The sequence below is a fragment of the Passer domesticus genome, chromosome 9 (assembly GCF_036417665.1).
Source record: "Passer domesticus isolate bPasDom1 chromosome 9, bPasDom1.hap1, whole genome shotgun sequence".
NCBI classification, from domain to species: domain Eukaryota; kingdom Metazoa; phylum Chordata; class Aves; order Passeriformes; family Passeridae; genus Passer; species Passer domesticus.
Genome location: NC_087482.1, coordinates 5849570 through 5988110, shown reverse-complemented (window position 1 = coordinate 5988110; position 138541 = coordinate 5849570). Strand labels below are relative to the sequence as shown.

The following is a 138541-nucleotide window of genomic DNA, read 5'->3' as shown; positions in this document are numbered from 1 at the left end:
CCAAGGGCTTCAAAACTTTATTCATCCAAGCTGATGGAGAAGCCTTCCCAGCAACCTCAGCTAGAACAGAGCACAGATGAGAACACTTTCCAGGGTGTGCTGGGATCCCCTTCTGCCACAGGGAACTGGGCACTGCAAGGGGGTCGGCTAAGGCTGTGGGAGCCGGATGTGAATAGACATGGCCAAAGGTGCACAGGGGCCTGGGGTGCTTTGGGCTGCCTCCTGGTCACTCGCCACACTCTTTCCCTGCCCTCAGCAACATCCCTGGGAGGGGTGGCTGGAGCAGCGCAGGGCCCCCGGGTTCTCTCCCTCAGACACAGAGGAAATCCTCTCTAAAACCCTGGGGAAAACTGCAGCAGGCAGTGCCACAGCTATCCATCCCTCCCTCCTACACTCCCTCCTGCCCTCCTTCTGCTGGGACAGCTCCCAGATCCCAAGGGCAAACAGCCAGGCCCTCTCAGGACACACTGGAGCCTTGCTCTCCCCCTCTGTCCTTTCCCCACCATGGGCACCCCATGCAGTCACTGCCAGGTTTCAGGACATGTCTCCCATGGAGGGACCCCAGCAGGACTGCTCAGCACCTGAGTGCCCTGAGCCTGCTCGGGATAATTCCCTGGGCTGTGCCGCTCTAGTCCAGGCTGTCCTTGCACTGCCAGGCAGCAGCGAGAGCAGCTCAAGCCTCAGCCGGGCTCAGGCCCAGAGGCACAGCAATTACCTCCTGTGCCTGTGCCTGGCATCGCCTCTCTTCCTGCAGCAGAGGCTGGCACGGAACCACTGCTTCCTCTGGGAAACGCCGCCTTATGTCCAGCCTCTGCATCCACTTCTGGAGAAAGGAAGAGGGACAGCTGGATCAGGTGGGGCAGTTCCCCACTGGGGAGGTGGCGTCTTCAGGAGGGAATGCTTGTCAAAGACATGGTTAAGAATCAGGAAATCTCTATAAACATTTTGGGAAGGCCAGGGCCCTCCCTTCTCCAAACTGGTGCCCTTTCTATTCTACCCGGCGACTGGAAAATTGCAGGGGATTTCAGGCCTGTGGTGCAATTAGGCGGCCCTATCAGCTAATGCCAAATGCCTTCCTGCAGGGGCTGGGCAGAAGCTGCAGCCAGGCCAGGCTGGGAAGCAGCCCTGGAGGGCGTGAAAGCAGCAGCGGGGCAGCGAAGCTGCCATGGATCCCTTCCCACTGTGCCAGGCACGGCGTGTCCAGATGTGCAGCCAAAGCCCCCAGATGCTGAGACCCAGGGGAAGCATGAGGGAAATGCACCCACCTTCTCCTGCCTGCTGCATTTCCTTCAGCATTTGACTCATGTTTTCGGATGCATCATGGGGTTTCTGGTGTCCTGTAGCTTGGTCCTTCCCCCTCGGAGGACCTTAGAGCAACAGAATTCCATTTCCCAGGAATGGATCCTACAAAAGCAAGGCTCAGCCTGTGGGGTCAGCACGGACACACTACTCACCCCTGCGATGGTTGCCAGGCTTCTGTGTAGGAATCAGCAAAGGAGCTGGAGAAGTCCTCCCTGCAGGCACACCTGTAACTCAACAGCCACAGAAGCTTCTGCAATCTCTGCTGATCTGCTCGGGCACCACTGAGCCACAGGAGCGGTGAGGGGATCGCGCAGGGCGAGGGCACACACGTGCATGGTTCTGTGCTGGCACCTGCAGCAATGCCCCCCTGGCCCAGCTTTGGGCTCTGAGCTGGCAGCTCTCCCTGGGGAAAGGCCTTGACCCACCCTCAGCATCTCCCACAGCCTCAGTCCTGGACGTGGCTTGGGAAGCTGCACCACCTTCACCAGCAGGTTCAGCTGCAAAGAAAGGCAGGACAGAAGACCTGTAAATCCACCAGCAGAAACACCAGCCAAACCTCACTAAAAAGTCACCACTACTCCTTGAAGTAAAATAGACTGATGCATGTTAATACCTAAGCTTGTAAGCTGTAAAACCCATTGTTATGAGAAGTAAAATATTTTATTTTAAACTGTATTATTCATGAGGTTGTTTTAAGTGAACTGAATATTTAAGGTGTGATATGCAAATTTATTTCAAAAAATAAAATATTTTAGTGCTTTTGTTATAACAGACAAAATTAATAGAAGTAAAAGCTAATGAAACACAGTAAAGAATATATTAGAACAATAATATGATTCGTGAAAAATCGGAAAAAAAAAAGTATATAAGATACAAACCAGATTTAAGTTCCAAGAAACACTAAAAGTAACATTAAATCAGATAGGATATAACAAAAGCCGTTAGATATTTAATAAGGATCAAATTAAAATAAAGGAAAAAAGCCAAGTATAGCTGAAAGAAAGAGAAGTGTACAGACTAATTACAACTTTACAGCTAAAATGTCAAAGAAATAAAATTATAATAATTAGAAATAAGCAGATGCTATCCTAAATCCTGAAAAACAATTTAAAAGGCTCTTATAAATCTTATGAAGTAAATACTGAGAATGAGACGAATGACACCAGTGACTAGATCCCAAGGTGTAAGCTCTGCTACCAAGAAGATACACATCTTGGCCCTTTGGCTGCAACCCAAAGGGGCTTTGAGAGAGCTAGAGTGTTAAAACTGCAGAGGATTATTGTCACTGTATCAGTCATCCAAGCCCAAAAAGAATGAGCCATATGCACACTCCCAAGTTAGTGTAGTACGCTATAATTTTAACAAATTCAGAAGGTGCACTATGAGTAGTAAAAGACACTGGAATAAAGAAAATGTGAAATAGAGCAAAAAGAATAAAATGGCAAAATTTGTAAGCAATATATTAAAACTTTTTGTTCTGGAAGAGCTAGAGAAGAAATAAATCCTGAGAGTAGAATAAAGCAAATTGCTCAAGAATTAGAAAACAAGAACATGAGACAGTTATAAAGACACATTTTAGCAGGCAACATAAGAAAACATGAAAAACTGATTTTACAAATATTACCAGCCATAAACGACTATGGAGTCAAAATATATCTAAAGTACAATAAGCACATGCATTGATATAAAAAAATATAATTGACAATCCAAAGAAAAGAAATTAAAGATTTAGAATAATCTACCTTATGAGAAGAGCTGTTAATTTTATACCCTGACTAGTAGTATAAAAGCGTAGTTGTCAAGTTTTATAAATACTAAATATAAAATTAGAAAATAAGTAAGCTTTGTCAAAGTGTATCCTAAAAGTACAAATTTAATAAATTAATAGAGAAAGGGAGGGATTCTGATAGATTGTATGCACAAATTCATGCTGAGACTACAGTAATCTCGCCTAATGAAAATCCTAGCATACCAAAAGAGGGTTCAGGGCAATCAACATGCACCAAAATCCTAGCCTGAATATTCGTCCCCAGAAATGCTGATTCCAGAAGATTATTTGTCTGACCAAACCTCAGCAATGTGCATTCGATTTGCATCATCTATAAGATAAATGTGTGCCTCCTAGAATGCATATTGCAGGAGATTTTCCTCTAACCAAGTGAATTTTTTACCAGTTTTGGGGAAACTCTCAGCAAGAGCTGCAGCAAGAAAGGAAAAAATACATGAATATGCAAAAAGGATAAAAACAACCATAAGAAAGCAGAAAAACTGCTGCCCTCCACAGCGCTTGGAGCTTGGAAATGGACAAAAAAGACTTTGAGAGAGCTGTCCCTTCGTGATGCACAGGGGAGAGAAATGCCCCACCTGTCTCACCTGACGCTGTCAGCCTGCTTCAGGGCCAATCTGATATTTGCTTCTAGATTTTCTACGACTGAATTTTATTTATGGAATAAATTCTCCTTATTAATCAGAAAAAGCTAATTCATTTAAAACATCCGGGACTCCTGGAACCCTCATCAGGGACCCCAAAATATCCCTTTGTGCCTCTTCAGGTCCAGGCCCAGATGATCCCACAGAAGGAAATGTGCCCTCAGCCCAGGGACGCTCAGCATGGGCTTCCCCATCCCCTCGGGGCCCCGCCGCTGGGCACAGCAGCCCCTGCCTGGCTCCTGCCTGCCCACACCGTGGCCATCCACGGCTGCTCCTGGGCATGGAGCTCAGCCACTGCTGGTGCCAGGTGGGCTTTGCTGGTGCTACCACCAGGACAATCTGGTCACAGCTGCATCTCTCTACTGCAACAGAAGAGCTGATTTGGGAAGTGCTGTGCTGCCCCATTTCTTCAGCCCCACTAGCTGCCCACACCCACAGTGGCACTGGGCCACCCCCAGAAAACTGTCGAATCTGGGCTGTGGCTGCAGGGCACAGCTGCTCTACAGCACAGGTGGACTGCCTTGGGGGTAGGACTGCCCTGAGGGTAGGGACAAGGAACAGGGTGAGGTCTGCTCTATGTTTTCCAAAGGTGATTATTCTACAGACCATCAGGGGCAGGCCAACACTGCACTAAAGGCATACACCAACTTACAAACCTGGCAGGGTCCCAGGGGAGGATCCAATCTTTAGCCAATTGGGAGAAACTGAGGCTGGAACACCAGGCGGGGAATACAAGGTTTAAACCAATTGGGGATTACAGGGGAGGGGAAGAACTTAAACAAACCAATGGGGTTCCGAAGGATGCAAAATTAGTAGGGAAGTTTCTAGAGCAAGGGGCAGGCTTGGAGAGGGACTGACATGCAATGGGAGGAGGAACAGTGAACAAAAGGGCAGGTCTTTGGGGAGATGGACAAGTGGGGCAAAACCAACACATGGGGTAAAGGAGCAACCCATTGGTAATAAAATATGCTATAACAATAGAAAATAAGGGGAGGGGTATAAAACTGACTGCTAGGACCGAATTACAATCAAAGACATGAACTTATAGAATTGTCCATCACACTTATCACATGCAAACAGAGGGTGCCCCAACAGCAACCCATTCTGAGGCTCTTCTGGGAATGGGAAACACGTGTTGTGGGGTCGGCCGCATCTGTGGGAGCGATGGGGAGTGTGAGCCCGTGCTGTGCTGCACTGCTGAGCTGGCAGCACGGTGGATACGGGCAGGACGTTCTCTGTTTCCCTCAGAGCTGGGGCCTGCAGGCACCTTGCCGGCCCTTGGCACAGGCTGTGCCAGCCAGCAAAGCCCAGCAGGCCGGGAGGAGAGCCCGGGGGCAGCGCAGCTGCTTGGGCAGTGGCTGCTGCCAGGGACACGGGCCAAAGCCATCCCTGAGCAGCCACTGCCCCCCCTGGCCCTCCCTAACAAATTCTAGGTTACATCTGTGAATTGCATGCTACACTTTCCTTCATGTTTTTCCCAATACCAGGAAGTTTCTATATATAGTAATGCCCTTGAGAATCTCTGATTATTTTCAGATTTTCTTTCTTTTTTTTTTTTTTTTTTTAATTGAGACAGATGAAACAGCCTTATTGGTTTTAGTTTTGGCAGGTCTGTTTTTTTTCTCAGCATGATGGTTTACTTATTATCTACATTTAAACTTGTTTTTATTTATGGTTATTTTTGTTCCCCAAGCAATTATTTTGACAGTCTTTTGTTCACTTCTTACTTAATGTTCCATAGATGAATAGTTTGGACTCTCTTTTTATAGGAATGTAAAGATCTCAGAAAGCTGTGTTTCTAATTTTGATAACATTCTCTCTAGTAATATGTGTCCAACCCTTTTCTTGAGTCAGTATCGCCGTGTGAGTGGTCAGCAACACCTGAAAGGGACCTTCAAACTTAGGCATTAGAGCCGTATTGTTCCATGATTTAATTAGTACCCAATCCCCAGGATGAATATCATGAACATTTGTATCATGAGGAGAGGTTTGAGGTATATATCCCTTTATTCTGAGGGCTTCTAACGTTTTCCCAATTGCTCCTAAATAGTTCTGTGTAGCTTCTTCTCCATCTAGATAATTTCCAGTACTGTAGGGGGACAATAAGAAGGGAAGCCCAAACATCATCTCATAGGGGGAGACCCCTATGTCTGCTCGGGGTCTTGTTCTAATACGTAATAAGGCTAAGGGCAAGCACTTTAGCCAATTTAATTTGGTCTCAGATGTTAACTTTGTCAACACATTTTTCAGTGTTTTATTCATCCTTTCAACTCTGCCCGAGCTCTGGGGATGCCATGGAGTATGTAGTCTCCATTTCATCCCCAAGGCTTCAATTATTCATTGTAAGGCCTGAGCAGCAAAGTGAGGCCCTCTATCAGAATCAATCGTGTTTACTAAACCATACCGGGGAATGATTTCTTCCAGGATTATCGTTGCAACCACTTCTGCAGTTTCCTTTTTGGTGGGGAAAGCTTCCACCCAATGGGTGAGGTGATCTACTATTACCAATAGATGCTTATATCCCTGTGCTAAGGGCATTTCAGTGAAATCTATCTGTATGTTTTGGAATGGTCTTAAAGCTAATTCTCTTCCCCCAGGTTCTATTCTTCTCATTGCTTTTTGATTAACTTTTTGACAGATTACACACCCTTTGGTTATTGTCCTAGCTAATTCATACACTCCGATGCATATATTTTCTCTCAAGAAGTGGTCGCATAGTCCCTGGGTTCCCCAGTGTGTTAATTCGTGGATTTCTGTTAATACCTTCCATGCTAATGCCTGGTTTAGAAACCTCCTCCCATCTTGAGTTAACCATTCACCACGTTCCCCTTGGTGTAATTTCAATTCCTCTATCGCCTTTCGTTCCTTCTCACTAAAGATTGGCCTTACTTCGTCTTCTTCTTGTCTGGCTTTCCTTTCTAGCTTGAAGATCTTAATTGGTTCTCCTATTTCTAAGGCTGCCTCCTTAGCCTTTTGGTCAGCAAGTTTGTTTCCTTTGATTTCAAAATTATCTCCTTTCTGGTGTCCTTTTATGTGCACTATTGCTATTTCTGTTGGCTTTTGTAAAGATTTTAATACTAACTTTATTAGTTCTGTACGTACTAGATTCTTCCCTTTAGAATTTAAATATCCACACTCTTCCCAGATTTTGCCCAATGTGTGTACGATGCCAAATGCATATTGCGAGTCAGTATATATAGTGCCGCTATCTTTTTCTAACAGATCTAGTCCTCTTTTTAATGCAAATACTTCGCAGCACTGTGCTAACCAATTCGAAGACAGCTTCCCCTTTTCTACAACTTCCATATTTTTACCATCTATTATCGCATACCCAGAAGCTCTTTTCCCAGAGACTACTCTAGAGGATCCATCTGTGAACAAGACTCTCCCATAAGGTAAGGGTACATCCCCAAGATCTTCTCTCACCTTTGTTTGCATGTGTATTAACTCTAGGCAATCATGCTCTAAATTGTCCACGGGTTCTCCCAAAAGAAATTGGGCAGGATTAAGGCACTTAGAGGTAGCAAGGTCCAGATTCTTAGTATCTGTCAGGATGATCTCATATTTTAAAATCCTAGAATCCGTGAGCCACTGTTGGGCCCTTTGGCTAAGAACAGTTCTGATATCATGCGGTGTATGCACTATAATTTTTCCTTGTAATGTTAATTTCTGGGCCTCTTCAATCAAGACTGCTGCAGCTGCAATCGCTTGCAGGCAAGTTGGCCACCCCCGGGCTACAGGATCTAGTAATTTGGACAGAAATGCTACAGGTTTTCGTGATCCTCCCCATTCTTGGGTAAGTACCCCATAGGCGATTCCTTCTTCTGCACTTACAAAGAGATCAAATTCCTTACTAAGATCGGGCAAACTTAGTACAGGGGCTGAAGATAATTTATTCTTTAGGTCTTGTAATTGCCGGTCATCATCTATTGTCCATTTGATTGGTTCTTGATCTACCAATTTATTATACAAAAATTTTACTCTCTGCGTGTAATTATCTATCCACAATTTACAATACCCAAATAATCCCAGGAGTTTTCTCACATCCCTCTTAGTTTTTGGAGCTGGGATAGAAAGAATTCCTGTAATTCTTTCAGAACTTAATTTCTTATACCCCCTTCCAATCACATGTCCTAAATAGGTGACTTCCGATTCTACAAATTGCAACTTATCTCGCGATACCTTCAGCCCCTTTTCCCCTAGAAAATTTAATAGTTGTATACTGGCAGTTCTGACTTCGCTTTCCTGTTCCCCAGAGATTAATAAATCATCTACATATTGCAACAATTTTATTTCTCTGTTAGGATGGAATTGATTTAATAGTTCTTCTAGTGCCTGCCCAAACAGGTTAGGGGACTCAGTAAATCCCTGTGGTAAGCGCGTCCACCTTAACTGCATTTTCCGGTTTCTATCTGGATGTTCCCACTCAAATGCAAACCAATCCCGGCAATCCTCTGCCAAGGGACAAGACCAAAAAGCATCCTTTAGGTCTATGATAGTAAACCAAGCATGTTCTCTCGGGATTTGACTTAGCAACGTGTAAGGATTAGGCACTACTGGGTATCTTGCAATAGTCTTATTTACCTCTCTCAGATCTTGGACTAACCTATATTTTCCTTCGGTCTTTTTAATGGCTAGTATGGGGGTATTATGAGGGGACATGCAGGGTTCGAGGATGCCTTCCTTTAATAGGTGTTCAACCACGGGTGCCAGTCCCTTCCTTCCTTCTGATGATATAGGGTATTGCTTTACCCGTATGGGAGGAATGTCTTTTTGCATTTCTACCTTTATCGGTGGAATGTTTAAATATCCATATTTTCTTTTCCCTCTTCTGCCCACACCTCGGGGTGAATCTCCTCTAAGTCCTTTTGAGTTAACCTCATGAGTCTAACGACCATCTTTCCGTTATCTGGTACAATCCCCACTCCCAACAGGACTTGTAAATCTCTTCCCAACAAATTGGTTTCTAGTCTTGGCAAATAGATAATATCCACTCTACATTGTCTCGAATTTCCTTTTATTTCTACGTTTTCAACAACTGGTGCTGAAAACGGTCTCCCTTCTGCTCCTAATATTTCACAGATCTTATTTCCAGGAGTCATCCCCATTGGCAGCTTATTAATACTTGATCTATCAGCTCCTGTATATATATCCAAGGAATTCAAAGTCTTCATCTTGGGGACCCACATTAAAATTTACCAGGGGCTCTTCTTGGTGTCTTATTGGATCCCCTAATAGATAAAGCCCCTGACACCCCTAGTCATCACCCCTCAAAACCCGTTCTAATGCTTCCTGTTCTTACGCAATTGCTTCATCTAGTCGCAATTTCTTGCAATATCTCCTAAAGTGTCCAACCTCCCCGCAATAATAGCATGTCCTATCACTGGGTACTCCTTCTATCTTCCTTGGTCTTTCCCCATCCTTTCTAAATCCTGGCTTTTCCCAATATCGTCCCACCGAGGGAAGTGGCTTGTTTTGGTCTATTCCCGGGGACCGTACCGGTGGATTACTATCCGCCCCGAAGCTTTCCCGAGCCACAGCTACCATTATTTTAGCTTTTGACTTGGCCTTTTCCTCTTCCCTCCTTAAGTAAACCTTCAGAGCCTCTTTTAGCAAGTCATTTATACATTTGTCTTGCCAATCCTCAATTTTTTCCAACTTTCTTCTAATGTCGGGCCAAGATTTGGTAACGAACTGCACTTTTAAAAGTACTTGTCCTTCTGGACTATCGGGATCTATATTAGAGTATAGCTGAAAATTCCTCCTCAGTCTAGTAAGCCAACTTGCTGAAGTCTCATCTTTCTCTTGTGTACCCTCAAAAGCCAATTTGGTGTTACTACTACGAGGGACAGACTCCTTTATACCTTTAATTATCAGAGACCTGTAATCTCTCATATTCCTCCTGCCTTCCTCTCGATTTGGATCCCATCCTGGATCTACTAATGGCGTCTTAAGGTCTCCAGGGGGTCCAACTCTATTCTCCTTCTCCCAAATCCTTATTCCTGCTGCTCTGATCATCCTGACCTCCTCAGGACAAAACAAGATATTGAGTATAGAATTGAGTTCTCCCCAGGTGTAAATATTGGGTCCAAGGAACTGGTCCACTTGGTTTGAAATGCCCACTGGGTCTTCTACTAAATTTCCTAACTCTTTCTTGAAACCTCGCACTTCCGAAGCTGTGAGTGGTGCATTTACAAATCCTACCCCTCCTATCATCCCACCCATTGGGACTTCCCTGAGAGGCATCATTTTTTCAGGTTTCGATGTCTTTGACCTAGTGTTACACCAAGGGCCTTCAATACTATGGTCAGTTTGGGTGGTCACCTGGGAAATGGAGTCTTGTTTGTTACTGGACAAAGGAGATGAACTCAGTTTCCAATTGGCGAGTGGTGAAGGAATAGATATGGGTGAGGGGGAAGGAGGTAAATTCATGGTATTATTGTCAGGAGCTATATTTGGGGATAATAATGGAGGATGTACAGAGGGTGGCATACATGTATCACGACTGGGGGAAGATGAAAGAGTAACCATAGGGACAGACCAAGGCTCAGGCATAGGGTTAGGAATGTTGGAAGGAGGTGAAGTTAAAGGAGCGGTTGAGGATGAGGGATAGATTGTAGGAGGGACTAAGTTTGCTGCTGAGGTGCCCGACAAAGAGGTTAGAGCAGAGGGAGAGATTGAGGGGGGAATTGGGTTAATTACTGGAAGAGTAGGTACCGGATTGGAGTCTGGCCTAGAAGCGTTAGGAGGAGGTGGCAGTGGAATTACCGTTGGAGGAGCAGGTAGGGGGTCCTGCATAGGGGCATTAGGAGGAGGTGGCAGTGGAATCACTGTTGGGGGAGCAGGTATGGAATTGGGGTTTAGGACTGGGTAAATTGGAGGAGGAGGTGGTAGGTGATCTAGGGGATCCCAGGTCTTAGTGACTCTTTGTTCCCCTTCACTTTCCTCCTTATCTTCTTCTTCTTTTTTCTTTAATTTACAGATCTTCACGCTCCCTTCACTCACAACCCCACCCTGCCAACAGGCAGCATATGTTAGTTGTTCTATATCGGGATTCTCCTGAGTTAGCAAAAACTGGTTCAGTTGGGAACACATCCATGGATCATGAGTTCCATACCATGGCCACCTTCCTTGTAATTTCAGCTTTGGCCAAATCTCTGTACAATAATAAATCATTCTAACTTGGTCAAGGGTTTTAGTGGCTTCTTGAGAATCCCAATGGTCTAATAACTGTCCAAGTGGACTATCTAATGGAATACTCTTTATCTTCTTTTTTCCTTTGAAAGGGATCCCTGTTTTACTAACACACTGACCCATCCTTAAATAAATAAACTAAGATCCCAAATGTGCCCCTACCCAAACGGAAATTTACTGACGGGCAACACAAATCTACAAGTAAATCAAGTATTTTTTTTTTCAACTGAATAAATAACTTTAACTTAAGCCTTTCTTCCCCCCTTTTTATAACTTATACCCTTTCTCAATCACTCTCCCTCTCACTCTCTCTCTCTCTCTTTTTACCCGGGTAAACTAACTGCATTCACACCACCTAAATGTACCCCCGCGCCTCGCCTCTACCCTAGAGACTCTTGAGCACCCTTTTCGACGCAGCCAGGGTCCCTAGTATTAGAATCCCCTCCCTGGCAACCAGGACCTTCCCTTGTCTAGCCACCTGCCAAGCTGGACCTCAAGTCCTAACCCCAGACTAGACTGTCCTGTTCTAATACCGTATCTGCCTTCCTCACTTTTTTGAACGGAGGTAGGAAGGTTCCAGGCGACTCCGTGGGGTTACCCGGGGGTATCCCTTCCAAGAATCTGGGATCAACCCAAGCGAGGCCCGACCCCTTTGCCGTCCACCATCTGGCTTGGCTCTCCCTCCCCAGCAGAATAGCCTAGGCGAAAGGGATGTGTGCAAGAATGTGTGGTGCCTGTCCTTGCCTTAACCTAAAGACTCCCCACCCCAGTGCTCTTGGGCCGTGGGTTCACGATTTCCTCCCTGAAATCGCGGCATCGCACCACCTACAGTACGTCCGGCCCGGTCCAGGGAAGCAAGGACCCTTGTGGGCACCTGGTATGGCAGTGCCTGAGGGCACCCTGTGATGCGTGTGATTCACTCAATATCTAGGCACTCCACACGCCCGGACCTACCTAGACTGCAATGGTCTTACCAAGGGAGACCAGGCCCTGATGCGTGCCACTCACACCTGGCTATCTCCTGCACGCCCAGGAGGGGGCCCACACTATCCCCAGGAGACGCCTCACTCAACAGTATCTCTCGCTTCCCCCCGTTCCTGGCCGGCCCCCTCGCGGGAGTCTGGAACCGCGGTACTAGGGGGTCCTCACTCGCTTCGAGGGTCCGGGCTGCCGGCCCTCGTCTCACTCACACACCAATTGCACGCCTCCTACGCCCGCCGCCGGGATTACTTACTGCTCCAGCGCTCCTTGACGTCGCTGGTCCCAGGCTGATCTCTTGGGTCCGAGTAGCCAGCTGTCCTGGAGGTCCAGGGCGGGCGGCCGTCCCGTTCCTGGTGTCCTCTTCAGGCGTGGCGATCCCGGACGAGCCCCCAACTGATATAAATCGGGCAGGAGATCTTTCTCCTTTTAATGCTTTTATTAAAGGATCAGCTCTGGGTGGGGGCCCGAGGGGTCGCGCACACCGCCACTGCTCCCGGTAGCGACACAGAGGAGGAGGTGACGCAGTTTTGCTGCACAGCAGAACTGGGGCTTCCGTCCTCAGGAGCGTGCCCAGGAAGTCGACTGTCTGGCTCAAAGTCTAGGGTCCTCACTTCAACTCTGTTCTGTTGAAATTACAGTGAGTTCTAAAACCTCACTAATTGAATAGGAGTACCTTTTGCCAGCAGAACCATTCACTTAGTTTCTTAAATTTTGGTTTAGTTTGTCAGTTTCAGGGTCTTTAGTTAGATTCCCTTGACTTCCTCTTGATTTGCATATTTCCCAGGGAGATTTCCTCGGCGCCATTTTAGAGAGCAGTGGAGGCAGCACTTGACGGAGGTAACAAGGGTGGGTGTGAACTGCAGGGACTAACAGCTTCAACCTTGTAACAACAACTCTGCTTATTACAGCTTCAAATCAACAGTAACATTAGAGGTTTTACATATTAACAACAACATAATTAACACACTTAACTTATTGAAACTTCACATTTAACAGTAACACTTTCAATGGCCTTAACTTATAGGATTGTCCATCACAATAATGATGGTGTAGAAATTGTAGGTGCACAGGAGGCAAAGGTGTCGTGCTTCTGTGTGCCCTCTGCAGGCAAACCTGCTTCCCAAAGCTTCAGTCACACTTGGAACAAAGGCTTGTCCCCACTGCTTTGTTGTGGTTTATGCATTGATGGAGCAACACTTCTGTCTCAGCCCGCTTAAGCCACTGCAAAGCTGGAATTGTTGCTTTAGCAGCAGATGTGCTGGCAGGGTTCTTACAGCTTCATAGTAAGAACTCTACAGTTCTTCTAGAAGAGGATTCTGATCTTTGTGCAATAAAAACAGTGCCTTCAACTGCTGCAGTGCAAGTCATGCACTCATGCAGATGTGTTTTCAGACACAGGTATTTCTATATATGCCTAGTGAGTGGCCTTCTGGGGAGCAGGGACAAACGAGGAAGGAAAGTGGGCACATAAAACATGCTTCAAAAAAAAGCCGTGACTTCCCTTCACAGAGAAGGATATAAGATTTTTCTTGATTGGCCTGAAGGAAATAAACAAGTCTCTCTATGTCCTGATTTTTTACTAGTCTGAAATTGTTCAGAAACGTTGTAATATTTTTTTTTTTTTGTGTGTGTGTGTGTGGTGGGGGGTGGGGTCTGCATTTCAAGCCTGTTCTCCCAGCAGTCAGGGCTCTGCACAGCTGCTGTGGGTGGGGCAGGTGCTCAGGTAATTACCAACAGGTGCTTGGTAATTACTGACATCCAGGTGAGAAGTTGGCTTGTGCCTGGTTGAGGGCTTGAGGACTGTGGTGAGAGAAGAGATAGGGAGTGGAGTGGAAAATATTATTTACACAAGCAGGTATAGGTGGATGTCTGGGGTGTAGGTGGGATTTAACTGGTTTAGGTACTGCATCTATGAAGAACTGAACATTTAACTCTGAGATAGGACTATTTAGTTGCTACTCTAAATGCTGCATTTACTGGCATGGAATGTAGTTTCTTTGTATTTTGCTCTGAGAGTGTCTCAACAACATTGAAGTCCAATTATAGTCATCATAAACACAAGTTAATATCTTACTTTTTGTTGCAAACAGAAGCTGAAAGGGTCAATGGATCTTGAATTCAGTAATGCACACATTTTAAAAGAAGTGGCTCTCTCCTGTTCCTGTGGCTAGCTGGTCTCTTCAGGCTAGACAAACATTTCTGGGAGCATTTCCTTGCTGCTCCAACATCTCTATCCCCTTGGAATCTGATGCAAATATTATATTTTTCTAAAATTATCTCTAGGCCCTTTCATTTTCTAATTTGCACCTGTCCCTAGGCGAGAAACCAGTCTGATAAGGTTTTATTTTTTGTAGGCATCTCAAATTGCAGCCCATTGTATTTAGCTGCAAAATCCTAAATCATGCTATCAGGATACCTGAAATGGACACTGGTAGAGAGTAAAAAAAAACAATGCCTGATACAGATGCTATCAACTATTTTTAGTTCCTGACAATCCAGTATTGCCCTTACCCAAGGACTGTTCTTGCTTCTTTCTCTTTTTCTCAGCTCTCAGTTCTGTGAGGGCTGAGAAACAAAAATCCCAAGTAAGGGTATCCAGAGTAGATGGACATGATGAGAATTTGGGGCAAATTTGACCATACACTGATCTGTAGGATTGCCCTCCTCCGTGGAAGATTGTAGTGGTGTGATTGCAATTATTTCTGCTGGTCAGTGTTTTTAGTGTTAACATAGCTACCCAGGGAGCCAGCCAGGTTTTATGACTCCCTTTGGAACTGAAAGAAAAAGAGAAGAAAAAGTGTCTGTGGTGTTTTCCTGCAGCAGTTCCACATGTTATTTGTGGCATGTAGCAACTAGATTCCACACCAGGAACTGCTTGTGGTGCAGTCTAAAGTGTGCTAGCTGTGAGAGCTGCTTCTGGAGAAGGGTGATTTCTATTACTGCTGTGTTAATTCTTCCTACAGAATGAGAACAACCCAACAACTTCCTAGTTGCTTCCAGATGTTTACATAAGGGTGTGTATTTGTACCCCTGTTCTAGAATATTTGAATTCTGTAGTCAAGCTACCCAAAAGGTCCAAGAGCTGTATCCAAGCAAGGATGTGTTTGGATGGTGGTCTGGGACAGAGAGTATTCTCCTCTGCAGTTAAAATTGGCCAAGTTTAAGCTTTTTAATTGACAGGCATTTTTAACCGGGAAAATAACAGTTTTTGGAAACACAGAGTTTTGAAATCCCCATAGTACATAATGTCAACATAAAGCATATTTTACAAGCTCACTTTGGGAACTGCTTGCAATTCAGTGTTGCCTCCTGAGGTGTCTCAAGTTGTGGGTGTCCTAAAGAAGAAGAGAAATAGGAATTTACAAGAGAGGAAACAGAACTCCAGAACTTTTCACTACACCCGTCCTGTACTGAAGTGGCTGTTGTGAAAAATACAGCCAGCCCCATGAAACTTAGCAGTGTGAAGAAACTTCTGCACAGCAACAGCTGAACTTCAGTGTGTCTGAGCCAGTGCTGCTGGCTCAAATGCTGCCAGCATTATCTCTGCACCCTGGGACACTTCCCGGTTCCTGTGCCTTGACACTGCTTTCCCATGGGGCTGGGGAAGGAGTTTGGCTCTATGAACTGCCTGGTGCTGTGAAACAGGTTCATTGTTGTCAGATGAGGTGATGGTGTGCACGTGTCCACATGTCTCCCTGCCTTAGCGCCCTTTGTGAGCTTCTTACTTGAGCTGGAATTTGTGGAGTGGTTAAAGCTTGCCGCCTTTTATTTCTTTGGTCCTATTAAGAGAAATGAGTTGTTGAAGTCTTGAAATGTTCCGTTTTCATCCTTGTGCAAGATAGTGAGGAATGCGCTCTTTTCATCCCTTAGGTAATTCTTTGCTTTGTTATTGCATGCAGTGAGATAGGATTAATGTAGGTTACAAGCAGTAAGAGAATATGGAATAAGACAACAATAAGCACAAGAGCAAAAGATAAAAATAGTCTCAGGAATTGGCCTAGTAGTTTGAGATTTCTATGAATATATAAAACACTTGCAACAGTGCTTAAATCTCTTTTTCTTTCTGATAAAAAATGTGTTTTCAAGTATTTTGCATACAGGACTCCCCTGGGATGTAAGAACTTGAAGCATTTCAAGTCTGCAGCTTCAGGAATGAAATAAACTTTTGACTCAAGTTGTCAACCTGAATAAACTCTTAACTACCCCACAGCAATTGCAAGTTATAGCTAGTAACAATGGAATAAAAACACAATTGCCCTTTTTGCTCTTAGCATTTTCGCCCTGGTCCTATAAAATTTGGGTTTGTGCCTTGTTCCTTAGTTTGCTTTCCAAACCATTCCATGTCCTCAATAGATCTGGAGAACTGCCTCATGCATAGATCTGAAGAATCAGTTTTGAATCTAGGAAATTAAAGGAAGAATCACACTTCATAAGCTTGGGCTTCTGGACTGAAAGCTTGAGATCATTCAAGCAGACATTGCTGAATGTTCAACCTGGTCTGGCAGGCTCCTCTCTCTGAAAGGTGGGCAACTGAAACCTCTGTGTTTGCACAGAAAGGCAAGTTATGGGATAGCTGGGAATTGGCTCTGGCCAGCTGGTGTCCCAGGTGTCATCTTTAATAGTTGTTTTCTTATGTTATTAGTAACCAGGCCATTAGGCCAAGCACCTGTACTGTTTGGGTTTTTCATTGTTTTTTGTTTTTTTTTTTTTTTTTTATTATTATTTTTAAAAATTATTTGAGGGTTGGTCTGTTTGGTTTTGCTTCTGTTTGCTTGTTTTAGTTTTGGCTAGCTGCATTGGCAGGTGGCTGTGAGTGCACTGTAGTACCCCCAGCTGCTGCCCAGCTCTGCTCTATTATGTTTCTTTTTCTTAGCCAGGTCTCATAAGCCCTCAAAAGAAATATAATACACGCAAGGACAGCTTATCTATTACTTTGGGGGCATAAAATTAGCAGGATGACTTCTGCTGCAGTGTTAGAAACAAAAAGGTTTAATAAAAGGCATAATAACAAAGAGAAAAACTCGAGCCAGGTGCAGAGGCCTGCTCCTGGTAAAAACACTTCACAAAAGCACTTAGCTCTTTTCTTCTCTTCTTTTTCCTCCCTGATGGATCAAGCGGCACTTTTTGGCTTCTATCCAATTAGATGTCCTCAAGTATTTGGTGAAGTCCCTGAGGTCCCATGAGGTGGCTTTTCACCTAATCCTTGAGAGAAACTTCTGGCCTTCTTTCCTTTTCTGGGGGACAAAGGCTAGTTTTGCCACTCTGCCATTAGGGTGCACACTCCTACAGACATGGCTCTCTTTTCTTTCTTGGTCTCTTACCCCTCTGGCACTCAAAGCCATACTTGCTATTGTAGTCATTAGGTACATGGTCCTGCTAGGATGGTTGACTAATTCAGGAACAAACAGCCTTGCTGCCATACCAGGGACACTGCTCTGGAAATGGGCAGAAAGAGAACACATTTAATGTTTTTCACTTTAGAAATGTTCCATTGCAGCTTTATCTGCAGCAGAGTTACATTTACTGGACTGTCCAATAGAATTCCATGTGTCCAGAGCTAACTTTAACCACATAATTTAGGAGTGTCCAGCTGTAAATCTCACAGCCATGGGATCAAAAGTCCTTTTCACTTCTGGTTAAGTGGCTCTCCTTTCCAGGTCTGGATGTACACCCAGTCTCCTGACTAGTGAGGATATTCTTGAACATTCAGGCTTATTAGTGAGACCAAAACAACAAACTTGCATGATGATAAAAGCATTTTCTCCTAAGGGTTATGCTCTAGCAGCAGCATTTTGGCTTCCAGCCTTTGGTGGCAGAGAAGGCTCAATAGCCAGGGCTGCCAGAAGGAAGCAGGGCAGGAGCAGTTTGCAAAGCTTCATTAAGAATCCAGGGAAACTGAGTCCCCATTTAATCCCCATTTTCTTTCCAGAGAGCCTCCAGAGAGCAGATATTTCAATCCACCATCTTCTCCCAACACCCATAACTTTTTGGAGGTGGTGCCAAGATCTTGTTTTCTGAGTTTGATCCCTAAATGTTGACATAACTTACAATAACACAGAAGAAGGTCAACGGGCATCAGCTGTTTCTCATGCATTGCTTGGGGTTCTCTCCCCTGCAAGGGGTCCAAACTTGTCACATCACAGGTTGTTCCCCGGGCAAAAGACCAGTGCTTTTCACCATGTGCTTCCTTCTCCAAAAGTTCTATTTCATTCCCCCAAATCCAAATTCGCAAAGCATTCTCCATTTCCCTTTCTTTGCGATCATTGCTTATTTCCCCGTGTAGTTCAACCACTTCTGTTGCAGAATGAGGTATCACTGCAGACACTGCATCCTGATAAGTGAATTCCTTCTTTATCAGCAGGAAGGGCTTGGGATGAGGAGGGAAGAAGATTGGCTTTGCAGAGCCGAACCTCTCCTCCAGGGAGCAGAGGAAGGTGACATCATTTTCGGGGCAACCTGCCTCTGTATTTTGTAGGGGCTGGTGGAGGTTAGGGTGAGGGGCGGGGTTGGACTTTGAGGCACTAAAGCCCTCCCAAGGGCTGTGGGGCTGACCTTGCAGTCAGAGAGGCCTGGCTGTTCCTGGACTATGGAAAACACTGCTTCCAGGCCTTCCCCAGCAGTGTTAAATTGCAACTCTAAAGCTCTTAGGCTTTGGAGGAGCATGTTTCACTGGTTTCTCATGGTTTGGGGGCTGGCTTCATCCTGGCATTCAATTCCTGCTCTGGCTATTGTTTCAGGCACAGCAATTTGCAGCTAATGCAGCTCCTTTTCCAGCTGATGGGCACCATACAGCTCTGAGCCAAACCTCCATGCATATGGATACCAGGCATGGTCCTTTACTGGGAGTTTTTAATTTTCTTCTACCAAATTTCATTATTTCTCCACAAGTAACTGTGGATGGTGCTAGTTTCTCTCCGTCCCCATCTCTCTTTAGGGCTGGACAAGCTTTCTATATAAGCTTTTAGCAAGTGCGTCACTGGAGAGCAGTTCAGATCAGTTTCTCCATGGGATTCTATTACATTTCTGCCAGAAAAGAGCAGCTTTGACTGAAAATTTATTTCTCCTTTAATATGTCATGAACAGTTAATGCTGTGTAAAAGGCCCAAGTCACCTCAAGAGTACCCTGCTTGCTGTGCCAATTAAAATGCAAGCCTCCAAAAATGTTGCTCTATGAGATACTTTAAAAGGATTTAAACTTGTTCATGTACTCTAAGTTAGAAAAGCAGGAGAAATACTGACGAGATGTTCTCAAGAGTTCGGAACAACATAAAAACCCTTCACTGGCAACGTTTGAAAATCAGAGAACTTGAAAGGCAAAAATAATTTAGAGCAGGATTCAATCAACATAAAACATTCCATGAAGCATTAATTTAGCCCATTCAACTCATAATCTCTGCAAGTTAATTTACATTTAGATGACTAAACCTGTTACATTTTAAGTTATTAAAAAATCTGAGAGGAGGGAAAAAGGAGAAGAAAAGAGAAAGAGAGAATGACAGAAAAGAACCAACATAGCTATCACTCCTGGTTCCAGTGGTGTTCAGCTGATAGAAATTCCAAGAAGAGGTAGGATCAAGACATGTGGTGGCCACATATCCCAAGGTAAATAGCCTTTGGCTCTCCTGGGGCCCTCCCCCACATGGGGCTCCCACTCAGCTGGCCATTTAGGAGCTGGGTTAGGGGCTCCAGACACAGGTGAGGAGCATTGCCTCTGGTGTGCCAGGGATCAGTGGCCGCTGCTGGGCTGGGATACAGGCCTGGGGGTGTGGGGTGTGCAGAGTGGGGCATCGCCTCACCAGAGCAAGGCTTGATCTGCCCCTTTCCCCACATACAAGCCCCTGAAAAGTGTTGAGCCAGCAATCTCCTCTAGTCTCTCACAACAAGGTGTCCAGGTTCCTGTGCTTCTTGGCTGTCAAGACACCACAGATTTGTGGCTGGATATTAAGAAACTTGGACATTTATTCCTTGCAAAAGCGGCAGCATGAGGGTTGTTTATTCTTTCTAAGGCCTTCCCTCCATTCTATGTCCTCTTCTTGAGGTAGTCCTTCTAAAGCCTCTTCTCTCTCCTTCTCCATGACAATGGAAAGGGACAATGGAGAAAACAATAAATGAGAGGTTAAAACTATTAGAGTTACAATGTAGTGAGGAAATAAAAAGCAGTGCACAACAATAAGGAGAAAATTGTGCAAAAAGGGTAATGGCTTAAGCAACAAAGGTGAAGTGTCACATGGGGCCCCTGGAACAAAGACACAATGGCGAGGGCTTACAGAATGGTTCTGATGGTAGATGGGGGCTGCTGGTGCTGCCTGGAGCAGCTGTGCACCTGCAGTGGCAGTTTCCTGCTCCCTCTCTGCAGCAGGGATGGTGGCAGTGGCGATGGTGATGGGTGTCTCTCTGTCCCTGCAGAGCTCTGTTTGGCACTGCCACTGCCATCGGTCTGCCACGCTGGGCATGTGTGTGGGAATGGGATCTGCTGCTTCGCTGCTTCTTCCTACCACCCTGCTGGGCTCCACTTGGCTTGGCTGGACTCACTTGGGATCAGTGTCACCACTCTGGCTTGCCTTGTTCTGCTGCAGTGGAAAAACAGTCCCACATGCCACACTGGCCCTGATGGTTTCAGCTGCGTGTCAGAGCTGTCACTTCCGTGCCCCCCATCTCAGCCCCACCTCCTGAGCAATATTGTGGAAGGAGAAAAATGGGGGAAAAAATGGTGGTGAATGGTGGTGGTGCTTTGGTCCCAACGCCTCCCTGCTAGAGTGAGTCAGACAGAACGATCCTCCTTGCACTTGCTGTCATGGCATTTCCCTGCTGAAATCACACCCATGGCTATGATGTAAAATGTTTTGAATATATAGTATTAAATAATATAATATACATACATATATATACAGAAAGATCCATGACCATGTCTCTATACCTAGGAGAAACCTCTAAATGTAATTAAAGCAGTGCTTCTTCTCCTTGTTTTCTGATTTCTAGAACAAAGGAACAAGCCTTCTGGTTTTTGCTCAGCAGAAATAGTGGCCAAAGACCACTAATGTGGTTCCTCACATCCTGGTCCCTTCTCAGTGCTCAGCTTCTCAATGTGGGCTCTAGGGGCTCAGTGTGTTTCTACTCTTACATGCCTTGAGCAACAGGTGATGGGCTAGGAGGGCTTTGTGTGTTGCTTTGTAGCAGAGGAGAACTTTGCAGGATTTTTTTGGCATTAGGTGTAGAGCAGGTCTGGTTCTATGCATGAATTCACAATCCAGCCTAGGGTGCTGCTATTGTGATGGCATCACCGGCCGCATCCCGGTGTTGTCAAGGCAAAGTTGCTGTGCCGAGGCCCGGAAGGGCTCAGTGTGCAGAGCAGCTCTGTGGCACGCTCACTGCAGGCGGAACCTGCTGATCGACGAGGTCTCTGCCAGCAGGACTCACAGTATTTTTGTTTTTCCCCACAGGTGTTGTCTGGTACAGACTTGAGCAGCGCTGCTCGAGCCATGGAGGGAGTGTGTGCTGCAGTTTGCGTGGCTTTTTCCGTGGCTTATTCTGGGTACTTTCTCACCCACCTGGCACGTAAGTAGATGTTGCAGCATATGGAAACCAAAATGCCACAAAGAGGCCTTTGGTTGGGTAAAGCCACTGTCAACAGCTCCAGCTAAGAGGGGGCTGTCTCTAGCCAGTGGGGAGTGGGCAGCATTTGTAATGTGGCCTGCAGGGATTCCACTCCTCACATGGCACAGCCTGTGGCTATGGAGTTTAGAGTCTCCTCAGTTTGCTGGCTCAAGGAAGACAACTTCTAAGATAGGAAGAGTGGGAGAGCTTGTCAGGAGTCCTTGTAAAAGCTGTACACTGCTCTCCAGGACTGAGGGAATGTCCCTCAGTTCAAGTCTTTTTGTCTGAATTCCCTCATCCCAGCATGTGCCTGTGCAACTTGACACTTCCTGCACGCTAAAAGAGCCATTTGTTCTGTGATGAAGTCACAGAATCAGCTTGGAAAAGGCCTCTGAGATAGACATTTCAGAGGAGTTCTTGTATGCTCCCGAACCCTGGAGCTGTTCCCGTGCTGTGTCACGATAGAATTGCCACCCTGGCTAAGGGGCACTTGGGTGAAGCTTTTCTGGGGAAAGGTTTCCAGTGAGCTCATGGCAATTGCTGCATGCAATCTCTTGAGAAAACTGAAGCACAGGAAAGGGAGGAGCTGTAGCTCCTGCTGGGTGGGGTGGGGCAGAAGCAGTGATTGTTACAGAACCACTGGCCCGTCCTGAGTCTCAAGTTTCTATGGGTTGAGTGGCCACAGAGGACAGAAGGTAGACACCAGGCAATATTTTGTGCTGTTGCCTTGCTTGCTATGTGACACAGGGGTTGCAGCTGGAGTGGTGTAGTGAAAGCAGAATGCTCTGTCTTTGGGTTGACTTTTTGTGGGCTTGCCCAGCACAGGCAGTTTTCTTACAGCATCTGGTTGTTTTTCCCTTGTGTGTTGCAGGTCACATCACCCGTGCCTGGAGAGAATCCAGTCTTTGGGTGAGTGGGAAAGGAGCCTCTGGCCTTGGTAGCATTTCACAATTGTGGAGCAAGCTGTGAGCTGGGCCTGTTGCAGTCCAGTGCCAGCCTGGTTGGATGAATGAAACTACAGTCCAGACCATTTGCAGCAAGAGCAGCAGCAGCAAGAGGAGCCCAGGCTGTTTTTTCCAGTTTCTTTTCAGAGCTTTTAAGCAGCTGGAAGTGGGGTTGCTTGCTGCTTTAAGCCATGACAGAATTTCTCCTGCACAAGAAAGTGCAGTCCCCTCTAATTGTCCCATTTTACTTGAGCTGGAACAACTTAGAATTCCATTTCTCTGCAGATGATTTCTCCTTAGTGCATCTGGGTCTAAAATATAAAGAAGGTCACTTGTCCCTCACACTGCTGTCTGTCTGCAGAGCCCAACACCAACCTCGGAGGATCCTTTGGCTGCGTGTCTTCCTGCAGAAGAGGCCAAAGAAGAGGAAGATGCTCCCCAAACTGCACCTGCTGCCACTGCAGGGTCTGAGCATCCAGCATCAGTAAGTGGCAGCTCTGGGTCGTACTGTGGCTGGAGCAAAGCATAGCTGCAAGTTTCTGATCAGACAGCACCTCCTGTGCCTGGCTGAAGATGCTGGGGGCCAAAACCTTTCCAGCCCTTCCCTCAGTCAGTGGGGCTTGGAAGAGGGGAGTGGAACTTGGACTGTTTAGGCATCAACTTCCTGCTGTTCTGAAAGGGACTGTGAATTTGTCTTAGCAAGAGACAAGAGGTAGCATTAGGATGTCTTCGGATGCTCTTGGGGTACAAGTGAGGCCCTTGGTGGCCAGTGGCTGTGCAGGCTCCCTGTCCCCTGTGAGGAGAGCAGTGCAAAGATGCAGTTCACAAGCTTGCAGGATATGAGGAGGCACTGTCCCCAGCAGGGACCTGGCCCTCCCCACAGCGCAGCTAAAGTCAGTAGCTAAAGGAAGAGCTGAGCTGCAGCGGGGCCGGTAGCTGAATATAGGTAAGGTGGTGAATGACAGGTTCTTCCTGTCCCTCATGCTGCTGTCTGTCCACAGAGCACAAGGGCAGCGTCAGCACCTGCTCTGGCTGCCTCTGTACCCGAGGAAGAGGCTGAAGAGGAGGAAGGTGCCAAAGAACCTGGCCCTGCTGTCAGCCCACGGCCAGAGCAAACAACACCAGTAAGTGCCTGCTTTGGGTAGCAGCGTCTTTGGTGTCATTTTGTCCGTCATGTAAAAGCAGCCTTTGGATTTTGTGCCTTGAGCTGTTGAAGCGGGCTGCACAAGCTGAGAGGTGAAGAGCCCTGGGTGTGGCCAGCAGCATCTTCCTAGGGGCTTGCATTTGAAATGGGATGGGAGGGGCATCTCTGCCAGGCACATTTGTGACCCAAATTCATTTCTTGTTCCAGAGCTCCACCTCTTCTGTCCTGGCACCTGCACGAGCTGCAGCTGAAGGCTCGGGAGAAGGCTCCAGTGCCCAGGCTGGAAGCTCAAGCACGAGCAGCTCGTGCACCTGGAGCACGACCAGCTTGTCTGGCAGCAGAGAGCAGCAGCGAGAGAGGACAGAGGACAAGTGCCTGGCCATGCTGAGTAGGTCCTTTGTGATCCTTGTGTGCCGGAGCAGTGCCTTGTGTGTGCGTGTGCCGGCATGAGCTGTCCCACCTCCTGCTCCTGCTCAGCTGAGTGCCAGGTCCTGAGGCCTCCTCCACACAGGACCTGTTGTTGTGCTCTGAGGTGGCGAGGGATCAGCGGGGTGTTGCTCCTGCCTCTGAGAGCAGCTAGGCCTGGTTTGGCTTTGCCTGAGCTTCCCTGTGGGCAAAAGGCCAAGCAGAGATTGTTTCTGGCTGAGCAGGAGGCCGTGACCTCACGAATGAGTAGGCCTCAAGGAGCTCCTGCGGGGCCCAGCTGCTGTGGGCACGGCCAAGGTCATCTTCAGCACTCAGCCTGTCCTAAAGGCTGAGGGACCTCATTCCTAAGGCCATCACAGTAGCTTATAACATGACCTGCTGCTCCTGAAAGGCTGAAGGGCATTGTTTAGGCAAAGTCCTGCTTAAAGCTGGAGATCTGGGCTCTGCTGGAAGCACTTTGCAATATTCTTCCTGTTCTGGAGAGGGCAACTGATGACAAAAATTGATTCCAGAACCCAAGATGTCTTTGATGTTTGCAAGGATGAAAGCTTATGTTGAATGTCGCAGAGTGTTCATTGCCAAGAACAGGAAGGTTTTGTTTTTCCTGCTGCCCTTAATGTTTATAGACAACAATCACTTCTCTTGGTTAGGGTTTTCTGATCCCTGTCTCCTCTGACTGTTTCTCCATGTGCTTAGATTTTACTTCAGACTTTTAGTTTTGTGCAGGCCATCTGTGCTGCAGGGCTGTTTGTCTTGCTGCTGTTGTTTTTGAGGTGGTGCTGGTGCGGTGGTGTTGTTGTTTCTCGACTGACTGAGCTGAGAGGGCCCAGTGTCCCGGAGAGTGGGGCTGCCTTTGTGATCTGCTGCAGGGTGGGATTTCTTTTGAAGTGAGCATCTTTCCTTGGCATTTTTACAGAGATGCTGGTGAGCGAGGGAGATCCTGAGGCTAAATACACAGAACTGGAAACTATTGGCAAAGGGTGAGTGCAGCCACAGTTCCTTCTTCAAAGAGAGGGGCAGTGTGTTTTGCTGGTGTCACATCTCCCCGGAGTGACATCAGGCAAGCTCCAAAGCTGTTCAGACACTGCGTTAAGATGATGCCAGGTGATCTCTCAATGCTGGCCAGCATTTATAGCTGTGTTGTGAAGGCACAGCAGAGATACCTGGATGCTGGCAATGTCTTGTCTGTGGCAAAGAGCAGCACCTGGCAGCTCTCCTGTCCCTCAAGTGTGTTCGCACCTGTTTGCCACTTTTTGTAGGAGAAATAATTTTGGCATGTCATAAAAGAATACAGAGTACATGGGAATGAAAGGAGGAGAAACTTCATTGCCTCAAAGGTCAAGTTAGCAGCTGACAGCTGTCAGGGAACAGCTCTCAGTAACATTTCTTTCCAATATTTTGCTGAAAATAAAATTCAGTGGTCAGGATGACCACCACCTAGTCTAGGAAGCCAAAAGCAGAAATGAAAGGAGCTGCTCTCTTTTGTGGCTGAGGTTGCAGAAGGCAAAGATTCAGGGGCATGCCCAGTGCCAATGCACTCTAGAGGAAAAGGCATCATCTGCCTGATGGCAGACCCCTCGTGGATCCTGTGGGCTTTAGGCCTTTGCTGCAAAGAATCCACCAAGCTGTTCCCTTTGAAAGCCAGCTCTGCTGACTGTAGATGGGATTGATTTGCAACATTTTCTCTGTACAAGGTGTTCTGGTTTAGGGCGAATTTTGGAGGAAACCTCCAGAAAGGGCCCCTCCCAAAAGCAAACCCACATGGCCACTGCCCCCAGCTGGTTTGGGAATTTCCTTGGAGAGAAGTGGAAAGGAATTGTTTATTTAACAGGCCAAGCAATCCCCAGCACACAAAATGAACAATACTGCATGACAGAACTCATTTGCTGCTCTGAAGAGATGTCAAGTTCAGAAAGTCTCTCCTGGGTGTTATCACTCTGTTATCTGTCCCTCCAGTGCTGGTAAAGGCTGCAGAGTAGGCCCTGGTGGGCTACAAAGTGTGAACTCTCAGTGTTTTGCCGGGTCCCAGTCTGGAGCAGGTTCAAATGGTTCCAAGAAAAGGGAAAGAAAAACAGTAAAGGGAAAACTCAGACTGCCTTAGCTAGCTAAACTAACTAAAAAGCAAAAGGAGTGTGGTGTTTGGCCCCATCTGTGTCCAGACAACAACACTGGAGTTCTGTGTTCCAGCAGACTGCGAGGGAGAGTGCAGCTGATAACAAAACTCTGTGCTCCCTCTTCTCCCGGCCCCTGCTGTCTGACCCAGTCTTGGAGGGACAGAATATAACATCCAGCATAAACAGAACAGGTGACTGGGGAAACAAGCATCATAACGTCACCCTAGAACAGAAGCCAAATGTACAAGAAGTCGCCAGAAAAGTGGAGTCCTTCCAGTGTCTGGTGCATGAAAGAGAAGCAGCTGCCAATGACTCTGGACCCAGAACACAGCTGCCTAAGGATCCTGTGTTTTGAGGACTTCTCCATTTGTGTGTACAGCAATGGAAGCCTTTGCCTGCTCTGGCTGTGGCTGGACACTGTTTTCCTTGCAAGCTGGAGAAGGGATCTATGTCTAGAGGCTTTCCTCCAATGGCTGTTACATGGCTTGAGGCTTCTCAGAAAGCCTGAGTGGTGGTGCTTGAGTTTGGCAGAGAGACTCCAAGGAGAGGTGTAAGAACACCCAACCGGCAAATTCCTGGAAAAATCCAACACATGCACAGCTAGAGAAAGAGAAAAGGGAGAAAAGACCCAGAGAAGAATCTGTCATGTTCCATTTACTCTTTGCTCCGTGACATTTTTCCTGTTGGACTGCAGTGTTTTGCACTTGCAGGGACTAAAGGACTTCTTCTTTCTCTGCTGCTGTTTTGTTTCTAGGGGTTTCGGCACTGTGTGCATGGCAGTGGAGACTGCCACAGGAGAAGAGGTAAGCCTCAAGCAGCGCCACAGCTTCTGCAGCTCTCGAGTGCACTCCCCTCTGCTGTGAACTGTGGCTGAGCTTTGGGTCGCCAGTGGAGCTTTCCTGCAAGAGCAAATGGAGTGCGGAGCAGTGTCTGCCTGCCAAATACAGTGGGGACAGGTTTTATCCTTCTCAACTGCCCCAGGGGATGCAAGGAGGCCAAGCGGTATCGTTCAGAGGAGGACACAGGGCTGGGTCTAAGTGCCCAGGTGGTGTCTCAGAGCATGGCACTGCTCTTTGGGGCTGCAGCGTTCCTGAATTCTCATTTCTGGCTGTTAGCCAATACATGGGAATGGTAGTCTTGTAGTCACCTGCAGTGCTGCCTTTGGAATGTGTGCTTAGAGAGAGAAAGGTCTGCAAGGATTGTCTCAAGGGCCCGAGTCCTGCTCAGAGCCTGGTGTACATCCCTAGAGGATCGAGGCATGGGTTATTTCTTTTTACAATCAGGCAGTAATTGCTAATATTAGTGGTGTGAAGTAAAGTATTTTAGTGGAATAAAATGCAAATTCCTGAAGTGAGGAAGTGCTAGGATTGTCTTTTTTGGAGGTGTCCTTAATGATGTTTTCATCATCACAGCATTTTTTCCGTGAAATGTGTAGGGTTGTATTTCTTAGGGGGAATAACCCTCAGGATGATTTTAGGACAAACAGCATTTTATCAGTCATGTCTGTAAGAGTTTGCTTTGTAGTTGTGCAATGGAGAATGCCAGTGGTTGCTGGAGTAATGATCAAGCCCCCTAGAAGTGTCCAAGGTTTCCCAGCAGTTTTGCTGCATTTTTACTGGCACAAAATGGCTTCCTGCTTGCAAGAGGTGTGTCAATGACAATGGGAATGATAAAGGAAGGCCCTGGGGGAAGACAGTGGGCACAGTGAGTGTTGTTAGAGCTTTGAGGTGGAGAGCTTAGACCATGTTTCTCTCAGGTTTACAAGGCAACGGGTATTTGTCTCTCTGTCCTGGGAGGTGCCCAAGCATGGGGTCTGATGTCCAGTCACAAGGCAGTTTGGCCCAGCCCAGATGGGGCTACTGTCATCCCATAATCACTGTCTGCATGTTCCCCTTGTGCTCCTGTGCCACAGACTTCTTTGGTTCATGGCTTTCCATGTTGTTTTAGGTGGCCATAAAGAAAATTAGTCTCCTGCAAGAGAGCAGCAGCGAGCTGTGCCTGAATGAAATCCAGGTCATGCGTGGCAGTAAGAATACCAACCTTGTGAACTATGTAGACAGGTGAGTGGTTCTGCTGTCCTGCCATGAAAGGTCATTCACATCCTGCAAGCCAGAGGTTCAAACACTCCTTTAGGCACTGGCAAAAGAGGATGGAACTGTTGATTCCTGTTCCTGGGCTGATCTACAGCGTCTTGGGAGGAGATTGCATTCGGGCTGCATTCATCTTTCCTGGCATACCTAGTGTGAAGGGCGCTTTCAAAGACAGGACTTGGCCCTGTCTTACTGAGCCAACAACGTCCAAGTTCCTGTCCTCTCTCCACATTGTTTTGTTGGGTTTGGGGTTTGATTTTTTCCATGGGTCTGAAGTGCTAACAAAGCACTGTCTATTGTATTTCCCTTGGCCTGTTGCATTGGTGTGGATACTGAGCTGTCTTTTAAACTGCACAGATTTCAAGCCCTGTGAACTAGACCATAGTGAATGACTACTCACTTCCTCCTGTGTTCCTCTGAGAGAGACACAGAAACAAGAATCCATCAGGTTGTGTAAGTGCGTGCATTCATCTCCAGGCTGTTGTTTCCTCCTTTCAGCTACCTGGTGGATGAGGAACTCTGGCTGGTGATGGAATACATGGACGGAGGTTCTTTACACGATGTCATCAGGGAGACTCACATGGCAGAAGGAGAGATAGCAGCTGTCTCTCGGGAGGTAAGGGATGGCACTTGTGCTTCCCATGGCTTGGTTGGGATGGTCCTTCCAAATGGGTGATAAGGAGAGGAGAGATTTCATCTTCCAAGCCTTTCTCTTATGTCCTTGGCAGTAGCAAGAGCATCAGAAGTGCCTGCCAGTGTCCCTGCCCTTCTTCTAGTGTGTTTGTCTTTGCCTCTCTAAACACTTGCCTGGAGCCTGTGTGTGCTGCATTCCTTCCCTGTAAGGGCAAAGGCACTGGTGGTGCAAAGTGAAGCAAGGGGCAAAGACAAAGAGATACTGACAGGACTCTCCCAGAGCTCAGCCTCAAAGGAGAACCTTGCATCCAAAGTGGTGTTTGCAAAAGCATCCACTGCTGTCTGGCTGCAGAGAGCACAGCCACTGCAGCAGGGCTCCTTCAGTCTGTGTTTGCAGGGCACTGGCCAGAGGAACAATTGCCCTTTCTCTTTCAGAAGCAAACACACACTCACTTAGAAAGGCACTGCTGTTCTCGTGGTGGAGCAGCAGTATCCTGCCCTTGCCAGCAGCCTGTCCTGCCATGGCTCACCATCTCCCAGGAAGTCAGTGTTGCAGATGTGCCACTTTGCTGCCTGTGGGATGAAGTCCACTTAGGCTCGTGTTTCTTTTTCCTCTCTCAGTGCCTGCATGGCCTGGATTTCCTTCACTCCAAGCAAGTGATCCACCGAGATATCAAAAGCCACAACATTCTCCTGGGCTTGGATGGATCAGTCAAGTTGGGTGGGTGTTGCTGGCCAGGCTCAGCCGTGGCGGGCTGCGGTGTGGGGCTGCCTTTGGGTGGCTGCCAGTTCCCTGCAGAGGGGCCTGTGGCAGTGCAGGCTGTCCTGCTGCAAGCACAGAGCACAGCCACAAGGTGCAGGGAGGTGTTGCTGGGAAAAAGGGGTCAGGGGTGGCTTTGGGTTGTGTGCGTCCCTTCCCAAGCAAGGCAGTTACAGTCTAATAGCTTCAGGGGACTAAAATCCACTGCCTGAAACTGGGGGCTTTTGCTAAGTGGCCAATTCCGTATTTCCATGGCTGCAGTCCCGAGGAATGGCAGCATGGCCCCTTTACAGCTGGGTTCCACACTGCCTTCTTGGACATTGGTACAGTGGGGATTTCTTTTGTTTGCTTTCCTAAGTCACGCTGGCTTGATCAGAGTGGTTTTTCCTCCTCAGCTGATCTTGGCCTTGCTGCTCAGCTCACCACCGAGCAGAACAAACGGAGATCAGCTGCTGGGACTACTTACTGGATGGCGCCAGAAATTTTCACCAGGAAGCCCTACGGCCCCAAAGTGGACATCTGGTCCTTTGGCATCGTGGGGATCGAGATGGTGGAAGGAGCACCTCCGTACCTGATGAAAACCTCCCGCACGGTACGCTGCAGCTGCTCGCAGACACTGCTGTCACCCTAACAAAATCTGCTCCCATTCTTCTGCCTGGGAAGCTTGCCAACACCTGAAAATGATAGGTTCCAGGCTGCACAGTTTCTCGTGCTTCTTGGCCAGATCATCCCCTTGCCATTTTTGTGCATGAACAGGACCTATAAATCAGGATGCCTTTTGCTTGGCAGAAGCTTTGCCTAAGGGAGCAGTGAGCAGTGCTGAGCTGCATTTTATGGAATAATCCTTGGAAATAGAAGAGTTAGATGAAAGTCAGTCTTCCATGTCACTTGTAGAGGCTGTGTCAGTGCTCAGAGAAGCAAAGTGTGCTTTAGCTGAGGGAGTTGCTGCTGATTCCATTATCCAGTGAAATCAGGGGTCAAGGCAAGAGCCTTTGCATACTGGACTGGCTATGGCTGCCTCTGGCTTTGGGTTGTTTTAATAGGGGTAGGAAAAGTATCTGCCACCCTGTGGCAGGGAGTAAAGTGCCACTGCAGAGTGGAGCTTGTCCAATGGGCTCTGTGTGAGCAGTTTGGGATGCAAAGGAGACAGGTAGAGTGTGGCATTTCCTTCTTCTCTAGGTTCAACAGCTGATAAGCACCGGGGCCCCCCCGAAGCTGCAGAAGCCCAGGCAGCAGTCGGCGTGGCTGCGAGACTTTCTGCACTGCTGCCTGGAGAGGGACGAGGACAGGCGCTGGTCTGCCCAGGAACTTCTGCAGGTAAAAGGCAAAGCGGCTGCAGGTCCTAGATGTGGAGAGAGAGGTGCACAGAATGCCCTCCTTTCTGTATCTTTCTGGTAGCCAGAGAAAGCCTGCTTCAGCCTGTGGGGAAAGTAGAAGTTCATTGCTTCTTTTTCTCTTTGGGCAGCATCCGTTTGTAACATCAGCCAAGCCAGTCTCCTCCCTGACGCCTCTGATCATGGCCACGCAGCAGTTCATGGCCGACAGGAGATTCTAGCCCTGGAAGAGGCCTTTGTTGTTGTTTGTTGTTTGAAGTTTGTAGTTTGTAGTTTATAGCTCGTAGTTTGTAGTTTGTTATGAGTGATAGTCAGAATAAATACTATAATAAATAAATAAACCCTTTGTGTTGGAAGCTTCCTTTTGTTCTCACCCTGTGAATAAGCTCTAAATTTGCTTCTGAATGGTCAGATGTTTCTGCTATGTGGGAAGACCCATGGGTTTGTGGCACGGTTTTTTTGTGAGCAAAGGTCTTTTTCCTTCCTCGCCTCCAGGCCACAGCCTCTTGTGGAGATACAGGCTTGCAGCTGTGACTAGAGGAGCAGAGCAGGGCAGAATGGAGCAGAGCAGTGGTGTCACTGCTGGGGATGCTGCTGTGCCTGTGGTTGTGTTGCAGCTCTTGGGAAAGGTTGGGAGTGTCTGTGTTGCTGTGGGCAGAGGGGGAGGGAGCCGGGCTTCTCCACAGGCTCAGGCCCAGGTGAGTGTCCAGTGGGAAGGCAAGTTCTGCCACAGGAACTGATGCCAACACAAGGGAGTACTACACATACTTGCCTTGGTGGAGTAATTTCATGCTTTGCTCCGAGGAGCTGGCAAAAAGTCTGAAAATTTGCTGAATGTGGTAAAAAGATACAGCTTTGGCAATTTGAACAAAAATAGGGTGTTTATTTAAAGGGGAAAAACAAAAGGGGAGGTAAGGAAAAAGAAGAAGGGAAAGAAAGAAAAAAGGATAAAGTCCCAGGCCCAAGGACTGAGGAAACCTCTAGCCAAACTGGCGTCTGGCCCCAAGGCAAGAACCCAAGAGCATTGCAGTGAATGCACTTAGTCTGCCCTCAAATCTGGAAAAAGGTCTCTAAAAAGAGATATTGACTGAAATCTGTACTGTGGGGTCCCCTGCTGTAGCTAAGTCACAGTCCCAGGAACAGTAAAAGACAGCAAAGACAGCTCTTCAGGTCAGGCTGCCCCTTTGATATTCTCGGTCCCCTCAGTCTGTACTTGCAGTTCTGCCCCCATAGTCTCTGGTGATTGGTGCTAGTAGATGATGGGGTAAGATCTTCTTTCCCAGAGTGTGCTGTCACTGGGGTGGGATCATATCTCTGAGGTTTTCGATGGGAAGCTCTCTCATTAGTTTGCACAGTTGCTATGGCATCAAGTAACCAGTTCAACCTGGAGTGGGTTAGGAATTGTCTGTAAAATGCTGCATGTTGTTGGTGAGAGGAAACTGCACTGGGACATTTGAAAGTATAATGCTACTTAAAAGAGATCATTAAATTTACAAATAATGTAATTAGGTTAAGAAGAAAGGATTATAAAAATAATATGATTGTTATTTTGCTATCTATATTAACAGGACTGTTAAACATTCAATTGGAATGTACTGAATAACTAGTATAACTTTATAATGATTTTAAAAGATTTACTTCATTAACTTGAACACTTTTATTTGATCAAACTAGTAACTTTAAACAGTTATAAATGCAAAAGCTAATTAACGGTTACAAATATAAACCAGTCAGTAATGCAGAAGCCATTAAAGGGGTTTTATAAATTGCAATGTCTCCCTTTTTCCCTTATGTTAATAATTGGCTTTTGCATTTACACAAAGTTGGATAGTTTTTCATTGATAGTGTTTAATTGTTTAGAATTAACCTAAACTTGCTGGGCCTTTTTACTCTTTTTCCTATCTCTTTTGATTGGGTTGAGATTCATGATTCTCTTGACAGGTGGGGTAGAATGTTGGCTTGTTTGAAGATTTTGAATAGCGGGAATGCTTTGTACTGCTGAGGTAATTAGATGAATGAAACATGGGATTAAGCAGGGGAGAAAGAGAAAGCTAACTAAGGAAACTCCAAAAATAATTAAGGCTTTCTTCCACCACTCCCCAGAGAACATATTTTTCCACTATTCAGATGTAGTGAGGGAAAAACGGACTGGAACATGTGTAAGCTTTCTGATGTTTTGGGTAATTTTAGTAATAGTTTCACCATGGTCATCAATATGCAGACAATAGTCTGATGTGTTGAAATTGCTGCATATTCCACCCTCTTTGGCTAATAAATAATCTAAGGCTAAAGAGTTTTGATATACAGCTGTTTTCATTTGCTTCTGATGGGTGTTGAAAAGATCAATTGCACTCTTGGCCTGATTAGATATGACGTGAATCAGGGCTTATAGTCCAATAATGTGATTTAGCATGTAAATGGGAGTTTGATAGCCCCAGCTCCCATCCTGAGCCCAAGTGGCAGGTCCGTAAGTTTCTAAAATTCTCTCTGGTGGCCCACTCTTCCTCGCCCCATTGTTGCGTTCCCCCTATTTCACATCTTTTTTGTCTCTTTAATTTATCATCTAGGGGAACTCCTAGCTGGTTTCCAGCTGCTTCTGATAGTAGAAAGGGACTAGGTTGTATTGCTCCTAAGGTACAATTGGCACACCAGTGAGAAGGGAGTTTAGAATATGCTCTTTGCCCACAATTCCATTATAAACTGTGGGGGACCTCCCAAAAATGTGAAGGCATGATAAAAGTGGAGGTCCAATACTTAGAAACTTGGGGTAATACTGAATAAAGGCTGACTTTTAGGGTCCCAGCACTGATAAAGTTGTTCATTGGGATGTAATACGCAGTTCTTGTTTCTGATTTTCTTCTTTGACCAAAAGGTATCTGGTTCGCTCAGTATCCATCACATCTTGTCATCCTCAGTTAGTAAATATCTTTTACAGGTAGTTTCTCCAACTTCCTCAATATATCTTTTTCCCTTTCTCCAGATGCATTCTTCTCAGAGAACTGTGTCCCTCAATAGCCAATTGTCTTGATCTCTTGGAGCTTGGGAGGGGAAATAATTTAATTTAAGTAATTTGAGGGGTCCAATACCGACTCCTCACCAAGGCCAGGCTTCTGATCTGAAGGTGCCTCCACAAACCCAACAATTGGTTATATTTTGATTTTTACTAATTTGTTCTGCTAAAACAATAAATAAGTTTTTATCGGTAGCTAATGGATTGTCCCCCTTTTGTTTCCCCCTTTCAGTTATTACAATTTCTCGAATCAAATCAACATCATAAGTTTTCCTTTTTAACAAATCCTTCTTTTTCGTTATATAATTAAATTTGACATATAGCCAAATCTCTTGATCAGAGCATTCTCCATTCCTTTTCTGGTTTGCATTTCCAATATTCTACCAATCCACTGTTTTTTGCTTGATTCTCAGCATGTATTCAGTGTCATCATATTATAACAAAAGGGATTTACATAAGTATGTGCCTGGAATGAGTGTTTTATGAGGTAGGAGTCTCCTTTGGTCAGGTACACTGTATGTTAGCATTGGTGGCAGCAGATGCAGGCTCTGACAAGGGGGATCTACAGGATCCAGAGGGAGAGTATGAGGAGTAGGGCGCACCTTCCCTTCCCTCGCTCAGGGGTCAATGGGAAGATTGAAGTGCCGTGGTACTCTCTGATAGGTGGTGCAGACCTTTCAACCTCTCTGGTTTTTCTACTGGGTTCAGACCCCTTTGTTGTCATGGGAGTGTACCTGGATGCAGGAAGGGACCTAAATGCAGGAAAGTCCTTCCTCGAACTGGCCTTGGTTCTATTCATGTTGTTTCTCCTAAGGAAATTTAAAAAAAAAAAAAAAAAAAAAAAAAAAAAAAAAAAAAAAAGTAGTTATTGGAGAGGAAAGGTCATTTCTCAGGGAAATGATACTCTTCACTGGTGGAGAAATGGAATTGAAAATTCGTAATAACTTGTTAAATAGTAAGTACAATAACCATTAGATTCTCTACTGTAAAACAGTGAGAGAATAACAATTGATATAATAATTTCAGGGATAACACCAGGGAGGACTGTTGTAGAGAGTAGTTCATGGAGGTTTCTCGTTATCTTGTGGTGGTGTTACTGGACCTTTTACTCGGCTGACAGAAGTGCACCTTTTTTCCTGTGCTTGGATGGCTGTCTCTGTGGTCAATTGAACTTGGAAAGGACCTTCCCCTGGTGGAGTCAGGGATTGTTCCTTCCAGCATTTAATAAGTACCTACTCTCTGGGGCAGATCTTATGTACATAGAAGTCTAAAGGAACGTTCTGGGGTACAAGACCTCTCTGCTTTAAGTCTTTTAGATTCTGGGCAATCATTTGAATATACCTTTGCACATTTCTATTTCCTCACTCTTTGGCAGTTACTTGATGCGGGGTGGCTAAATAGGGAAGCCTGTATAACATTTAATATGGGGAACAATCTAAGTCAGCTCTGAGTTAGCTCTGGATTCTGAGAAGGGCAAGGGGTAGGCCCTTTATCCAAGTCCACTTCATTTCTAACATCAGTTTGGTCCAGGTTGTTCTAATAGTCTGATTCATGCCTTCTACCCTTCCCGAACTTTGAGGGTGCCAGGAGTATGTAATTTCCAAGTTATTCCTAATTGTTGAGCCAACTGTTGCAACACTAATGATGTAAAATGTGTACCTTGGTCTGAATTAATGTTATTTATAATTCCATATCTTGGGACTGTCTATTTTAGGATTACCTTGCTTACTGTTTGAGCAGTGGCATTAACGTTGGAAATGCTTCAACCCCATTGGTAAGGTGATCTACAATCAGTAAGAAATACTTCCATCTTTGGACATGGGGCATTTCTGTGAAATCAATTTGAATACTTTGGAAGGGTCTAATTGCATTTTCAATTCTTCCAGGTCTCGTTCTCCTCGTTAATTTTCTATTGACTTTTTGGCAAATTATCCAACCTTTGGTGATTTAGTTAGCTAATTCATCAATTCCCTGACATCCAAAATTTCAAAGAAAGTGATCTGCTAAAGCTTTAGATCCCCAGTGCGTGGATTAGTGGAGGTTCTGTAAAATTTCTCGAGTCAGCTCTTTATTTAACATTTGGCGGCCATCAGGAAGATGCCACCGTCCCTCAGAATCTTCCTTTCCACCTAGTGATATGAGTTTCTGTTTTTCATTGTCTTTAAAAATAGGGATAGGAAGGGTGTTGTCCGGTGTAGTCTCAGGTGTGTCTCTTGGATAAAATCTGTATACCTTTACTTCCCCCTCAAAAGCAGCCTCCTTTGCAGCATGGTCTGCTAGGATGTTTCCTCTGTGTCATGGTTTGACCCTGGCACAATGCCAGGGCCCCCATGAAGGCCCGACTGATTGGCCCGACTTAGACCTTTCCAAAAACACATTTCCGGGCCAAACCACAACACTCTGGTTTCTCCAGAGTTCCCTTTTGATGACCTGGAACACGTACCATTGCAATTTCTTTCGGTAACTTAAATGCCTCTAGAATTTTTAATATAAGTTCTTTGTGTAAAATGTCTTTGCCCTTAGATGTGGGAAACCCTCTTTCAGCCCAGCTTTTCCCGAACGTGTGGACTACTCCATACGCATATTTAGAGTCTCTATAAATGGTTCCAATAGCTCTGTCTAGTCTGTGCAATGCTTTTTCCAAAGCGTCTAATTCGCATACTGGGCAGACCAGGAAGGTGGTAGTTTTCCTTTTCTATCATGTACAGTTCTTTTCCATCTCTGGTGGAGTATCCAGAGCACCTCTTTCCATTTACTACTCTTGATGATCCGTCAATGAACAGGATTTCTCCTTCATCCCATGGGCTCTCTAGGAGGTCTTCTCGAATTTTTGTTCGCGGATTTATAAAAACTTTTATAAAAAGTTGTGCATGAGATCTTGTTTTTGGGGAATTCCACATAGGAACTGTGCGGGATTGGTGTGGGTGATTGTTTTCAGGGTTACATTTGTGGAATGGATGAGGGTGCTCACATATTGTATAATATGAGAGTCTGTTAGCCATTCAGCTCCTCATTGTTTAAGAATGGTTTGGGTGGAGTGTGGTATGTATTCTGTCAGATTTCTCTCAAATATAAGTTTTTGGCTGGCTGTTACTAGGATGGCTGCTGCAGTGATTGGTTGGATGCATGTTTGCCATCCTCGGGACACAGGGACCATCAATATGGACAAGTAGGCTACAGGTTTATGGAATCCTGACCACTCTTGGGCCAAGACCTCATAAGGAATTCCTTTCTCTATGTTAATATAGTGGTGAAAATCTTCTTCTAGTGAAGGAAGAAAGAGAACTGGGGTTCTCTTTAAAGCAAAAGAATCATCTTTTGCTTTAAATTTTCTAAGTTTTTATTATCCTCTTGGGTCCAATTAATAGGTTCTGATGTAGTTAATTTTTCATATAAAATTGTGACACTTTGTGTGTATTCATCAATCCATATTCTGCAGTACCTCATTAAGCCTAATAATTGTCTAACCTCGCTCTTTGTTTGGGGAGGTTGTAAATTTAAAATTCCTTCTATCCTTTCAGTACTCAATTTTCTGGTACCATGACCAATTACATGTCCGAAATATTTTACTTCGGTTTAACAAATTGTAATTTGGATTTAGATACTCTTAGTCCATTCTCTCCTAGAAGGCTCAGTAATTGAATGGTGCCTAATTTTACAGTGGATTCTTTCTCTCTGGAGAGTAGTATGTCATCTTCATACTGTGTTACTTTTATTCCTGAGGGTGGAGAAAAGGAAATGAACAGTGTCTCCACAAGGCTTGACCAAAGAGTGTGGGAGACTCCATGTACCCTTACAGCTGCCAGGTCCAGGTGAGCTGCTGTTTCCTTCCAGTGTCTGGATCTTCCCAGGTGAAGGCAAACAGGTGTCTAGAAGGAGAATCTACAGGGCATGACCAAAATGCATCCTTCAGGTCAGTTACTGAGAACCAAGAGTGCATAGGTGATAACTTAACAAGGTGTAAGGGTTTTGTACTAATGATCACACAGCACTCTTTTATTTACTTCACGTAGGTCTTGAAGTAGCCTGTAGCTATTGTCAGGCTTTTTAATAGCAAAAATGGGGTGTTGTATTTGGAAGTACATGGCTCTAGTATATTATAATGTCACAGTTCAGTTATTATGGGTTTTAGCCCATACCTTTTGGTCTTTGTAAGGGGGTGCTGGGGTACTTTTGCTGGTTTAATATCTGGAAGGAGATTAATTACAATGGGTGTAATGTTCATTTTATCCCAGTTACCTGTTCAGGCCTACACTATAGGAATAATCAGCTGTTCATCTTGTGTGGATAAAGTAAACAATTTGACCTTCATCCTTCCTTCTTGTGGAACTACTCGAACTTTCAAAGGTATCTGGAGATCCCGGCCAAGGAAGCTGTTACCTGCTGGAGGTAGAAAAACAAATCTCCATTTCTGGTTAGTCCATTACCCTTTATAGTGACATTCTTAATGATGGGAATGGGGAAGGATTCCCCTTTAACAGCACAAATATTGAAAGTGTCTTTGCTTATGGCACATCCATTTGGTTTTTCACTTACACAAGTTTTCTCTGCTCCTGTGTCTACTAAAAATTCCATTAATTGTTCTTGGGGTCCTATTCTTGATTTTATCAAGGGCTCTGGAAGATGGTTTTTGTGCCCCTAGAAGAAGAGCCCCAGGCCCCCTCAGTTCTCTGAGGGTTGATTCTCCACTTGGAGAATCTCTTAAGTCCCTCAATGTCTTAAAACAGCAGGATTGCATATGGTCTTCTTTCTTACAATAAAAGCAAATAGGTTTCTTCAATTGAGTATTCTCCCCATCCTGCCTAATTGGTTTAGGAATTTGGACAGCAGCCATCATCTTAGCTTTAGTCTTCATTTTCTCTTCATTTCACCTGGCATAAACTTACTGTGCTTCAGCTAATAACTCATCTAAACTAATTTCTGGCCATCCAATTTCTCTAATTTCCGTTTTATGTCAGGCCAAGAATGTAATGCAAAGTGGACCTAGAACATTGTCTTCCCTCCTTCACTATCTAAATCTATTTCTGAATATATTTGGATGTCATTCTTTAAGCGAGTTATACAGTCAGTTGGGCTCTCATCTTTTTCTTGTTCGCTTCCAAAGGCTTTCTTCATGTTATTAACTCTGGGGACTGCCTCTTTTATTCCCCTTACAATTCGGGTTCTGTATTCTGCTATACTTTTTCTTCCCTCATCTGAGTTAGGGTTCCATTCTGGATCAGTTAATGGTAATTTCTTCTCTCCATTTGGTCCTAAATTATGTTCTCTGTCCAATATATTGATCCCTGCAGTCTAAATAACTTTTCTCTTCTCTGGAGAGAAAAGGTTTGCATGATTGAATTTAATTCTCCCCAAGGGTAAATCCTAGGGCCTAAGAACTGGTCAAATTGTTCTGACAAACCTACTGGGTCACTGAATGATACCTCCATTTCCTTTTTAAAATGCCTCACTTCTGAAGAGGTGAGGGGTGCATTTCCATGTCCTATTCTACCTTGTGCACTCCCCATTGGGACCTCTCTGAGGGGTGGCACCTTTGTTTTATCTTTACTGCTGGAGCAGGAGGAACATTTTTGTACCGCCAGGGTTCTCCTTTGAGTGAAGAAGGCTGGACCTTCTTGATTGGAAGGAACTTCCTGCATGGCTGAATTTGTAATTTGCCTGGAGGATGATGGTAGATTACACGTTTCTTCTGATGTCCCACTGCTACTTTCAACTTCTTCAGCCCTCTCAGTTACATGACTCGTTGAAGCCTCCAATGACTCAGCTGCAGTTGCAGCTGGTTCGTTAGGAGGTGCAGTAGGGGGGAGGAAATTTAATGGGTCCCACCTTGGTTGATTGGTTTTCCTTGTTGTGTCTTTATCATTGATCATTACAGAGAGAATTTGGTTTTATCTGTTTCTACTTCCTTTTCAATGTTCCGATATTTAAACCAGACCTCCACATATTGCAATTCAATTGTGTCTGCAGTTAATTTAATTTGGACGTAATTGTAAAGTACTTTGCAAATCCACATCCTGGTAGACCCATGCTTCAGCCAGTGCAGACCTTGTTTTAATTTCTTCTTTGGCCATTCAAACATGCAATGCACAATCTTGAGCTGTGGCTCTTTATCTTTAGTAAGCTGATGTTCTTCCCATTGTTTTAACATGGTTCCCAAGGGACTCTCAGGGAAGATTCAGTATTTCTGTAATTGCTTGTTGTTCTTCCTATGCTTTTGTCCCATTTTGATATTACGGGAGGAAAAAAATTAATGAATATTTAATTAAGCAAGGTGAGTATAATGATTTGAATAGAGGTGCTGTATTACAATGTTGAGAAAAATGAAACCTTGGGAATTAAAAAGAAATGAAAACTAAACCACTCAATATGGCTGTTGTCCATCTGTGGGAAAAGGTATGATCCCTCCCTGTGGGTATGATCCTGTGTGGGTGGATCATTGGGTTTTTCCAAAAGACAAATTAGAAGCACTCCACGCCCTAGTGTGAGAACAATTATTAAAAGGACACATTGTACCATCAACTAGCTCCTGACCCATGTCATTGTTATAAAAAACCTGGCAAAGACAGATGGAGGTTATTACAAGACTTTTGGAAAGTAAATGATATTTTAGAAGACATGGGCCCCTTGCAACCAGGCCTCTCCTCACCTTCTGTGCTTCCCAGGGAATGGCAGCTCACAATCCTTGATACCAAAGTCTTTTTATTCAACATCCCTCTCTGTCCTGCACTCCCAAATTCGCATTTTCGATACCAATCATCAACTGTCAAGAACCCTTTCAAAGATATCATTAGGTCATATTGCCACAGGGAATGAAAAATTCCCATGTTTTATGTCAAATGTTTGTTGCTGGGATTATATCTCCAATCAGGAAAGCCTTCCCTGAAGCTATAATTCTACATTATATGGACGACAATTTAATTTGCTCCCAAGACAAGACTTACCTTAACACAGTCATCAGAAAGACTATGAGAGCAGTTGAAGATGAAGTTTTGATATCACTCCTAAAAAACCCAGTACACCTCCCTGTGGAAATACCTTGGATTCCTAATCAGCAGACCAGCCATTATTTCCCAAAGTGTCTCCATAAAAGATGAGGCTCAAATGCTGACGGACATACAACAGTTGTGTAGCTCCATCACCTGGATCCGACCACTGCTTGGACTCACAAGAGAAGAGCTGTCCCCTTTGTTCAGCCTACTGAAGGGGAGCCATGACCTGACTTCCCAGCGCATCTTAACTCCAGATGCCCACGACGCGCTGCGAAAGGTAGCACCTGCTATCTCATCTGGAAAAGCACACCACGTTGACCGCTCTCTAACCTCCCAGTTTGCTATTCTTGGTAAATCCCCACATTTCCAGGCACTACTTTTTCAGTGGGACCCGTCTTCTACAGATAAATTGTTAATTATAGAATAGGTATTTTTGCCAAACCAAAAAAACTATTACAACCACACAAGAGCTTTTAGCTCAATTAATCATTAAAGGCAGGAACCGCCTCTGAACCCTTGCAGCGTGTGACCCAACATACATTTATCTAGCATTTCAGCTACAAAATTAGAATCCCTATTACAGACAAATGAACACCTTCAGTTTGCTTTAGAGAGCTATCCCAGACAAGTCTCTATTCATTATCCAAAACACAAGCTACTAAAAGAAACATTCCATCTCCTCCCAAATTCTCTAAAAAGTAAGGTTCCTCTTAAAGCCCACACAGTTTTTACAGCTGGCTCTGGAAAATCACACAAATCGGTTATCACTTAGAAGGATCAAACACTCAGAAGTGGGAGTAGGATGTTCAGGTCGTTGAAGGAACCCCCAAATTGCTGAGTTGTCTGCTGATGTCAGAGCATTTAAAAAATTCCAACAACCTTTTAATCTAGTCACTGATTTGGCCAGTGTTGTTGGGATAGCTGAAAGGGCAGAACACTCCATGCTGAAGTGTCTAATGAACAATTATTTTGCTTGCTCTGCAAGTTAGTATGCCTTATTTCCCCCCAAGAGGAACCATTTCATAAAATGCACATCAGGTCACATGCAGACCTTCCTGGTCCCATTGTAGAGGGCAATCAGAAGGCAGATCTTCTAGCTGTGACTGGTAACACCAATCACAGTCCCACGCACTGGGAAAGGTGCAGCAGATGCTGCCGAGAGCTTTGTTGCACTGCTGCCCTGAAATACGGAATTGTGGAGCATAACCTTGACCCAACAAAGCAGCACCACCACCAAAATGGGCTTTGACTCTCTACAAATTGGTTTCTCATGGCGGGCACCCTCAGATTCCAATCAGACCCTTCATTCCCCACTGCTTGATAACATCAGCCATTCGGGCTGCCTTCATGGAGATGCTGAAGATTTTCAGGGATCTTTTGTAGCACCCCAGCGTACCCCAAGAAGGAGCTGCCGGTGCTATGGCACCTTTAATACTTTCCTTACCAGCAAAGAACAATTTGCTTCACAGAGAGAGACAGAGAGAGAAAGGGAGAGAGAGAGATTATTTTGAGTAGTAGAAAATGGGTAATCATGTGTCTTCAGTAATTTGACTGGGTGTAAAACCCATGCCCTAGACATGTGAGGAGGAAAACCAGAGATAAATAGATGTTAGGCATAGAGGTAGAAATAAGACATGTACAACTAGAGATAGCCATGTATTTATCCCATCCCCTTAGGGCTCTAGTGTAGGGGAGTATTTTCCTGCAAGTGCTGGGTTGGCAGCCTGCCGCAGCCCACTGCCCTTTTCTCAGCTCTTTGGGGTTTGGAAGAATTTGCTTAGGCCAATAGATTTTTGGGGTGGACGCTGTGAATTCCAGCTTTCTGAGAGGAAGGAAGCACTGATAAGGATTCTTTGATTTCCAGACTGCGGGCAAACGGAAGAGGAGGAAAAGCCCTCCCAGGAAGGAGACTGGGGAGACAGGGAAGAGAAGCCGCAAGCGGGCTGGCAGCGCGGAGTGTCCCTGCTGCCAACCGCGCCAGCCGCCCCAGCTGGCGGGAGGCCCCTTTCCGTGCGGGCAGTGCCAACGGTGCGCAAGCTCCTCCTCCTTCTGCTCCCAGCTGCCCCTTTGGCCTAAAGCACACTGACCCTTTCCAAAGGCACCACAGGGCAAGCTGAGGCCACTTGCAGGATCGCCCCTGGCAGCCCTGCTCAAGCTTACAGCCCACTTGAAACCCAAACAGCTTCGTTCAAACCCAGCATTCCCAGTGAAACCTTGCCATGCCCCAACAAGACACAGTTCATACAAACAGGAACACATGCATCAAAGCTTGCTTTGATGCTGCTGATCCAATTAAACCTAGGATGAAGCAAAAGGAGGAAGACATTTCAAAGAGTTGAAACCAGCAAGATCAGACTCATGGTGCTGATCACTTAATAAATGTGTCACAGACTGAAAAGACAGAAATTCATTCAAAAACGGAGATCTCAACACATGTATGCACTTCATACACACTTGATCTCGGTGTGCATGAAGTTAACAATGGATGGTTTGTTTCCTGTCTTCCAGGGAGTTTGAAACCATCAAGGAGAGGAACAAGCACAGGAGAAGACATCGCCCACACAAGGATGCACAGCTTCTGCCCAAAAAGAAAAGGCCACATTAGCCCAGCCGTTGTCCAGGACTAGCAAGAGTTAGGCGTCTGGAGGACTAGATAGAAATAAGATTGCTTTGTTAGATTTAGGATTGTTTGCTCTTCTATGAGTTTACCTGATAGGAATCTCCCAGTTTATTAGTTAAGACACATTAGCATTAATAAAGATGTATTAGTAGTATTAGATTTAGCAGTAAATGTAAGAGGTTTGGTGTGTGCTATGCTTCAACATTTTACATTTTCTCTTTGTTGAGACATGATCTGTGTTTATCATTAAACCAAAGTTTGTTCCAATTTGCCTTTTTGTCTGTATGAAATCCCTGAGGCAGTGTTCATTACATTTCCTTGGTGTTGCACACACGGCATTTGCCCTGAGAGAGCAATGGGGGCACATGAGTCCCCCCCAGGCCCAGCCCCTGGCTCAGCTGGCAGCACTTCCAGAGGCGTGTCCCCATTACTGCCAATGAAATCATGGTGGAGCTTCCTCCTTTGATTCCTGAACATCTCAGCTGGGAGTGGCTGGGGAGGCTTTGCTGAATTCAATGCACTGGATCTAAAGGAGTGCTCTTGTCTCACTGTACTTGCTGGGATAAAAGTAGTGGGTTGAGGCCTTTTTGTTGCCCAGCAACATAACTTTGTTTCATTTTGGGTGACAGATGGACTTGAGCACCTCGGAGGACTTTTCTAACCTCTCTGATTCTAGAAAAGAAATATCCACATGCACCACAAAGACACCAGGAGTTCAGATTCAGTTTCTCTTTAAAGGACCAGGCTCTGAGCCTCCAGTAATGTCCTCAGCTAAAGCAGAGCGGCTGTGAACCTGATCCTCTCACTTCTCACAGCTTTGGTATTTGCACCAAAGAAGAATCCAAGTCACTCTTTTACCGAGCCCAGCAAATGGCTCTGCCTAGCAAGGCTTTGGCAGCAGGGGCTGTGGAGGATGGCGAGGGGGCGAGGCAGGGGGGAATGGCCAGGCTGCTTCTGGGAAGCGACCAAAGCTTGCCCTTGCCTGCTGGAGCCAGTGCAGGTGGGATCTGGAGCCTAAAAATTACCTGCCTTGCAGTGGGCCTCATTCCAGATGTTTTCCCAGCAGGTGGCTGGCGTGGGTGTAATATGCAGGATGGGAAGGAAGCAAGATTTGCTTTTGTTTAAACCTTAGGCAGGAAAGCAGTACAAGTGGCTGGGATTTGCCATATCTGGCACCTAAGTATTCAAACAAAGCTGAAGGACATTAGTGTGGAAAAGAAATTCTCTTCATGTTACTTCCTTAAAGGAGTGCCAGAGTAGTGGAATGCCTTCTTCAAGGGAGCTGGAAGAGAGACCTAGAAATTCTGCATGACGTGTTGACAATGCTGGTGCACTGCCCCAGTGTGTGTGTCCCCATCAGCTGCCATGAGAAACATCCCGTTTCTCCAAGTTTCAGGGATGGGGTGTTGAGGTGAGAGACCAGCTCAGCAGGCCAAAGGAGGGAAAACATCAAGTGACATTATTGGGCACCAGACAATTGAGAAAGGGGGCAGGATGAATGCCGCCACTTGGACAGAAAGCTTTGCACTTGGCTCTGCACAGAACAATTTGCAAGCTCTAGCTCCTCTCAGAGCCAGAGGAGAGGCAGCGGCAGGAGTCCTTGTGGTTCTGCAGTGCAGGAAATGTGGGATGGACCCTGGCACAGAGCCAGCCTCCTGTGCCTGTTCAGCTGCAGGCACCTTACAGAGAAGCACAGAGGAGAGCCAGAGCTGTCCCTGCTCTGCTTTTCCCCGTCCAGAGGACTGAGGAGAAAAGCCCCAATGGGGAGTTCCTCAGAGCAAACTTGCAGCAGAAGAAGTAGAAGGGGCAAAGGTGGCCTATCCCTGTTTCTGTCCCATGGTTCCCCTGGGGTTCTGCATGGAATGTTGGGCTGTGCCCGTAGCAACTGCCCTTGTCTGCTGCTCCTGCGGCCGTTGGTGGAACACTGGTGGAGCAGCTGGAGCAGCAGCTGCAGCATCTGCTCCTGGCTGTCCCTCAGCAGCCACCTTCTGCACTCGGCGCCACAGCTGGCCTCTGCAGCGACATCCTCATCTCCTCGTCTGCCGCCAGGCATCCCCACAGCACTTTGGCACTGTGCAAGGTAAGAAAATCCCCGTGGGCCCCCACAGCACTCACAGAACGGCAGGAGGCTCCAGCTGGCTCTGCCACCAACCACCACAGACACGGTGTGTGGTCACTTTCCCCAGACGAGGTTGCACATGAAAGCAGGCTGCAACTTCTCCAGGAATAATGCTGCCTCCAGGGGAAATACACACCTTTCCATAGAGGACGTAGGGAGCTGTCACGGTGCACTTGCAGATTCTCGTCCACTGGTGACCTGTGTAAAACTTTGTGGCACCCATTTAAGTCCTAAAACTACATTGTGGTGACCCCAAAACCAACTGGTCATTCCGCAGGAGGTCAGGGGTTCAGTGTCCGCTAATCCTGCTACGCCCTCACTCTGGTCACACCTCCTGCAAAGCTTGAAAAACCAGAAGGATGGGACTTCGCCTCTGGGATGCCTGCCCGTCAGAGCATGGAAGCAGTTTGCTGGGCTTGTCTGCAGTACTGGCTTTCATCCTCAGAAATGATCTGGTTTCAGCAATTCCTATATACTCACATACTTACATCACTTACAGACACATACTATTTTCATAGCTTTTTTGATTTTTTCCCACTGCCTTGCATCTCTTTTCCAGAGAGATATTGCTCTAGATTTGTCTGTGTTGTTCAATGTGTGTAGGGCTGGCTCTGCCTCACGGTCAGAGGCAGCTGTGAGATGCCCTCTTGAGTGGTGCTTCTCAGGAACACAATCACAGTGTCACAGCATTTTCTGGGCTGGAAGGAACTCCCAAAGATCATGGAGCCCAGCACCTGGGCCTGCTCAGAACAGCCTCAAGAATCCCAGCCTGTGCCCAAGAGCAGTGTCCAAAGACTTTTGGAGCTCTCTCAGCCTTGGTGCTGGGAGCCCTTCCCTGGGGAGGCATTTCCAGTGCCCAAGCCCCCTCTGGCTGAAGAACCTTTGCCTTCCATCCAACCCAAGCCTGCAGTAGCGCATCTTCCATGCATCCTCTTGGCTCTTCTCACTGGCCCCAAGACTCAAGGCACTCTAGTGCCTGCCCTTCAGCTTTCCTTCTTGAGTAAGCTGCAGACTGCTAGAGGGACTTGCCTCAGAAATTCCAAGTGAAAAATGCAGCAATGACACCTAATGGAGAGGAGCTGGGACAGAGGAGCTTGGGGTTTTCAGTGATGATGAGGATGAGAAGCAGGGCTACCGACACATCTTGGCAGAATGAGTTTTATCTGGAGCGTTGTTTTGATCTCTTTCAGGTGGAAAGGAGAGGCACAATGAAAAGGAAAGCAAGAGCCCACACTGAGCCGTGAGTTTTGGCCTAGGGTTAAAGGACAGCAAACTTGAGGAATGGCGAGCAAGACAACTGCTCTTTCAGAGTCACAGTGGGATTGGTCCAAGGCTGTGGCTGCACGCCAGGTGTCTCTTGACCACTTGCCTTTCTTACGTCCTACTCCTTCTTCCTCTAGACACATCAATGTTGGCAGTGACTTTCAGGCCGAGCTCCCTGAGCTGCAGACCGGGCCGCCAAGTGAGGATGAAGAGCCTGCAACCCTGGTCTGGAAGCCCTTGGAGGAAGACGACCCTGACCTGGAAAAACCAGACAGAGGTAGCTGTCTAGTTTTCCTTCAACTCCTGAGATAGTCGGGCATGTAAAATGATGATTTTAGGCAGCTTTTGGCAGGCTCTGCTTCTCTCCTTGTCATGCCCATCTTCCCTTGTGGAAGTGGTAGGCGTAAGGACAATACTCTGCTTCTGCAGCAGAGCAGGAAAAAGAGCAACTGTGCTGCTCTCCAAATGGGTCAGAGGCATGTGCCACTGGAAGAGTGGAGATTGGCCCCCACTCCTTATGCCAAAAGCTGAATGGAAGGGAGAGGCAGCACTAGGTGGGCCCTTGCTTCAGCTGCCCCTTGCTTTGCTCTCCTTTTCGTGCTCTCCAAGCTGCAGGCTTTAGCTCTTGTGCTTTCCCTCCTGCCTTGTACGGCAAGCCTTCCCCTTTGTTGGCTCAAGGCTGACTTTGGGTGGGTTTTTGTTGTACTTGCAGTCAGAGAACTGTTGGACATGGCCAGCTCCCGTGGCCTTCCCGGGGCAGCAGCTCAGCTGGAGCTCGCCCTGCACTGCCTGCACCAGGCTCGCGGCAGCATTCCGGTAGGAAGCGGCTGTTTGGGCGCGGGCAAGAGTGGGCAGGGAATTGATAAGGCCCGGGCAGCGGGACAGCCTTTCCTGGCTGCTCCTTGAAGAAGGGAGTTCACAAGCAGCAGAGCACTCGCTGCCTGCTGTGTCTCGTCCAGCTGCGGCAGGGCTGAGCCCAAATGGCTCCAGCAGGGACAAGATCTCTCCTGGAGGCAGTGCCGCAGGGTCCTGCAGCCTGCTGCCTTGAAAACCTCCTGGAGATCTGTGTTCTCAAAGACATTTTGAGGGACAATTCCCAGAAGCCTCAGTCAGCTGAGGCAATTCAGGATGCAGGAGGAGCAAAATCATGGAGTTGGAGAGGAAAATGCTACCCTTGGGGAGCAGGAGCCAAGGGCTGGGCAGCAAAAATGAGGGACTGGGAGCAAAGCACAATCTTTGACCCATATGAGAGCCAGTGGCCTGAATCCTCAGCTGAAGAAGCAAAGCGGCTGAAGGGCAGCATTGGTGGGGTTTGGCTCCTTTTTTGTGTTGTGGGGCAGCTCAGGCCTTTTTCCTTTGCATCTTGCAGGAGGCTCTGGAGATGTTGCTCTCAGGGGGTCCTCCAACAGCTCAAGGCCATCCCTTGGCTGATTATCATTATGCAGGTAACCCAAGCCCAGCTTCTTCCTTCACTGACACATGTTGCCGTGCCCTTAATGGCCGTGTCAAGCATTTCTGCTTCAATTAGTTGTGCTTAAAACCGGCACACGATCTCGCCTTCTCTGGGGACAGGGAAAGCACCAGCATCTACTCCTTCAGCTTGACTTGTTTTCCATGCTTTTTTCCCTGGGGAATGCCTGCTCTCGTCTTCATCACCTTCTGAGGGAGCAGACATGCACGCACGTGAATGACGGCTGGCGCCAGCTTGCTTTCGGCAGCCAGTGGGATCTGCTTCAAGTGGCTAGAGGGATCAATTCAGCTGCTGCTTTTTCTTGCCAGGCTCTGATAGATGGACACCTGAGGAGAAGGAGGCCTTCCAAAAGGCTTTCCACACCTACGGCAAGGATTTCCATCTCATCCAGAAGCAGGTAAAGCCACAGGACATTTCTCACCTTGGCAGATCATCAGAAGGGACATGTTGATTATTGCTGGTACCAAATACTGCACCTATGTCCCTCTCTTCTCAAGTACCAAAACTGTTAAAGTAGTCACAGAACAGGACATGGAAGGCCTGTGTGAAAATGATGATCCGGCCTCTGCAGCCCTTCTCTCCAGGCTGTTTTGGAAGACAAAGCTCTCTTCTGTTAGACTTGTCTCCCATATATGCTGCTGCTTCCACAACACCTTGTGCTGGGATAACTGCAGTGAACGGGGCAAAGAAGAACTCTGCTAGAGGGACTTGATGTTGATCTGTGCATTACATGTGGCACCACGTAGCACAATACTCGGTTTATTACATTGCATAATGCCTCTCTGACTCCTGCATATTCATTTCATTTTACACCCTCCTCAATTTTCTCCGTGACTTTAATTCCTACTTTACTCTGTATTCTCATTGTTCTCCAATGCACCCTACAGGACGGCTGTTTCAGATTCCTTCTTTTGCTCTTCACAACAGATCCCGAGTAAGACTGTGGCACAGTGTGTGGAGTACTACTACTGCTGGAAAAAAGAGCAGAAACTTGCCAGCAGCACTCTTGCTCACGTGAGTGGGAAGAAAATATAGACATGCCAGCAGGGTCAAGAAACTGGCAGAAGGGGACAAACCCTGCTGTCAAGCCACACCACATGCCGCTTTGCCAGGTTCCCTTGGTCCCACGCACTGGGAGAGGCGCAGCAAGTGCTGCCCAGACTTTTGTTGTGCTGCTGCCCTGAAATACGGAATTGTGGAGCACAACTTTGACCCAACAAAGCAGCACCACCATCAAAATGGGCTTTGACTCTCTACAAATCGGTTTCTCAAGGGCTGGCACCCTCAGATTCCAATCACACCTTTCATTCCCCACTGCTTGCTAACATCAGCCATCTGGGCTGCCTTCATGGAGATGCTGCCAAATTTTAGAGATCTTTTGTAGCACCCCAGCGTATCCCCAAAAAGGAGCTGCCAGTGCCATGGCACCTTTAATACTTTCCTTACTGGCAGAGAGCAATTTGCTTCACAGAGAGAGACAGAGAGAGGGAGAGAGAGAGATTATTTTGGGTAGGAGAAAATGGGTAATCATGTGTCTTCACTAGTGTGACTGAATGTAAAAGCCACGCCCTAGACATGTGGGGAGGAAAACCAGAGATAAATAGATGTTAGGCAGAGAGGTAGAAATCAGACATGTAGAACTATGGATAGCCACGTATTTATCCCACCCCCTTAGAGCTGTGGTAAAGGGGAGTATTTTCCTCCAACCTCCATGGTTGGCAGCCTGCCGCAGCCCACTGCCATATCCAGCCCTTTTCTCAGCTCTTTGGGGTTTGGAAGAATTTGCTTAGGCCAATAGATTTTTGGAGTGGATGCTGTGAATTCCAGCTTTCTAAAAGGAAGGAAGGAAGCATAAGTAAGGATTCTTTGATTCCCAGACTGCGGGCAAACGGAAGAGGAGGAAAAGCCCTCCCAGGAAGGAGACTGGGGAGACAGGGAAGAGAAGCCGCAAGCGGGCTGGCAGCGCGGAGTGTCCCTGCTGCCAACCGCGCCAGCCGCCCCAGCCGGCGGGAGGCCCCTTTCCGTGCGGGCAGTGCCAACGGTGCGCAAGCTCCTCCTCCTTCTGCTCCCAGCTGCCCCTTTGGCCTAAAGCACGCTGACCCTTTCCAAAGGCACCACAGGGCAAGCTGAGGCCACTTGCAGGATCGCCCCTGGCAGCCCTGCTCAAGCTTACAGCCCACTTGGAACCCAAACAGCTTCCTTCAAACCCAGCATTCCCAGTGAAACCTTGCCATGCCCCAACAAGACACAGTTCATACAAACAGGAACACATGCATCAAAGCTTGCTTTGATGCTGCTGATCCAATTAAACCTAGGATGAAGCAAAAGGAGGAAGACATTTCAAAGAATTGAAACCAGCAAGATCAGACTCATGGTGCTGATCACTTTACCAATTTGTCACAGCCTGAAAAGATGGAAATTCATCCAAAAAGGGAGATCTCGGCACTTGGCTTAATGGTGTGTATGGAGTTAACAATGGATGGTTTGTTTCCTGTCTTCCAGGGAGTTTGAAACCATCAAGGAGAGGAACAAGCACAGGAGAAGACATCGCCCACACAAGGATGCACAGCCTCTCCCCAAGAAGAAAAGGCCAAATTAGCCCTGCATTTGCCCCAGGCTAGCAAGAGTTATGCGTCTGCAGGACTAGATAGAAATAAGATTGTTTTTCAAGTTTTTAGGATTGTTTATTCTTCTATTAGTTTACATGATAGGAATCCCTCTGTTTATTAGCTAAGATATATATAAGATATATAACTATTATTAAAGATGTATTAGTAGTGTTAGATTTAGCAATAAATGTTTGGTGTTTGGTGTTTCTATGCTTCAACTTTTTACATTTTGTCTTTGTTGAGACACAATCTGTTTTTATCATTAAACCAAAGTTTGCTCCATTTGGCCTTTCTGTCTGTATGAAATCCCCGAGGCAGTGTTCATTACATTTCCTTGGTGTTGCACACACGGCATTTGCCCTGAGAGAGCAATGGGGGCACATGAGTCCCCCCTCTGGCTCAGCTGGCAGCACTTCCAGAGGCGTGTCCCCATTACTGCCAATGAAATCATGGTGGAGCTTCCTCCTTTGATTCCTGAACATCTCAGCTGGGAGTGGCTGGGGAGGCTTTGCTGAATTCAATGCACTGGATCTAAAGGAGTGCTCTTGTCTCACTGTACTTGCTGGGATAAAAGTAGTGGGTTGAGGCCTGTGGTAATCGGCGGAAAAAATGCGGCACTCAATAGGAGTGATCAGCAAATCTCAAAACTTTATTGGTAGGCACATACATTTATATTGGTGTTAATGAGGCTAATACATATTGCAAAAGGCGAGCTCATTATTGGTTAGTTACTTATCAGCTAACTACGCCTACCTTAGCATTCTTGTGGCTACTATGTTGCAGCTGTCCACATCTTTTCTTCATATTTCTAACTAACCATCCTCTCCCCCATCCTGATGTTGCACCAAGGGCACAGTGCCCTTGCCAGGTTTGGACATTGACTGCTGACTCCTATCCTCATCTCCTTCTTGCTTAACTAACGGTATTATATCAGTGTGACCTTTGTCAACTAGCTAGCTGTTCACAAAATCCTACACAAAAGTTCTCTGTTCTATCCCAGCTCTGGGCTTTTTTCCCATACTGCGTGCGACAAGACTGTAATTTTTATTATAATTATAGTCTCTATTATCCATCTAATTTTTAAGAAGGCTCCTGTGATTGATAGGACATTCCTTCCCCTCTCACACAGCCCGGCTCCAGCTTTCTGCTCCTTGATGCTCCTCTCTTGAAGCTCTTCAGGGAGGGACTGCCACGACCTAAGTCACCACCTCGGGTCTCTTGATGTGCTCACTGCTGGACAGCCATCCCTCGCAGAACATCTTTCCCTCTCTGCCCAGACCTTCCTGATTCAGGGCAGCATCCCAAATGAGCTCCCAGAGAAGTTTCTGCATGTCACTGCTAGCCAGCGTGTCCCCGTGCTGGTGCAGGAAAGCTTTGTGAACGGCCACTGCTGGGAAAGCAGGCTGAGGTGGCACAAGCAGCTCCTGCACTGCAGTGCAAGTTTCTCAGAGCTCCTGTCACAGCCCCAGCCCTGCTCCCAGCTCTGTGCATTCTACCCCAACAGAAACAGCCACACCAGGCAAGAACTTACTGCTTTTGGAAAAATATTTATTTATCAAGATCAAGAAAACAATAATTGTCTGCTAATACCAAGTATCACTATCACTAAATGTACCACTATCACAAAAACAATCACCATCCTCCAATATTAACTATCACTATCGCTAATACAATCATTGTCCTCTAATATCAAATAACACTATCATTAAAACAATCACTATCCTCTAATATTAACTATCACTATCATTAAAACAACCACCACCCTCTAATATCAAGTATCCCTATCACTATCACTAAAAGAATCACTACCACTATCACTATTTATGACTATCACTATCACTAATACAATCACCCTCCTCTAATATCAAGTAACGCTATCATTGAAACAATCACTATCCCCTAATATTAACTAACGCTATCATTAAAACCATCACTATCCTCTAATATTAACTATCACTATCATTAAAACAACCACCACCCTCTAATATCAAGTGTCCCTATCACTATCACTAAAAGAATCACTACCGCTATCACTATTTATGGCTATCACTATCACTAACCATCTATCACTATCACTAATCTTCATCCTCTAACAGATAGTAGTCCTGCAGGTATTGGTAGGAGGGCCAAGAGGATGCTGTGGGCTGAGGTGACTCCAGGGAAATCCAGTGGTCCCGTGAAGAGGTGTTGTCAGCCAGAGCACAGAAGGAGCAGGTGGGCAGAGGTGACGGGTCTGCGCTCATGTTCTTGTGCAGCTGGGCGAGCTCTGCTGCAAAGAGCTCAGGAAACAGGCGGCAGCTGTCCCTGAACCCGTTGCCTTGGGCTCTCTCGCTGCTTCCCGCTCCTTCTCCTGACTCTGCTTCACCTCTAGGCTGACCACAGCTTTCCCAGGAAGAGTCCCAGTCCTGTCCTGTTGCCTCTTTGTCCTCCTGGCTCCTCCTGTAGAAACAGATTTCCAAGAAGACTCCTCACAGATAGGAATTTGGAGCACAGTTTCCTCAGAGCCCTGCTAGGAGCCGCCTGGGCGCTCCTGCATGCTGCAAAGACTTCCTTGCCAATGGCAGCAATTAATAACTCACCTGTCTCTCTTCAGCAGCTGATGCATGACTAGATAGCCAGACACTGCCCCAAGCAGAAGCAAAGCTGAGGCTGCTACTGTCCCTACTAGGATGTAGTACTTGCTCGGGTCACAGTGTCCAGCAGTCTGGGCTTTTTGCCCACCGGATGACCCTGGCAGGAGAAGAGACAATGCAAGAGTCAGCGTTTGTGCTCTGCACTAGGCATAACCCCACAGTGTGCTTCAGCTGCCCAAGGACTGGCACTGCTAGTGGATCAGAACTGACATCTGATGTTGTCTTCAGAGATGGCTTCCTCTGGCTCTGGTGTCTTAGCATCAGGGACCAAGAGGGATCCCATCAAGCTCTCATGCACAAGAGCCCAGTGTGTGCCAGGGAGCAGCACTGCCCCATCTACTCCTCCGGGCTGCAGGCCCGGGCTGCGTGCTGGGCACCTGCAATTCACCCATGGAGAGCACTGCAGGGATACAGCAGAAATGCTGCTCTTTGCCCAAGACAGCATCTAGCAAGCACTCACCTGAATATTCCTCAGGCTCAGCAAGTGTCCTGGTGTCCTCTGTTGGTTCTCTTTTTTCATGTGAGCCTGGCACACTGTCACTTTCTTCCACAGCTAAGGTCTCCGGCACAGTCTCAGAATCTGTCTCTTCAGAAAAACAAAACATTGCACACATTAACCAGAAGCCACTGCCCCTCAGCACAAGCACGGTACCATGGCCTGGGCATTCCGGCAAGCGGCGCTGACGAGGCCGCTGTCCCCCCCAAGACAGGAGGAATCGACAGCTGGATTTTCTGCAGTGCAACAAGAAGTGCAGACCCAAACCAGCCAAGACTTAACCAAATGACCCACAGAAGGAGTACCTTCAGGTTCCCCCTCACCCTTGCACTCCAGCTTCAACCCGTCCCTGAGCCTGAGCTTTGCAAGGGGCAGCCAAGGCTTGCTCTGATGTCATTGCTGCCTCCATGCTGTGCTGAGCGTGTGGCGAACCCAAATTCAGCACTGGCCTTTGCCCAACATCTGGATGCCAATGTCTGCACAGAGCAGCCCTGGCCAGGAATGCTGCAACTGCAGCAGCAGCTGGAGAAGCCCCTGGCAGTCATCTGGAAGAACAGCTGCGAGCGGAGGCTGTGCTGGACCATCTCTAGGGCTCCCTGCAGGAGCTGTGAAATGGAGTGGGCCTGCAGCAGGACTCTGACTGAGTGCTTCTGCCTGTCCAGGATACAGCACATGCCTACAGGAAGCAAAAGCTCAGCTTCCCGGCTGCCAGGGTTAACAGAGTGGGATATACTAACCAGATGGGGCTTCATGCAAGGCTGCCAGGAGCTCCTCTGGAACATCCGGCAATCCTTCAGGGAACTCTTCAGGAACCTTGTCATCCTTCATCCCTATTGTTAGATTTACAAAAGCACGTTAACCTATGACGGTATTTTTCTCGTGAATAAAACAGGGAAAAGGGGCGCTCCTTTTTGTGAAGGCAGGACAGACTGACTACTCACGCTTGAGGTACCAGCTCGGAGTCAGCACGGTATCTGCCCCTCGCTCAGGGCCTGAAAGAGCACTCTCTGTGTCCACAACTACAACCAAACACCCACAAGAAGTTACCATCACGTGCACTGCCCTCATGGGCACACCTCAAGGCCTGGATGTGGAAGGCACTGATAGGGCACGCTCAAGCAGGTCTGCATCCTCACAGCTGCAGGGGGGTCTGGCTGCCCTTGGGACACTGAGCTGGCAGCTCCCACATGAAGGGAAAAGCCGTGGCGTGCCCACATGATCTGTGTGCGGGTCAGCCCTGGAGCCGGGCCAGAAGGCTGGACACCCAGAGCGGAGGGACGGACAGCCACTGCTGAGTGATGGAGAACTGGTGCTGAGCTTCCGGGCCTGACCCGACCCTCCCCACATCCTTGCTCCTTAGGAAGCTCTCTCCATGCTGCACCCTAAAGCAGCTGCAGCCCCTCACACCTCCCCTGGAGCCTCTGCCCCTCTGCCTGCCCCGTGCTGCCTTCCTGGCTCAGCCATCCCTGCTCCCGGCCCCGCTGCTGCCAGCCAGGCCTGTGTGCTGGCCCCTGCCTGCCTACCTGCTCCCTGCCCAGCTGCTGGAGCACTCTGGGCATTCTGGGCTGGCAGGGCCACGAGAAAGAGCAGCAGGAGGTAGCGGCTCAGGACCATGATCCCCCCTGCTAGCAACACTCTGCTGCTGCTGCTGCTGCTGCTGCTGCTGCTGCTGCTGCTGCAGTGTTGCCCAGAGCGAGCACTGAAGAGCACAGTGGGGCTCTGGAACCTGACATCAAACAGAGCTCTGTGACCTCAGAACAAAGTGATGGCTGTGAAGGCCCCAATGTACGCCCACGTTGCCTGTGAATTCCTGCACCTCCCCTCTACTGAATTTCCTTCTTCTGCACAGGAATGGAAGGAGCCAAATGGAGAAGGGCTGGAGTATTTTGGAGGCAGCATTGTGCATGGGAATGCAGAGGCACTCATGTCTTATTCCTCAGAAATTCCCTAGAAGAAGACCTGGATGAAGGCTGCTGTAAAAAGCCCAAATTCAAGAGTGTTTCTTTGCTAGTATTTTTGTCTGAAAGAATTGTGGCAAAAACCTGCTTTTCCCATGACTTCTGCTACACTTTCATGACCTTTGATGGCAGCACTGCTTCCATCCTCCACTGTCACCCAAACATGGCTGTGCAGTGCTGACGCATCTCCCCCGTCAGCCTGGTTTACTCCCTTTTCCACTTCCAATGCTACTTAAAGCTCTCTCAAGGAGCCCTGCTAACTCTGGAGCCAAGAGCCTTTTTCCCTTTCAGGCAGATGTAGCCCATGTGCCACCATCAGGCCTGCTGTCCTGTAGAGTAACCCACGGTCAAACTCCCACACTGTTGCTGGGAACACCGGGCTGCCGCCTATTCACCTCTAGAGCCTTCCTGGGTCTGGCTCACTGCACGTGGGGGAAGAAAATACCACATGCGCCCCAGATCCCTCAAGCAGTCATCCAGAGCCCCTGAGCTCCCTCTGCCTTGTCCTCGGACACCATCAGGCACCGCCACGGGACACACACAAATGTCTTGGTTGCTGCAGATATCAGGTAACACTGCTGGCCTTTTAGCCGAGCAGCTCTTCTGGCAAATAAATATGCATGACTTATGTGTGCCAGGCAACCTACGCTCAGAAGCTCTTGGACAGCCTTCTAGAGCACCTTTGGTACGGTTGTCCCTGAAGCACTACTTAAGCCCCAGGTGTTTCCAGCTGCAAGCAAAGAGGCACTGACAGATTTCCACCCCTCGGGTCTCTCTCCAAGGCTCGTAAGAGTCCTATGCAGCTGACAAGCTGCAGAAACTCGGCCCATGGCATCCTCTGGAATCAAGCACACATCACTGCCCACCGTGAAGGCCGCAGCCCATAATGAGCAGAGGGCCAGAGCAGGCTGGAGGGTGTCTTGGTGACATCTCCTTCCTACGTAGGACCCAGGCAGGCTGCCCAGCTGCCTCGGCCTTGGCTCTGAGCGCCATCTCGGGCCCTCCATTCCTGCCCCAGGGGAGGCACCGATGAACACGGCCCTCCTTTTTTCCTTAAGGGGCCACACGCCCAGGCTCTCCGTTACCGCGCTCAGCGCCATGGTGCTGCTCGGCGGCCCGTCACCAGCTGCGGCACCAGTGTCCCCAGAGCTCCTGTGCTGCTGCTGAAGCCGCCCGCGGCGTGTGGCCCGGCGGGGCGGCAGCGCTGCCCGCAGCCCGCGGCCTCCTCGTCCCCTGCTGCCGCCATTGCGCACGGGGCCCTGAGGGGCGGGCACGGGGCTGCGGGGCTGTGCCGGCCCCGCTTGCCGGGCCTCAGCCCCAGCTGCTGCCGCTGGCTCGCAGCGACCACTGCAGCAGGAAAACACCTCGGGGTTTACTGGAGTGCATACAAAAACTGCCCCTGGGCTTCTCCTTGTGTGTTGCTCTAGCCACTTGCCAGTCCCTTGCTTGCCCGCTGTTCTTTGCCACTCGCTCTCTATTTTGTTGTCCCTGCAAAGCTTCTTCAACAGTCTCCATCCCGCCCCAGCCCAGCGTTCGCTCTCTCCTGCTCCCTCCTGCTCATTCTGTGTCTCTTCCTCTGTCCCTGCTGCCCCTTCCCGCAGCTCCGGCCCCGTTCCCTGGCCCTCTTTTGCTCCCGTTGTCTCTCCGTTCTGCTTCCTGCCCCTGTCTCTTCGGTCTCTATTTCTCGGCTCCGCTCCCTGGGCCATGCTCGCTTCAGACTCCCAGGCGAACTGCCCCGGCAGCCGCTCTCTGCAGCCGGGACACGGCGGGGAGCTCTCCTGCGGCGGCACGACAGCGGCCAATGGGGCCCGGCACCGGCGCCTCGGCCCTCGCGCCGGAGCGGGGCCGCTCCGAGGCAGCGGCGGCAGCTGGAGCTGCGGCCCGGGAAGCGGGGCCGGCACAGCCCCACAGCCCCGGGCCCGCTCCTCCCGGCCCCAGTGGCAGAGAGCAGGGATGAGGTGGCAAACCAAGGCACTGGCCACTGGACAGAGCAACACACAAGGCAAATGCCAGGCACGCTTTTTGCCGGACCCCATTGAATCCAGAGCTCTTTTGCTGCTGCAGTGGCATGTCAGCTCCCTCAGAAGCAGCCGAGGCATTTCAGAAAGGGCACTGCAGGGCATGAGCGTGCATATGTCCCACAGCTCTCAGTTGTGCATCTGGAAGGCTGCAAGTGTGGGTGTCTATATGAGAAGAGTTTGTGAGGCTTGCTTCAAGGCTTGAGGCACAGCTCTCTTCTGAACAGAGCCTTGGGCTGCCCTCTCAGGAGGTGGCTATCTCAGAGCTGCTGCTATCTCAGAGAGGCCCATGAGAGACAGCGCAGAGGCGCAGCTGGAGCTGCTGTGGAGAGCAGAGGAGAGGAACAAGGGTGAGGAGCTCAGTGGTTCCTCTTCATCACTTCAAAGGGAAGAGCATTGTCTTGGGACAGTCTTTACCGCCCGAGCAAGAAGTAGAAGGACCCCCCCAAAAGCCCACTGTCCAGAGATGCCTTCAAGCATCTCTCGGGCAATTGCTGCCGGCAATATCCTCCCCACACACTGCAGGCAACAGTCAGCCTCAACAGCAGCTGTGCTGCGTTCCTTGGACAGCAGCTTTGCTGCACTCACACCTCCAGCTTTGGCTGCAGATGGCCCAGCTGGAGCAGGCACGGGCAAAGGCCTGCAGGACCACCGTCAGTCGGACTCGTGAGCCCAGGACAGCAGTTCCCTGGCATGCTGGTTTCTTGCAGTGCCTCGCTTTCTTCATCTGAGACAGGCACTCCGTCACTTCTTTCCACCTGGAAGGCCTTCCTACATTCCATCACTTGAGAAATCCAGCAGGAAATACCCCCATCTATATTGCCTGAGTCTTAATCTCCCTGAACTAAAAGTTAAGTCAAGTCCAAAAACAGGAATAAATGAGCCTGCATCTGCCACACTCGCTCAAGCAAAAGATCACATCAAAGTTTGTGGTAATCGGCGGAAGAAATGCGGCACTCAATAGGAGTGATCAGCAAATCTCAAAACTTTATTGGTAGGCACATACATTTATATTGGTGTTAATGAGGCCAATACATATTGCAAAAGGTGAGCTCATTATTGGTTAGTTACTTATCAGCTAACTACGCCTACCTTAGCATTCTTGTGGCTACTATGTTGCAGCTGTCCACATCTTTTCTTCATATTTCTAACTAACCATCCTCTCCCCCATCCTGATGTTGCACCAAGGGCTCAGTGCCCTTGCCAGGTTTGGACACTGTCCGCTGACTCCTATCCTCATCTCCTTCTTGCTTAACTAACGGTATTATATCAGTGTGACCTTTGTCAACTAGCTAGCTGTTCACAAAATCCTCCACAAAAGTTCTCTGTTCTATTCCAGCTCTGGGCTTTTTTCCCATACTGCGTGCGACAAGACTGTAATTTTTATTATAATTATAGTCGCTGTTATCCATCTAATTTTTAAGAAGGCTCCTGTGATTGATAGGACATTCCTTCCCCTCTCACACAGCCCGGCTCCAGCTTTCTGCTCCTTGATGCTCCTCTCTTGAAGCTCTTCGGGGAGGGACTGCCACGACCTAAGTCACCACCTCGGGTCTCTTGATGTGCTCACTGCTGGACAGCCATCCCTCGCAGAACATCTTTCCCTCTCTGCCCAGACCTTCCTGATTCAGGGCAGCATCCCAAATGAGCTCCCAGAGAAGTTTCTGCATGTCACTGCTAGCCAGCGTGTCCCCGTGCTGGTGCAGGAAAGCTTTGTGAACGGCCACTGCTGGGAAAGCAGGCTGAGGTGGCACAAGCAGCTCCTGCACTGCAGTGCAAGTTTCTCAGAGCTCCTGTCACAGCCCCAGCCCTGCTCCCAGCTCTGTGCATTCTGCCCCAACAGAAACAGCCACACCAGGCAAGAACTTACTGCTTTTGGAAAAATATTTATTTATCAAGATCAAGAAAACAATCATTGTCTGCTAATACCAAGTATCACTATCACTAAATGTACCACTATCACAAAAACAATCACCATCCTCCAATATTAACTATCACTATCGCTAATACAATCATTGTCCTCTAATATCAAATAACGCTATCATTAAAACAATCACTATCCTCTAATATTAACTATCACTATCATTAAAACAACCACCACCCTCTAATATCAAGTATCCCTATCACTATCACTAAAAGAATCACTACCAATATCACTATTTATGACTATCACTATCACTAATACAATCACCCTCCTCTAATATCAAGTAACGCTATCATTGAAACAATCACTATCCCCTAATATTAACTAACGCTATCATTAAAACCATCACTATCCTCTAATATTAACTATCACTATCATTAAAACAACCACCACCCTCTAATATCAAGTGTCCCTATCACTATCACTAAAAGAATCACTACCGCTATCACTATTTATGGCTATCACTATCACTAACCATCTATCACTATCACTAATCTTCATCCTCTAACAGATAGTAGTCCTGCAGGTATTGGTAGGAGGGCCAAGAGGATGCTGTGGGCTGAGGTGACTCCAGGGAAATCCAGTGGTCCCGTGAAGAGGTGTTGTCAGCCAGAGCACAGAAGGAGCAGGTGGGCAGAGGTGACGGGTCTGCGCTCATGTTCTTGTGCAGCTGGGCAAGCTCTGCTGCAAAGAGCTCAGGAAACAGGCGGCAGCTGTCCCTGAACCCGTTGCCTTGGGCTCTCTCGCTGCTTCCTGCTCCTTCTCCTGACTCTGCTTCACCTCTAGGCTGACCACAGCTTTCCCAGGAAGAGTCCCAGTCCTGTCCTGTTGCCTCTTTGTCCTCCTGGCTCCTCCTGTAGAAACAGATTTCCAAGAAGACTCCTCACAGATAGGAATTTGGAGCACAGTTTCCTCAGAGCCCTGCTAGGAGCCGCCTGGGCGCTCCTGCATGCTGCAAAGACTTCCTTGCCAATGGCAGCAATTAATAACTCACCTGTCTCTCTTCAGCAGCTGATGCATGACTAGATAGCCAGACACTGCCCCAAGCAGAAGCAAAGCTGAGGCTGCTACTGTCCCTACTAGGATGTAGTACTTGCTCGGGTCACAGTGTCCAGCAGTCTGGGCTTTTTGCCCACCGGATGACCCTGGCAGGAGAAGAGACAATGCAAGAGTCAGCGTTTGTGCTCTGCACTAGGCATAACCCCACAGTGTGCTTCAGCTGCCCAAGGACTGGCACTGCTAGTGGATCAGAACTGACATCTGATGTTGTCTTCAGAGATGGCTTCCTCTGGCTCTGGTGTCTTAGCATCAGGGACCAAGAGGGATCCCATCAAGCTCTCATGCACAAGAGCCCAGTGTGTGCCAGGGAGCAGCACTGCCCCATCTACTCCTCCGGGCTGCAGGCCCGGGCTGCGTGCTGGGCACCTGCAATTCACCCATGGAGAGCGCTGCAGGGATACAGCAGAAATGCTGCTCTTTGCCCAAGACAGCATCTAGCAAGCACTCACCTGAATATTCCTCAGGCTCAGCAAGTGTCCTGGTGTCCTCTATTGGTTCTCTTTTTTCATGTGAGCCTGGCACACTGTCACTTTCTTCCACAGCTAAGGTCTCCGGCACAGTCTCAGAATCTGTCTCTTCAGAAAAACAAAACATTGCACACATTAACCAGAAGCCACTGCCCCTCAGCACAAGCACGGTACCATGGCCTGGGCATTCCGGCAAGCGGCGCTGACGAGGCCGCTGTCCCCCCCAAGACAGGAGGAATCGACAGCTGGATTTTCTGCAGTGCAACAAGAAGTGCAGACCCAAACCAGCCAAGACTTAACCAAATGACCCACAGAAGGAGTACCTTCAGGTTCCCCCTCACCCTTGCACTCCAGCTTCAACCCGTCCCTGAGCCTGAGCTTTGCAAGGGGCAGCCAAGGCTTGCTCTGATGTCATTGCTGCCTCCATGCTGTGCTGAGCGTGTGGCGAACCCAAATTCAGCACTGGCCTTTGCCCAACATCTGGATGCCAATGTCTGCACAGAGCAGCCCTGGCCAGGAATGCTGCAACTGCAGCAGCAGCTGGAGAAGCCCCTGGCAGTCATCTGGAAGAACAGCTGCGAGCGGAGGCTGTGCTGGACCATCTCTAGGGCTCCCTGCAGGAGCTGTGAAATGGAGTGGGCCTGCAGCAGGACTCTGACTGAGTGCTTCTGCCTGTCCAGGATACAGCACATGCCTACAGGAAGCAAAAGCTCAGCTTCCCGGCTGCCAGGGTTAACAGAGTGGGATATACTAACCAGATGGGGCTTCATGCAAGGCTGCCAGGAGCTCCTCTGGAACATCCGGCAATCCTTCAGGGAACTCTTCAGGAACCTTGTCATCCTTCATCCCTATTGTTAGATTTACAAAAGCACGTTAACCTATGACGGTATTTTTCTCGTGAATAAAACAGGGAAAAGGGGCGCTCCTTTTTGTGAAGGCAGGACAGACTGACTACTCACGCTTGAGGTACCAGCTCGGAGTCAGCACGGTATCTGCCCCTCGCTCAGGGCCTGAAAGAGCACTCTCTGTGTCCACAACTACAACCAAACACCCACAAGAAGTTACCATCACGTGCACTGCCCTCATGGGCACACCTCAAGGCCTGGATGTGGAAGGCACTGATAGGGCACGCTCAAGCAGGTCTGCATCCTCACAGCTGCAGGGGGGTCTGGCTGCCCTTGGGACACTGAGCTGGCAGCTCCCACATGAAGGGAAAAGCCGTGGCGTGCCCACATGATCTGTGTGCGGGTCAGCCCTGGAGCCGGGCCAGAAGGCTGGACACCCAGAGCGGAGGGACGGACAGCCACTGCTGAGTGATGGAGAACTGGTGCTGAGCTTCCGGGCCTGACCCGACCCTCCCCACATCCTTGCTCCTTAGGAAGCTCTCTCCATGCTGCACCCTAAAGCAGCTGCAGCCCCTCACACCTCCCCTGGAGCCTCTGCCCCTCTGCCTGCCCCGTGCTGCCTTCCTGGCTCAGCCATCCCTGCTCCCGGCCCCGCTGCTGCCAGCCAGGCCTGTGTGCTGGCCCCTGCCTGCCTACCTGCTCCCTGCCCAGCTGCTGGAGCACTCTGGGCATTCTGGGCTGGCAGGGCCACGAGAAAGAGCAGCAGGAGGTAGCGGCTCAGGACCATGATCCCCCCTGCTAGCAACACTCTGCTGCTGCTGCTGCTGCTGCTGCTGCTGCTGCTGCTGCTGCTGCTGCTGCTGCTGCTGCTGCAGTGTTGCCCAGAGCGAGCACTGAAGAGCACAGTGGGGCTCTGGAACCTGACATCAAACAGAGCTCTGTGACCTCAGAACAAAGTGATGGCTGTGAAGGCCCCAATGTACGCCCACGTTGCCTGTGAATTCCTGCACCTCCCCTCTACTGAATTTCCTTCTTCTGCACAGGAATGGAAGGAGCCAAATGGAGAAGGGCTGGAGTATTTTGGAGGCAGCATTGTGCATGGGAATGCAGAGGCACTCATGTCTTATTCCTCAGAAATTCCCTAGAAGAAGACCTGGATGAAGGCTGCTGTAAAAAGCCCAAATTCAAGAGTGTTTCTTTGCTAGTATTTTTGTCTGAAAGAATTGTGGCAAAAACCTGCTTTTCCCATGACTTCTGCTACACTTTCATGACCTTTGATGGCAGCACTGCTTCCATCCTCCACTGTCACCCAAACATGGCTGTGCAGTGCTGACGCATCTCCCCCGTCAGCCTGGTTTACTCCCTTTTCCACTTCCAATGCTACTTAAAGCTCTCTCAAGGAGCCCTGCTAACTCTGGAGCCAAGAGCCTTTTTCCCTTTCAGGCAGATGTAGCCCATGTGCCACCATCAGGCCTGCTGTCCTGTAGAGTAACCCACGGTCAAACTCCCACACTGTTGCTGGGAACACCGGGCTGCCGCCTATTCACCTCTAGAGCCTTCCTGGGTCTGGCTCACTGCACGTGGCGGAAGTAAATACCACATGTGCCCCAGATCCCTCAAGCAGTCATCCAGAGCCCCTGAGCTCCCTCTGCCTTGTCCTCGGACACCATCAGGCACTGCCACGGGACACACACAAATGTCTTGGTTGCTGCAGATATCAGGTAACACTGCTGGCCTTTTAGCCGAGCAGCTCTTCTGGCAAATAAATATGCATGACTTATGTGTGCCAGGCAACCTACGCTCAGAAGCTCTTGGACAGCCTTCTAGAGCACCTTTGGTACGGTTGTCCCTGAAGCACCACTTAAGCCCCAGGTGTTTCCAGCTGCAAGCAAAGAGGCACTGACAGATTTCCACCCCTCGGGTCTCTCTCCAAGGCTCGTAAGAGTCCTGTGCAGCTGACAAGCTGCAGAAACTCGGCCCATGGCATCCTCTGGAATCAAGCACACATCACTGCCCACCGTGAAGGCCGCAGCCCATAATGAGCAGAGGGCCAGAGCAGGCTGGAGGGTGTCTTGGTGACATCTCCTTCCTACGTAGGACCCAGGCAGGCTGCCCAGCTGCCTCGGCCTTGGCTCTGAGCGCCATCTCGGGCCCTCCATTCCTGCCCCAGGGGAGGCACCGATGAACACGGCCCTCCTTTTTTCCTTAAGGGGCCACACGCCCAGGCTCTCCCTTACCGCGCTCCGCGCCATTGTGCTGCTCGGCGGCCCGTCACCAGCTGCGGCACCAGTGTCCCCAGAGCTCCTGTGCTGCTGCTGAAGCCGCCCGCGGCGTGTGGCCCGGCGGGGCGGCAGCGCTGCCCACAGCCCGCGGCCTCCTCGTCCCCTGCTGCCGCCATTGCGCACGGGGCCCTGAGGGGCGGGCACGGGGCTGCGGGGCTGTGCCGGCCCTGCTTGCCGGGCCTCAGCCCCAGCTGCTGCCGCTGGCTCGCAGCGACCACTGCAGCAGGAAAACACCTCGGGGTTTACTGGAGTGCATACAAAAACTGCCCCTGGGCTTCTCCTTGTGTGTTGCTCTAGCCACTTGCCAGTCCCTTGCTTGCCCGCTATAGCCCTGTTCTTTGCCACTCGCTCTCTACTTTGTTGTCCCTGCAAAGCTTCTTCAACAGTCTCCATCCCGCCCCAGCCCAGCGTTCGCTCTCTCCTGCTCCCTCCTGCTCATTCTGCGTCTCTTCCTCTGTCCCTGCTGCCCCTTCCCGCAGCTCCGGCCCCGTTCCCTGGCCCTCTTTTGCTCCCGTTGTCTCTCCGTTCTGCTTCCTGCCCCTGTCTCTTCGGTCTCTATTTCTCGGCTCCGCTCCCTGGGCCATGCTCGCTTCAGACTCCCAGGCGAACTGCCCCGGCAGCCGCTCTCTGCAGCCGGGACACAGCGGGGAGCTCTCCTGCGGCGGCACGACAGCGGCCAATGGGGCCCGACGCCGGCGCCTCGGCCCTCGCGCCGGAGCGGGGCCGCTCCCAGGCAGCGGCGGCAGCTGGAGCTGCGGCCCGGGAAGCGGGGCCGGCACAGCCCCACAGCCCCGGGCCCGCCCCTCCCGGCCCCAGTGGCAGAGAGCAGGGATGAGGTGGCAAACCAAGGCACTGGCCACTGGACAGAGCAACACACAAGGCAAATGCCAGGCACGCTTTTTGCCGGACCCCATTGAATCCAGAGCTCTTTTGCTGCTGCAGTGGCATGTCAGCTCCCTCAGAAGCAGCCGAGGCATTTCAGAAAGGGCACTGCAGGGCATGAGCGTGCATATGTCCCACAGCTCTCAGTTGTGCATCTGGAAGGCTGCAAGTGTGGGTGTCTATATGAGAAGAGTTTGTGAGGCTTGCTTCAAGGCTTGAGGCACAGCTCTCTTCTGAACAGAGCCTTGGGCTGCCCTCTCAGGAGGTGGCTATCTCAGAGCTGCTGCTATCTCAGAGAGGCCCATGAGAGACAGCGCAGAGGCACAGCTGGAGCTGCTGTGGAGAGCAGAGGAGAAGAACAAGGGTGAGGAGCTCAGTGGTTCCTCTTCATCACTTCAAAGGGAAGAGCATTGTCTTGGGACAGTCTTTACCGCCCGAGCAAGAAGTAGAAGGACCCCCCCAAAAGCCCACTGTCCAGAGATGCCTTCAAGCATCTCTCGGGCAATTGCTGCCGGCAATATCCTCCCCACACACTGCAGGCAACAGTCAGCCTCAACAGCAGCTGTGCTGCGTTCCTTGGACAGCAGCTTTGCTGCACTCACACCTCCAGCTTTGGCTGCAGATGGCCCAGCTGGAGCAGGCACGGGCAAAGGCCTGCAGGACCACCGTCAGTCGGACTCGTGAGCCCAGGACAGCAGTTCCCTGGCATGCTGGTTTCTTGCAGTGCCTCGCTTTCTTCATCTGAGACAGGCACTCCGTCACTTCTTTCCACCTGGAAGGCCTTCCTACATTCCATCACTTGAGAAATCCAGCAGGAAATACCCCCATCTATATTGCCTGAGTCTTAATCTCCCTGAACTAAAAGTTAAGTCAAGTCCAAAAACAGGAATAAAGGAGCCTGCAACTGCCACACTCGCTCAAGCAAAAGATCACATCAACGTTTGTGGTATTCCTCACTCTCCCACAATCCAAGCAATTATTGAAAGAGCACATCAAACATTAAAACGCATTTTAGATCAACAGAGAGGGGGAGCAGAGGTCACACCGCAGATGACACTGAACAAAGCTTTGTATGTTTTTAATTCCCTAAACAGTTCGTTTTGCAGAACCTGATCCATCAATTTTTAGGCATTTTTCAAATAACACTCAGGTGAAACTGAAAGAAAATCCCCCTGTTTTAATTAGAAACCCTGAATCTGGACAAATTGAAGGTCTTTTCCAATTAATAACCTGGGGCAAAGGGTATGCTTCTGTCTCTACAGGTGCTGGAATTAGGTGGGTCCCAACCAAAAATGTCAAACCATATCACACCCCAGAATGTGTTGACAAGTCCAGAACCAAGGAAGCAAGTACGCAGATGTGAGCCGAGCACAGAGATCCCTGGTCACGCCTGACGTTCCTTGTTCATCGGTGGAACCTGCAAATTCTGGCTTTGTGTTAATGTTATTTATAAGTGTGTCAATTGTATGTCAAATGTTTGTTTTGTAGAGCTGACTTTTGGCAAAAGTTTGGGTTTTTGTTTTTGTTGAAAGCAAAATTTTAGAAATGGATATATATGTAAGGATTCTGCCAAAATTTAGCTCATGGATAAGATGAAGCAAATGCAAGTTGTATGTTGGTATTGGTGGGTTTTAATTCTTTTTTGTCGTGCAGAATTGCCTGTGGAACAACCAAAACCAAATGTTTGGGTGACCTTAGCCAAGGCAGCCGGCTCAGATACCATATGGTTGTCTAATTCGGAACCAGAAAAACCTTTCTCAACCTGTCTGGTTGGTGTGCCAGTAAAAGAGTTGCCTTTAGTCAAAAAACAATCCAATGGTAAGCCAGGTGAAATTGACAATGGAAACAATCCCACACTGAATTGGAACCTTTGGGCCAAAAAACTTCCGAGGTCAGCTTCTAAACCCCAAGAATTGGAAATCCTTGGTTCTTTAACAATAGATTTTTGCTTTACCTTCATAGCTAGTGCTTGGCGAAAAGGTGATCCTCCAAATTTCAATGTTACTCCCCATGACTTTGCATATAGAAATTTGAGGTTTTGGTGTAATTCTTCAGTTGGGATGTGCTTCCTGAGGCTGACCTACATCCCCGGCAATTGCCTAAGGGATATTGGTTCATTTGTGGAGACAGGGCTTGGCAAGGCATTCCAGCACACCTTGAAGGTGACCCTTGTGGCATTGGGATGCTCACTGTAATCGCACCCTCAGCTAAAGCGGTCATGAAAAGGAAACAAAGGAAAACAAGATCTGCTCATCATTACGATGAGAACTGTCAGAGTGATTTCATGCCTTGGAAAGCTGCAAGAAGGGTTTCAGCAAGTATATTTTTACCCCAATTGACTTCAGCAGTGGCTTTGAAACAATTAGATCGAGTTGGGTGTTGGCTGAGCAAGCAAACTAATGCCACATCCTCTGCCATTAGTGATATGTTGACCGATGTTGATAGTGTTGGACATGCTACCCTTCCAAACAGAGCAGCAATTGACTTTCTTTTACTGGCACATGGACATGGTTGTGAGGAATTTGAAGGACTGTGTTGTATGAACCTGTCTGATCATTCGGAATCCATTCACAAAAGCGTACAAAAACTGAAAGATTTGACAGCCCAAATTAAAGAGGATGGTGAATTCTGGTTGGATGATCTGTTCCAAGAATGGAGCTTTGCACCTTGGCTAAGGCAACTTTGCAAGATAGGTCTCTATATATTGGGTGTTTTGTTAATGCTTCATCATGGCCACACTGTGGGTCAGCAGCCTGTCTTTGAAAGGGGGAGAAGAAGGATGTTGTGCCACTGAGGCAAGAAAAGTGGTTTCCAAGGCTGTTCACAGGACACCCCAGGAGCTCGTCAGACAGCACAAGCTCCTGGGAGTGCTCAGTGTCTCTGACAAGCTCAGGAGGAGCTGGGCCCAGGGGCTGTTCAGCAAGGCCCAGGCCTCACAAGCCTTTCTCAGGCCACCGTGTGGCCGGACAAGGCCGGGGGCATTCACCACCACAACCTGAAGCACAAAGTTTTGATGTAGGATAAAAAGCCATGGCCCAGTGGAAGTGGGCTGTGTCCTCAGGCCTGTGGGAGAATCACAATGCAGATCCTGTGCACCTGATTCCATCTCTCCCACTTTTCTAAGTTCTTGGTGGCAAGGTCATTTAGGTTAGACACACAGATCACTGTAGCTTTCTGCACAATGAATTAAAGTGAGATTACACATCCCAAATCGTGTTCTCTTACCGTTTAACTGACTGATTTAAGGAATTTCTGGAGCAGCAAACTTGCTTCCTCAAATCATTACTGTCTGTGGCACAGAGAACAGAAGAAAGATTTAATGTCAAAGGCATCACCCAGGCAATGCTCTTTTGACCAGTTCTGCCCTGAGCTTTCCTGAGGAAGATCAGAAAGGTTCAGTGTCACTAGCACAAGCTCCTGCAATGGCTGCTGGCCAGCAGAGCAGGGCTGGCAGCTGGGAAACAAGTGTTGCCACAAGCAGCAGCTCAACCAGGGCAGCAAATCCAGAGCAGGGAAGGAGCTGATCTGAAAGCCAAACCCCCTTTTAGCTCCTCCCAAGAGGGCTGGAACAGTTCCTCATCCCAGTGAGGTGCAGTGCTGGACCCCACAGCTCTGTGTGAGCACTGGACAAAAGTTTGCTCCCACTGGCTGGTGTGATGGTTTCTGCAGGAGCTCTGGGCTCCTGTTTGTGCTGGACACAAGGAGGAGACGAGGAGCCAAGTGCACTGACACACCTTTGCCTTGAGCATAGCCCGGCCTGGACCAAACACACTGCAAGGGTTCCCCTTTGGCCCATGTCTCGAAACATCAGGTGCACTGTTTGATGACTCAGGTTGGTTTGGTGCCAAGGAATTTCCCTCAGAAATACTGGGTTTGTCTCCCTCTGTGCCTTCCCCTCAGCAGCATTGCGGATGTTCCTGTGTGAAGCCATCTATCCCATGCAGTTTGAGACAACTTAAAACAATAAGTTGTGTCCTCTAAACTGTTCCAACAATCCCCTTCCAGCAACAGGAAATGAAAACTAAAGAAAAAAGGCCAGTGACTTCTAGATATCAAACTGTCAGACCTCACTGTCCCCCCTCTGGAACAAAGGCCCAAAATGCCGGAGGACAATCCCCCCAGGACACGCGTCACAAGATGGCTCCGGGTTCTCCCTCAGGAAGAACAGGAGCTGTCACGGAGCAATTCCAGCAGGAGATGAAAGTTCGGTGGCTCGTCTGGCATCTGGGACTTTCTCCCAATGGCAGAGCTCTGTGGAGTGGTCACGGCAGGGGAATCAGCTGGGCTGGAGACCCTCGTGTCTTTTCTGCCCAGCGTGGCACAGCTCACATTCTTGGGCTGGGAGCGGGGCCGTTCCACTTCTGCCAGCACGATGTCCCTGGGCTTGGACAAGCAGTTTTCTGCTCAGAGAGCCCTGCAGACTGTTCCACATATCTTTCATAAAGCCCATAAAAACAACTACAAACACTCTGCCTATAGCAGCTTTCAGAAAGAGCTGCAGAAATCCAGGACAGCTTAAAGCGAGAGTCAGAAGGCTTTTGTCTTGTTCCTGCCTGCAGAATTCTTGATGATCTGATGCAATTTTATTCAGATGTAAGAGGGGATCTGAGTTTTTCTATTAAAATATTTCATGATGAGTGCAAGCCTTGAGAGCATGCGGTATAGGAGTGATGTGTGAAACCATGAGCATATCCTCCAAAGTGGCCAGTTTAGTTGTCCATTTTACTATTCTTGTATTTATTCTATACTAATAAGCAAAATCAAGCTTTGCTTGGATGTAAAACAGGCATGGCATACACTACAGTCCCTCACAGGGTCACCAGGGCTGGCAGTGACAAAGCATGCAATCTGCTTCATTGTGAACCACTACAGAGCTACATCACAATGTGGGTTTAAGTAGCATGGTATTATTAAGACCTCCTTTTTTACATGAGATACAAAAAGGAGGTCCCACATGACCTTCATGCAAGCATGCAGTAAAGAACTGATCCTGCTATCCTAACAAAGCTTTGGCTTTGGCATTTACACTCTTCCCATTCATCTTTTGACGCAGACACTCCAGGTTTTCCCCCACCCCTGCAAGGCTGGCAGTCGCTGTTTCCCATTTACTGTTCTTCCCTAGAGCCAGTCCAGGAGCTGCTGAAACTAAAAACCCAGAGATCTGGATATTGTGAAGGAGAATGAAATGCTAATTAAGTGTTCACATTAGTAATACCCAGGTCTGCATTCCCAGTGCTCTGAAGCAGCAGCTGGAGGTCCTCGCATTGTTCCTGTTTGTGGATGTTCATGTTTCTGGTCTGCAACAGCAATGGCTTTGAGGAGGGACAAGAATGCCCCTATTCAAACAGTGGCTTTGCAAGGAGATGTGAAGTTTCACTGCCCTTTTTAGAATATTTTAGAAAGATCTAAGAGAATATTGTGGCATGGAGCAGGTCCCTAATTGTGTCTCCAGAGAAAGCCCCAAAGCACACGTTCACTCTGCTGCTGATGGCAACCCCATAAGCACACGGACTTGTTTTCCCTGCAACATGCCACCCTGCCTGGGCTTTACTAGGCCAGGACTAGACTCATAGCTAAGCAAACACATGCAGCCACGTGACATAGAGTTTTTCCATCAGAAAACCTAATTAACGCATTCACACGCAGTTTCTTCTGTAACATCACAAGCTGGCAACCATGAGGACTTTGCTGTCAAGAGCTTGCAGTATGCATTGGGCCCAGGAAGTGTTTTCCCTTAAGGCAAAGCAAATTGAAATGTGAACTTTAAAAGCTTCAAAAGACTATGAAAGGAAACTGCAAAAGAATTTCTGGATAGGGAGTATTGTCAATGATTATGCAGCCCACCAAGCAATTCTGGAGCAGAATCCTGAATTGCTTGTTCCAGCTATGCAGGAATTCATTACCCTGGCAGGCAGTGGTCCATGGGAACAAATGATCCCTCAGCTCTGGGCTGAATGGCACACAGGCTGCACTTTAGGTTTGAGGAAACCTTGTCACCCGTTATTGGCCTCCCAGTCCACTCATCCTTCTGCAAACAAGTTGCAAACAACAAAGTTGGACTGCTGGCCTGGGTAAATCTATATACAGATGACTTTTCCAAAGCAGTGCATCGTTTCCCAGTGAAATACACGACCTCTTCTTACCTATGAAATTGTGATTGAAGACACCTGTGAGCCAGCTCTGTGCGAGATGGCAAAGGAGCAAAGCTTTGGCATTTGGGCACACTTCTCTTTGTTTCTTTGCTCAGGCCTTTGGTGAGCACAGAACTCATCTAGGTAGAAAACTTTTGACCATACAGGATCTTTTGGATCCATTGTCCCCCAAACATGTCAATGTGTGGCCCTGTTGTCATGACAAGTTAAAAACAGCAGCACAAGTGACACAAAGAAAACATGGCAAAAGAGGAAGAAGAGAGGCCCAGTGAAGAAAGGATGTAGTGAGACACTGCACTCCCATAATCTCCAGGAGATCCCGGTGTCACATTCTTCTTTTGGTTTATTTAAATTTAATTGATTCATTAAAGTTTTTTTAAATCATCAAAATAAAATATATACAATTAAAATATGTCATCAAAATTTAAATATACAATCAAACACATTTATTCAAAACTATCAGAACATAGATACATCTGCAACTATGAAGCTTAAACCTATTCCAAAATCCTAAATCCTATTGTTGATGAATCCTATAGTTGATGAATCCTATTCTTGATGAATCCTATTGTTGATGAATACTTTTCTTGATGAATCCTATTCTTAATGAATCCTATTCTTGATAATCCTAAAGCCTAAATCCTATTCTTGAAACATTCTTTGGACAGTTGGCAGCTTCTTCCTGATCTTGGAGGAAAGAGCATTTCTGGACTGGAGGCAAGGACTTTCTTGGTAAGGGAGTATCAGAAATGTCCAGAGAAAACTTCTTGGAAAGACTGTAGCCAGTCGTATCTGTGGAGACACAAAGTTTAACAGAGCCTGGAATGCAAACCTAAAGCATCTGAAGCTCCGTATTTAATGGGACAGATTCCTTGGAAATTTCTAAAGAGCTGCACAGGGAAACATGCTCCTGCTGGCTGCAACTTGAAGCAGACCAGAGGAAAACCCTGCCCCACTTCCACAGAGCTGCCACAGGAACAGCCTGGCCTCTGGGCTGCCCTGGGATAGCAGGGAGCCCAGAGCCCTGTGCTCTCCAGCCATGGCTCAGCTGCACATGCACCCTGCTGCTGCTCTCCCTGCCCCACAGCTGAGCAGCCCTACAGCTCCACGGGGCACTGCCAGCAGCACAGCTCATTGCAGGGCACATGCAGGGCACAATGTGTACAGCCATTGTGTAATTCAAGCCAATGTTCCCTGCCAATGTGCACAGCCTCTCTGGGCTGCCACAAGACCCTTCCTCCCAACAGAGAGCGGCCCAGCTCCCACCTCACCTCTGTGTGAGGCAGATCCATGCTTGGTCTTCACCTTGTCCTCAGTCTGCAGTTGCTTCAGGCTGATCCATGCTTAGTCTTCACCTTTTCCTCAGTCTGGGTTCACTTGAGGCTGATCCATACTTCATCTTTACCCTGTCATCAGTCTGCAGTTGCTTATGGCCCCCCATGTCATGACTAGGAAGGGCAATGCTGATAACAGAGCGGAGGCAGGTGCACACCCTTCCTTAGTATTTTGTCATTTCTGGCACAGCTGAAAAGTCACGTCCGGTGGTGTCCAGCTCAGAAACTTGTCCGCTTTCTGGAGAACATCAAACCTTCACCAGTCCAGAAGGCTGTTGAGGTTTTCCTGCACATGTGGAGGTGTGCTGTCAGCAAACTTAATGATCTGGCTGCCCAGTGCCTCGCAGAGGGCACAGGCCAGCTTGGTGACCACAGCGCAGACGTTGGCGCTTCGCACAGGCAGCGCCTTGTTCTCCAGGCAGGACCAGAGCACGGGCAGGGCGTAGCGCTCGACCGCTTCAGGGCTCCTGGCATGAGCCCATTCCACAAGCACTGCCGGGAGAGCGACACAGCTGCTTACCCACCAGCCTCCATGCAAACAGGGATCTACCTCTGCTCTTGCTTCTTGGAAGCCTCTCGGGCCAAGATCAGTGAAACAGCACACACAGCCCCACAACCCAGAAATGGGCAAAGCCGCTGATCATCCTTGAAACACAACCACCAACCCCTCGGGACTAATATCTCCAACCAGAGCCTTGTACCTGTGGCAGACTTTGTACCTTTACTCAATTATTGCACAATTTCTTTCTGCATGAACAATGAATAGCCTTCTATTTCCATTAACAAGTTGTCTAAACCCACGTAGAAGATTTGGAAATGCACCCTAGAGAGGCAATTGAGAGATTTCTAATAAAAGCAATGATTCCATTTTTGTAACTTTGATGTCAAGGGCCAAAAGTCTAATCTGGCTCTCCCCTTTGCTCCGTGGCCCACAGCAAAGGGCAGTATTAGAACACACTTCAAAACTCCAGCCCACCAGAGATGGCTGCTACTTGACAGCTGGATGAGAACCACCAGAGACTAGCCTGGTGTCTTTGGCAGAATGCTTTTGTGGCTTCCAACAAAGAGCTGTTTCAAACCTCAGGGTGTCTTGGAGAATTACCCAGACCCATTGCCCTGGCATTTGCCCCGGCACTTGAGCATCTCCACATTTTAATGACATTTTCCCTCCCAATGTTAATAGCATTTCTTCTTACAACGTGCACTGAAATAGGGGCATAGAGACAGAAAAAAGCTACACAGGGGACTGAAATTTATCCAAAACACGAGGGTTTTCTCACATTGCCTCTGGAATCTGCTCTCTGCTCATTTTCTGAACTGAACTATATCAAACACAGACAAAAAGTGACTACCAACAGGCTCCTTGCATGGCAGATTTGGCTGAAAGATCAAAACCTGAAACGCTCAGGAGACCAGTCTTGTTTCCTGATCAGGCAAACTGTTATGTAGTAGCCATTTACTATTCTGTGGTGGAAGAAACTTCATTTCCTCTATGCTGTTAATCCACCAGCAGTCATCAACATTGAAAGAGCTCCTGAAAGTACCCAAAACCAATTTGGCTAAGCAGGAAAAGGGTTATGGTACCCATTCAAAAATGGGACTTCATTTGAGTTTAAATGCAATTAAAGACACTGGCCACTATGGGACTTGAGAAGGGCCCCAGTGAGAGCTCAGCACCTCCTGATGTGGAGGAGCTACTCTACTGTCTGTTCACTGGCATTCCCTGTAAATACTCCCTCGGAGACCTCTTGGCTTAGAAGGGGAGGCCGTACCTGTGATACGCTCCGTGACATCCAGCAGAGCTTGGCCTCTCAGTTGTCTCCATTGGTGGCAGAGCTCTTTCATCAGTGATACTTCATCTACAAGTGAAACACATGTTTCTGTTCACTCTTCTGAGGGCATAGGAGAGAGGACAGTGGTGAGGGAAAGGGCAGGGGCAACCCCATTTTATACAATAAAGTCCATTTCTGCTGATTTTTGAATCCTTTTCTTCTTTCCTTCCAGCCTACTTGTCGGTGTTTAAAATGCCAAAAGAAAAGCTCTCCTTTCACATTTGTAAATCCAAAGTTGTCTGCTCTATCAGGAGCTATGTTAAAACATTTCACATCAGGGTCCTTGAGAGTTCAGTCACATGGAAGCAATGAAAAGGTTCTGCATCCCAGAGCCAAAAGGAAGAAGCCCATACTTGGGACACAGAAAGGCACTGAGTCAGGCAGTCCATGACTTCGCAGAGCAGCTGAGGTGGAGAAAGTGGAAACTCCCCTTGAAGACCTGCCTCTTCAACACTCCATTGTTCAGCCATATTCCCCCAGTGTGGCATTTTCAGACCTGACATCAATCTGTGTGGCAGAAAAATTTACAGCTGCCCTTGCCTCTGTAGGTATTTGCCATTTCCTTCTTGTCCCATGCAAAACAACGTGTGGAACAAGGCATCATTGACAGATGGATTTTGACCCATGTGTTATAAAGAAATGAACTTGATGAATCCTATGGTCCCCTTTGAAAAAAGAAGACAAAGAAGAAAGGTGGAAAACAGGCAGCTACTGCCTATAATGTAGAGCCTTCCAGGTGGCTGCTGTGCAGAAGCTCTGATGGGCCGGTGTCCCTTCATGCCTACAGCAAAGCTGTTCATTTGGCAAGTCAGACGGGGCCCAAGCAAACTCCAAAACCCCTTTGCCTCTGAATTGCAGCAAAGCTGTAGTCCAGGACTTGCTCTTCAGACCAGCAGCACAGAGCCAAGGGCTCCTGGGACTGTTGGGAAATGCTGCTGCACATTCCAGCCAGTTGGGGATGGTGCATAAGGACTGCACCTGCACAGCTTCTGGTGGGTGTCAGCTGGAGCATTCCACAGACAGCAACAGCTACCAAGGCACTCAGCGTTCTCTTGTGTCGGAGAGACAGAGACACAGGTGAGGAGAGTCCATGCCAGGGCTCAGCCTTACCTAAATGCACAACAGATTGGTCCAGAGGCGTCATAGCTGCGGCATGAACCCCAGGATCCTTTGAGTTTAGGTTCTTTGTTATGCCTTCAACCAAACGGATCATCAATGGGTTCATGGCATCCTGCAGCAGTCCTATGATTTCTGCCAGCGCCTCCAGCGCCTTCTGCTTCACTTTCTTGTGTGTGTCACAGATTCTCAGGCCAAAATAATCAAAAATCTGTGAAGAGAACAAACAACATGAAAGCTTGATTAAAATGACCTTTTTTGAAGAAGCGATGTAGAAATGAGCACTCAGGAATCTAAAAGATGAAAGTGATCCTTTCTCTCAGGTCAGCCCTTGCTTGCACATTTTCACTGTTTTCCTGTGGGCCACTCACTGGAATGGTTGCACAACCTCATGCTGCTTGAAAGATTTTCATCTGTTTTTAAGAGGTTTGGGTGGGGACAGAAAAATTCCTATGGTGTTTCTCTCATCCTATAAATCATTGAATCAATTCCATTTATTAATTCAAAAGACTACCTTTGCTTTACAAGTATGGAAGCAGATGTTTACAATGCCCAGTTTTTTATACAGTTGCCTCAAGTATTGAGGGCAGCTATGATTTTGCCTAAACTATGGCTGGAGGAGATCTAAGTTTTATTTTCTCTGTCTCAGAACCTGTGTCTGGAGAAGGGCAGGGCTCAGATCAACTCTTCCAGGATCCAGACCATTGCTCTGACTAACAGGTGGACTTGTGAAATATAATGTGCTGTACAGCTCTCATTCCAGCAGGTTCAGTCCCTTGACAGCCACATTATCAGGCACACTTTTCTGGAAAAAGGGGAAAAGCAGCTACAGGGAGGAGAAGGGATGGATCTGTCCTTATTTGTTTTCTTCCTTTCCAAAGAGAAAAAAAGGCCCCCCAAGAAGGGTGAGCACCATCTTTACCAAGAGGAGTAGGGACGAGGATGGAAATGAGTTTTACCTGTGCAAGACAAGATGGAGTTCACAGAAGTATCATTTTAAAAACATTTTGTTTAAACCAACCCAGCCTAATACTTCTCTTCCCCATGCAAACCCATTTTTTCTCTAGAAAATAATTGCCATGTCTTCAATGGCTCAATTCCCTCCACTTAACCCAACTGGGAGTAGGAGACAGCAGAGGTTACACCAGCAGAAAATTCTACCATCATCTGATGAACAGCAGCAATAGGCACCTGCCAGAAAAATACAGCTGGACTGAAATAACTTGTCCTGAAGCCTGGAGCTCAATTAATTTGTCTGGATAAGAAGGGCCAGTCTGTCCCAAACAGCCAGGATATAGTGCCAAGACACACTGAATTAACTTTACTTCCGCAGGCTTGGGAAAGGAGCTAAATGAAAGGAGCAATGAAGATATCCTACATACTTGGACAATGTTAGTGGAGATCAGCTGGGGTCTGGTTTTGGACAGGTCTAGGAGGAGTTCCACTCCTTCCATCCGTGTCTGGAACGCCTTGGCTTCCAGGAGATGGTAAAGCTTCTGGAGCAGCTCCCTTTCTTCCACAGATGCAGGTAATGTGACCTGGGCTCTTGCACGGTGTAGGCGGCGTCCACCAGTGGCAGACTTTGCCCTGGAAAACAAAGTCAAATTAGGATCTGTTTCTGATAATCCCTTCAGTTAATTGTGAGCCAAACATCTTGGGGAGCTTTCCTAATGATGTGATTTCAAGCTAGAAAATCATGAGGCTCTGAAGTGAAGAACAACGTGGACCTCATGACAATCATTATGGGAAACAATCTGCAAGTCACATTCTTCTAGTGCTCACGCAGGAAAACCAAGGATGAGATGCATCTGCTCTATCTTCAGATGGCTTCTAAGACACACAGGCCACGTTACTTTGTGGGGAAAGAGAGACACTGCTTCCAAGTTTAAATGCCTCCTCATACGGGATGTGTGTGTCTTACAATAAGGAAACTCATCACTCTGGAGAAGTGTCTCTACAACCAGGCATGACAATCTGCAAAAGTAGCTCAGATGCATCTGAACAGATGAACAGGGGCATAGCTAAATGATCCAGAAAATCAGTAACAGAGAGAAAAACAGAAATCAGACATCCCAGAACTACGCTCACATTTCATTTGCTTCCCTAGAAACTAGATGCACAGCGTAACAAACCCACTGGGAATAATCCTCTTGGATCAACCTGCCTCTTCCATGAGAATGGGAAGATGCTAGCTATGCTACTGAGGCATGTGGTCACTTTCTTGCCACTGCTGAGCATGACAGAGCTAAATAAATCCCCCTCTGTTGTCAGAGGAAAACAGTACAAGTAGCTCTGCCACTGGCATGACGAGACAGCAAGGACCAAATTCCTGTCTTAAATGCTGATTGCAGCACAGGGGGAAATAAACCAAACATGCTGTCCATCAAGCAAACTGTAGGAAGGACAGGAATCACAAGACAAAAAGTCCACCTTGAGATACCTGTTGACCAAAATGGCTTAGGAATTGTCTTGCTCCTTACTACTCAAACTTGGTACTGCTGTTTGAGGGTAAGAAAACCAACAATCAGCTAGACCAAACCTCATGGAAGGGAACTGCTTGTTTGAGGAATGGCATCCTGCCTCTAGACTGGGACTTCTCATTAAAACACCCATCTAAAAAGGACTCCACTTGGATGAAAAAAACCCTGGTTGAATTTACTTGTCTCAAGTCAGGCAGCAGAGACTTGGCCCTCTCCTAGCCTCCACAGCCCTGCCCTTGCCACTGCACTGGATCATCTGAACTGCAAGCAATGGGTGATTTTTTGTCGCCCAGTATTTGTGGAAAGCCCTCCAGAGAAGCTGTGTTCAACACAATGCAGAAATAGATATTTTTTATCCTAGAGCATTTGTAGGGAAAGGAAACAATCTTTGACACTGGTCATCTCCATCAGAAAGATGTGCCTGAGGAAGAGGCATGTGAAGCATGTCATGGGCTTTGTCACATCTGGCAAAAGTGCTCAGTACCGTTTGCTAGGAGGTGATGTGGCCTGGGGCTCCTTGGAGCCTTCATTCCTCTTCTTCACCGGCTCCTGCACAGGTGGGCGTTCAGCCTTCTGGTTTTCCATCCCCTACAGAGACACAGAGAAACCCCATCAATCTTTAGAATAGAACTAGGAAATTCCCTCTTTAAAACACCAGTTAGAACCAGGATCACTGCTACCAAGGCCTAGGGAAACATTTCCTAACTTACAGAAATAAACAGACCAGAGATTCAGTGATGCCAGCTCTTTGTTTTTGGTAGCCCAAGGCAGGTTATGGGTGCTACCAGACTGAGCTGCTGTCTAAAATCCCAAATTTATGAGTTTTGACCATAAATGGGAATTATGCAAACTGGTAGGCAATGAGTGGTCTTAAAGGAAGCAGCAGAAAAAATTGGACTCTTTGGGGGTTGGCCCATTGTGTTGGAAGTTGATTTGGTTCAACACTTACTCTCCCTGCCCCTGCACAAAGAAAAACTCCCTTCTGTAATGTAGATAAAAATAATAAAATCCCTCCCAATCAAAAAAATGATTTTCCACTGGATGCTGCTGAATTTACCAAGCTTCTTCCAGCTCCACAGGGCTTGACAGCAGGGCAGTAGTCCTAAAATAATTGTAGTATTTAGGATTGACTTGGACATCTTTTGTATATTTGGAAATTTTCTTGGTAGTACTAAGAGACTTAGAGTCTCTTTTGCAAAGACTCTGTTATGTTCAGAAGCACTATTGTCACTTAATTGCTTTACTGAGGGCAGGGTAGGGAGAGTGCTGTGGGGGCTTAAACATGAATGTAAACCCATTTTCTCCTCTCTCCCTTTCCTCTTTGTGACCCATATTCAAAGTATTCAAAACCCTACTTTTCCCCCAAGAATACAGTTCCTGTGTGGTCTGCAGAAGAACAGGCTGAGGATTAACAGCTCATTTTCAGGAATAAAATGATTCAGCAAAAGAGGAATGAGATACAGACACATTGGGTATATTTGATCTCCTATTAGCAGTGGCAATACTTGCACAAAGGAGACATTTGTCCTGCCAAGCACTTACTTTCTTCTTAATTCTCTTCAGGATATCTTCCAGGTCATGCGTGGAAAGAGATTGTTCCAAAAGCTTTTTAAATTTTTGATTACTAAGCAACATCTTCACCATCTCCTGTCCATAATGCCTAAGGAAGGAAGGAAGGAAACAAAAGAAAAGTGAACAAAGGAAAAGTGTTAACAGAAGAGGCTGATGCCTTAAACTCATCGGGTGCAATGTTTGCATGAGAAGGCGTTACCTAGACTCAGCAAAGAGGGGGATTTACCTCACTTGACACTGCACAGTGCTGTCAGCTGAACACAAGAGGCAAGAGGAGAATGTGGGCCAACAGAAAAATACCATTTCTCTCTGAAACTGAGGGTGTGCTTCTGTGGGATCAAAGGATCCCAGGCAACAAGGGAAACACATCTGCTTTGTTGTCAGAGCCTATTGCAGTGTTCTGCTGCCTTTGCACATACATTTTCCTTCCTTTAACTGGCAGGGAAGCCAGGACAAAACACCTCATCCTTGCTTTTGACTATTCTATACTATCTGTATACACATGGGCAGCCAGTTGCTCTGGTGTTCTTGGCAGCTATTAATGGGAATTTCATCATCAAAGGAAGGGGATTTTGGTGGCTTGGGGTGATTTTGCCACTAGGAAACCACAATTGTCTTCAAGAAGAAATTTGGAGGTCACTGAGCCACAGATAATAGCACTCTAGAAATCTGCAGAAGAGGTTTAGAAAGACTGAATACATTGGCTAAAGACCTCTAAAATATTTCTAGGGAAGTCTTAAGTTAATGAGAAACAGATGTTTGGGATCCTTCAGTGATGAACATTAGCCTACACTTGGCTTTCTCTTGTGCGCCTAAGGCTAAACAAAACTGTTGGACTGGCTAATCAGAGCTCTTGTAATCTCAGTAAAGAATCTCGCAAGTCACAGGGAGCTGGCAATGCTCCTTGCTGCCAACCTCAGGTTACCCAGTACAGTCATTTCCCCAGACAACCCAGAGCAGTGGTTACAGCACCAAGCCTGACAGAGCTCAAGAAGCGTTTGGACAATGCTCTCAGGCACGTGGAGTGACTCTTGGGCTGTCCTGCACATGGCCGGGAGCTGGACTGGATGATCTACATGGCTCCCCTCCAACTCTGCATATTCCATGATTCTATGCCCCTTAGCCACACTGTGAGGTCACTTATTATTGCCTTGAGTTTCCACTCTTTCTGGTTTTAGCTTAAAGCCAAACACAAAACGGTTTTCCTGTTTTAGGAGGTGAAAGAAGATCATTACCACGTGTCCTTGTGACTGTCCTGAGCGAGTGTCCCTGCCACCTGTGCCAGCCTCTCAGCCCTGGGTGAGCCTGCAAGCTTCGTGACTCCCATTTTCTCCATCAAGGACAGGAGGAGTTCGGCCGTACACTTCCGTGCCGGGACGTAGCAGCTCCTGGGAAGGAGAGAGCAAACCCTGGGACACAGGGAGAAGGAGCAGCAGCAGCACAGGCCTTGGCCACAGCCTGCTCCCTGTCCTTGCTGGGGGAAGGAGCCTGGCTTCTCCCTGCAGCTGCAGACACATGTAGAAGGTTCTGTCCTCAGATAAACACAAAGTTAGCATTGTACAGATGGGCTGTCTGCATGGAAAAGGGAAGCATTCAGTCTCCCTGCACTATTGGATGCTCAATTTCTTTCCCGAAGTTTACTTGGAGAAAGATTAAAGTAATAGGTTACATATGAATTATTTAGAAATTAAGGACAATTCGTGCTGACCCATCAGAGGGCACCCACTAGCCAGAGCTGCAGCAGGATGAGGCTCTTTCCACCCATTCATCCCCAAATCTGCAGACCCCTGGGAAAACACAAATGCAGAGAAAACACGCCGTGGGCCGTGAAGTTGAGGAACACCCAGCAATGCAGCCTGTTTCTTTTGTAAAGCTTGGCAAGGGATACGTCTGAGTGTTTTATCCTATTCCAAAGTTGAGGAAAGGGCGGCAGTCAGTTTATCCAGCTTGTCCTATTCTAGAGACTGTCTCTTGGGAACTATCAGGCCCAGCACCAACACTTAAGGCAGCATTTGCTTCAGCTGTCCCATGGCACTCAGCCAGTGAGGGTGCCTGGAAAGTGCATCATCATCTCAGGGCTAACATGAAACATCAGTTTGAATAGAAAACACAGCTCTAAGGCCAGGACAGTCACACAAGACTCCTTTTGGCAGGAGCTGCACCTGCTGTGCAGGCTGTGCCACACCCAGCACATTCTCCCTGATGTGCTCCATGCCCCAGCAAGTACCCTCCTTATTTCTCAGAAAGGAGAAATGAGGTTGATCAGAGAATCAAGTCACTGAGTCCACAGGAGATGCAGGATACAGGGCCCTTCCCTTCCACCATTCCCGTTCTCTCTGTCATCCCTTCCCTCACCCACACACTAGAAGGTCAAGAATATCACAGAAAGAAGAAGAACCTACTTGACTCCATTGTCCAGGAGAGCAGTCATTGCTCGTGTAGGAGTCACGTTCTCTACCATCATGCCCAGGCTCTGACAGGCTGCCTTCTGAATAAACTCTGGGGAGTTCCGCAACATGTGGAGAAGGACTGCAGCAATCTGATCCACCTCGGAGTCCATGTCCTTCCCCAAGATCGCAAAGAGCTCTCCCAGAGTGACAACTGCAGAGCAGGACACGTTGGACCGGAGGTTGGTCACCTGGGGAAGTCATGAGGGGAAACATAAGCATCACCTTGCAAAGAAAACCAGTTTCCTTAGACAAGACTCCCAGGAAATCACAACACGTCCCACTGTGTATAAAAGCACAGTAGGAGCAGAAGAGCCCAAGCATGAAAGACACTTACTCTGGCACCAGTTTCTGCCCACACACCTTCTTACTGCAGGCATGAAAAATAGGCTTCACTAAAGTGTTCCACTTAAACCTTCTATAATGTCTACTGCTTTGATTTTAGGCCCTTTTATTTGAAAAACATAGAAGCAAAATAAAGAAAGGGCTGCTTTCAAACCATAAAGGCACAAGGCATAAAGATAAAACAGTCAGATGCTCCTGTTCAAAAAAGCAACACCTGTAGTTGAAGCACCCAGGCAGAAAACAGAAAACACAGGCTCAGGTCTACAGACTCATTTGCAGTGTTCAATTACAGCTTGGGCAGAGATTGGGAATCTGGCATATCATGTTATTAGTGTCTCTTTTCTGCCTTGCATTATAATGGTACCTCACTCACAGACAAGTGTCAGATACCCGACCTGCCAGTAAATACAGCTACATGTACACACAGATCCTACAGATGGCTGACAGACACTAGAAATAGAAGGTCTAAAACCAGAATGAAGGCAGTCCCTGAGCACACATGGAGATGAACAAGCACATATTCTACTCTACAAGCCGTGTATCGAGTATGGGGGACAATTCAGAGCAATGTTCTCACCTCTCTGGTAACTGCCAAGCAAATCTCACGAAGCCGACAGAGCAGGACTTCTGAATGGGACTCAGCCAGCAGTGTGATGTTCAAGAGTCCCTTCTTCTTCCGTTCCCTGAAAGGCAAGTACAAAAAAGATTGATTTTTCTCTCTACCCAAGCACTTGGCAGCACCCTTTCAAATCACCAGGCTGGCAGCTCAGTCAAAGCATGGCAGGTGCTTTTCAAGGAGTACTTAATGAAATCGTGGAACACATTGCCACAGGATGCTGTGGCTGTCAAAAGCATACACAAATCCAAGAGGCAAAGAGAGGGCTTTCAGAGTCTTCATTTGTGACCTTTCTGAAAATCTCTGCTATTAAGTCCCTCTGTCATCACTGCTTCCTAGAAGCTGTGAGGCCAGGCCATGATGCTGGTTCTTGTCACCTCCCTGTACCTGTCCCTGAGACACAGTCCCATTGGGCTGTTACTGGGACATTTTCCTTCTTTGGCAGCCCCAGCAGGCAGTTCAGCACTGAGAGTCTGCACTGGCACTCTGGAGCTGAGTTTCCACTCTACAATCGAGGCCTGTGTGTCACCCACTCCACCTCACACGTTCCCCAAAAAAGCAGCAGGATGTCCCAGAAGATTAAGATTCCACCCCTGGGCAAGAACTGTTAAAACTCTGGCTTTTCCCAGAACACTCCGACCTAAAACAATGCCCACAACAGCAAAGTGTTATTGAAAAGGTGCAAACAACTCCATCTCTCAGCACTTGCTTTGTGCAGGCCCTCAGCTACAGGAAGGTGTGTGAGGCATCAGGGCTGCAGCCAGGGCTGGCAACTGATCCCATGGGCACCCCTGAGTGTCATCAGGACCCCCACACCTGCAGAAGCTCTCTGCACCTCCCAGGGCATCAAAGAGAAATGGGGAAGAGAAAGCAGAAGAGAAAGGGCAAAGCAAAGAAGACTGCACAAGGAGATGCAACGTGGCTAATTTTTCATGCTGTGAAATTTTTCATTCCCTGTGAGAATGAAGCATCCACCAGTGAGTGGATGCTAACCCAGACATCAAAAAGACAACCAATATCACCTAACATTTGGAAGGGTATCACCTCTGGGCCTCCTTCTGTCTGTGTAGAGTTTTGGGACACATTGTGAGTATTGACAAAACATCTCAAGCCCGTATGATTCCTTGAGAAGGAAAAGTTGAATTGCAAAAGTGCAAGATTCCCAGAGGATTTTATTTCTCTTTCCTTCTCTTCTGCCATGAGCCCTTCAGGAGTAATGGTAGGCAGAAGGACTTGAAGGCACAACTCAGTCCATTTCTCAAAAATAGGAGCTGCCTGGAGCAGCTTCTGGGACTCACATGCAGGAGTCCCTGCCATTGCTGTCAGCAGTGGGAGCAGAGAGGAATCTTACTCAGTCCCACTGGGCCAGTGGCGCAAGGCACCCAAATCTCTACACTCAAAACTGCTGCCATCCTGCTTCTGCCTTCAGCCAGCAAAGCATCTCGTCCCACAGCTTTCTCTCTTCCCTCAGCATTTCCTTTGCAGCTCCATGGAGCAGCAGCCAAAGCCAGGAAACAGCATGGACCTGCTGCAGTTGGAGCAGTGCTGCAGAGCAAGGCCAAGAAAAGGCTGCTCTCCACTCTTTATCCTCTCACAGCTCCACAGTGGTTTCAGCAGTGCCCTTTGGCCCTCTGGGCTCTCGGGGCTCAGAGGCACCAGCAAGACTCGCTTCTGACCGACCTTAACGCCAAGAGGGACACAGAGTGATGGGGCCTTTCTTACCAGTCATCACTGCCCAGCAAGGACAGTGCCTCCTGCAAGGCCTGCTGTGGGTCCGAAAAGGCTCTGTCCTTCTGCCTGTGCCCACGGAGCGGCTCCTCTTGGCGCAGGGCACCAGTGGCTGTCTGCGAGGTCACTGCAAGGACTTCCCTGCTCTCTGGATCCTGGGGCTCCCTGCTTTCTCTCAGCCTCCCCAGCTGAGCACAACTCCAGGCTAAACCTGACAATTGCCCCACAGCCCCAGCTCCAAGTGCCACAGGTGCCACAGCCAGCGGCAGGTTCCTGAGGCCGCAGAGCTCCCACTCCCTGCCAGGCAGTGCCAACAGCAGGACTGGCCAGCCCAGGAGGGAACCCCTCAGGTGCCCCTCTTGTCTCAGCACCCTGATTTCCCACAGCCCTGAGGACAGGGGCTCTCGGCAAGTCCCTGAGGAGAGACCTGCAGCTGCCTCGTGACAGCACCAAGCCAAGCCTGAAGAACCCAGCCCTGCTGGGCCCAGCTCAATCCCCAGGGAGCAACAACCAGGGAACAGCCACACCTGACCCTTCACACCTGACAGTGCCTCTGTTTCCATTGACTTCAAATATTCTAGACTACCAAGCTGGAGTAACTCCAAAGTAGATTTGCTGTTCATTCTCAGGACACACTATGAACCCAAGATCCCGGCTGTGCTGGCTGAGGCAGGAGGCAGTTTGTGCTCCCTTTGCAAGGACAAACCCCTGCAGGAAAATGCTGCCATGGAGCAGGCTTACCCGAGGAGCTGCATGGGAAGCTGCCATCTCCATGGAGGGTGGGCGTACTGGGCTGTAAGGGCACCATGTCCTGCTTTCTCACGACCGTTTTCTTCATGGCGCTACCAGGGTCTTTTCTCTGTACACTGGGAGCTGTGCCATTGATAGGTGGTAGGCTGAAGCCTGCAGGCACCAAAGAGGAGCCTGTAAGTGGAGAGTGCTGGACGGGGTGACGATGGAAAAGGCCAGAGAAGTTGCTAGAGCTGGGTAACATTCTTTGTTGTCCCAAAGAACTACAAGTATAACAATGGCACACTAACATGGGACAGTGATCACAGAATCCCAGAGGAGTTTGGGCTGGAAGGCACCTTTAACCACCATCTAGTCCAACCCCTGTGAGCAGGGACGTTGTCTAGATCAGGTTTCTCAGAGCCCTACGTAAACTGGCCTTGAACACCTTCAAGGATAGACCAACAACAACTTCCCTTGGCAAATCCTGCCAGCTTTTCATCCCCTTCATTTAAAAAAAATTCTCCTTAATATCTAATGTAAATCTGCCCTCTTCTAGTTTAAAAGCAAACTGCAGTGACGCTTCTCCTAAGAAACAAAGAAAACCCAGAGTATTGCTTTGCTTTTGTTCTTCTGTTCCAGAGGCAGGCAGGGAAGTTACCAAAGTGCAGATAGCCTGGTGTGATGCCCTCGGGCTGAGTGCTGCCCCTGAGGGCCCCGCTGCCGCCCTCGGGCAGCACTCACGGCCCTGCAGGCTGAGCCCCTCAGCCAGGATTCAGTTGGGAACGCTGCTTGCTCCTGGGACGAAAACACAAGCACTGCCTGGGGCTTCAGCACAGCTCTACAGTGCCAGCTCCTCAGCAGGGAGTGGCAGGAGAAGGATCTCTGGTGCTTTCATCAGAAGGAATGGAATTTAGTTCCTTCCAGGTTGCAGCCTGGTTGAAAAGCATCCTTTTGGCCTCACCTTCCCTGGAGGCTGCTCTCCAGGAGAGAGTCTGAAGCCCCAGTGTACTTTGCAAGACAGAATTTTCTACTCTGAAAGACTTTACAAGTGGAGGTGGGAAGCTAATATTCTGTTACTGACTCAATGAGGCCATGGGCAAGACACTTCATGTCTCTCTATTTTTCTTTGGGAAACAGAATTAAATCCTAATGCAAGCTTCTTACTCAGATGCAAGCAGAACAGTCCCCCCAGTCTGATTGCAACATTGTGCAAAGGGTAAGCAAGTGGTCAAAAAGGAACACTATATATATATATATAACGCCATACTAAGGTCATTGTCTTATCATAAGGGATATGATAAGACAAGTGGCGATATGAGACTGGGATCACAGGAATCCCCAAGGGACATGGGGGAACCAGAAGTGGCCAGATCAGAGGCTATCATGGAATGCTCAGAACGAGGAGGACCGGACAAAAATGATAGAACTGAGAAATATGGTAATACAGGGTGTAGGGAAAGCAGTGCCAAAAGAACAAAATATCAGTAAGGTATTCTGGGAATGCCAATGAAAAGATGAGACACCCACAGAATGGCTAGAGAGACTAAGGAAAGGACTTTGAATGCATTTGGGGACAGATCCGGACTTCCCTGTCAGGGAGGTTATGCTAAAAACACAATTCGTTGCGAAATCATGGGAGGATATATAGAGAAAACTAGAGAAAATAGAAGGCTGGCAGGAAAAAGGATTACAGAAATTACTAAGGAAGGCTCTAAAGGTTTATATGAGAAGAGACGCGGAACAACAAAAAGCACAGGCAAAGGTCCTGGTGGCCGCCGTCAGGGAAGCCCAAAAGCAGGAACGGACTCAAGACTCTATGAAACCAACACAGAGTCATCCGCCTCCGAGAAAGCCAAACCTTCCTCAGAGAAGGCACTCGAACAGTAACAAGTACAACCCCGAGTGCTTTTACTGCAAGCCCAGGGAGCACCTTCGGAGGGAATGCAAGAAAAGAGTGAAGGATGAGAAAATCTTTCAGGAAGATTAGAGGTGTCAGGGGCTTTTTAATTTGGGGTCCAGAACATCCAACGAGCCCTTAATAAAATTAAAGACAAGACCCCGAAACAGGAATTAACTTTTCTAGTAGATTCAGGAGCAGAGCAGAGCACCATTCAGCGGCTGCCACCAGGATGTATAAGAAGCAAAGACACCATGGTGGTGATCGGATTGAAGGGAGACCTTTATTAAGGTACCTATGATTAAAAATGTTAAGATAGAATCAAAGTTTTGCTTCGGGAATATGTTACTGGTGGAAGTGGCAGATTATAACCTACTAGGAAGGGATCTGATGGTAGCCCTGGGGATAAGTATAATTGCACAGGAGTCTCAACTCATGCTAAGTTTATATAAACTAACCACTGAGGACAAAAGCAAAATAAATTCAAAGGTTTGGCATACACAAGGAGAGGCTGGGAGGCTGCATATGGAGCCAATTTGTATTGAAATCGAAAGACCAGAGGATCCAGTTAGAATTAGAAATACCCTATACCTATGGAAGGTAGAAAAGGGCTGAAAGCAATAATAGAGGAATTCATCACAAAAGGAACACTAGAACCGTGCATGTCTAGACATAATACTCCTATTCTGGCAGTATGGAAACCAGTTGGAAATTACAGATTAGTACAGGATTTGAGGGCTGTGAATGGGAGGACAAAAATGCTATTCCCCACAGTTTCCAATCCTTACACTCTGCTAAATAATATTTCTCCTGAGGGTACATGGTATAGCGTAATAGATTTAGAAGATGCTTTTTGGACCCGTCCTTTAGCTAAAGAAAGTAGGGACTATTTTGCATTTCAATGGGAGGATCCAGAGACGAATAGGAAGCAACAGCTCAGATGGACATCTGCCTCAGAGGTTCGTGGATTCACCAAACTTATTTGGACAGGCTCTTGAGCAATTTCTAAGCCAATTTGTACCGCCAGAGGGTATCAAGCTATTGCCGTATGCAGATGACTTACTGGTAGCAGGTCCTAAGGAGGAAGATGTAAGGGCCAGCACAATTTCATTGTTTCTTAGGAGACAAAGGATTAAAGGTCTCAAACTCCAAGCTACAGTTTACTGAGCCCGAGGTAAGATACTTGGGACGCTGGTTGTCCTGAAAGAGTGGCACGAATTGTTGCTTTACCCTCCCTGTGGACGAAGAGAGAAATCAGACAACTGTTGGGACTTTTAGGATATTGCAGGCAGTGGATCGAGGGATATAGTGAGAAGGTGAAGTTTTTCTATGAGAAATGGACCACTGATAGACTGAAATGGACACAGCAGGATGAGGAAGGATTTAAGCAGATAAAAGAGACCCTGACGGCAGCTCCGGTGTTGAGTTTGCCTGATATAAAAAGACAATTTCAGTTGTTTGTGGACATGAGTAGCCATACTGCTCACGGGGTACTAATGCAGGATTGGGCAGGGGATAAGAAACCAGTAGGATATGTATCTAAGCCTTTAGACCCGGTGGTAGCCCACCTGTCTGCAAGCTATTGTAGCTGTGGCATTATTAGTGGAGGAAGCGAAAAAGGTAACTTTTGGAGCCCCACTAGTGGTATACACTCCTCATAGTGTGAGGAACATATTGCAACAAAAGGTCGAGAAATGGCTCACTGATGCCAGGCTTTTGAAATATGAAGCCATATTAATCCACTCCCGTGATCTTGAACTACAACTGACTACTGCAAAAAATCCGGCACAATCTTGTTCAGGGAAGCCTCAGGGGAGCCAGTGCATGATTGCGTCGAGGTGGTGGAATTGCAGACCAAGATAAGACCTGACCTAGAGGAAGAGGAATTAGACGAGGGAGAGAAATGGTTTGTAGACGGCTCAGCCAGAGTCATAGAGGGGAATAGGAAATCTGGATATGCTGTAGTGGATGGTAAGATCAGAGAAGTAATAGAATCAGGACCCCTGAGTGTTAGCTGGTCAGCAGAAGCATGTGAATTATATGCAGTAATTACAGCCCTATGGAAATTAAAAGGCAAAAAGGGAACGGTTTTCATAGATTCTAAGCACTCATTTGGGATAGTCCATACCTTCGGAAAAATTTGGGAGGAGCGAGGATTACTTAACACCAAGAGACGAGAACTAGTGCATGGAGAATTAATAAAGCAAATCTTAGAAGCCATCAGGGAGCCAGAGGCAATATCAATAGTCCATGTGAAAGGGCACCAAGCAGGAATGCAGTTCTGGACCCGAGGGAATAATCTAGCAGGGAAGCGAAAAACACTGCTCTATTGCAGGTAAGTACCCCAGAGATCAAAGAAAGCGGTACCCAGGAATATCCTCTGTATCCTTCTCCCAAAGAAATTGAAGGGTATGAGAAAATAGGGGGAAGATTAGAAGAAGGTAAGTGGAAATTACCAGATGGGAGAGAATTACTGTCTAAAGACTATACCAGAAGGATATTGAAAAGATTAAACCAGCAGACGCTTTGGGGCGCTCAGGCCCTTGCAGAACAGTTTCTAAAATTTTTCGGATGTAAGAGGATTTATGAATTAGCCAAACAAGGAATACAGGGATGTATGGTTTGCCAGAAAGTTAATTGAGCCAGGGCACGACAGGTAGCATTGGGAAGGCGTCCAACAGCATACTGTCCTTTGGAGAGGATTCAGGTGGATTTTACAGAACTGCCTAAGGAAGGAAGATGCAAATTTTTACTAGTACTAGTGGACAAAATGACCCATTGGGTAAAGGCCTTTCCAAGCTCTAGGGCTATGACTCAGGCAGTATCAATATTTTTACTAGAAGAAATCATACCTCGATATGGGTTGGTGAAATATACAGATTCAGATCAAAATATATAGATTCAGATCAAATTCTAAAATCATTAAGCAACTAGCAGGAGCCTTGGGGATCAGGGGGGAACACCATACTCCATGGCACCCACAGAGTTTGGGACAGGTTGAAAGGATGAACCAGACGCTGAAGGCTCAATTATCAAAGCTGATACTTGAAACCAAGATGTCCTGGTCAAAGTGCCTCCCCTTAGCTTTGCTAAACATCAGGACCATGCCCCATTCAGAGACAGGGCTGTCACCTTTTGAAATGTAATATGGGATGCTGGTAGGACACCCAAGAAAAGAGGATGGCCAGATACAGCCATACCTGATAGAGATAAGAATCTGCAGGAATTACGAAAGCAGGATATAATAACTCAGGGCACCCCCTTGGGGTTTGCTGTACATAGGCTACAGCCCAGGGATTGAGTGCTCATAAAAACATGGAGAGAGGTCCCTCTCTCCTCACTGGGAAGGCCCTTTTCTCATCCTATTGACCACAGACACCGCCGTCGGGACAGCAGAGAAAGGCTGGACCCACGCGTCTCGAGTAAGAAAGATTGAGCACCGTGAGGAGATGCCTGAGTGGAAGGCTACCACTTCCCCTGGAGACCTAAAGATAACTTTATGTCGGCCAAGTAAATGACCAAACGGGATCAGATAAGTTGTGCAACTCCCAGGTGTAGATGTTATCCATTTGTGCATTTTAAGTGTGAATATTGTAACAAGGTGTGGGTGGTACATTGTAGAAGGGGATATCGACCAAAGGGCTTGTGTGATAAGTGCCTAGAGGACAAACTGTACCTGACTAGCCATGTCTTAGAGCTCGCTACTGCTTTGGGTATAATAGAATTAGATTCCTGGGAATGGTTTCACCTGTTTCAAAACAGGGTGGGAGGAAAATTAAACTTCAGAGCTCAAATTATAACAGTTGAGTGCCAGAGGTTAAAAAAAAGTTTCCTGCAGCGCTGATGCCATTAAACTTGTGAGGTGGGGCTCCTTTAAGAGGACGTATGCAGTTCGGTCCAGGACCCTGGAAGAATATTCCTGCTGCTGAAAAGATGGCTTATCTCGCTGTTGGTGGCAACCCAGTGGGCGCAGGCAGAGGCAGAGGGATACAAATATGGGGAGTTCTGATGAGCCTGAGTCTAGTCACGTGCCACTTGATTAGCCTGCACCAAGAGAATTCACCCAGCCAGAAGGGGTCAAGTCTCGATAAGGGGTGCGGGCAGTGTGTGGAAATTGTCCGGGGGAGGACAAGGAGAAGCGGAGATTCTGGCATACCCAGCCCCAGGAAATTGCAACATGAATAAGCAAAGCAGGTTCTGCTTTATAAATGGCACTCAATATGTGAGTTGAATGGAAAGATGATATGTTATTCACAAAAGGCAATCTAAGGACAGGCAGTCAGAACATAGACTACATAAACAGAATGTTGAACAGATGTCTATTCCTATCTGTAACAAATGCAATCACACGGTATGGGTAGGAGGAAAAACAGAGTCAGGATTTGTAGCTTACTTTCAGGTTAACAAACTATGTTATGATAATAGCCAACTGGAGATGTGTGCAATGGGAGGAAAACATATTGGATTGGAAAGAACTTGAAATATGAAGGCAGGGTATCCCTCAGAAATGAACTGGTCTTTCTTGACTTCCTTGAGGAACATGATGACAGAGCCTGTCTACAGTTTGACAAAACATTCTGCCTTTCAAAGAATAAGGATGGTATAGACCCAGAGGGGAAAATGAAACAGGTAGCCCAAGAATTGAAAAGACAGGAATCAGAAATGAGGAAAAAGCGAATAGAGCAAGAAAGGCTAAGAACTCTAAGTGAACAATACGACCAATTGGAAAAGCAGTATACTGGCTGGGGGCTGCCTGCTTCAGAGAGAAATTTATTTATAGATCTAATGCAAGAAATTGCTACTGAACTGGGTTTATCAAATTGCTGGATTTGCAGAGGGCTTAAATCAGCGGAAAAATGGCCTTGGAAAGGTGAGAGCTTAACTCCAGAGCAGCTGCTAAAATGGGATAACACTCAGATTTCAAGAACAATACAGAGGCCCCAGAGGTGGGTCTTGGACCAGTGGGGAATTGGGATGGTTTGTTTCAGCCAAGAAGGGAGAGAATATAACAAGGTAGTGGGATATACCTCATTTATCTCTACCTTATCAGTAAATTCAACTAATAAAAGCAGGACCTGGCAACCAGAACCTCCTGCTGGATATTGGAGCCGGGAAAAAGGGACCACTTGTGAGTGGAACGAAATAATTGCGCTCTGCTGGAACAAAGGCTCTGGAGTTAATCCTTACCAATCCTTGGGAGACCTAAAGGGATACTGGAACTCCCCAAAGGGAGCCAGAAAATACCGAGGGGAATTGGAAAAACCCCAAATGGTATATATTGGATCTGTGGGAGAAAAGCATACAAAAAATTACCCCCGAAATGGAAAGGGTCGTGCACCTTAGGAAAAATCAGGTTTTGTTCACACTCCCTATGCCAGAAAGTAGCTCATTGGGAGCACCCTTATATGAAACTTTAAGTAGGGGAAAAAGAGAAATAAAGAAGAAATTCCATATGGTGGACGGTAGCCAGACATGGGGAGAGGAAGAGTGGCCTGCTGAGGGAATAATAGAATATTATGGCCCTGCCACGTAAGCCCCAGATGGAAGCTGGGGGTACAGAACCCTGATTTTTCTGTTGAACAGGCTAATATGACTTCAGGCTGTAGTTGAGATAATTTCAAAACATACATCAGACGCCCTCGAATTGTTATCTAGACAGCATTCTCAAATGCGGGTTTTTGTATACCAAAATCAGATAGCCCTGGATTATTTGTTAGCTGAAGAAGGGGGCATCTGTGGAAAATTTAACAAATCAGAATGTTGCATAGAAATTGGCCATTATGGGGAAACCATCTGAGGTCTGGCAGCAGAAATTAAGAGGGTAGCACATGTACCAGTTCAGAAATGGAATTCCATTCTCTAAGCATCCTGGTGGGATCACTTATTCGAAGGAGCCTGGTGGAAGAAAGTAGTATTCTTTATACTATGTTCAGTAGCCAGGGTTATATTCCTACCCTGTTTTAATACCTTGTTTTATTAGACTGCTGTACTCAGTTGTGTAAGGTATGTAAGTAGCAGCCATGCCCATAGACCTAGAATGTGCTGCAGGAAAAGTAAGTCAAGTGTCTAAAATAATGAAATTAGAGGAAAAAGATAATAAAGCAGCTGAGGCCCTGGCAACATTTGAAAAACAAGTGAAGGGAGACAGGGCTGTCTGTAAAGTATATCAGGAGATATCCCAGGACAAATAGGAAAAAGACAGAGAGGCTGGGGAAAATTAAAAAGGTAACTATATTTCCTAAAAACACAAAATACCTAACACACATAGATATTAAAGAAGTTACATGGGCTAAGGGAAATTTCACTAAATGAATTTAAGGATATTAGGATTCTAGCATGAATTAATGTGTTTATATAGAAGGGGAGGGATTGTAATATGTGATACAGGTAATTTGTGCTTATGTAGAATATGAGATGAAGATACGTTCTAATGTTTAAAAGAAATACTCAAAAGCATTTCAGCGGGAGCCAAGGAATTGCTTCATGCTTAGAGACTGCCACATGCCATTGCAAAACTGCAGACAGCAGCGAGAAGGGGTCTAATTTGCAATTAAAAGAGCCTAGCTGGGGAAGGAGATGGATCCTTACTCAAATGCCACCTGGGCGGTCAACGCTCATCAAGCACGGAGATTGAGATAGCAGAAATTATCAGGGAACTCGCATCCCAATACCAGGTTCCCCCTACCATCAGCATTCACAGCTTGCCAGGAACCACATTGTCCAGTGCAACTTGGAGAAAGATGACATCATGAATGTGTTTGACTATGAAAAGAACAAGAGTGACGCTGCCTCGAGCAACAGAAAGGGTATAAAACCTGACTGTACTGGACTGCCTTAGTGAACAGAGCGGGTCTGATGCGATAGAGGTCGGATCAGTGTTCACCCAGTGTCCATCCAGGCTCAACGCTGTCCCTTTGATTGTGGATCTCCAGACTGTATATCAGTCACACAATAAATGATATACATATATTTATTATTATTAAATTGGCTTGATCAATTTTTATCTATAACAATTCCAACCACTTGACATTTTGCTGTGTGTAATGGAGACGGGAACTACAAGTTTCCTATTCATGCACAATTTGCTGTCTGAGAGCACTCAGTTCTCAAAGTCACAGGAGCTTGCAGGTCTGTGTCTGAGATGACTTTAAAAACAAAAACAACCTTTATGTGCTACACCTGTATATCAAAACTTCATAATAGAAATCACAAGCTGATTCTGCTGTTGAGTGGATTAATAAAACCACAAAAAACTAAAGCACAACCGGGACCTCTTGCTGGAGAGAGAGAGAGTAGGGGTAGGGGGAAAAAGGAAGAGGGGCCTCCAGAGTCAAAGATCGAGTTCTCATAGAAGTATGATCAATGCTCCATTTACTGTTAGTTTCAGGGTACATTTATATGGTTCCAGGGTTCAGGCGACATGGGAAAGTATCTGATTGGTTAACAAAGCACTTATACCTAAAAGAAAGACTATTTCTTAAACATATCTTGGTCACGTAGCTCAGCTTGTCAGCAATATCAGTAGAACATTTTCTCATCCTCTGCTAGAATCTTCAGACCATGTACTTTCACATCTTCTTCAGTTGGCAAACTTTCTCAGGCTGGCTGTCCAAGGGCAGCAAGCTTCTGCTATCAGGCACATACCCGAAGTGTTGGCAAGCATGCTTCTAAATCCACAGAATGTCCATTGGTTTTTATCTGCAGGGTTGTGCACATAGGCCACAGCATCTGCCCAAAAGGCTCTCTAACAGGGACCAAATAAAACAGGAAAACAAAACAACCACCAAGAAAAACCAAAACCAACAGAAAAATCCCCACAAATCCAGAAAAAGATAAAAATCAGGTGAAGGAGGCAGAGATCCAAGAGCAGCAAATGGGCAGAGCAACTACAGAAGTGCAGAAAGGAAAGATAATAAGAAAGGAGAGATAATAAGTGGCTACGACACCAAAGTAGCCAGGGGATCTGAGATACTGTTCTCACCCTTCTGGAAACATTTTGACACCAAATTATCTGAAAATCAATGGTGATGATTGTGATAATGGGAATCTCCACGTTTAGCTTTCATATATGCATTGTGTGTGAGTTCTGTTTTCCTTGTGAAGTCGCATCATCTGGCAAGGGGGCTATTCTGTCCAAAGAAAAACACTGCAGCGGAAAAGAAGGCCAGCTTGGAAAAGATTAAAAATAAGAGGTAAAAATAAAGTAATTTTTAAAAATATGTTGTTTGGTTGGTTTGCTGTTTGTTCATGGGTTTTTTATCTGTCTTAGAAAGCAGCCCCTCAGATGTCAATGCACACAACAAGTCCTTTGTAACGGGCTGTCTTTGCAAAAAATCTGCCAATTTTGTTATGCAAGGCAGAAATAGTTTCCCTTGGGCTACAGCTGGAAGGCTTAGAAATGTGTTCCAGAAACTCAGAATAGGACAGCGTCTGAGCAACACAATTTAATGTCATGGAGTGCAAGATGCAAGTTACCCAATGAAGTAATCAGAGTATTCAAATGCCAAGCAGCGGGAAAGGGCTGTGCATTGGAAAGATAGGAAGAAAACACAGAGGCAGGATGGACAAGTTTCCCAGCCAAACCAGACCAGAAGCACTGGGAGCACAAAGGGACACAGCCAGGAGGCCCAGCAGCTCCTTGCTGAGGACCTACTTCATGCAAGAGCTGGCACTCAGAATATTAAATGAATTAAAAATAAAAGGGTGGGGGGAGGCAGCAGTGAGGTGTCCTCAGAGGTTCAACTCTGCACTCTGCTTCTGTCACCAACATTATCCAAGTTCCTGTGCTTGTTTTCCTGGAGAATTTGCACTCAACAGAGCTTCAGTGCCTTTGATCAAATCAGTCTTAAGAGCAGCTTGGGGCTGGTCAGTCATTTAGATGTCAGCACTGACTGGGGTCCAGGCAACAAAAGAACATTCGCTGCAGGCTACCCATACAGCTTTTCATCTTAATGAGCACAAAGCCTTTATTTATGCAAACAGATGGATATTGGGTGGATTTTGCACCATCAGGCCAAGGCACAAGGCTCTGGATCTACACAGCACTTTGGTAAGGAGGGGAACACAGGTGGGGACAATCCAGGCTGTTAGCAGTGCCCCCACCCCCTGATTAGGGACAGCACAATTGCTTTTAGAACTCCTTAACCAGCTGGTGAAAAACTGATCTTCTTTTCATGCCCCCTGCATACTGACAGGCAAGTTGAACAGAAAATCTGCCTCCTCCTTCATTATCTCTGAGCACCAAAGCAAAGAACCAAGAAAAAAAAAAAAGCCAAAAATACCCCAACCAACTAAAATACAAATATTTTTTGCCCGGTCTGTTTTTTTTAAGAGCTTTATAAGTCTGACTAAGCCAGTGCTGATATAAGAGTGTCACATGTATGTGCCTTCCACAAAGTGTGGGACAGCTGCTGCCATGCAATGGTGGGTGCAGGGTCAGACCCTTTACTACAGACTTACCCTGCCTTCCTGAGGGACAGAAATTCATCTGTTAGAATCCCTTGGAGCTTCTGGAGCTGCTCTTGGCCCTCCTGTGGATAACTGGGCTGCTGTGGAGCACTGGAGAACTTTCAGCTTGGTACCCATGTATGGGGGCCTTCAGAATCGAAGCAGCATCTTCATGGGCCACCAACAGACTGGAAACGAAAAACCACCATCAGAAACCTGTGAGATGGAAAACTTTGGGCAGTTTCAGATCAAAAATCTCGATGGCAAAGAAGAACTTTTTCACAAGGATTCCAGTAGAATAAATGACACAGGTGTTGGAGCAACAGCCAGTGCCCACAGCAATAACAACTCCTTGGAATAAAAGGCAGTGCCCACTGCAAAGACATTTCCCTGTCCTGTGGTCTCCACAAACCACACATGAACATGGCACTTTTCCTGAGTGCTTCCCAAAGCTTCTCTGCAAGAAGCACTGGAGAAGTGCATGGGGCAAGAGTTCTCCAAGTGCCAGGCTGTTGTGCAGCAGAAAAGATCTAAAATATGAAAGATTCTAGCAACCCAAATAAATCCATCCTTTATGGCTTGCAAACACTCCAGTGAATCTCAGTTACTTCAGGGCAAAAACAAACACAGGGAAAACTTTCCAAAAATATGGTTTGAAGACAACATTCCTGGTTGTCTGCCCCTGTTTGTGGGACAAGAGGTTACAAGCTGCCCAGCTGAAGAAGAAAAGGAGGATCTACACTTCCCTGTCATATTTTCCTACTGACAAAGGAATTAAGACCAAGAATTTGGGTAAATGGAGGGATAAGACTGGGGTATGGATGTGGTTTTATATCCTAAGATACTTCATTTGCTAAAATAGAAGCACTTTGTTGTACATGGATCTCCTTGCTAAACCTCTTTGTCTTCAAACTCCCTTCCTCCATGGCAGAACTGAGCAAGCTCCATATGTCAGAGCTTCAAGTGAAAAGCTCTGTGATGAGTTATTTTTAATGGATCCATTTCCAGTCCGTGGGGTTGCTGTCATGAGGAGCTCAGGTGGCTTTTTGTTGAGATCAAAATCAATGAGCCATTTGTCCCAGCTCCACCTGTCCTGAGGCACTGCTGGCTCCACTGTGCCATTTCTAAATGAAAACAGAATCTCCTAAAGAAGCCAAGCTAAAATCACGAGGGAGTAGTCACGAAAAATAATTTTGGTAGTTTGCTGGGTTTTGATCAAACAGCTACCAGCATCCCAATGTCCAGGCTACACTAAACAAGGCTCTTTGCTGGTAAGCAGCCTTTCAATTGGTAGTGTTTCATACCCATGCAGAAGAACACAAAGCCACTTTCACTGTAGAAACATGAGCTGCAGCTATGCAGTGAGTCGTGTTCAGTAGCTGACCTGCTGCAGTAGTTTTGAGGCAGTTTTAGGCAGGAGATACTGCCATAAAATTTCACAAGAAAACTATCAAGTATCTAAAATAATGCAGTATTATGGTTTTTTTCTACCTCCAATATTGCCAGCACATAGCTTAAGAAAGAAAGGAATTTACCAGCCACCAGAAATGAAAAACATTAAAATGAAAAAAAGGGGCTTTTAAGGAAATCAGAGTGATGGCCACCAGTCATTTTCCAGCTTTGCAGGATTTCAGTTCAAAGTCAATCTAAACAAGCCAGCATATGTCTAGCAAGAAGGAAATCACAGTTCAGGTTTGCTCCTGCACTCAAGCTTTCCTATATCAAACATGGATTGTATTCTTTTCCAGCTCTCCAGAGAGGAGAATCCACATGGCTTCTGAGGGTGCTGATTAGATGAGGGTTTATTGGGGTCCCAGCCCCAGGTGTAACATGGTTTCAGAGGGAGAAGGGGGAAAGGGAAAGGGAGGGGGAGAGAGGGCGAGCCTAGGGGAGAGATGGGCCATGAGAGAATCTGGTCTTCCTCGCACAGCTTAAGAGGGAAATTCAATGTAGGTGCGAAATAAGGTTTGGGCCAATGGGATTGCAGATCCATGAGACTTCAGGAGAGGAACACAGCTTGGAATAAACCATATATTTTTGAGGGGTACATTTTCGAGACAGAGCATACCATTTGAATAAAAGGCAACACCACAATAGATTAGTAAGATAGATGATAGATAGATAGATAGATAGATAGATAGATAGATAGACAGACAAAGCAGATAGAGATATATGAACGCACTTGCCTGTATCACTTTACAAAGAAAGGGATGGGGAAGTGACAGGTTATTCTTTTCCACACATGGGAAACTATCTTTTTCCCAGAAAATCAGCTTCCTTCTTTTGTGACGACTAGGGTATCTGAAGACCCCACCAAGAAGGCCCTGTGATGCCAATGGCCTGTGCATCCAGCAAGTCAAGAAAGTAAGGCCTGCCTCTTAATACTTCAGTGGTGTTAAAGAGGTTTATTCTCAGTTTTTGGTGGCAACAGGAACGAACTGAAGCCACTTACTGTAAAATGCCTGCACAAGCACCAGTGCAAATCACTGCCAAAGGAAGGATGAAGCCAGTCCCACAACCACAGCCCAAGGAGCCAGAGATCCTCCTTCAACCCTGGCTGCACTGAAGCCCCACTGACTGCCAAGAAGAAAAGCGCCCTACTGAGAGCAAGCAAACTTAACCCTCTGGCAGGACACAAATTGAGAGGGAAATAATTTAAAATCCCTACACCACCAGACACACTTCCCAGTGAGAAGGGTTGGAACACTCTGCCCCCCAGCACTTCCCCGGCAGGCAGGTTCACAAAGGTGCTGGGAGCTAAGCTGTGCCCTGCGAGGGAACAGAGCCAGCCTCCCTTCAGTGGGAGAAGGCGCGGCCTCAGCTGTAGCCCCGGGTGCCTGCGGTGGCCCAGGGCACGGCCATGGCTGTCAATGTGTTGGGCTGCAGCACAGGGCAGGCCGGAGCTCAGCAGCCTCAGCAGAGCCCAGGGCCGCGGCCCTTCCCTGCCGGGGCCCGAGCCTGGCCCGGCCCGGCCCGGCCTGAGCAGCCCGGACTGGCCCAGGGGATGGGCTGCGCCCGCCCGCTGTGCCCACAGGCTGGGCCCAAGCCTTTGCAAGAGGCTTTCTCCCAGCTTGGCAAAACCTCGGCCAAGTGTCCCTGTGCTGTGCTGAGAAGAGTAAAAAACCCCCTCAAATTTAACCCTGCTGCCCAACGCATGAGGGATCCCTGCACACCTTAGGAGAGGCCATCCATACTCCTTTGTGCCTCATAAGGGATCCCTGCACCCCTCAGCAGGGACCCCAAAATATGCCTGTGAGCCCCTGCCTGGCTCCTGCCTGCCCACACCGTGGTCATCCACAGCTGCTCCTGGGCATGGAGCTTGGTCAGTGCTGGTGCCAGTTGGGCTTTGCTGCTGCTACCACCCAGACATAGCTGTGAAAACTCAATTTCTTTATTTGAACATAAAATATAGGCCAAGCCCTGCCCAGGCAGACAAGGGCTACCCACCTTCAGTCCTGGCCGGGGAACAGGACCAGGGGGCTCAGGGGGAGAGCGTCTCATTGAGGAGGGGTGGGTTTTGGGACGGCCTCATGATGGGGATGCAGCCACGGCAGGGCAGATAGGGGGGGAAGTGAAGAGCTGGGATAAACTATTATGTTGTCATTGCCTCTGTTTTTAGGTGCGTCTTCTGAACATACACAGGAGCACCTGTGAAGAGAGGAGGTGTCTGAGGCCCCAGCTGCCAGTGGCACACAGGGACCCTCGTGCACAGCAGGGCCCAGAGCTGGCAAGGCTCCCCAGCACGGCTGGAGCTGCTGGCACAGCTGGGCCCAGCTGGACAGCTGCCCCTCAAGGCCCCGGCCAGCAGGGCACGGCTCTGGGCAGGGTCCCTGGCCAGGAGCGGGCCCCAGAGCGCCTCTGCCTTTCAAGGGCAACCTCGGCCCTGCTCTTTCTCCTCCCCATCTTGCTCTGCCTCTGCCCCGTGCCCCTGGGGCTGCTCTTGGCCAGGCAGCCTCAGTGGGAGCCAGCCCTGGCTGCAGCCCCAGCGGGGCCCCCAGGACAAGGCCTAGCAATTGAGAGGCCAATGGAAGCACTGGGCAGCAGCAGAACCCTCAGCAGAATTATTTGGAGAACCATGGACTGGCCACAACTCCATTGCAGCCTCCCTGTGAATGTTTCCTGTCTGCATTAGATCTTCATAACAAGCTGTTTCAGGAAAAGATGAAGAAAGCACTCACCATTTTCTCTTCCAGTAAAAATTAATTTGGACCCAGCATAAGATGAAGATAAACTCCAAAAAAAGCAGGCCTGCCATTAACCATGCCCAGCAGCCTGCTCCCTTACAGAAGCCCCTTCCGAGGCCCTTCTGGGTATCGGGCAGTTGTGTTGTGGTGCCGGCTGCATCTGTGGGAGCAATGGGGAGCGTGAGCCCCTGCTGTGCTGCACTGCTGAGCTGGCAGCACGGTGGATATGGGCAGGACATTCTCTGTTTCCCCCAGAGCTGGGGCCTGCAGACAACTTGCCGGCCCTTGGCACAGGCTGTGCCAGCCAACAAAGCCCAGCAGGCCGGGAGGAGAGCCCGGGGGCAGCGCAGCTGCTTGGGCAGTGGCTGCTGCCAGGGACACGGGCCAAAGCCATCCCTGAGCAGCCACTGCCAGCCCTGGCCCTCCCTGCCCCGTGACTGCTCCCCCAGCTCTGGGGGACAGTCAGGCCCTCTCAGGAGACACTGGAGGCATCACCTGCTGTGCCAGTGCCTGGAACTGCCTGTTCTCCTGCAGAAGAGGCTGCCACTGAGCCACTGCTTCTTCCTGGATCAGCCACCTTCTGTGCCAAGTTTTGGGTAATCGCTGGAGAAAGAAAAGGGACAGATGGATCAGATGGGACAGTTCCGCATTGGGGAGGTGTCATCTTCAGAAGCTAACACTGGTGAAAGTCATGGACAAGGATGAGGAAATCAGATGAGCTTTTGGGATTGGACAGGCCCCTCCCTTCTCCAAAGCACCACCCCTCCTGATCTGCCTGTAGACTGGGAAATTGTAGAGGATCTCAGGGTGGGCATGGCCTATGGTGCAGTTTGGGCACCGTGTCAGCAGATGCCAAATGCCTTCCTGCAGAGGCTGGGCAGAAGCTGCAGCCAGGCCAGGCTGGGAAGCAGCCCTGCAGGGTGTGAAAGCAGCAGCGGGGCAGCGAGGCTGCCATGGATCCCTTCCCACTGTGCCGGGCACGGAGTGTCCAGATGTGCAGCCAAAGGCACCGGCTGCTGAGTCCCAGGGGAAGCATGAGGGAAATGCACCCAGCACAGCATCTCTCCAGGTCACTCATCATCTGGCCCAGATGTTTTGCTGACTCCAGGAACTTACTGTCTCCTCTTTGGTACTGCCTGTTGGAGGACCTTAACAGTATTTCCAGTTCATGTGGATGGATCCCACAAAAATAGGACTCAGCCTGCGGTGTCAGCAGGGACACACTACTCACCCCTTCCATGGGAGCTGGGATTGTGTGCAGCATCCAGCCCTGGGGCTTGAAAAGTCCTCCCTGCAGACACACCTGTAACTCAACAGCCAGAGAAGCTTCTGTCACCTTGTTCTTCCAGGCTTACAATAATTTTTCTCTGAGGGAAACTGGTGAACTAACCTGCAGAAATTCCCAAGGGCTCCAAATCATCTTCCATCCCCGCTGCTGGAGAAGCCATCCCAGCACCCTCACCTAGAAGGGAGCACAGATCAGAAGTGTTTCCATGGTGTACTGGAATCTCCTTCTGCCCTAGGGATCTGGGCACTGCAAGGGAGGGAAATGCACTGACCATGGCGTCTCACCTGTGCACTCATCATCTGGTCCAGATGTTTGGCCGCCTCCAGGAATTTTTTGTCTTCTGTGTCTTGGGTCTTGTCTCTTCAAGGACATTAGAGAAAGGTAGTTCCTCTTCATGAGGATGGGTCGGATAAGGCCATGGGAGCCAGATGTCAATGACAATGACCAAAGCAGTACCAGGGGCTGGGGAGCTATGGCCTTGCCCCGGTCACTCTCCACACTATTTCCTAGCTCTGTGAAACATCCTTGGAGTGGAAACTGAGGAAGCCCCAGGCCCCTTGGGTCTCCCTCCCTCCCTCCCACAGAGGAAACCCTCCCTAAAGCCCTTAGCAAAACCATCCCCAGCGCTTCCCGGGGAGCAGGGAACACTGTGCCGGGAATGGGAGCCAGGCTGCCGGCTCACCTCCTCGCCGCGCTTGCAGCGGAGCAGCCTGGGCAGCCCTGGCAGGCAGGGCCACGGCCAGGAGCAGCAGAAGTAGGAGGCGCAGAGCAAGGGCCATGGTGCCTTGTCCTCTGCCAGTCCCGCAGCTCTTGCTGCCACCGCTGTCCCGACACCGCTGTCCCAACGTCAGCACCGCTGCTGCCACCGCCGCTGCTGCCGCAACAGTTGTGCTCAGGGACTGACTGCTGGCTCCTTGTGCTGCTGTGCAACCACGGGGCTCTGGCACCTCTGGCACCTCAGGGCCTGCTGTGAGCTCATGGCCAGGGTGCAGTTGTTTCGGGAGCTGGATCTGCCTTCTTCGGGAGGGAGCTCATCTTGCCCAGCTGCTCTGCCCAAGAGCTGTGACACAGTCCCAGCCCAGCTGATCTCACAGGTTGGGACATGAAGGGATGGAGAGCAGCTCTACCAAGGAATTGGGGTTGCTGCTAGAAGAGAGGTTGGACATGAGGCAGCCATGTGCGTCCAGGGGAGAGTGCCCAGCAGGTTGAAGGAGGTGATTCCACCTCTCTGCTCTGGTGAGACCCCACCTGGAGTACTGTGGAAGAGGTTTTATAGTGACCTCTGTGAGCCATCAAAAAGTTTGATAAGAGGATCCATGCTAACCCCTGAAAGAATTGTCTTCCAAGGCTGTTGACATAGAAACCAAGAAAGAAACAAGGATAAATAACAGAAACCTGCAACTCCCTATTTCAATGAGTATTTCATTTGTATCTCGTGACCAATGAGTAAAGTATAAACTTAAGAGCTTTGTAAGAATGGAGAAAAAGCATGCAGGCTAGAATAAAAATAGGGTTTGAAGCCTTCTGGAAATGGAGTGTGTTGCTTTGTAGTGTCTCGGTCTCTCCCACGACAGAGTACTGCATCCTGCTCTGGGTCCCCAAGGCAGGAAAGACACGGTCCTGTTGGATCTAGTCCAGAGGAGGGACAAGATGCTCTGAGGGCTGGAGCCCTTGTGCTTTGGAGACAGGCTGGGAGAGCTGGCAGTGTTCAGCCTGGAAGAGAGAGGACTCCAGGGACACCTGATTGCTGCCTTTCAGGGCCTTCTGGGGGCTTGTAAAGAGATGGGACAGAATTTTTAGTAAAGCTTTTTGTGACCAGACCGAGGGTCTTTTAATCTATAAGATGGTCGATTCAGACTAGATGAAAGAAACACATTTTTTACACTGTTGATTTTGAAACCCTGGCAGAGGTTGCCCAGAGATGTGGACCTCTATCCCTGCAGACATTCAAGCTCCTGCTCAGAGCAACCTCACCTAGTTCAAGCTGTCCCTGCTCACTGCAGGCCATTGGGACAAGATGGCCTTTAAATGTCCCTTCCAACCCAAGCCATTCTGTGCTCCTGTTCACCGTCAAAGCAGTGCTGCATTAGTGCTGGGCTGATTATGCTGGCACCTGTATTTTGGTACTTGTGCCATTTAGCAATTGGCCACGAGAGGATTGATGGGCTGGACAGTGAAGTCTGCAAATAACACACAGTGTGCTCAAGGAGAAAAAGGAGAGGAACACGGCTTCCAGTTCAGATAAATGCCAGCATTTTGCTGCCCATTCCTGGTTAGAGAAATAAAGGAATGTCCTGAAGATCCCTTCATGTGGGTTCGTAATTGGCCGTATCAGTACTTGTGTTCTGTAAAACAGGTAAGTTGTTACAGCTTCTTGCCCCATTTATCCCTGGATAAACCCCAAATACTGCATTGCTCCTTTTCTACTTTCTTCCAAGTCAAGGCAAATTTTGTTCATTACTGAGTGGGACATTATTCATCTGTTCACAAGCAAATTCCTCTTGCCACTCTCACAATGGCAAGACTGCTTTGTTGATTTGCTCTAATCAGACTGTAATTAAGGCCTACCTCTCACTAGAATTAAAGCTGATGCATTGGGAGGCAAAGTGTTCAGTCATTTCTCTTGGAATCTGGCACTGTAGACAGTTGTTCTGTAACTAAATGACATCTGAAGACAGGTGTAGTCTACCATACTTCTGGCATACTAGAAGTGAGAAAAAACCCTTTGAATCAGGATTTTATCCTTTCTTCCTCCACCTCCTCCTCCCAGGAATTTTAATCTCTGAGGTCTAAGCTCTTCAGCTGCCTCACAAACATTGTTTTAACTCAGACAGGCGTCCATGCATTGAGCCACAAATCAGGACCGTGGTGTGAACCTTGAAGCAATGTGAGTTTATAGCACTGAAAATAATAATCCAATACCCAGGTTAAGCCAAGCCTATTGGTTATTTCCCAAATAACTCTACCTATCCTCAGTGATGTTTCAAAAACGATCATTGTAAAAGCTAGGAGCGGGGAGAGAGAATGTTATCAAAATTAAAAATACAGCTTTCTGAGATCTTTATATTCCTATAAAAAAGAGTCCAAACTGTTCATCTATGGAACATTAACTAAGAAGTGAACAAAAGACTGTCAAAATTACTGCTTGGGGAATAAAAAACCCATAAATAAAAACAAGCTTAAATGTAGATAATAAGTAAACCATCATGCGGAGAAAAAAAACAGACCTGCCAAAACTAAAACCAATAAGGCTGTTTCGTCTGTCTTAATAAAATAAAACCTGAAAAGAATCAGAGATTCTCAAGGGCATTACTTTATATAGAAACTTCCTGGTATTGGGAAAAACATGAAGGAAAGTGTAGCATGCAATTCACAGATGTAACCTAGAATTTGTTAGTGGCTTTGTTGCAGAATTTCTGAGAGGAGACTGGAAAAGCATAGGGGTTGATCAGACCACGTGTGGGCATTTACAGCAGTCTGAGGGATTTACAACTGGAGGGAAGAAAAGCAGCACACAATTCCTGGGACAATCTCTTTGCTGGCTGTGGAGTTTTTGACAGTCTGTCCCCTGGGGCTGGGGGAGCTGTCACGGGGCAGGGAGGGCCAGGGGTGGCAGTGGCTGCTCAGGGATGGCTTTGGCCCGTGTCCCTGGCAGCAGCCACTGCCCAAGCAGCTGCGCTGCCCCCGGGCTCTCCTCCCGGCCTGCTGGGCTTTGTTGGGTGGCACAGCCTGTGCCAAGGGCCGGCAAGGTGCCTGCAGGCCCCAGCTCTGGGGGAAACAGAGAACGTCCTGCCCGTATCCACAGTGCTGCCAGCTCAGCAGTGCAGCACAGCACGGGCTCACGCTCCCCATCGCTCCCACAGATGCACCTGGCACCACAACACGTCTTCCCCATTCCCAGAAGAGCCTCAGAATGGGTTGCTGTTGAGGAACCCTCTGTTTGCATGTGATAAGGGCAAGTTTGGCTATCTGTTTCTGCCAGGAAATAATTTGGAAGTGCTCAACTGAACCTTGAATCAGAGCTTCCCCACTGCAGTTCAGGTCTTTGATTGTAATTCAGTCCTAGCAGTCAGTTTTATACCCCTCCCCTTATTTTCTATTGTTTTACCATATTTTATTACCAATGGGTTGCTCCGTTCTCCCCTGTGATGTTGGTTTTGCCCCACTTGTCCATCTCCCCAAAGACCTGCCCTTTTGTTCACTGTTCCTCCTCCCATTGCATGTCAGTCCCTCTCCAAGCCTGCCCCTTGCTCTTGAAATTTTCCTATCAATTTTGTATCCTTCGGAACCCCATTGGTTTGTTTAAGTTCTTCCCCTCCCCTGTAATCCCCAATTGGTTTAAACCTTGTATTCCCCGCCTGGTGTTCCACCCTCAGTCTCTCCCAATTGGCTAAAGATTGGATCCTCCCCTGGGACCTTGCCAAGTCTGTAAGTTGGTGTATGCCTTTAATGCAGTGTTGGTCTGGCCCTGGTCGTCTGTAGAGTAATCGCCTTCGGAAAACATAGAGCAGACCTCACCCCGTTCCTTCTCCCTACCCTCAGGGCAGTCCTACCCCCAAGGCAGTCCACCTGTGCTGTAGAGCAGCTGTGCCCTGCAGCCAGAGCCCAGATTCGACAGTTTTCTGGGGGCGGCCCAGTGCCACTGTGGGTGTGGGCAGCTAGTGGGGCTGAAGAAATGGGGCAGCACAGCACTTCCCAAATCAGCTCTTCTGTTGAAGTAGAGAGAGGCAGCTGTGACCCCAGTGTCCTGGTGGTAAGAGCAGCAAAGCCCAGCACTGGCAAAAGCACTGGCTGAGCTCCATGCCCAGGAGCAGCCGTGGATGCCAGCTCTGGGCTCTGCTGTGCAGGAGGGTCCCTGTGTGCCAGTGGCAACTGGGACCTCAGCCACCTACTCTCTACACAGGTGCTCCAGTGCATATTCAGAATACAAGCAGAAAAGCAGAAGCAATGAGAACTTGACAGTTTATGCCAGGTCTTCACTTCTGCCCCTATCTGCCCTGCTGTGGCTGCATCAACATCATGAGGCCGTCCCAAAACCCACCCCTCCACAACGAGACCCTCTGCCCCTGAGCCCCCTGGTCCTGTTCCCTAGCCAAGACTGAAGGTGGGCAGCCCTTGTCTGGCAGGGCAGGGTTTGCCCACATTTTATGTTTAAATAAAGAGTTGGAGTTGTCACAACTATGTCCAGGTGGTAGCAGCAGCAAAGCCCACCAGGCACCAGCACTGGCTGAGCTCCATGCCCAGGAGCAGCCGTGGATGGCCACGATGTGGGCAGGCAGGAGCCAGGCAGGGGCTGCTGTGCCCAGCAGCGGGGCCCCGAGGGGATGGGGGAGCCCATGCTGAGCATCCCTGGGCTGAGGGCACATTTCCTTCTGTGCCACCATCTGGGCCTGGACCCCGTCCAGGGGCATGCCCAGGAAAAGAGGGAAACCACCTAGAAAGTGCTTGCCTTGAGATCAATGGAATGAGGCTGGACTCTGAAGGAAGTCCTTCATAGCCTGAGGGGTGAGCTCAGAGCCCAGAGACAGAGACTGAGCCTGTGGCACCCGCAGATCTCTTATGAGCAGAGGGGCCATTTGCCCCCAAGCCTCATCTGTTCCCCCAGGGCCACGTGGTGAGCACACACAGAAGATGGCTCAGCCCTGTTGCTGCTCCCTGAGTCTTATGTTTCGGTCCCTCTGAAGGCATGCAGGGGCTTTGGATCATCTCTGTGCTGTGCAAGAGGCTGGGGGCCCCCAAAAATTGTGCAGGGAATTTACTGTATGTGGAAAGGTGTGCAGGGGCCGAGGGACACCTGTAAGTTGAGCAGGGGTCTGGGGTCTCTTGTGATGGCACACAGGGGGATTTTAGGATGGCTGAAGGTATAGCCTAAAGTGTGCAGCTCCCCTGATGGCCTGTGTTGCATTACTTTTGTAAGCTATGGCATCAAGTCCTCCACTTTTGAAATAGGGGCCAAAGGCCAGCACAGCGCACAGCACGGACTTGGTAGGAGCGGGGCAGGGCTGGGGCTGCCTGCAATAGTGGGAATGGCCAATGTGAGCTGAATTTTGGACATGACATTGCTTTGGCATGTAGAACCATGAAATGTCTCATGTGTCCAATATTGTATAACTCACTTCTTGTGAAAAAGAATTAGATTGCACATAGCTACCAGCAGGGACACACTCTCCTTGCTGGAAGGGCACCTCTTGAGATCCATTCCCACAAAATTCTGCCCCGGCCATGAGGTCACAGCAGGCTCAGGGGTCACAGCAGGCTGAGGACACAGCAGGCTCTGAGGTCACAGAGGTGCCAGAGGTGCCAGAGCCCCGTGGTTGCACAGCAGCACAAGGAGCCAGCAGTCAGTCCCTGAGCACAACTGTTGCGGCAGCAGCGGCGGTGGCAGCAGCGGTGCTGACATTGGGACAGCGGTGTCGGGACAGCGGTGGCAGCAAGAGCTGCGGGACTGGCAGAGGGCAAGGCAGCATGGCCCTTGCTCTGCGCCTCTTCCTCCTACTACTCCTGGCCGTGGCCCTGCCTGACAGGGCTGCCCAGGCTGCTCCACTGCAAGTGTGGCGAGCAGGTGAGCCGGCAGCCTGGCTGCCCTTTCCCGGGACAGCGCTCCCTGCTCCCCAGGAAGCGCTGGGGATGGTTTTGCCTGGGGCTTTAGGGAGGGTTTCCTCTGTGGGAGGGAGAGAGCCCCCACGGGGCCTGGGCGGCTCCAGCCACCACCCCAGGGATGTTACACAGGGCCTGCAAAGAGGGTGGCGAGTGACCAGAGCCATTCCAGAGCTCCCCAGACCCCTGTGCACCTTTGGCCTTGTCCACTGACATCTGGCAGCCAAGGCCTTACCCGACCCCCTTGCAGTGCCCAGTTCTCTAAGGCAGAGGGGAATCTCAGCACACCATGGAAATGGTTCTGATCTGATCTGTGCTCCCCTCTAGACGAGCATGCTAGGAAGGCTTCTCCAGCAGCTTGGCTTAATGAAGATTTCCAGGGTCTTAACTCTCCAGCAGGTATGTTGTCAATGTTGCTAAAAGAATAATCATTGAGAACCTGGCAGGAAGCAGGTGACAGGAGCTTCTGTGGCTGTTGAGTTACAGGTGTGTCTGCAGGAAAGACTTATCAGGCTCCTTTCCTGGTTGCTGCACACAAGCCCCGCTCCCATGGCAGGGGTGAGTAGTGTGTCCCTGCTGATGCCTCAGGCTGAGCCCTTGTTCTGTGGGATCCATTCACCTGAAATGCAAATACTTCTCTTAAGGTCCTCCGAGAAGGCGGAACAAACCTATAGGAGACAGGAAGTCCCTGGAGGCATCCAAACACATGCACAGGATCGGGAGTGACCTGGAGAGACAACGTGGTGGGTGCATTTCCCTCATGCTTCCCCTGGGACTCAGCAGCCGGGGGCTTTGGCTGCACATCTGGACACGCCATGCCCGGCACAGTGGGAAGGGATCCATGGCAGCCTCGCTGCCCCGCTGCTGCTGCTGCTGCTGCTTTCACGCCCTGCAGGGCTGTTTCCCAGCCTGGCCTGGCTGCAGCTTCTGCCCAGCTTCTGTAGGAAGGCATTTGGCATCAGCTGACAGGCTGCCCAAACTGCACCATGGGCCATGCCCACCCCGAGATCCCCTGCAATTTCCCTGTCTCTGAGCACATCTGGAGGGGCAGCTCCTTGGAGGAGGGAGGGCCCTGGAGCGGCCCCAGTAACCTGGTCTTTCTCCTGGATCTTATCCATTACTGAGACAAGCATTGCCTCCTGAAGATGACACATTCCCACTGGGGAAGAGCCACACTTGATCCAGCATTGCCTTCTCCTTTCTGCAGACATGGAACGAGAGCCTGTGCTGAAGGCTGAGTTTCCCGGAGGAAGCAGTGGCTCCATGGCAGCCTCTGCCTCAGGAAGGGAGGCGCTGCCAGGCACAGGCCCAGGAGGTAATTGCTGTGCCTCTGGGCCTGAGCCCTGCTGAGGCTTCAGATGTCCTCTCTGCTGCCTGGCAGTGCGGGCACACAGCATTACCTGACCCCCTTGCAGTGCTCGGTTCCCTATACAAGGGGATCCCAGCACAGCATGGAACAGTTCCCATCTGTGCTCCTTTCTAGACTGGGAACGTGACTTCCATCACTGGGAAACACTGTTAAAGCACAGTTTAAGGATGTTGGAGCTTGGTGATGGTAGGTTTTCAGCAACTCTTTGCTAACAGAGCAATCATTGTCCAAGTGTAATCATTGTCCAAAGTAATATTCCTCTGTCATTTCCCTTAAGATCCTCTGAAGTTTGATGGATTCTGGAAATCCTGGCCTCCAAATTTCTACTCTTGTACCCAACAGTGATCCCACAGGATTGCTGTCAGTGGGAGGAAGGAGCATTTAGCTGTCCATCTTCCTCCCATGGGCAATGTCACTGTGTCTTTCCATGTGCTTTTTTGCAGCCAGGGAGAGGGCAGAGAGGGAAGGGGCCGGGCCCAGGGCTGTGCCCGGGGGCTGAGCCTTTGGCAGCTCTTTTGCCTGTCCCAGGGAGCCTGAGCTACTCCTGCTGCCACTGCCAAGCCCTGGCCCTGCCCGTGGCTGGGTTTAGAGCTGCTGGCAGCTCCAGGGAGTCTTTTCTGCCCCGACTGCCCTGCAAGGGGCTCCTTCCATGCCAGTGTGGGGCCACTGCAGGAACGTGGTCCCCCTGCCCCTGCTCCTGAGTGGGAGGCAGAGCTGAGGGAGTGCCTTGGAGGGCACCAATCACCCAGGTGCCCTTACTGCCACTCGGGCCTGAAGGAGAATCTTGTACAGTGTCACAGGAGCTGTTGTGTCCGTCCTTTGCAGGTGAACCTGATGATGAAGACGATCCTGATGACGAAGATAATACTTTTGATGAAGACGATCTGAATTCCCAACCTGTACCCATTACTGAGCCTCTGAGAGATGCTGAGGGTAGGTCAAGGTCTTTCCCCCTGGGAGAGCTGCCAGCTCAGAGCCCAAAGCTGGGCCGGGGGGGCAGCGCTGCAGGTGCCAGCACAGAACCAGGCACGTGTGTGCCCTCACCCTGCGCGATCCCCTCACCGCTCCTGCGGCTCAGTGGTGCCCGTGCAGATCAGCAGAGATGGCAGAAGCTTCTGTGGCTGTTGAGTTACAGGTGTGTCTGCAGGGAGGACTTTGGTGGGTGTTGCACACAAGCCCCGCTCCCATGGCAGGGGTGAGTAGTGTGTCCCTGCTGACCCCACAGGCTGGGACTTCGTTTTGTGGGATCCATTCCTGGGAAATGGAACTCTGTTTCTCTTAAGGTCCTCCAAGAAGGAAGAAGAAACCTACAGGAGCTCGTAAGTCCCTGGACCATTCCAAACATCTGGAACAAAAACGGAGTGGTGTGGACAGCCAGAGTGGTGGGTGCATTTCCCTCATGCTTCCCCTGGGACTCAGCAGCCGGGGGCTTTGGCTGCACATGTGGACACACCGTGCCCGGCACAGCGGGAAGGCATCCATGCACCACAGGCCATGCCCAGCCTAAGATCCCCTGCCATTTCCCAGTCCCTGAGCACATCTGGAGGGGCCGCTCTTTGCAGGAGAGAGGGCCCTGGAGCAGCTCCAAAATCCTGGCCATTTTCCTTGTCCTTATCCATGTCTTTGACAAGTGTTACCTGGAAGAGAAGGGCACAGCATAGAGGAATTACGGCATGCAGGCTCAGGGGGTTTGGGTACTGAGCAGTCCTGTGCCAAGGGGCAGCAAAGTGCCTGCAGGCCCCAGCTCTGGAGGAAACAGGGAGTGAGGACGTCCTGCCCGTATCCACCACGCTGCATTTCAGCAGTGCAGCACAGCATGGGCTCACGCTCCCCATTGCTCCCACAGATGCAGCCGAGACCTCAACACATTCTGACTACACTTGGAAAAGCATGATAAGAGTTGTCTGCTGGGGAACACCTTGTTTGATTAAGTTGATGGCCATTGTGGCTGGTGCAGCACTGTGCCTGCTTTTGTGCTCTGCTGGAATCTGGTATTGCTGGACGAGAAAACGGTGAGTGTTTTGCGATTCTCTGCCTCAAGCAGCTTCCTTTAAAGGCTGCTCATAGTCAGGGAATATTCCCAGAGAGTTTGCAGTGGAGCTGTGGCCAGTCCCTGGTTCTCCAAATAACTCTGCTGAGGGTTCTGCTGCTGCCCAGTGCTTCCATTGGCCTCTCAATTGCTGGGCCTTGTCCTGGGGGCCCGGCTGGGGCTGCAGCCAGTGCTGGCTCCCACTGAGGCTGCCTGGCCAAGAGCAGCCCCAGGGGCACAGGGCAGAGGCAGAGGGAGGTGGGGAGGAGAAAGAGCAGGGCCGAGGTTGCCCTTGAAAGGCAGAGGCGCTCTGGGGCCCGCTCCTGGCCAGGGACCCTGCCCAGAGCCGTGCCCTGCTGGCCGGGGCCTTGAGGGGCAGCTGTCCAGCTGGGCCCAGCTGTGCCAGCAGCTCCAGCCGTGCTGGGGAGCCTTGCCAGCTCTGGGCCCTGCTGTGCACGAGGGTCCCTGTGTGCCACTGGCAGCTGGGGCCTCAGACACCTCCTCTCTTCACAGGTGCTCCTGTGCATGTTCAGAAGACGCACCTAAAAACAGAGGCAATGAGAACCTGAAACTTTATCCCAGCTCTTCACTTCTGCCCCTATCTGCCCTGCCATGGCTGCATCCCCGCCATGAGGCCGTCCCAAAACCCACCCCTCCTCAACGAGACCCTCTCCCCCTGAGTCCCCTGGTCTTGTTCCCCGGCCAGGAATGAAGGTGGGCAGCCCTTGTCTGCCAGGGCAGAGCTTGTCCCATATTCTATGTTTAAATAAAGAATTAGAGTTTTCGCAGCTATGTGCATGTGGTAGCAGCAGCAAAGCCCACCCAGCAAAAGCACTGGCTGAGCTCCATGCCCAGGAGCAGCCGTGGATGGCCACGGTGTGGGCAGGCAGGAGCCAGGCAGGGGCTGCTGTGCCCAGCGGCAGGGCCCCGAGGGGATGGGGGAGCCCATGCTGAGCGTCCCTGGGCTGAGGGCACATTTCCTTCTGGGGGATCATCTGGGCCTGGACCTGAAGAGGCACACTGGGATATTTTGGGGTCCCTGTTGAGGGGTGCAGGGAATCCTTATGAGGCACAAAGGAGTATTGTTGGCCTCTCCTAAGGTGTGCAGGGATCCCTCATGCATTGGGCAGCAGGGTTAAATTTGAGGGGGTTTTTTACTCTTCTCAGCATGGCATTGGGACATTTGGCCGAGGTTTTGCCAAGCTGGGAGAAAGCCTCTTGCAAAGGCTTGGGCCCAGCCTGTGGGCAGAGAGGGCGGGCGCAGCCCATCCCCTGGGCCAGTCCGGGCTGCTCAGGCCGGGCCGGGCCGGGCCAGGCTCGGGCCCCGGCAGGGAAGGGCCGCGGACCTGGGCTCTGCTGAGGCTGCTGAGCTCCGGCCTGCCCTGTGCTGCAGCCCAACACATTGACAGCCATGGCCGTGCCCTGGGCCACCGCAGGCACCCGGGGCTACAGCTGAGGCCGCGCCTTCTCCCACTGAAGGGAGGCTGGCTCTGTTCCCTCGCAGGGCACAGCTTAGCTCCCAGCACCTTTGGGAACCTGCCTGCCGGGGAAGTGCTGGGGGGCAGAGAGTTCCAACCCGTCTCACTGGGAATTGTGTCTGGTGGTGTAGGGATTTTAAATTTTTTTTCCTTCTAAATTTGTGTCATGGGAGAGGGTTAAGTTTGCTTGCTCTCAGTAGGGCGCTTTTCTTCTTGGCAGTCAGTGGGGCTTCAATGCAGCCAGGGTTGAAGGAGGATCTCTGGCTCCTTGGGCAGTGGTTGTGGGACACCTTGGCTTCATCCTTCCTTTGGCTGTGATTTGCACTGGTGCTTGTGCAGGCATTTTAGACTGAGTGGCTTCAGTTCGTTCCTCTTGCCACCAAAAACCGAGAATAAACCTCTTTAACCTCTTTAGTATTAAGAGGCAGGCCTTACTTTCTTGACTTGCTGGATGCACAGGCCATAGGCATCACAGGGCCTTCTTGGTGGGGTCTTCAGATACCCTGGTGGTCACAGAAGAAGGAAGCTGATTTTTCTGGGAAAAAGATTGTTTCCCATGTATGGAAAAGAATAACCTGTCACTTCCCTATCCCTTTCTCTGTAAAGTGATACAAGCATGTGCATTCATCTATCTCTATCTGCCTTATCTATCTATCTATCTATCTATCTATCTATCTATCTATCTATCTATCTATCTATCATCTATCTTACTAATCTATTGTGGTGTTGCATTTTATTCAAATAGTATGCTCTGTCTCGAAAATGTACCTCTTGAAAATATATGGTTTATTCCAAGCTGTGTTCCTCCTCTGAAGTCCCATGAATCTGCAATCCCATTGACCCAAATCTTATTTCGCACCCACTTTGAAGTTCCCTCTTAAGCTGTGCGAGGAAGACCAGATTCTCTCATGGCCCATCTCTCCCCTAGGCTCGCCCTCTCTCCCCCTCTCTTTCCCTTTCCCCCTTCTCCCTCTGAAACCATGTTACTCCTGGGGCTGGGTCCCCCAATAAACCCTCATCTAATCAGCAGCCTCAGAAGCCGTGTGGAGTCTCCTTGCGTCCCTGCTGCTGCCAGCGAACTCACAGCCCAGGGGGCCCTCCGGGGACTCCCGGGGAGCTCCCCTCAAAGGAACTGCTACAATCCATGAAATATTTCCATGCATGATATTTTGTTTATTCGTACATTATGACACATCTCTTGAGAGCTGGAAAAGAATACCATCCATCTTTGATATAACAAAGCTTGGGTGGAGGAGCAAACCTGAACTGTGATTTCCTTCTTGCTAGACATATGCTGGCTTGTTTAGATTGACTTTGAACTGAAATCCTGCAAAGCTGGATAATGACTGGTGGCCATAGCTCTGATATCCTTGAAAGCCCTTTATGGATTTTAATTTTTTTCATCTATGATGGCTGGTAAATACCTTTCTTCCTTAAGCCACGAGCAGGCAATATTGGAGGTAGAAAAGAACAATACTGCATAGTTTAGATACTTGATAATTTTCTTGTGAAATATTATGGCAGTACCTCCTGCCTAAAACTGCCTCAAAACTACTGCAGCAGGTCAGCTACTGAGCACAGCTTACTGCATAATTGCAGCTCATGTTTCTACAGTGGAAGTGGCTTTTTGTTCTTCTGCATGGGTATGAAACACTACCAATTGAAAGGTTGCTTACAGAGCAAAGAGCCCCGTAAAGTGTAGCCTGGACTTTGGGAAGGTGGTATCTGTTAGATGAATACCCAGCAAACTACCTAAGTTATTTTTCGTGACTACTCTCTTGTGATTTTGGCCTGGCTTCTTTAGGAGATTCTGTTTTCATTTAGAAATGGCACAGTGGAGCCAGTGCTGCCTCAGGACAGGTGGAGCTGGGACAAATGGCTCATTGATTTTGATCTCAACAAAAAGCCACCTGAGCTCCTCATGACAGCAACCCCACAGAATGGTAATGGATCCACTAAAACTAACTCATCACAGAGCTTTTAACTCAAAGCTCTGACACATGGAGCTTGCTCAGTTCTGCCATGGAGGAAGGGAGTTTGAAGACAAAGAGATTTATAAAGGAGATCCATGTACAACAAAAGTGCTTCTATTTCAGCAAATGAAGTATCTTAGGATGTAAAGCCTCATCCATACCCCAGTCTTATCCCTCCATTACCCAAATTCTTGGTCTTAATTCCTTAGTCAGTAGGAAAATATGACAGGGAAGTGTAGATCCTCCTTTCCTTCTTCAGCTGGGCAGCTTGTAATCTTGTCTTCTCCCACAAACAGGAGCAGAGAAACGGGAATCTTGTCATGAAACCGTACTTGGGAAAGTTTTCCCTGTGTTTGTTTTTGCCCTGAAGTAACTGCGATTCATCGGAGTATTTACAAGCCCTAAAGGATGGATTTATTTCGCTTGCTAGAATTTTGATTTTTTAGACCTTTTCTGCTGCACAAGAGCCTGGCACTTGGAGAACTCTTGCCCCATGCACTTCTCCAGTGCTTCTTGCAGAGAAGCTCTAGGAAGCACTTAGGAAAAGTGCCATGTTCATGTGTGGTTTATGGATCCCACATGACAGGGAAATGTCTTTGCAGTGGGCACTGCCTTTTATTCCAAGGTGTAGAAGGATTCTTGGCTGAACAAGGCCATGATATTCCCCTTTGGGAATTGGACAGCCCTGGTCTGCAGATTACAGAGTTACTCTGAAAACCATGTACCGTCCTCAAACAGGAACAAGATAGACCATGTACTGTCCTCAAATAGATAAGCAAGGAAGAATGAGCATTGTGCCAGGATGAAACCAAATGCGCCAAGCACGTTGTGGGAGCTGCTAATTTGGCACATCTTAGCTAAAGATGCTTATAGTGTGACAACCAATCAGTAATTAAGATGTATGTGTGAATGTAGCTACTTAACCAATGAGCATTAAGCACTAGTGGCATGAGACAGTGTATAGAGAAGGATAAATATGCCAAAGTTGCTTAATAAACGAGGACGACGTGTAGCCACATTGGCTGTGAGTGTCGTTACTCAGCCGACTCTCCATGGGAACCTCCTCACCAAGGAATTGTCTTTGCTGTGGGCACTGGCTGTTATTCCAACACCTGTGTCATTTATTCTACTGGAATCCTTGTGAGAAAGGTTGTTTTTCGCCATTGATATTTTTAGTTGACATTTTTGATCTCAAACAGCCCAAAGTTTTCCATCTCTCAGGTTTCTGATGCTGGTTTTCCCTTTCCAGTCTGTTGTTGGCCAAGGAAGATGCTGCTTAGATTCTGCAGGCCCCCATACATGGATATGGTTACAGGTAAAAATCAATCCAGCCAATTGAATAAAAATAAAATATAAATTTATTCACAACCGATATACAGTCCCGACAGCCAACAGTCACGGACAGCACCAACCCCAGGATGGAAGCTGGGTGAACACAGATCCGCCTTCTATCGCACCCAATCCCCCCTGTTCACCAATGCCGCTGGGCAGAGTCCGTTCCTATACTCTTTTTCTAGCCTCCAGCAGAGTCCCTTTGTCTTTCCTCAGGGTTCTTCATATTCATGATGCCTCTATTCTCCGTCCTGTGCTGGACAAAACCTTGTCCGGGAACTGATGTGTATCCACTCTTCGGTTACCGGAATCCCGTATGCAGATGTATGTCCTTGATGGTCCCCTCTGTCTAAGATGAACATCTCCATGGGCCATCATCGCTGGGCCTCCTCCTGTTCACACCAGTGAGAACGACAATCTCCTGTGCCGGCTGGGTTCACTTCCTATGTTAATGACACTCCTCCTACCCGACTGCCAGCTGCGGTTTGCTCACCCTGTGAAGCAATCCCCTCTTCCCCTGCTAGTGTGATTTCAAGGTTTGATATTTTAATCTATATATATATATACATATATTTTTTCACCACGAATTACCGTAGTATATATAACAGGTACCAAGCTGAAAGTTCTCCAGTGCTCCACAGCAGTCCAGTTATCCACAGGAGGGCCATGAGCAGCTCCAGATGCTCCAAGGGATTCTAACAGATGAATTTCTGTCCCTCAGGAAGGCAGGGCTGGGTCTGAAGTAAAGGGTCTGACCCTGCACCCACCTTTACAGGGCAGCAGTTATCCCACACTTTGTGGAAGGCACATAACATGTGACACTCTTAAATCAGCACTGGCTTAGTCAGTCTTATAAAGCTCTTAAAAAAAAACCAAAAAAAAAACAAAAAAAAACCCAAAAACCAAAAAAGCAGACTGGGCAAAAAATTATTTGTATTTTATTGGTTGGAGTGGTTTTGGCTTTTTTTTTCTTGGTTCTTTGCTTTGGTGCTCAGAGATCATGGAGGAAGAGGCAGATTTTCTGTTCAACTTGCCTGTCAGTATGCAGGGGGCATGAAAAGAAGATCAGTTTTTCACCAGCTGGTTAAGGAGCTCTAAAAGCAATTGTGCTGTCCCTAATCGGGGGGGGGGCACTGCTAACAGCCTGGATTGTCCCCACCCGTGTTCCCCTCCTACCAAAGTGCTGTGTAGATTCAGAGCCTTGTGCCTTGCCCCAATGGTGCAAAAATCCTCCCAGCATTGCTCTGTTTGCAAAAATTGGTTCTCATTAAGATGAAAAGCTGTATGGGTGGCCTGCAGCTAATGTTTTTTTGTTGCCTGGACACCAGGCAGTGCTCACGTCTAAATGACTGACCAGCCCCAAGCTGCTCTTAAGACTGATTTGATCAAAGGCACTGAAGCTCTGTTGAGTGCAAATTCTCCAGGAAAATAAGCACAGGAACTTGGATAATGTTGGTGACAAAAGCAGAGTGCAGAATTGAACCTCTGAGGACACCTCACTGCTGCCTCCCCCCACCCTTTTATTTTAAATTCATTTCATATTCTGAGTGTGAGCTCTTGCATGAAATGGCTTTTCAGCAAGGAACTGCTGGGCCTCCTGGCTGTGTCCCTTTGTGCTCCCAGTGCTTCTTGAAAAAAATGGGCAGGAGATCGTTCTCCTTTTTAATGCCTTTATTAAAAAGAATCAGCTCAGGTGGGGAGAAATTGATGGGTCGCGCCCAGACCGCCGGAGCTCCCAGGAGTGGCACGGAGGAGGAGGATGATGCAGCTGTGTCCACTGGTCTGCAGGCAGAGCTGGGGATTCCGTCCTCACCAGAGATTAGGAGATTCCGCCTTTTTGGTCCAACGCCTCGGGTCCTCTCTCTAGTCAACATCCTTTCAGGTTAGGGTGAGAAGCAAAAAGGATCCAAGCAGGCACTGGACTACGCTCCCATCCTTAGACATCACCTAGGCCCCCTAGTTCTATGTTGGCTCCTTGTTTTTAGGGGTTTTCCTGGAAAACTGCAAAATTTGGTGCAATGCATTTCTCATCTGCATACCAGCTCTGATGCCACTCCCATTCTCCTGGTACCTGCAGGGACCCTGTGTCACTCCCTGGCAAGCATCAGGGGGACAATGGTTAATCGCCAACCATCAAGAGGTAATTGAAGAAGAACTCTTAACAATAAAGCTAACTGAACAGCAACTGGTCCAACTTGTTTTAACTCTGCAACCTTAAAAATAATAGATAACTTTTTATTCAAAACAGTCCCCCCTCTTTTTCTTTGATCAGGCTTAAGCTTAAGCTTGCATCAACTTACAGTTTTTGCCTCATTAACATAGAATTTCTTATATTTTTGTATTGATTATAAATTTCCTGAGCACTCTGGTGATCATATTTACCCAACTTCATTACCCTTTTTGGTTTTTCAGGTTAATCTCTTTAGAGATCCTTAGGTTATTCTGTACAGCAGATGTCATTATTTTAATTAAACAGGGGAATAAGAACAAACTAACAAGTGTACACACTGTGAAGGTTGTAGTTTTCTAACTTTTTTCGAAAGTCCATAGATTATCCCACCAACTGGAATCAAGTACAGGATTCCTTTTTTGATTTCTTATTATCTCTAATATTGCTTGTAACTTCATAATTTGGTTTAATATATGCCCCTTTTTCAATTTGTTTTTCCTTAAATCATCGTATATAGGGACTCTTGTACTTGATCCAGATTCTTTGGGTAATAGAAAGAAAGCTTGTTTTATAATTCTAATGATGCAACTGCCAGACCAGTCTCTTGGCAATTTAGTGGATGTTGTGGTACCATTGACCCAAAACAGGTGTTTAGGGGTTTCCCGAAATATATTAGGTTTTGTCGTGCCCTCCCAATATTTAGAAATATCTTTTCCTTTGACCAGATTTACCAGGCTTGCTTTAGTAGTATCATGTTCAAAGCACCACCAGGCTTCTCCTACAGGGTACTCTCTCAGGAGTGGCTGCCTAAATGTGGCAGTGTTCTGGGCTGTGCAATATATTTTCTCATTCTCTTGATAAAGGATCAATTGGGAGAGGTTAACACAATTATAGTTTAAATTGGTGTGGACTCTCAGCAAGGAACTTACTTCTTTCTCATAGAGAGGTTGGTAGCACTCACTGCACGGCTCTCTTGGGCTCCCCAGAGCACCACCAGCAGTCAGAGCCATCACTACTACCCTTCCCAAGAGTCCGGTATGGGTCATCTTGCACAGCCTGCCCACCTGGCCTTGCCTCCTGAGGATTTTACTGAGAAGAAGTTTCCAAGCTCTTTAGAGTCTCTTGCTCTTCTGGTTAAACCTCTCTTGATCTGTCTCTGCTAATTTGGTCTCTCCTAGGGGAGAACTCTGCAGAAGATTAACCTGCAGTCTTTGGTACTAAGTTGGGAGGACTTTACCAGAATTACTTATTAACAGTTTTTAACTTTTACAAATTTCTTGAAACACTTTAAGACATGTTATGATTCTAAACTTTTGTCTTATGCAGTTCATCAGTCTTTTTGGTTCTTCTTTTTGAGTGTCAACTTTAAGTCATTTGGTCCTTTTATCATAGTATATTCAGCTGAATTAGCTCCTGATGTGGTTGAATCTTGTCCTGAGTTAGGGTGTGAGGGTGGTGTGGAATCTGGTCCAATACCAGAGGGAGACACTGACAAATCTTGTCCAATGCCCGGGGGTGGGACTGGTCCTTTAATTCTCGTGATGTGGGTCTAACCTTTTTCTCTGCTCCGCACAGCAGAATTAGCGATGACAAGTGCCTGAAAGGGGCCTTCAAATTTAGGCATTAATGGTCTACTATTCCAGGATTTTATCAAAACCCAGTCTCCTGGGTTGATGTCGTGTGCTTTTGTGTCAAGAGGGGAGGTTTGGGGGAGGTATCCTTTTTTTCTAAGTCTTTCTAGGGTTCTTCCAATGACTTCTAAATATTTTCTGGTAACTTCTTCTCCTTCCAAATAGTCTTCTGTGCTATAGGGTGTTAACAAGAATGGCAGTCCAAACATCATTTCATAGGGTGAAATCTTTATATCAGACTGGGGTCTTGTTCTGATGCGCAAGAGCGCTAGGGGCAAAAACTTTAGCCAATTCATTTTTGTTTCTTTGATTAATTTGGTCAATACATTTTTGAGAGTTTTGTTCATCCGTTCTACCCTCCCAGAACTCTGGGGGTGCCACGGAGTATGTAATCTCCATTTTATTCTTAAGGCTTCAATTACATTTTGCAATGTTTGGGCCACAAAGTGTGGACCTCGGTCTGAGTCTATGGTATTCACCATTCTGTATCTGGGGATAATGTTTTCCAAGATTACCCTTGCTACGACTTGGGCTGTTTCCCTTTTGGTTGGGAAGGCTTCTACCCAGTGAGTGAGATGATCCACTATAACTAGTAGATGTTTGTATCCTTGTACTGGGGGCATCTCAGTAAAATCTATTTGTATGCTTTGGAAAGGTCTTTGAGTTAGTTCCTTCCCTCCAGGTGTTACTTTTCTCATGACTTTCTGATTTACTTTTTGGCAAATTAAACACCCTTTTGTGATTGCTTTTGCTAGGTCACATACACCTATGCACAGGTTATTTCTTAGGAAATGATCACATAGTCCTTGGACCTTTTTTTTATTTAGTTCTGTTAGCACTGTCCCGGCAAGTGCTTTGTTTAAAAACACCTGTCCGTCTGATGTTAACTACTCCCCTCGTTGCCTTTGGTGTAACTTTAAATCTTTTATAGCCTTTAATTCTTTTTCACTAAATATGGGTTTTTCTCTTTCCTCCTCCTCGGGTGTGGTTACTGTTTTAAAAACTTTTACTGGATCCCCTGGTTCTAAAGCTGCTTCCTTTGCTATCTGATCAGCCAATCGGTTTCCTTTAACTTCAAGGCTGTGTCCTTTTTGGTGCCCTTTTATATCTACTACTGCTATTTCTGTTGGTTTCTGTAGAGATTACAATACAGACTTGACTAGATTCTCATGAGCTAAGCTTTTTCCACTTGAGCTTAGATATCCACGCTCCTCCCATATTTTCCCAAATGTGTGTAATATCCTAAATGCATATTGGGAATTTGTAGAAATGGTTCCCCGGTCTCCCTCCAATAAGTCTAATCTTCTTTTCAGGGCATATATTTCACAACTTTGGGCTGACCAGGTTTGGGGTAGTTTTCCTTTTTCATCAATTTGTAAAGTTTTTCTGTCTATGATTGTTGCTTTGACTTGGGCCCCTGGTGCGAGGACACGAGGCTTGACTCCATGTTGATCAGAAGGCTAATTTATTATGATATATATTATACTAAAATGCTACATTACAACTATACTAAAAAGAACAGAGAGAAAGATCAGAAGGCTACAAAGACAAGAATAGAATAGGAATGAATAACAAAAATCCTGTGACTGCTCACAGCCTTGGCACAGGTGGCTGTGATTGGTCACTGATTGAAAACAATCCACATGGACCAATGGAAGATTCACCTGTGGCACTCCACAGCAGCAGACAGTTATTGTTTACATTTCTTTCCTGGGGCCCTCAGCTCCTCAGGACAGGAAAAATCCTAGCAGAGGCTTTTTCACTAAAAATCCTGGCAACATCTCACCCTTTTAAATTATTAAATTAAATAGAAAAAGAAATGTTTGCAATCTCTTCTACTGGCGCCTTGCAGAAGAGAGAACAACACCTCTTGAGGTTCATCTGTTGCCAATCAAAATTTCAATCATCTGCTGATGTGGAATGACCAAGGAAATTCTTCACCTGTAGAACATTCAGGGAAATTCTTCACCTATCAAACATCTAATTATATCATATCACTATAACAATCTTAAAATATAAGAAAATGCAAAAACACATGCAGAGAAAGTTCATTGTTTCAAGTCCAAACAGCTGAATTTCAGGACAGAGTCCATGGACTGAAGATGTTCTTTTTTGACATGTCTGGAAGTCCCCTTTGGTCCTGAAACAGGCTTGCAGAATTCTGAAACAAAGAACTGCTAAAGAAAACAAGAATTATCAAAAAATCCATTGACAGTCATCAAACAATTCAGAGAAAATTTCTGGAATGCCCTGGCCACAGCCCTTCATTGAACCACTTGTGCTGAGGCTAATTTTTGGCTTTTCAATGCTTTTGAGCTGCTAGCTCTTTCCACTTTTCTTTATAATTTTTTTTTTTTTTTTTTTTTTTCTTTTTGAAGGAAGAAGAGTAGCAGCAGCAGAGGGTCTATAGGACCTTTGGGTGGCCCTGGTCCTGGTGGGCGGACCAGAGAACCCAGACCTGGCTCACAGAATGGTGGCCCAGGTCCCTGTGGGGAAAGCAAAGTCCCCAAACCCAGCACTGGACGGGGCAGTGGCCCCGGCCCAGAGAAATGAGCCAAACGGCCCAGAACCGGCCTGTGAGGCGGGCTCTGTGTGCTCAGAACCTGGCAGGACCATGCTGCCAGTGTCTTGAGAGCAGAAATGACCCACTGCTTCCTCCCCCCAGCAGCACCGGTGCACACCGGCAGCTCGGGAAGGGAAGCATTCTCAGGAATTGTCATCCCAGATCTGAGGGTTTCTTGTCCCCAGAGCAAGCGAGCAATGCTTGCTTTGCTCTGTTTCTCTTGCTCCTGCAATGCAAATGCCACTGCTCCTGCTTTCTGCCCCTCGGCACCACCCCCATCCCCACTGGGCTGGGGGCCAGAGGCAGATACCACAGGAGCCAACTCCCCCACGCCGCTAGGGCGCTCGGGGGAAGGCAGGCACCCCAACTCCCAGGGAGAAGCCCCCGACCACACGCGAAGTGACCCAGAAACCATACTGATTTTGAACACAGCCAGCCGAACTGCCCCTGCAGTTAGCTGGAGGGCCACGCCTCCTCCACGGAAGGACAGGCTCTTCGCAGGGTCTGATGCGAACGATGGAGCTTCGGAAACCTGCGGGACAACTGGGGTGGGTGGTGCGGGCAGCACGGGCGCTGGTGTCGACTCTTGAGTCGAATCCGTGGGCTCAGCACCATTCTCGGCAAGCTCTTGCACTGCAATTGGATCGGCAGGGAGCGGCGGGACAGGCGGGGGCGGCGGGCTCGGAACGGGGTCGGCTCTCGCCGGCGCCGCCTGCACCGTTGCGAATTCAGTTGCCGGCTGGGATGCAGAGAAAGAAGAAGGCACGGAGGCAGCTCCGGCAGCTCCCGGGAACAGCAGCACAGCCGGGGAATCACTGTTGTTGATCGCGCTGCCTGGCAACACGGGCGGATCGGCGGGAGGCGGTTCCGGGTGCCGCGGCGCAGGCGCAGTCATCAGAGCCGGCGGAGCTGGCCCGGGCGGCTGCGGGGCCGCGGGCGGAGCCGGCTGAGGCGGAGCCGCGGGGTCCGGCGCCTCCCGCGGGGCTGACTGAGGCGGAGCCGCGGGGTCCGGCGCCTCCCGCGGGGCTGGCTGAGGCGGAGCCGCGGGGTCCGGCGCCTCCCGCGGGGCTGGCTGAGGCGGAGCCGGATCCGCTCCCTCCCGGGGAATTTCGCGGCGAAGCGGGCGGGGCCGGCCCGGAAAGCGGCGGGTTCGGTTTTTCATCCCCCCCAAGAGAAGGAGCGGGGGGGGGAAGGTAGATCTGTTTGCTCCAAGGGAGCGGAGAAAAAACTTTTGCTCAGCTGTGGGCAGTGCGGGGGGAATGCAAACTCGCGGTTCGTCTTCTTTGAGAGGCTTCTCTCGTGCCGAAGCTGGCGGGGACAGAACGCGACTGCGCTCCCGAGCCATGATGTCCCCTGCAGCCCGTCCCCATTTCAAGATAACACCATAAAGCAGTGTGTGCACTGCATGCATCATTGGGGATGAAACACGCTGGACTATTGTCCACCTAAAAAGAGCGTCCATGAACTCCCAAAAACCTAAATCAAGGGAGTCTACGACATTTGTAATAAATCTATGAAATTTTGCCCATCTGAAGAACTCATAACACCGTCTCTCCAACGTACATTGAGGAATTCTGTCCCTGCGTCCCCATCTGCACCAGTGTTTAATAACTTTCTCCTCTGACGCAGTAAACGGAACCTGAGCTTCCGAAGGTACATTTTCCCAACTTTCCTCCCACCTTTTGCGAATGGCAGGATCTTCAGGAAGGGAAAAAATAACAGTACCTCTAGACAGTGTCCTTGTGGATCCAGCTGTGCAGCTCTGCTGCTCTGCGGTCTCTGGACACAATCTCCAGGAAAGTCCAACAGGTTCTCCTGTTCGCCTTGGCTGTGAACTCTGCCCATCTTCAGGGTCTCGTTTCTTCAGCTCCAGGCTAGATTCCATGGTCACTCTTGGGGTGACCATCAGTTTCACACGTCCAGGGGTCACCAATTGTTGCTTTGACTTGGGCCCCTGGTGCGAGGACACGAGGCTTGACTCCATGTTGATCAGAAGGCTGATTTATTATGATATATATTATACTAAAATGCTACATTACAACTATACTAAAAGAACAGAGAGAAAGATCAGAAGGCTACAAAGACAAGAATAGAATAGGAATTAATAACAAAAAGCCTGTGACTGCTCACAGCCTTGGCACAGGTGGCTGTGATTGGTCACTGATTGAAAACAATCCACATGGACCAATGGAAGATTCACCTGTGGCACTCCACAGCAGCAGACAGTTATTGTTTACATTTCTTTCCTGGGGCCCTCAGCTCCTCAGGACAGGAAAAATCCTAGCAGAGGCTTTTTCACTAAAAATCCTGGCAACAGAACGTTGTCAATACAATTTTTGTGAAATCTACATGAGAATCTGAGGAGATTACTACACAGCTTGGATGCTAGAGGAACTTCTGCAAATAGGTTACAGGGTATTTATTTAACTGATTCAGAACTTTGCTTCAGCTGGCAATAGTTCCAGAATTTTATTTTCTAGTGTCTTTTGGTGGCCCACATTAAAAAACAAAAAAAAAACACAAAACAAAAAAAAAACCCAAAGAACAAGTTCTGTCCTTTTCCAATTTCAAACAGATATTCTTTTTCTTTACCCATGAATTATGACAAAGCAAGTGACGTTCAAAGTCAGCATTCAGAAAGAGCCCTGAGAAGAGACTAGATGTATGCCAATTCCCTCTTGCTATTCAGCTGATTTTATATACTAGCTTTCTGTGTCTCTAGCTTTTTATATGATCTCTGTTACTACAGCCACTTCCAAATCTTGGTAAAAATTAGTAATTTCTCCACCTTCACTTTGTGGGAAATTGTGGGGGCAAAAAAGTAGCATTGTTTAGTCCAAGTTCAAGCAGAAAAACAGAAATTCAGAAATACATTCTGACCCTTGGCCAGTTTTAATTTTTATTTAACAGCACCCACAAGGACACCGTCCCCAAGTGAGGGGAGTGGGGCACGCAGAACTCACCGATTGTGAGGTCACGGGCACATCTCCAGGGAGGCCTGAGGTATAACCGTTGCTGTACATCAACATTGCACTCAGAGCTGAGGACAGGATCCCGAGAGGGAGCTTGCCCAAGGCTGCTGAGCGAGTTTTGGTGTCTCTGAGGCATCTCTCTTCACTCAAGGAAGGATTGGAAGGCTTTGTCAGGAGGAGAAAGGCCGGCAGTGCTGTGGCACAGACCGTCCAGACATTCCTCCGTACCCACAATGGTGCAGCAGAACGCTGCTAAGAGGCGTCCCCCTGGCAAGGAACGAGGTGAGAGCCAAGTCTCCCTCCCCACAGATGGCAGAGGGGGAGCGGCCAAGAGCAGCAGAAAGGGGAAACAGGAGATCCACAGAATCACCCCAGAGTAGAGGCCCTCCTCTCATGGGCCAGAGGAGCCAGGCTGAGCTGTGGGCACCGGCACTTCCCCTGCCCTTTAGCCAGCCAGCAGGGCCTTGGGAAGAATGCTGCAGGGACATTTCCTGAGCTCTACAAGGTGCTCACTCCCCCTGCCCTCTCTCTCTCTCCCCAATGCACACCGTGTCACCGGGCAGAGGCAGACGCAGAGAGCGGCAGCTGCCTCTCCGGACATGCCAGGCCGGACCAGGCTCGTCGCCGTTCATGGAGACAGCAAGCACAAGACTCGGGCAGCCAGAAAGGAAAACGCATCCGGCTCAACCGCGTGCCACTGCTGCGTGCTGAGACCAGCAGCCCCAGCACCGCCCCTCAGGCGGTGTCAGGGCAGTCCCAGGCCGTGGGGCTGGTCACCAGCAGCAGCAGCAGCTTGCCCTGCCGAAAGCAGGGCCTGAAGCGAGGCCACCCACGGGGAGACACGGATCCTCAGGCACCCAAGAGCCCACTGGCAAAGCGCCGCAGGTTGGAGGATGGTCCAGCCCCTCAGGAGGTGTCAGGGTGGTCCCAGGCCGTGGGGCTGGTCACCAGCAGCAGCTTGCCCTGCCGAAAGCAGGGCCTGAAGCGAGGCCACCCACGGGGAGACACGGATCCTCAGGCACCCAAGAGCCCACTGGCAAAGCGCCGCAGGTTGGAGGATGGTCCAACCCCTCAGGAGGTGTCAGGGTGGTCCCAGGCCGTGGGGCTGGTCACCAGCAGCAGCTTGCCCTGCCGAAAGCAGGGCCTGAAGCGAGGCCACCCACGGGGAGACACGGATCCTCAGGCACCCAAGAGCCCACTGGCAAAGCGCCGCAGGTTGGAGGATGGTCCAACCCCTCAGGAGGTGTCAGGGTGGTCCCAGGCCGTGGGGCTGGTCACCAGCAGCAGCTTGCCCTGCCGAAAGCAGGGCCTGAAGCGAGGCCACCCACGGGGAGACACGGATCCTCAGGCACCCAAGAGCCCACTGGCAAAGCGCCGCAGGTTGGAGGATGGTCCAGCCCAGAGTGCTGGTACCACCAGCCAGGTGGCATTGAGGCTGTCCCAGGAATCTCAGTCATCCAGGAAACAAACAGCCCCATACATACCCCCCTGGATCTTGCCCCGCTCCCAATCCGGGCCAATTCGTGTGAGGCACGTCTTGCGGCGGCAGCGGCGAGATAAAAAGCCCTACAGTCGGCCTGAAAACCAGGGCAGGACCAGACGAGCACCCACCCCTGTTGTTTGGCCCCCTCATCCCTCAAAATAAAGTTTTCTGGTTTGTTTGTTTGAACTGGGAGATGCCACATTCTTTTTTCCAGTCGTCTGCAGCTGATCTCCAAATAGGGGCCCCAAGCTCAGTGGGACAAGTGTGTGCCTTCAAGGACTCACCTGTCCCATGGCAACACCCAGCGTCACCATGTCCCCTGGTCTGGAGATACCAAAGGAGCACGGGGATTTTGCAAGCATTCCTGGCTGAGGCAGCCTCAGTGGGAGGGCACAGCTCTGCCTGCTGCAGGTGCCCAGGAGGGAAAATCATGGATGCAGTAGGATTATTCCCCTCCCAACCCAGCCCAGGCACAGTTCAATCTACCACTGCTGCCACTGGGGTTGCACGTACCAGCCTGGAGAGTAACTGGAATAAGAGAGAGTAACTTCCCAGCATCAGTGCAGCTGATGCTGGGAAGGTAAAACTAAAGCCAGTCCCGCCCCCAGTAAAAATACACTGCACCTGAAAAAAAATAGCCAGCACCCTCCTGTTCTCTGCAAATGGGACCAAAAATTTCAAAAGCATTAAAAAAATTAACCAGGCTTTGGAGCAGTTACAGGTCAGACTACATGAGGCTGGAAAAGATTGTACAGGTGACAGTTCTCAGAGGAAAATTAGCAGGAAATCCCTTCTTTCTGCTATTAAAATCTCAGGCTGTTGCCATGAGACACTCAAGCCACAAGAAAAGTACTTCAGCACCAGCATCCAACTGAGCACCTGTTTGATCCACTTCAGTGGAAAGCCATCACTTTGCCAGCAGAATTCCTCCTCTGGGTTACACACAACATATTTTTTTCTATCTGGGAGTGCCACTGGATTTTTTTACCTAGCATTTAATATTAAATTGTGGAAGTATTTTAAATTAAAAGGGAATGAAAAGATGGACCCACGAGATGGGACAGGAGGAAGCCGGGCAGCCCTTTAAAGAGGGAGATGCTAAGCTGTACATCCAGGAGAGCTCCTCTGAGCACAGAGCAGCCACAGAGCACATCTGACCACAACATTTCTAGTTCACCTGTGTCCTTATAAATGGGAAAAGAACAAAACAGTGGCAGGAAAGGAGGCAGAAGTCAACTGTGAAAGTTTCATTCACAACACATGATTCTCTGCAAGAAGCACTGGAGAAGTGCATGGGGTAAGAGTTCTGCAAGTGCCAGGCTCTTCTGCAGCAGAAAAGGTCTAAAAAAATCAAAATTCTAGCAAGCAAAATAAATCCATCCTTTAGGGCTTGTAAATACTCCGATGAATCTCAGTTACTTTGGGACAAAAACAAACACAGGGCAAACTTTCCCAAGTATGGTTTCATGACAAAATTCCCATTTGTCTGCTCCTGTTTGTCGGAGAAGACAAGGTTACAAGCTGCCCAGCTCAAGAAGGAAAGGAGGATCTACACTTCCCTGTCATATTTTCCTACTGACAAAGGATTTAAGACAGAGAATTTGGGTAAATGGAAGGATAAGACTGGAGTACGGATGAAGTTTCACATCTAAGATACTTCATTTGCTAAAATAGAAGCACTTTTGTTGTACATGGATCTCCTTGCTAAACCTCTTTGTCTTCAAACTCCCTTCCTCCATGGCAGAACTGAGCAAGCTCCATGTGTCAGAGCTTCGAGTTAAAAGCTCTGTGAAGAGTTAGTTTTAATGGATCCATTTCCAGTCCGTGGGGTTGCTGTCATGAGGAGCTCAGGTGGCTTTTTGTTGAGATCAAAATCAATGAGCCATTTGTCCCAGCTCCACCTCTCCTGAGGCAGCACTGGCTCCACTGTGCCATTTCTAATGAAAATTGAACCTCCTAAAGAAGCCAGGCCAAAATCACAAGAGAGTAGTCACAAAAATTAATTTCGGCAGTTTACTGGGTATTGATCTAACAGCTACCACCTTCCCAAAGTCCAGGCAACAGTTAACAAGGCTCTTTGCTCTGTAAACGGCCTTTCAATTGGTAGTGTTTCATACCCATGCAGAAAAACAAAAAGCCACTTCCACTGTAGAAACATGAGCTGCAGCTATGCAGTAAGTTGTGCTCAGTAGCTGACCTGCTGCTTTAGTTTTGGGGCAGGAGATACTGCCATAAAATTTCACAAGGAAACTATCAAGTATCTAAACTATGCAGCATTATGTTATTTTCTACCTCCAGTATTGCCAGCACATAGCTTAAGGAAGACAGGTATTTACCAGCCACCATAGATGAAAAAATTAGAATGAAAAATGGCTTTTAAGGAAATCAGAGTGATGGCCACCAGTCATTTTCCAGCTTTGCAGGATTTTGGTTCACAGTCAATCTAAACAAGCCTGCATATGTCTAGCAAGAAGGAAATCACAGAAACATTTCATAGATTGTAGCAGTTTGTTTGGGGGGGTGGGGGGGGGTTCCCCGGGGAGTCCCCGGAGGGCCCCCTGGGCTGTGAGTTCGCTGGCAGCAGCAGGCACGCAAGGAGACTCCACACGGCTTCTGAGGGTGCTGATTAGATGAGGGTTTATTGGGGGCCCCAGCCCCGGGTGTAACATGGTTTCAGAGGGAGAAGGGGGAAAGGCAAAAGGAAGGGGGAGAGAGGGCGAGCCTAGGGGAGAGATGGGCCATGAGAGAATCTGGTCTTCCTCGCACAGCTTAAGAGGGAAATTCAAAGTGGGCACGAAATAAGATTTGGGCCAATGGGATTACAGATTCATGGGACTTCAGGGGAGGAACACAGGTTGGAATAAATCATACATTTTTGAGGGGTACATTTTCAAGATAGAGCATACCATTTGAATGAAATGCAACACCACAATAGATTAATATGATAGATGATAGATAGATAGATAGATAGATAGATAGATAGATAGATAGATTGACAAGGAAAATAGAGATATATGAATGCACTTGCCTGTATCACTTTGTATAGAAAAGGATGGGGAAGTGAGAGGTTATTCTTTTCCACACATGGGAAACTGTCTTTTTCCCAGAAAAATCAGCTTCCTTCTTCAGTGACCACCAGGGTATCTGAAGACCCCACCAAGAAGGCCCTGTGATGCCAATGGCCTGTGCATCCAGCAAGTCAAGAAAGTAAGGCCTGCCTCTTAATACTACAGTGGTGTTAAAGAGGTTTATTCTCGGTTTTTGGTACCAAGAGGAACAAACTGAAGCCACTTGCCATAAAATGCCTGCATAAGCACCAGTGCAAATCACAGCCAAAGGAAGGATGAAGCCAAGGTGTCCCACAACCACAGCCCAAGCGGCCAGAGATCCTCCTTCAACCCTGGCTGCATTGAAGCCCCACTGACTGCCAAGAAGAAAAGCACCCTACTGAGAGCAAGCAAACTTAACCCTCTGGCAGGACACAAATTCAGAGGGAAAAAAATTTTAAAATCCCCACACCACCAGACACACTTCCCAGTGAGAAGGGTTGGAACACTCTGCCCCTCAGCACTTCCCCGGCAGGCAGGTTCCCAAAGGTGCTGGGAGCTAAGCTGTGCCCTCCGAGGGAACAGAGCCAGCCTCCCTTCAGTGGCAGAAGGCACGGCCTCAGCTGTAGCCCCGGGTGCCTGCGGTGGCCCAGGGCACGGCCATGGCTGTCAATGTGTTGGGCTGCAGCACAGGGCAGGCTGGAGCTCAGCAGCCTCAGCAGAGCCCAGGGCCGCGGCCCTTCCCTGCTGGGGCCCGAGCCTGGCCCGGCCCGGCCTGAGCAGCCCGGACTGGCCCAGGGGATGGGCTGCGCCCGCCCGCTGTGCCCACAGGCTGGGCCCAAGCCTTTGCAAGAGTCTTTCTCCCAGCTTGGCAAAACCTCGGCCAAGTGTCCCTGTGCTGTGCTGAGAAGAGTAAAAACCCCATCAAATTTAACCCTGCTGCCCAACGCATGAGGGATCCCTGCACACCTTAGGAGAGGCCATCAATACTCCTTTGTGCCTCATGAGGGATCCCTGCACCCCTCAGCAGGGACACCAAAATATCCCTTTGAGCCTCTTCAGATCCAGGCCCAGATGATGCCACGGAAGGAAATGTGCCCTCAGCCCAGGGACGCTCAGCATGGGCTCCCCCATCCCCTCGGGGCCCCGCCGCTGGGCACAGCAGCCCCTGCCTGGCTCCTGCCTGCCCACACCGTGGGCATCCACGGCTGCTCCTGGGCATGGAGCTCAGTCAGTGCTGGTGCCGGGTGGGCTTTGTTGGTGCTACCAACCGGACATAGCTGTGAAAACTCTAATTCTTTATTTAAACATAAAATATGGGACAAGCCCTGCCCTCCCAGGCAAGGGCTGCCCACCTTCAGTCCTGGCTGGGGAACAGGACCAGGGGGCTCAGGGGCAGAGGGTCTCCTTGAGGAGGGGTGGGTTTTGGGACGGCTGCATGGCGGGGATGCAGCCACAGCAGGGCAGATAGGGGCAGAAGGGAAGAGGTGGGATAAATTCTCAAGTTCTCATTGCCTGTGTTGTCAGGCTCATCTGCTGAAGATGCACAGGAACACCTGTGAAGAGAGGAGGTGGCTGAGGCCCCAGCTTCCAGTGGCACACAGGGACCCTCGTGCACAGCAGGGCCCAGAGCTGGCAAGGCTCCCCAGCACGGCTGGAGCTGCTGGCACAGCTGGGCCCAGCTGGACAGCTGCCCCTCAAGGCCCCGGCCAGCAGGGCACGGCTCTGGGCAGGGTCCCTGGCCAGGAGCGGGCCCCAGAGCGCCTCTGCCTTTCAAGGGCAACCTCGGCCCTGCTCTTTCTCCTCCCCACCTCCCTCTGCCTCTGCCCCGTGCCCCTGGGGCTGCTCTTGGCCAGGCAGCCTCAGTGGGAGCCAGCTCTGGCTGCAGCCCCAGCGGGGCCCCCAGGACAAGGCCCAGCAATTGAGAGGCCAATGGAAGCACTGGGCAGCAGCAGAACCCTCAGGAGAGTTATTTGGACTATCATGGACTGGGCACAGCTCCACTGCAGCCTCAATGGGAATGTTCCCTGTCCACGTTAGACTTTCAAAAGAAGCTGTTGGAGGGGGAGAGCACAAAACACTCACTGTTTTCTGTTCCAAGAATACCAGATTCCAATGCAGCACAATATGAAGACAAGCTCCAAATAAAGCACGCCTGCCAGAAACCCTAGCCAGCAGCCTGTTCCCTGACAGAAACCACTTGCGAGGCCATCCTGGGCATTGGGAACAGGTCTTGTGGTGCCAGCTGCATCTGTAGGAGCAATGGGAAGCGTGAGCCCGTGCTGTGCTGCACTGCTGAGCTGGCAGCACGGTGGATACGGGCAGGACGTTCTCTGTTTCCCGCAGAGCTGGGGCCTGCAGGCACCTTGCCGGCCCTTGGCACAGGCTGTGCCAGCCAACAAAGCCCAGCAGGTCGGGAGGAGAGCCCGGGGGCAGCGCAGCTGCTTGGGCAGTGGCTGCTGCCAGGGACACGGGCCAAAGCCATCCCTGAGCAGCCACTGCCAGCCCTAGCCCTCCCTGCCCCGTGACAGCTCCCCCAGCCCCAGGGGACAGGCTCAGGCCCTGTCAGGACCCAGCGCAGCCCCTGCCCAGTCGGGAGTCAGGGCTGGCTCTGGCCCTGGGCTGGTGGCAGGGCTCCCGCTCGGGGCTGCTCCTGTGCCTTGGGCCTCTGGGCACTCAGGGCCAGCTCTGCAGCAGCTGCAGCGCCAGGGACGTTGCTGCACCAGTCCCGTTTCCCCGGGGCTCTGAACCAGCTCCAGAGGCCTGGAAGCCGAGGCGCCTCCAGCTTTGGCTGCTGCCGGGCCGGGCAAGGGCAGGCCCTGGGGGAAGAGCTGCTGCCACACAGCCCCGGCCAGGGCTGAGCCCGGCACAGCAATTACCTGCTGTGCCTGTGCCCGTGTCTGGCTTTGCCTTCCTTCCTGCAGCAGGGGCTCGCACTGAAGATGGAGTGCTTCCTTCAAGAAATGCCACCTTCCACTGAAGCACTATGTCCATCTCTTGACAAAGGAAGGGAGACAGCTGCATCAGATGGAGCTGTTCCCCACTTGGGTGGTGGCATCAGAGGTAATATTTGTGAAATTTATGGAGCAGGAAAATGGCCAGGTTACAGTGGCATGATGAGAGCACTTCCACCACCAAACAGCCACCCTTTTCCTAATCTGCAGGGCTGGATATAGTGGGGGATCTCAGGGTGTGTTACAGTTTGGGCATGGCCTGTCAGCTGATGCCAAATAACTTCCTACAGAGGCTGGGCAGAAGTTGCAGCCAGGCCAGGCTGGGAAACAGCCCTGCAGGGCGTGAAAGCAGCAGCGGGGCAGCGAGGCTGCCATGGATCCCTTCCTGCTGTGCCGGGCATGGCGTGTCCAGATGTGCAGCCAAAGCCCCCGGCTGCTGACTCCCAGGGGAAGCATGAGGGAAATGCACCCACCTTCTCTTGTCTGCAGGGGTTCCTTCAGCTCTTGCCTCATCTGTTTGGATGGTTCCAGGGATATCTGATCTGTTGTATCTTGGATTTTCCCTGTTGGAGTACCTTAGAGAAAAATATTTCCATTTCCCAGGAATGGATCCCAGAAAAGCAGGGTTCAGCCTGTGGGGTCAGCAGGGACACACTACTCACCCCTGAGATGGGAGCTGGGCTTGAGTGCAGCATCCAAGGTAGCAGCTGGAGAAGCTGGAGAAGTCTTCCCTGTAGACACATCTGTAACACAACAGCCACAGAAGCTTCTGTCACCTGGTGCCTGCCCGCTTGTCTACAATTCTTCCTTGGTGGCACACTGAGAACATACCTGCAGGAGGCTCCAAGGGCTTCAAAACTTTATTCATCCAAGCTGATGGAGAAGCCTTCCCAGCACCCTCATCTACAATGCAGCACAGATGAGAACATTTTCCAGTGTGTGCTGGGATCTCTTTCTGCCACAGGGAACTGGGCACTGCCAGGGAGTCGGGTAAGGCCATGGGAGCCAGATGTGAATAGACATGGCCAAAGCTGCCCAGGGGCCTGGGGAGCTCTGGGCTGGCTCCTGGTCACTCTCCACACTCTTTCCCTGCCCTCAGCAACATCCCTGGGAGGGGTGGCTGCAGCAGTGCAGGGACCTGGGACTCTCCCCCTCACACACAGAAGAAATCCTCCCTAAAGCAGGGGGGAAAACTGCAGCAGGCAGTGCCACAGCTATCCATCCTGCCCTCCCTCTGTCCCTCCTGCCCTCCTTCTGTGGGGAAACCCCCCAGATCCCAAGGGCAAACAGCCAGGCCCTCTCAGGACACACTGGAGCCTTGCTCTCCCCCTCTGTCCTTTCCCCACCGTGGGCACCCCGTGCAGTCACTGCCAGGTTTCAGGACATGTCTCCCATGGAGGGACCCCAGCAGGACTGCTCAGTGCCCGGAGCCTGCTCGGGATAATTCCCCTGGGCTGTGCTGCTCTAGTCCAGGCTGTGCCCGCACTGCCAAACAGCAGAGAGGGCAGCTCAAGCCTCAGCAGGGCTCAGGCCCAGAGGCACGGCAATTACCTCCTGTGCCTGTGCCTGGCATGGCCTCCCTTCCTGGAGCTGAGGCTGTCATGCAACCACTGCTTCCTCCGGGAAATGCTTCTTTCTCCGCAGGCTCTCCTTTCATTTCTGGAGAATGGAAAAGAGACAGCTGGATCAGATGAAAACATTCCTGACTGGGAATGGGGAAGGGGACAATTTGAGGAGGCATCACTTGTGAAAGGAATGCATAAGGATCAGAAAACACCCAGGATTATGGGACAACCCAAGGCTGCTTCCTTCCCCAAACAGCCCCAACATCTGATCTGCCTGGACACCAGGAAATTGCAGGGCATCTGAGGGTGGGCATGGCCTGTGGTGCATTTGGGGCTGTCTGCCAGCTGATGCCAAATGCCTTCCTGCAGAGGCTGGGCAGAAGCTGCAGCCAGGCCAGGCTGGGAAAGAGCCCTGCAGGGCATGAAAGCAGCAGCGGGGCAGAGAGGCTGCCATGGATCCCTTCCTGCTGTGCCGGGCACGGCGTGTCCAGATGTGCAGCCAAAGCCCCCGGCTGCTGAGTCCCAGGAGCAGCATGAGGGAAATGCACCCACCTTGTCTTCTCTGCAGACGTTCCTTCAGCATTTGCCACATGATTTCTAATGGGTCCTGGAATTTCCTGCCTGCCATGTCTTTGGTCTTTCCTGTCAGAGGACCTTAAGAGAAAGTAGTTCCATTTCCCAGGAATGGACCCCACAAAAGCAGGGCTCAGCCAGAGGGGTCTGCAGGGACACACTACTCACCCCTGCCATGGGAGCTGGCCTTTTGTGCAGCATCCAAGCTAGGAGTTGGTGAGGTCGTCCCTGCAGACACGCCTGTAACACAACAGCCACAGAAGCTTCTGTCACCTGGTTCTTACCAGTCAGTCAAACATTACGCCTTGGTGGGACAGTGAGAACATACCTGCAGAATGCTCAGAGGGCTTCACAACTTCAGAGCACCAGGCTAATGGAGAATCCTTCCCAGCATCCCAGTCTGGAAGCAAACCAAGATGAGAACTGTTTCCATTGTGTGCCAGGGCTGGCTCTGGCCCTGGGCTGGCGGCAGGGCTCCCGCTCGGGGCTGCTCCTGTGCCTTGGGCCTCTGGGCACTCAGGGCCAGCTCCGCAGCAGCTGCAGCGCCAGGGACGTTGCTGCACCAGTCCTGTTTCCCTGGGGCTCTGAACCAGCTCCAGAGGCCTGGAAGCCGAGGCGCCTCCAGCTTTGGCTGCTGCCGGGCCGGGCAAGGGCAGGCCCTGGGAGAAGAGCTGCTGCCACACAGCCCCGGCCAGGGCTGAGCCCAGCACAGCAATTACCTGCTGTGCCTGTGCCCGTGTCTGGCTTTGCCTTCCTTCCTGCAGCAGGGGCTCGCACCGAAGATGGAGTGCTTCCTTCAAGAAATACCACCTTCCACTGAAGCACTATGTCCATCTCTTGACAAAGGAAGGGAGACAGCTGCATCAGATGGAGCTGTTTCCCACTTGGGTGGTGGCATCAGAGGTAATATTTGTGAAATTTATGGAGCAGGAAAATGGCCAGGTTACAGTGGCATGATGAGAGCACTTCCACCTCCAAACAGCCACCCTTTTCCTAATCTGCAGGGCTGGATATAGTGGGGGATCTCAGGGTGTGTTACAGTTTGGGCATGGCCTGTCAGCTGATGCCAAATAACTTCCTACAGAGGCTGGGCAGAAGCTGCAGCCAGGCCAGGCTGGGAAACAGCCCTGCAGGGCATGAAAGCAGCAGCGGGGCAGCAAGGCTGCCATGGATCCCTTCCTGCTGTGCCGGGCACGGCGTGTCCAGATGTGCAGCCAAAGCCCCCTGCTGCTGACACCCAGGGGAAGCATGAGGGAAATGCACCCACCTTCTCTTGTCTGCAGGGGTTCCTTCAGCTCTTGCCTCATCTGTTTGGATGGTTCCAGGGATATCTGATCTGTTGTATCTTGGATTTTCCCTGTTGGAGTACCTTAGAGAAAAATATTTCCATTTCCCAGGAATGGATCCCAGAAAAGCAGGGTTCAGCCTGTGGGGTCAGCAGGGACACACTACTCACCCCTGAGATGGGAGCTGGGCTTGAGTGCAGCATCCAAGGTAGCAGCTGGAGAAGCTGGAGAAGTCTTCCCTGTAGACACATCTGTAACACAACAGCCACAGAAGCTTCTGTCACCTGGTGCCTGCCCGCTTGTCTACAATTCTTCCTTGGTGGCACACTGAGAACATACCTGCAGGAGGCTCCAAGGGCTTCAAAACTTTATTCATCCAAGCTGATGGAGAAGCCTTCCCAGCACCCTCATCTACAATGCAGCACAGATGAGAACATTTTCCAGTGTGTGCTGGGATCTCTTTCTGCCACAGGGAACTGGGCACTGCCAGGGAGTCGGGTAAGGCCATGGGAGCCAGATGTGAATAGACATGGCCAAAGCTGCCCAGGGGCCTGGGGAGCTCTGGGCTGGCTCCTGGTCACTCTCCACACTCTTTCCCTGCCCTCAGCAACATCCCTGGGAGGGGTGGCTGCAGCAGTGCAGGGACCTGGGACTCTCCCCCTCACACACAGAAGAAATCCTCCCTAAAGCAGGGGGGAAAACTGCAGCAGGCAGTGCCACAGCTATCCATCCTGCCCTCCCTCTGTCCCTCCTGCCCT

The 138541-nt window shown here is 48.8% G+C and overlaps 7 protein-coding genes and 2 long non-coding RNA genes across 14 annotated transcripts; 3 read left to right on the top strand and 6 right to left on the bottom strand.

The window, feature by feature from the left end:
* Positions 1–21260: 21260 nt before the first annotated feature.
* LOC135307077 (serine/threonine-protein kinase PAK 3-like) lies at positions 21261–31276 on the top strand. Of its 2 annotated transcripts, XM_064431747.1 has the most exons (13): positions 21261–21462; positions 22373–22410; positions 22807–22929; positions 23447–23569; positions 23797–23977; positions 24932–24995; positions 26884–26932; positions 28077–28189; positions 28718–28835; positions 29474–29573; positions 30008–30204; positions 30792–30929; positions 31078–31276. In XM_064431747.1, the coding sequence occupies exons 1-13, from the start codon at positions 21387–21389 to the stop codon at positions 31165–31167; spliced, it is 1410 nt and encodes a 469-aa protein (XP_064287817.1). In that variant the 5' UTR covers positions 21261–21386; the 3' UTR covers positions 31168–31276. The 2 variants fall into 2 exon arrangements, with proteins under 2 accessions (XP_064287817.1, XP_064287816.1); XM_064431746.1 differs by lacking the exon at positions 21261–21462 and having other exon boundaries at positions 22252–22410.
* A 677-nt stretch (positions 31277–31953) lies between these two features.
* LOC135307571 (uncharacterized) lies at positions 31954–42830 on the bottom strand. 2 transcript variants are annotated; one of them, XR_010368300.1, is made up of 4 exons: positions 38196–42830; positions 37748–37838; positions 34691–34765; positions 31954–32330 (listed from the first exon to the last, which is right to left on the bottom strand). It is a non-coding gene; the product is annotated as an uncharacterized LOC135307571 (long non-coding RNA). The 2 variants fall into 2 exon arrangements; XR_010368299.1 differs by lacking the exon at positions 37748–37838 and having other exon boundaries at positions 38196–42829.
* Positions 42831–45953: 3123 nt separating this feature from the next.
* On the top strand, positions 45954–51309 carry LOC135307075 (transcriptional-regulating factor 1-like). 3 transcript variants are annotated; one of them, XM_064431745.1, is made up of 4 exons: positions 45954–47224; positions 48727–48815; positions 49346–49432; positions 50921–51309. In XM_064431745.1, the coding sequence occupies exons 1-4, from the start codon at positions 46966–46968 to the stop codon at positions 50927–50929; spliced, it is 444 nt and encodes a 147-aa protein (XP_064287815.1). In that variant the 5' UTR covers positions 45954–46965; the 3' UTR covers positions 50930–51309. The 3 variants fall into 3 exon arrangements, 1 of the variants encoding a protein (XP_064287815.1); XR_010367809.1 differs by lacking the exon at positions 45954–47224 and adding an exon at positions 48021–48392 and having other exon boundaries at positions 48727–49432; XR_010367810.1 differs by lacking the exons at positions 45954–47224; positions 50921–51309 and adding exons at positions 48021–48392; positions 50296–50372 and having other exon boundaries at positions 48727–49432.
* A 1186-nt stretch (positions 51310–52495) lies between these two features.
* LOC135307074 (uncharacterized) lies at positions 52496–56693 on the bottom strand. Its single transcript, XM_064431744.1, has 6 exons — positions 55680–56693; positions 55098–55175; positions 54894–54986; positions 54121–54246; positions 53607–53757; positions 52496–53466 (listed from the first exon to the last, which is right to left on the bottom strand). Exons 1-6 carry the CDS (start codon positions 55768–55770, stop codon positions 53103–53105), a joined length of 903 nt encoding a protein of 300 aa, XP_064287814.1. The 5' UTR covers positions 55771–56693; the 3' UTR covers positions 52496–53102.
* Positions 56694–60002: 3309 nt separating this feature from the next.
* Positions 60003–63240, bottom strand: LOC135307073 (uncharacterized). The gene is made up of 6 exons (XM_064431743.1): positions 63124–63240; positions 62542–62619; positions 62338–62430; positions 61565–61690; positions 61051–61201; positions 60003–60910 (listed from the first exon to the last, which is right to left on the bottom strand). Exons 1-6 carry the CDS (start codon positions 63212–63214, stop codon positions 60547–60549), a joined length of 903 nt encoding a protein of 300 aa, XP_064287813.1. The 5' UTR covers positions 63215–63240; the 3' UTR covers positions 60003–60546.
* An 8828-nt stretch (positions 63241–72068) lies between these two features.
* LOC135307072 (uncharacterized) lies at positions 72069–73437 on the bottom strand. Its single transcript, XR_010367808.1, has 2 exons — positions 73015–73437; positions 72069–72535 (listed from the first exon to the last, which is right to left on the bottom strand). It is a non-coding gene; the product is annotated as an uncharacterized LOC135307072 (long non-coding RNA).
* Positions 73438–73610: 173 nt separating this feature from the next.
* LOC135307570 (TOG array regulator of axonemal microtubules protein 2-like) lies at positions 73611–80161 on the bottom strand. 2 transcript variants are annotated; one of them, XM_064431978.1, is made up of 5 exons: positions 80048–80161; positions 78990–79093; positions 77408–77612; positions 76020–76236; positions 73611–74936 (listed from the first exon to the last, which is right to left on the bottom strand). In XM_064431978.1, exons 1-5 carry the CDS (start codon positions 80147–80149, stop codon positions 74788–74790), a joined length of 777 nt encoding a protein of 258 aa, XP_064288048.1. In that variant the 5' UTR covers positions 80150–80161; the 3' UTR covers positions 73611–74787. The 2 variants fall into 2 exon arrangements, with proteins under 2 accessions (XP_064288048.1, XP_064288047.1); XM_064431977.1 differs by lacking the exon at positions 73611–74936 and having other exon boundaries at positions 75501–76236.
* Positions 80162–81308: 1147 nt separating this feature from the next.
* On the bottom strand, positions 81309–86275 carry LOC135308313 (TOG array regulator of axonemal microtubules protein 2-like). The gene is made up of 4 exons (XM_064433254.1): positions 85955–86275; positions 83447–83552; positions 82480–82715; positions 81309–81465 (listed from the first exon to the last, which is right to left on the bottom strand). The coding sequence occupies exons 1-4, from the start codon at positions 85966–85968 to the stop codon at positions 81309–81311; spliced, it is 513 nt and encodes a 170-aa protein (XP_064289324.1). The 5' UTR covers positions 85969–86275.
* A 24563-nt stretch (positions 86276–110838) lies between these two features.
* On the top strand, positions 110839–113468 carry LOC135308312 (uncharacterized). The gene is made up of 6 exons (XM_064433253.1): positions 110839–110913; positions 111553–111660; positions 111863–111922; positions 112011–112109; positions 112574–112739; positions 113270–113468. Exons 1-6 carry the CDS (start codon positions 110895–110897, stop codon positions 113466–113468), a joined length of 651 nt encoding a protein of 216 aa, XP_064289323.1. The 5' UTR covers positions 110839–110894.
* The last annotated feature ends 25073 nt before the right edge of the window (positions 113469–138541 follow it).

Bases quoted from the DNA above. Each gene is read 5' to 3' on its own strand.
- LOC135307075 (XM_064431745.1), top strand. From the start codon at position 46,966: ATGGCGAGCAAGACAACTGCTCTTTCAGAGTCACAGTGGGATTGGTCC. The intron at 47,225-48,726 runs GTAGCTGTCTAG...TTTTCTTGCCAG, and splicing joins CCTGGAAAAACCAGACAGAG to GCTCTGATAGATGGACACCT. The intron at 48,816-49,345 runs GTAAAGCCACAG...TCTTCACAACAG, and splicing joins TCCATCTCATCCAGAAGCAG to ATCCCGAGTAAGACTGTGGC.
- LOC135307570 (XM_064431977.1), bottom strand. From the start codon at position 80,149: ATGGTGAAGATGTTGCTTAGTAATCAAAAATTTAAAAAGCTTTTGGAA. The intron at 79,094-80,047 runs GTAAGTGCTTGG...GTGTCTCTGTAG, and splicing joins TGAAGAGAATTAAGAAGAAA to GGGATGGAAAACCAGAAGGC. The intron at 76,237-77,407 runs GTATGTAGGATA...TTCTCTTCACAG, and splicing joins TCTCCACTAACATTGTCCAA to ATTTTTGATTATTTTGGCCT.
- LOC135307073 (XM_064431743.1), bottom strand. From the start codon at position 63,214: ATGGTCCTGAGCCGCTACCTCCTGCTGCTCTTTCTCGTGGCCCTGCCA. The intron at 62,620-63,123 runs GTAGGCAGGCAG...GTTTGGTTGTAG, and splicing joins AGCAGCTGGGCAGGGAGCAG to TTGTGGACACAGAGAGTGCT. The intron at 61,691-62,337 runs GTTAGTATATCC...GTTTTTCTGAAG, and splicing joins CTTGCATGAAGCCCCATCTG to AGACAGATTCTGAGACTGTG.
- LOC135307077 (XM_064431746.1), top strand. From the start codon at position 22,282: ATGCTCTGTCTTTGGGTTGACTTTTTGTGGGCTTGCCCAGCACAGGCA. The intron at 24,996-26,883 runs GTGAGTGCAGCC...TTTTGTTTCTAG, and splicing joins CTGGAAACTATTGGCAAAGG to GGGTTTCGGCACTGTGTGCA. The intron at 28,836-29,473 runs GTAAGGGATGGC...TTCCTCTCTCAG, and splicing joins TAGCAGCTGTCTCTCGGGAG to TGCCTGCATGGCCTGGATTT.
- LOC135308313 (XM_064433254.1), bottom strand. The intron at 82,716-83,446 runs GTGAGAACATTG...TGACTTCCCCAG, and splicing joins GCTTGGCAGTTACCAGAGAG to GTGACCAACCTCCGGTCCAA. The intron at 81,466-82,479 runs GTAGGTTCTTCT...TCTCCTTCCCAG, and splicing joins CTCCTGGACAATGGAGTCAA to GAGCTGCTACGTCCCGGCAC.
- LOC135307074 (XM_064431744.1), bottom strand. From the start codon at position 55,770: ATGGTCCTGAGCCGCTACCTCCTGCTGCTCTTTCTCGTGGCCCTGCCA. The intron at 54,987-55,097 runs GTGAGTAGTCAG...ATCTAACAATAG, and splicing joins TCCGAGCTGGTACCTCAAGC to GGATGAAGGATGACAAGGTT. The intron at 54,247-54,893 runs GTTAGTATATCC...GTTTTTCTGAAG, and splicing joins CTTGCATGAAGCCCCATCTG to AGACAGATTCTGAGACTGTG.
- LOC135308312 (XM_064433253.1), top strand. The intron at 111,661-111,862 runs GTAGGTCAAGGT...GTTGAGTTACAG, and splicing joins GCCTCTGAGAGATGCTGAGG to GTGTGTCTGCAGGGAGGACT. The intron at 112,740-113,269 runs GTGAGTGTTTTG...CTCTCTTCACAG, and splicing joins TATTGCTGGACGAGAAAACG to GTGCTCCTGTGCATGTTCAG.